Source organism: Diadema setosum, chromosome 5 (genome assembly GCF_964275005.1).
Source record: "Diadema setosum chromosome 5, eeDiaSeto1, whole genome shotgun sequence".
Classification (NCBI taxonomy): Eukaryota; Metazoa; Echinodermata; class Echinoidea; order Diadematoida; family Diadematidae; genus Diadema; species Diadema setosum.
In genome coordinates this window covers 29,037,560-29,170,195 of record NC_092689.1, presented here as the reverse complement: position 1 = coordinate 29,170,195, position 132,636 = coordinate 29,037,560, and the positions used below count along the sequence as shown (strand labels likewise).

Here is a 132,636-nt window from a genome sequence, read left to right as displayed (position 1 = left end):
ATCAAGAAAAAATCTTTCGGATGAACGTGCAGAAAACTGTTAGTTGGAAGGCAACTGTATGTCATTTATTATTGATGGCTGGGAGAAACGAGAGATAAACATCGTATAAGGAATCATTAGATTTACCTGAAACTTGGCTCACTCAGCTACATTCAAAACTTACATATATCTATTCCTGTTTCATGTTTTTTTATGGTCATGATGGTTGAATCAAAGTATCAGGGCTACTGGTGGCTGGTTTTGCTAAGTCATTGTAAATTAAGCAACATTGCACTCGCTCTGTAAGTTCTTCGTAGCAGCAATTAAAAAAAAAGAGTTTTACACAACTCGCTCAAAATATGAAGCTAATGGATTAATAGACAGCGAAAATAGACAGTGTCATTTCACTTTTAAAGATTACTGCAGGGACTGACGTATTAACTAAAGAACAGAAATGTCGCTATGGCGACTGGTATGCCTCCGCCATAATGCGTGGTTCTCCCAACATGTCAAGAGTATAACGCATTGACAATATGAGACGACAGTTTCACATAATTGGCAAAACAACAACAACAACGAAACAAAATGATGTATTTGTCATAATTTATGTGTTGAGTGTTTACTTTCCTTGAACTAGATTTCATTTGGATGGATGACTAAGTTGTTTAAAAGAGCAGGAATTTGCAGATTTCAGCATTTTCTCTTCACCTGTTTGACCCCAAGGCCTACAATTCTTCAAATAATCACTAACTAAACTGGTAACACTCATTATCATTATAGTAGCTTGAGCTACTTTCAAAATATGGGAAAACTGTGACATTCTTTAACATTTCCCTTGTTCTTTGACCCAGTTTGGATTTCGAGCTAAACATTCTTCATCTCATGCTTTGTTGGATTTTATGTTGAATTCATCAAAAGCAATAGAGAATAAAGAAATAATAGTTGGGATTTTTCTGGATTTTAAAAAAGCATTTGACTCTATTAATCATGAAATATTATTGGATAAATTATGTTTTTATGGGATCAGTGGAGTAACACTTGAATTGTTCCGTAATTATTTGTTTGATAGAAAACAGTTTACTGTATTTTCTGATTATAATTCTTTACATGAAAAAGTTGTATGTGGAGTACCTCAAGGGTCAATATTAGGTCCCCTTTTGTTTTTGCTATTTATAAATGATTTATCAAATATTTCTAATGTAATGAATGTACTGTTGTTTGCTGATGATACTAATCTATTTTTTAAACATGAAAATGTAGAATGTTTGGCTAAAATGATTAACATGGAACTGTGTAAAGTTAGTAATTGGATAAGTGCAAATAAGTTACAATTGAATTATGAAAAGACGCATATGATGATTTTTAACTCTCGTAAGAAAGATACAAGTACATTGAAGGTATTTATTGATGGCCATGTAATAACAAATGTAAAGACAACTAAATTTTTAGGTATTAGTATTGACTCTGATCTAAAATGGAAGACACATGTGAATGAAATATTGTTGAAATATCTAAGATTATTGGAGTTATGAGTAAATTAAAAACGTGTTTGCCAAAAGGTATTCTCTTAACCATTTATAATTCATTAATCCTTCCTCATTTGTTATATAATATCATTGTTTGGGGTGCTTGTAGTAAGTATTTATTGCATCGTATTTTCCTACTGCAGAAAAGAGCGGTACGTATCATTTCAAAGTCTTCATGTGATAGCCATACAAAGCCATTGTTTCATGAATTGAATATACTGCCAGTATTTTTACTTTATGATTACCAAGTGATTTGTTTTATGCATTCATATACTAATGATAGGTCACCAGAATTATTTGATAATTTGTTTATGCAAAATAGGTCAATTCACAATTATAATACAAGAAGTGCAAATGATTTTCGTGTGCAATACGGAAGGTTCTCGTTTACAAACTCTAATATCATATGCAGAGCACCAGAATTATGGAATATGTTACCTGAAAATATAAAACAATGCAGTGCTGTGAAAAATTTTAAAGTAAAGTTGAAAAAATATTTATTACAAAAGTTTATATCAGATAATTAGTTTTTTTTTGTTTTTTTTTAATAATCAGGCTGAGTTATTGTGATATGTGTGCGTGTATGTGTGCGTATGTACAAATGTCTCAATGTTTTTGATATGCATGTCAATGACAACTTATACTTTATATGATTGTTGTTGGATCTTCAAGTTATAAGTTATTTTATTACTTTCTGGAGATCCATCCATTTGCCATTCATATTGTCTCTATTTTTTTTTCAATTGTCTATGTAAATTGTACTTTTACTTGTGTGTTAATGATATATATCATGTCTTTGTACTTGTTCATGTTGTTCATGTTGACATGGAAATGGAAAATAAATTCAATTCAATTCAATTCAATGGCTATAAAGTCTTTCCCTACAGAATCACTGTACAATCATGCATGTACACGTAACGATATGTAATTTTATCAAGTTTATGCATTGAGTAATCTACAAGGTATGGGGAAACGTGTAATTTCAGCATTAAATAGAATGTTAGACTTTAAACCTGATCTTTGACCCTTGACCTTTGACCCCATGACCTCAAAATACTCAAGAGAATCATTGTCAGGCATTCCTACATACATAATTATGTACTTAACGTCATGATATGAGACATTATCTGATAATATATGTATACACTATTATATAGACGTATTAAGAAAATACCTTCAGGCATTGCAGGGATATGGGGGGAATAGTGAAATTTTGAGAATTTGATCTTGACCTTTGACCTTGACCTTTGAATCCATGACCAAATAAGTCCCAAGAAAATCACTGACAGGCAGGACATGCATATAGGCCTACTAAGTGTCATGAAGATTCCTTGAGCCATTTCCAAGATATGGAGAAAAATGGAATCTTAGCATTTTCACTTGACCCTTGAGCTTAGACCATATGACCTAAAACTCTCTAGATAATCTTTATCTGTTAATAAATACCTATACATCAAGTTTCAAGAAAATACTTTCAGGTGTTGCAGAGATATCGAGGAAATAGTAAAGTTTTATGAGTTTGAGCATGACCTTTGACCTCTAACCTTGAACATGTGTACCCAAAAGTTGATAGGCACAACTCCGTCCACTCATTCATACATAATATAAGTGCCATAGTTCTATTTCGAGTCCTGTTTGGCATTGCAAGTTTTCGCTTAGAGAGCTTCAGAATAGCTGCACGTCATTAGCAAGAAAAAAAAAGATCCTGCAAAGATGTATGTATGATTTTCAGTGAATATATATATATATATATATATATATATATATATATATATATATATATATCAAGAATTGTCCGTGTATAGATGCCAAGGTAGTCATATAGGGCCTATAAGTGAAAGTGGTTAAAAGGATCGTATAGGTTGAGACCTAATTTTAGGTTTCTAACATTTTTTTTTGGTGAGGTAATGAGAGACCTCTTATGAAATATGAAAGAGCATGTAATTCCATGAGGAATTTAACGTATTTGATGAAAATTTGTTTTGAAATGGCTGAGATATCCAACACAGAGCGATTCTAAGAAACGTAGTGTAACATATCGAGGCGCTGAATTGTGGAATAATTTATCAGATGATGTAAAGCAAAGTGTATCTTTTTCTATATTTAAAAATAAGGTGGATAGATTATATACGTAGACATTGTTTGCATTGAACTGTAACATTGTGCATCAATCATTTTTTTTCAGTATCTTAATTCCCATTTTCTTCATGTAATATGCATGATTCTGTATGATTTGTTTTTGTGTGTTTGTTTGTTTTTTTTTTGTTCTTTTTTTGTTCTTTTTTAACGTTTCCTATACGATGTATAAAATGTTGTATTTTTTATGATTTTTACTTCACGGACTCACAGAAGAACAGTCATTGGCTGAAGTGAGCGACCCGTGGTGAAATAAAATAAACTCAACTCAACTCAATTCTAACAAAGTGTGGGACCCACCTTTATATGGTCGCTTTGTTTTAATTTGTTTTTAGATATTTCAGTCATTCCAATCCCCATTTTCATCAAATATGCTTTGAATTCCTCTTAAAATGGTATGTTCTGTATTGTTTCATAAGTGTTTTCTTGGTATCTCGCAAAAAGTTAAAAGCCCAATTCTCATCTCCACCAATACTGTACCATCCGTTTTAGCCAGATACTCACTGTACAGGTCTTCTTAGAATCCCAGATGCACTAATCAAGCTCTTGGTTAGCTTTACGACACAACAAACATTTTTCCCCTTTTTTAGGTATAAAAAAAATACACTTTACTAAGTTTTGAAACGAAAATTAAATAACCGGAACATCCATTTCTTGTGTTTTCTAGGTATTTATTCATTACGTATAAGTTTTTGATAGCCCTTTTTCCTTTGAAGGTTATCAGAGGGTCTATGTTAATTAAATTTTCTTTTTGAAGATCTGTTGTTGTTGAAGAAAATTTAATGCCACGCTCTTTACCATTTCTTATACCTAAAATTTAATGCCACGCTCTTTACCATTTCTTATACCTATAGGTAAGTGACGTGTTTTGAGATATGTATAGTTTTCATTCTAGAAGCCCTGAGGTGCACTGATTTGTTCCGAGGCTGCTTGCACTCCGCAAAGTTCACCACAATGAACATAATTTGCGTAAACTAAATTGCAACTTTGAATATTCAAATTAACAAAATGATAAAAATGAAAGCATTGGAGAAGACCAATTAACTAAAATGTATGAACCTATAATTCACCAAAACTACCAATGACACCAAGTAGGATGAAGATGGTAACTGGCTGGGAATGTTGAACAAAAGAATCAGATAAGCCAGTTCGTAATTAGCTCATGTACACCTTGGTACAATTGACCTTTCTTTTTTCTCAGTTGGTTAGGCACTTCACTCGTTTTCAAAGCAGTATAATGCATAAGCTTGCCCGGCATAACAATTTATGGAATTCATGTTCAAACAAAGTATGAACTTGAGTTTAGACCAGGTGACCAGAATAGTCCGTCAGTTGACACTCTAGCAGGCATCTAATTCATTGTTTCGTATTGAATGCAATTTTTAAACAATCTTTTTCTTTTGATATTGCTAAATACCAGGCTTGCTGTTGATTGGATGTGCTGGCAAGCACTATTTAGATAAGGATAACATGAATAATCATCACATCACAGATGCTTACCTCAGTGAATTAATAAACAAAAATGCCTGTTGGTACAAATGACCTTTTCCTGCTCATGTGCAAAGTGAAATTACGAACTGGTCTGTAGGAAAGGAATGAAGTGGATGAGAAAAGTAGGGTAGAGATCAAGTGGGAATGAGTTACAACCTAAAGACCTATACAAACTGAACTAAATGGCAAACCAGAACTGAAAAGGAGTTAACTTTAAACTTAGTTGTCTTACAGTATATATACAGTACAGTGTGATTGAAGTGATTTAGTTACTGTATACTTAGTTGTTTGTTCTTTGTCAAACTGTGGATTTCGTTTGGTCAAGTTGTGCTGCGAGCGCAGGTTGCCTGATTCAAATAAAATTTTCAATGCGTATCTCTTTCTGTTTGCAGTTAGATAATAAGATGCTAGAGTTTGGCAAGTCAAATGTCGTTTTTTACTGATTTTATCGAAAGGCTTTATTACTTGGGGTTCAGTTTTTTTAACCGTTAAAATTGTGCTGTTTAACTATAACATTTCAAAGTGCCGCGACCTTGGGAAGTATTAAAACTCGCACAACCTTTCAACAAATGGCTTAGAAAGACGCACGGTAACAAAACACGTGTCATCGCGACAGATTCCCCGCCAAGCCTACCCACGTAATGAGAGAATAAACGGGGATTCTCTCCTTTTAAAAATGTGAGTACATTAAAGGGCATACGTCATGACCTAAATGGGACTTCAAAATCCCGACCTTTTGAAGTTGCTTGCGACACCGACATCTAAAATGCAGAAGTTTCGACACTGTTGCGTCAGTGACAGCGGGCTTTTTATGTCAGAGTCAGAGTGAAATTGTGGAATGTATGCAGATGAATAAAGGAATAAAGGAATAATAGGACAAAGAAATAAGGATGACAAGAATGTTTATTAAATTCATCCTTCAAGAGAATTTACGAGTATATTGCAATGATCTTGGATCATTTCATTTTAAATCAAACGTAACAGAGTATAAGAGGTGAACTAGCAATGAACATGTTGACGTTTTGAGAGAAATTGCATTTTTAAGAGTGATAGCTCAATCAACTGCGGAAACTGCATATTTGATCTTTGATTGGTGATGTCTATGCCACAAATTCATCAAACGCATCTCTGAGGCGCTTTTTACGGATTATTATTCTATCATTTTAGGGACATACTTTCATTTTGTTGTTTTATGATGGGAAAAGCAACGAACTGTGGTAACATTCCAACACCAACAATGACTTATATCGAGCTTTACGAAGGAAAAAACAACGTCGATTGTAACAGGGAGGTGAACGAATAGATCATGTACATGTACCTCGAATAAAAGTCTTGTAGATCTGTCTACAAAGGGGCGAAAATTCACTATTGTTATGTGAACGACTATACGGCAAGTCCATAATCCATACGAATAAGACGTATACACCCCTTGCTGTTGAACACCGTGCTAGATGATTATGTTTATGATTGATTTCGACTTGATGGATATTTGTCAATTGGTGCTGAACCTTTCACTTCATGTTCTTATAATTTCTTAATTTGATTTAATATCTGGATTATGCTTCTAATTTGCCCAAACTTTCACTGATCTGTTATTTCCGCTTTGCTGGGTTTGTGTAGTATCTATCTCATTACGGTACTACCCCGACAGTGCATGCAATGCTCAGGTGTGTTTGGAACGTCATTCAGCTGTTTGCATGGTGGAACATTCTGAAAAACAAAACAAAACTAAGTATCAGCCTATTGCACCATCCTAAACGTTTTGTGAAGTGGAGCAAGGTCTGCTACATAGTAAATGCAATCGTAGCAAACATAATCTTAGAACTAAGTGGGGTGATTTTAGAGGGTAGGCCCTCTGATGAGATGATTTTTGCTCTCATTCCTTTAAAAAAAGAGATGGACCCGGCAGAAATTTCGCGTCGCAGCAATCCAGCCGAAAATCCCCCGAGCGCCTGGCGGAGAGAGGCAGGAAACTGCGGAGGCTGCGACGTCTTAAGAGCGATTTTTGGCCTATTACGTTCTGATCAAGCCGTAGGAAGACCCCGCGTCGAATGTGGAAACACGTTGGTGTTTTGATACACTCGTGGCGTACACGGTATTATTTTTCGCAGGATGATGTGTTTTGATGAATTAGGAGCAGAAGCGATGACAGAAGCCTTGTTAACTCGTGAACTCCAACTTTGAACGCTCCACATTATATCTCCGTCCTTGCAGTTCTTTGCAGCCAGCCACAGATACTCTACTATGCTTCCTGTTAGCTATAATGAACTCATTTACATAACTTTGATAACCATTTATATGTAAATAAATATATCTTTCTGTCTAAACTCTCTCTTTATTTGTCCATTAATCATATATATCTTGCGGATACTTGTGTATATATGAAATATATTAAATATATATACATATATATATATATACATATATATGTATTTATACATATATATATATATATATATATATATATATATATATGCATATGTAAATATATATATATATATGTATATATATTTAATATATTTCATATATACACAAGTATCCGCAAGATATATATGATTAATATGATATATATATATATATATATATATATATATATATATATATATACATATATTCATATATACACATATACAAACAAAATAAAGGAAAAGAGAGAGGTATCAGTGAGAACTGATAGATCCGAAAATTAGACATTACACATAAATCACACATCTTGGAAAAAGGGAAGAACCAATTCTGCAGTCACTGTTTCTATTCAAGCCGAGTGCAGATTAATTACGCTCGTGTTATACCACAGAGATTTTCACGGGCCTGAGTATTGATAATGGCAATTTTATGCTTACAATAAGAGCAAGAGATAGAGAAAGAAAGAGAGAGAGAGAGAGAAAGAGAGAAAGGAGAGAAGAACAATCATCCCTTGATCCTAGTTTCGCGGTTATTGAAACTATTTTTCGTCAAGTGTCAAGAGATTTTTTATTCATCTATATGGTGATAGTAAAGATTTTCATCTGCAATCAATAACAGGTTACCTCGTTTGAAAAGAATTATAATATAGGACCTATGAACGTTATGTCAAATAAGTTTGCCCTTCTATCATTCCCTCATGGGGGAAAAAAGAACAAATGGTATGTACAGAGGACTCAGTGTCTTACTCTACAAACTTTAGAGTATGCAAAAAAAATATGAGCCACGTAGCTCGAGCGAGATCAATTTTAGATGCGTCATTTTCTGGCGGGATAAAGTCATGTTTCAGCACCTTGTAAGAGTTCGCATCGCTGCCACCAAAGCCTATCTTGCTGTCTCATTCCTGGGGTGACCTTGAAAATGGGAGATTATCTCCAGGAAAAATGAAATATTATAAATCATCGCGCAGCAGGCAGAAGGATAGGGGATGATCATACACCGTGCCACACGTCGGGGTTGCCGTGCTAATAAAAACCGACTGTTGACCGCGCTGCGCACTGTAAATGAAAACTATTGTGATGAAGGCAAGATTTAGAAAGCATTCAAGGTATATACGATGTGCATGCTTTGCATCATTGATGCATAGCCTCAGTAGACTTACTTCCGAGACAAAAAAAAAAGGTCAAATTATAGACTCAATCACAGCCTACTGGGAGCTGAGAAGATGCAGCTTGGCCTTTTGCATTTCATGACGACGCATAAAGCCGTCCTATTAATGATTAGTCTACACACAGGAGTTTCCCCCCCCCCCCCAAAAAAAAGGGGGGGGGGAAGCGAGCGGCATTTTTGAAAAAAAAAATGGTTTAGAATCAAGCTCTTGAGCACATTAATTGGAGTACGCTGAATCCAACGAATCCAGTTACCAAGCAAAAATTTTAGTTCAGATCACCTAATCTGCATGAACATAATGGCTACCAAAATAAAATAATCACTTTTGAAGTCTTCCTGCCATGAGTATTGCTTCTCATAAATTCTCCAAGGACATTATGTAGCAAGTTAATACTGGTTTCATCCCATAATGAAAAGCCGGGGCGGCAGAGAAAGGCTAGCAGGGTATCATCACATGTAATCTTTGCTAATATACAGATTACTGGCAAAATATGCAAATTAGGAGTTGACGTGCATAAATACGCACAGTTACATATAGGCCATGTTGCACAAGTATGTTTCAATTACCTTCGTGACCTTTGCAATTATGGAACATGGTGATAATGTGCCCATAACAGTCAAAAGATTAGGTTCTTATCAACGAATGAGAAGTGAAAAAATAATATACACGTACATGTATGCAAATGATTACATGCCCGAGGTTGAAACGTTAGCAGTTCCTACCATGACATCTTAATCTTCGTAATCTGTATGTTTCCTATATAGAAAATGAATATGAATTTGTATACCGTATATTGCCTGTTTTGTATGTGTTATTTTGTCTAAGACTAAATGCCGCTATAAAACTGTTTCTGGGGCTACTGTACAACTGTAATAAGTTACAAGACAATTTCTTCTATGATTAATAATATTTTTTACTCGTGCATGTCGACAGCCAAATACACAAATTACCTTACATTACGGCGAGAGTTCCCGAAATGTGAAAGTGATTAATATACCTGTGAATGCAGAAATACTTGTGACAAACTCAGTAATAGTATGAGAAAATTGAAAAATCTGTGCGGTTTGGGAAATGCCACACTCTTTGGATTGTAACTGAATACACCGTACTGAGAATTCCACAAAATCGTCAAAAGTGAACATTCTTAATCTCACCTATACTACTTAGATATGTTGCAAATGCCTCCTGGAGAGGATATGTCAAAATTAGTGTTGTGTAGCTGTCCCTGAAAATGGTGAAAAGTTGCTGTGAAATGAAAACGAAATTGTGTATCTTTTTAAGTGAATCCAAATGCACAATGCAGTATGGTGGCTGTCTAAATATCACAAAGTGAAACATAAGTGAAGGTGGGACTCACTTTCTATTATGACCTCCTTTGTTTTTGGATATCCCAGCCACTCAAAAACAGTGTTCATCAAATAAACTTTTGATTCCTCTTAGAATTGTATGCTCTTCAGTATTTCATATAACTGGTTTCTAATCATCTCACAAAGAGTTAAAACCTGAATCCCCTTCTCAACCAAAACTATACAATCGCTTTAAGCTGTCCACAAAGTCGATTACGGACGGAAGGACGGGAAACCCGAAAACACAGTAGGGGCCTACCTCCGGCGACACTTCGTGAAGGAGGCATAAAAAGAAATCAAAAAGCGGAAGTTGGTAGACATTTTCCTGCAAAAATTGGTCACTTATTTACTATGAAGTTCGATTTTGATCATCCAGTTCTGGTCCTGTGCCCATTAAGATGTCTGTTGATTGAAACAGGTCCTCGCATCATATTTCGAGTTATACACAGATAAGTTAAAGGAAACCAAAGCCTAAATGCAAATGTGGATTGAATGAAAGCAGCAATAATCAAGGTATTAGTGAGAACTCGAGGAGAATCGACCGAACGATTCAAAAAATTTTGGAATTTCTTCAGTTTCGGTGCCGTCATCGCTGGATAAGGCGGATACTACACTTCATAACGTCACTGTGGACAACAATATAACGAAAATATACAGAAAATTCAACATATTATTTTCACTTTTCATAATGAAAGAGCACTTGACGTACCTCTTTCAGAAAGCAGAGCGAATGATATAGCGTTTAACATATACATAGCATAGCATAATAACAAGTCGAAGGAATCTGCACATATCATGAAAAATGAAATTAGGTGGAATTCTCCGTATACATGTATTTTCTTTATTTGTTGTTGAAAAAGAAATGTGGTACCCAAGCAATGACGGCGCCAAAAGTGTTCAAATTCATAGCTTTTAAATCGATTGTCCGATTTTCCTCAAACTTTCACCGATGAGTTCTAGTAATATTGCTACTTTCACTCAATCCACATTTATATTTTGGTCCTTGGTTGCCTAGTATGTGTACTATACAGTTGGCGAGTCCTTACCTTCTTCTTAATTTGCTTGATGGCAGTTACCATCTCTACCTCTCTTCCCATCTTCCTCTCTGGACTCTGAAAAAAAAATACTCGAAAACAATAAGCCGTGAAGACCATGAAGGTGGTAGCCAAAATTAATGTTTGGAGTGGCTCAATCGCCATCACAGTAAACATGTTTTCAGGTATACGAATACATACAGTATTTCGCGATCTCAATCAACAAGAGGCTCTGCGTATAGAGGTGGTTGGTATAGATGACTTGTAATATCATGAAATTTCGTCTCCTTGGCCAGAAATTTTATTTTCCAAAAAACATGGATGTGTACAATACAGCAAAGGCTGTAAATAGGCGTTTCCCCGCCCTGATGAACCTGGGCGGCCTACGGATTCAGGTCAAATCCCACATGACAAACAAAACACGTGAAATAATTATCATACCGATTCATAACACTGTTCCCGCCAAGAGAAGTACCTGAGAGACACAATAATATTCCTTAAACGGATATTTCATTCAGACCAGTTAAAAGCTATTCTGAATAAAAAGAGTACAATCTTACAAGCACTCGGATAACAGTCAAAATTTATTTTGATCCAAATCGGATGAAAATTAGGCAAGTGATGGAAGTTGTGAAATTTCGCTAACTTTTGCAAAATAGTTCTTGAAGAGTTGACATGAATACAGCTGGAATATGCACAATGAGAGAGCTGATTATGTCACCTCAAAATTGCTTATTGATCATGTTTGAAAAAAAAAGAAACAAAAATTCAAATTTTCTGCTATCAAAGCGTAAGACATAAGATGATTCCGGGTAGAATAACTTCCGAACAACGATCAGCCACGTAATCAGGATTTGAGACTGCATGGGGCATAAATGCGTTTGAACAAAAAAAGGAAGAAAAAAAAGAGAGGAATGAATGACTAAGTGAATAACTAATAAATAAGTAAAATGGAAATTTCCAGATTTTGTGTACAAATTAAAATGCAAGTTGTAAGGGGATGACGTCAGCTCACTCATTTTATTCATATGGACTGTTTGAGAAGTGGTTTGTGGAAATTAGCGAAACTTCACAATTATGTAACTTCTCTATTTTCATTCAATTTTGATCGAAATTTCTTTGTGTGCTGATAAATTTTGCTCTTTCTTATCAGACTGACTTGTAGCAGGTGCAGAATTCTCCTTTTATAGAAAGTAGGGGAAAAGTTCATTACTTTGAATAACTTCATTAATCTGTATTACTTTGTGTACCATCCCTACTCCGTGTAATTTCGAAATTTTTATTGGTGAATATCTCCGGCTTTCAGGCCCAGTCAGGCGCTGGCATCCTATACACTCCAAGTTTAGCATCATCTGCATGGCTTTGTACAATACACCACCAAAAGGCCGCCGGCCTTCAATCGAGTTCAATATGTGTACAGGGTACATGAAAATGAAGGAGGTGTGTAATACCTCCTGTAAAAAGAAAAAAAAAACGAAAAAAACAAACAAACAAAACGCCATCTACTGTATGGCGGTGCTAATACGAGATCAAGGCAGGGGACTGGTGTTTGGTTATAACGGGGTTAACCTGCTGTGCTATGTTACTTTTGGATGGGTGCAATTTGAAAATGAAATTGATGAAGCATCTTCCCCGCAGTTTTGCTTCATCGCATTGCTTCCATCACTTTCTTTTCAAGAATATATAGTATATACATATAATTAATATCCGGGGACCACTGAAAATTTCTGTCAGGCCATCAAACTTATTAGTTTACCCTGCAGTGACCCCATCGGGCAGCTAACAGTCAACATGAATTTTAGTACTGTATTTCTATTTATTTCGGGGCATCAAACTTTAAAATTCAAAGATTCCGGTGGCCAAAATGGGCCGCTAGAGAGCACAGTTGGCGCCGAACCCCAGTGGCGGATCCAGAGGGGGGCGCAATCGGCGCACGCCCCCCCCCTTTATTTTTCGTTAAAAACAAAAGAAATAAAAAGAAAAAATGAAATGAAACCCGGAAGTGGCACCAGAAATAATTAGTCACGCCCCCCCCCCCCCCTTACAGAATTCCTGGATCCGCCCCTGGAACCCTGTATAGGAATGTATATATACATATATATGTATGTATGTATATATATATATATATATACATATATATACATATATATATATATATATATATATATATATATATATATATATATATACTTTCGACCCTCAACAAACCATATATTCCCGACGGATATATACCCAACGGATATATATATATACCTTTTACAGCCACCTGGGAAATGCTATACGCACACACAACAGCCTGCTGGCGATGCATACACATCATTGCAAATACATGCAGGAAGCACTTCTGTTTAAAAGAAAAAAAAAATCGTTTTATTCTTAATGATGGCAACAACAACGCTCTGGCAAGACAGGGTTAATGAGATACATGTATATACATCATTTCACTTTATAGCTTATAATGCTCACAGACACAAACATACAGACCCACGCACGCACGCACGTTACAACTTTTTTATGCCCATAGTACTTACTTTTAATACAATCTGTTTTACAAAATTTCTCTATTCTAATATGTTATATTGCCACAATCTCACACATGATGTTTATCGAAACAGTTTACTATTGGGACACATTTTTCATTTATCAAAGAAAAAAAGAGAGCTTGGTTCGAGATAATAGGTCTCATTGTGGATAAAAGGCATTACTTGTCCGTTTAAGATTAGTAGCGTTCTAGACATCACTTACCACTATCAGGACAGCGAATCATCCAGTGAGTGGTACGAAGTACTACAATGTACATTACCTAGCTCACCGATGACATGCTCTCCTCATTCGGTACCTCGCTGCGTTGTATCTTGTATCTCACGGACATTTACGTTTGCCATCATTACATAGCACCAAAACTCAACTTCGTGGGATGTAATTAAGATATTGAATTAATGATCAACGCAATTAACATAATGTGGTTACTATTCTAATTCATTCAAAATGAATATAATTTTCTCTCCATCTGCCTGTTAGTAATATTTTGACACTTTTTGCATCATTTCTTGTCAGTACCATTCTACTAGTCACCACATACTGGGCATATACTTTGTACAAGTACAATAGTATTTTACATGTCGTGTCCAGTTAAATAAATACCAAATCAATGGGATTAAAGATATTTCCCTTCACAGACTTAGATACCAAGAGATGTGCAGGAAAACATGTGCATCTCTTTACGCGTTAGATACGATCTTCTCTTCGGATTATCGCACCGATATTGTTAGGTCATATATCTTATTCATATAAAGGGAGTGATAATCAGAAATACGTAAATTGCAATGCATGGGGTCATCTGATAATTTACAAGAATGTCCCATAACTGCTTGCTCGTACATTTGCATACGCAATAGTCTGCAGTTGTAGGTGGACATCTGCCATTGAAGAGTTTGATCATAAAACGGATTGAGTGTCATTCTCAAACATTTCAAAGTAAGTCCATCATCAGAGCACAGTAGAACCTTTCCAGCGATACCTCACTTGTTATACACAAGAAATATTACTGAAGAGCTGATTAATAATATCCCATATTTTCTTATCATTTTCTTTATTTTTGGCAGCTTATATATCGCAAATATACCAATTTTTTTTTTTTTTCTAAATGGAGTTAACCCGTTCTGCAATCAAATGCTTCAATTATTGTTCATCACTATTGGGAATGTTCCACCTGCTCATTGCTCAGATCAGGATTACAATTTTGCTACAATGGTCATTACCAATGCGAAAAAAAAAAAGTAGTTTCTTTACGACTTTTGTCTCATTTATTTTCTCGATTACGTGTATTACGAAACTTGGCATTTTTGCTTTGTTTTGTTTTTGATGCCGCAAGTTGGGTAATATAAGGGCATTTGCGATGAGCAATTTCTGCGAACTTTTGCACCCTTCTGTCTGTCAGCAGATAGCATCTTCATATAGAGCACATGCATCCAAAATTCCATTCGTCTTCTGACCTCTATCATTCTGACTAATCACGATTAAATCCCGGTTTTCAACAGGTCTGCTCGCTCAAGCTTACTTCACGGATATCAGCCCGAGATACACAAACTGACAAAACGGGTTTCCAGTTGGCGCTGTATTAAAACTTGCTACAAAATTGTCTTGAAAATGCATATGGTGATAGAATGCAAGTTCTTGGGAATCACAAAACTATTTTCGCCAAATTTCTTAATAACTTGCAATAGTAAGAAGCATTTAGAACTATTGTTACAAGAAAGTATTGATTTGCATAATATTGCTTCGTTTCGAAAAGCCCACTCCCAGGCCAATTTTTGCCAACATTTTGGGTAAGTAATGTGAGAGCCAATTCTCCTTCCATGCCAACTTTTATGAAAGAAATAATACCTATACTTAGAATAAGCCAGGACATGGCATACTTTGGGAACCTTGAAAATGTATCCCAAATATGAGAGCACATACAATCTGGTCATAACCCAAACGACGGACAGACGTTTCTGCAAGAACAAAGAAAAATGAGAAAAATGTACACTGACATTATCTCGTCAGCTGGACAAATAAGCTTGCTTGCACATATGACTTCACCACTTGAATTTCACCACTCAGCCTATATTTACCAGTGAAAGGTTATTTCTATTTTTCTTTGGTGTGGCTGAGAGAAAAATTGTCAATCGGAAGTTTGATGAAGGAAGAACATAACAGAGTTTGCAAAAGCCTCCAGGCATTTATAGATGATCATAATTTGCACATATTTCACTTTGGAAAATATTTTGAAAATGAAGAACATAACAGAGTTTGCAGAAGCCTCCGGGCATTTATAGATGATCATAATTTGCACATATTTCACTTTGGAAAATATTTTGAAAATGAAGAACATAACAGAGTTTGCAGAAGCCTCCGGGCATTTATAGATGATCATAATTTGCACATATTTCACTTTGGAAAATATTTTGAAAATGAAGAACATAACAGAGTTTGCAGAAGCCTGCAGGCATTTATAGATGATCATAATTTGCACATATTTCACTTTGGAAAATATTTTGAAAATGATAATATGTATTACTATCTTTGTTACATCATTCTTTAGCATTAGTGAAAACCATAATTGCTGAAAAAAATCCTCTCCACAATCAAAACTAACACATAATATCTGTGCAAAATTGTAGCTATCAAATTTGAATAAGCGTGTGTGTGTGTGTGTGTGTGTGTGTGTGTGTGTGTGTGTGGAGGCAGGGGCAGGAGGGGATTTTTGAAAAGAAAGAATTTCACCTCAATTTTGAATACAATATTAATCAAAGTGAGAAAATAAATTGCATCAAACATTACTCAATTCATGGTCATAATATCATTTTTGCTTCTTCTTCTTCATTTTTGTGTGTGTGTCAATGAGAATAGTGGTACTTGATTATCTCCAGATAACTACAAAAAAAAAAAAAAAAAAAATCCCTCAAGTTTTTGCCATTTTTAGTCCTGCCATTGGGAACTACAGTGTACTATTATTGCCACAGCTAAGCCCATTGGATATCTGCACTTGATATTTCAAGATGCTATGCTGATATCATTGGCTTCAGTAAGAAGAAAGGCAAAACTGCTTGCTAATAATGTACCTTTCAGAAATAATCACTGAAAGATTTTGGTTTGCATAATTATACTCGGAAGCCATGGATTCAAACAATATTCTGTGTGAGCATTTCAAAAGTATTTACAAAAATATATTACTGGCATCTATCACATGCACATATGCACAGAAATTAATTCTGTAAAACAATATCAAAATGTAGTCACTGACTGAATTTCTGCATTTTCTAAATATCACTCAAACCTTTTGGAGAAATTTGTGATTATTCACTTGAATAAATACACATATTCACAATAGCACAATAGACCTTTTAGTTAAGAAGTAACATAGTTTGATATAGGTTGAAATATTATCGCTATATCTCACGTACACGTAATCTGTTACTTTCTATGGGCCTTGTTCTAAGCATAATCAACACAAATCAAGAGCTGTAATCCCAGCAACAACAAAAAATGCATATATATATATATATATATATATACATATATATATATATATATATATTAGTCCTTTAAGGAAAAAAAAATGAACTCCAAGTGTTGGCCACAACTACATATTGTGATTCACACAGGATATAACATTTGACATTCTTGGATATCCACATGAGCTTCAAGTTCTTTACTTTCATTCATGCACGCCAGCAGTATCATCACCAAAATGTACAAAGCCATCTCAATAAATATTGCATTTCACAAAATCTTTAATCCGCTTTTTTCCATCCACTGTGTCACTTCCTGTTCCAAATGAAATTATGTATTATAATTATTTCACCTAATTTGATATGAAAGCTATTGCCTATTATTCTTTGACCTACTACATTAATCAAATAGAGCGATTTTAGTGTTCTTGTTCTCTTTTACAAACACAAATTAAATATGCATGATTTTCTCCTTTTTTTTTTATATTTCTTTATGCACAATACCTAATCAGCATTGTGGCATAAAGTTTGCATAACAATATTAGCCGATGAAGAGACCTTTTAACTGGGATGAAAGACAAAGGGCTCGGTAAACACAGAATTAAAACACAGTGGAGTGAATTCCCCTCAGATCAGTCAAAGCGGGAGTGAGCGTTGGCTGTGTACACTGTAAAGCACTTTGCACAAGATGGCGCTATAACCAAATACACCTGGGGCCCGTTTCATAAAACTTGTCATCAGTGACAACTGCCACATTTCTATGACAAATTTGCTCTCAGCCAATCAGATGCAAGGATTTCTGTAGCTTGTCACATCTATGACAACTTGTCACTGATGACAAGTTTTATGAAACGGGCCCCAGGAGCACTTGAAAGCCTTACTAGACACTTCACATGGTCCATGCATATATAGCAGGGAGGTGGTAGAGAGGGAGAAACAACGACTGCTCTCCTTTGAAATCATGATCGGTATCACCGAGAAATAATGTGCTTAACTAACAGATGGTACCCATGTGCTTTGACAAAAGACACCATCAGTAATCAGGATTAGCATTTATTTATCAACAAACATTTATAATCAAATATAAATATGTTAATTATTAACATATTACTACAATTATAATGACTCCCATTGCAGTTTGTTGAACACAGTTAAATTCTGAAGAAAAATAAGGCAAACTAAAATAATTATAAAAATAAATAGAGAATACAAATAAATTAATTTAAAAAAATGAAATAAAAAGCAATGAACTGAAAAAGATAGAAAAAAATAATCAAGGATACATACATTCCTTACTGAGTACCTGGAGTAAAAAAAAAAAAAAGAAAAAAAAAAAGACAGGATTGAACAAAAATCAACATTTTTCCAAACAGTCGGTTGAATGTATTTCCTGTCAACATCATTCTTATCCGACTGAGCACCACACGTCACTACAGCTTTTTTTCATAGCTCTTCGCAGGGATTCCTTCATTTCGGCATGGGATACCTGGAGACTTTTGGCAAGCATCGGCTGAATTGTCTGAATATCAAACTTCAACTAGACTATGTGAATTATATTCAATCATTGGGAACCCCCTCACTTCATCTCTTGTTTGGAAATGTGCACCACTGGTCATTTCAAGAACAGCATAATTATTAATGTCCTCGTGGTCACTGGTTCAGTGGTCATCGCTACTGTTTCTTGTCTGGATCTCCAATGGATGCAATGGACAGGCTAAGGTTACCAGAGTTTCACCCATTTTTTACAAGTTTTTTTTTCTATAAACACCACAGAATCTGCAGAGCATCCACACACAGTGGGTTATACATCAGAAAAAAAAACTTGTCTTCTACCAGGGAGGTGCCCATGATACTTGGTTTTGAGAGCTACCTCCTCTGCTATGAGATGTGAGATTCCAACGACTGGCAGGCATTTCTCTGTTATTACAAGGCATTTGATTGCTGGGAATCAATCAACATTTGCTCAGCTGCAAAAGGACATACCCACACAAGAAACAAGGCATCTGCGGCATACTGGGAGTAAAGCTGGCACTCTTTCTCTGCTCTGTGAAGCAGGTTGATGAAAACCAAGACAATGAATAACAGGCTTGTAACCTCTATGGATTTTTTCCATGCACACTCCATTAAATAAACCCCAAGACAGGGAATTAATTTGTCCCACACAAGGACAATCTACTCATGACATGCAAAGTCTGGATACTAGAATTTGACACTGCAGTAACAAGGCAGCAGCTTTCTGCAACATTTGAACATGCAAACGATGCAAGCAATAACATGGTGGTAGTGCTGGGCTCCATTACAAGGTGGTCTTAATGTTCAAAATCCAGTCCCTCCATAGAAAGCCTTTCTACCTTATCAAGGTATGTCTCATAGCTGATGCTACATCCATGAATTTCACTTGATCTCTCACACACCTCGGCTGCCATTGACAACTTTTCAATCCTCCTGAAATGTTGAATCATGATGTCAGATCCTCAAGTCAAGTAACAAAAGGGAATTTTTAACTTGTACTGACTAATTGTAATGGCCAATTCATACCTACTGGCATCAGCCCTCTTGTCTTGTGGTCTTCAGTATCACACTAGAGGGCCTCCCAGTGGACATAGTCAAACCCCACAGCTGCAATCCAACTTCAATTTCAATTCTTTATTTCATTTTTCGACAAAAACATATAGACATCACTTTTTTGGTAACAGAAAATAAGGTTTCTGAAACCTGGGTTCTTACATGTCTAAACTGTCTTCAATTTCCATGTCTGACCAATATGCTTTCCTTTCAAAAACAAACAAACAAACAAAATAAATAAATCCTTTGTCTTACATCCCAATGTAGTGAATGATATAATGAGACTGAAAATATCCCACTAAAGTACAAGAAGATGGAACTGTTGGGGACGTGGGAGAGATGACCAATGACAAATCGCCAAAACAGATTTTCTACTCCGAGCTAGACCTTGGTAAAAGATCTGTGGGAGGACAACAAAAACAGTATAAAGACATGGCATCCTTACAGAAATGTAACATTGATCCTGCCACTTGTGAAGACTGATTGACATCATGCAGTAAGATCAGGTGTGGTGCACCTGAAGGAACCCAGAAATGTTGCTGCCAAGAACAAACGTGCTTTGCATCACTTGCGTCAACAGCAGCAACAAGCACCCCCAGCCCCAGCACCTACAAATAATGACTACAAATGTGTGTGTGTGTGTGTGTGTGTGTGTGTGTGTGTATGGCAGACACTGGCACTCAAGAATACATGTAGGTCTCTACAGCCACCATTTCACTCACCAGCATTAGATTCGCAACTTTCTGATAGTGACAATTCTTTGTCGACACGACAGACGTCCAGAGAGAGAGACATGCCAAGATACTGACCCTTATCTCCTGATACCTCCAGTGCACTGCACCTTCTTAGCTTCAAGTATACATTAAAGACAAGTCCCACATAATAAAGATACCCCTCTCTTCTCATTACATGTAAGAGCCTTAATGCAACCTGCTCCCATTACCTACACAGTAGGTGCTGCTTCTCTGGTGTAGCCCCACCCTGTGGAACTTCTGCCACATCAAAACACAGATTTTTCAACTTCCTCTGTCGAGTCGTAGAATCCATGGAAACCCATTCACTTGCATAGCTTTGTGTGCGCAGGGAGTTTCCTAGCGACTGGCATGATTTGTGCTTCATCCGACTCCCATATGAATCTAATCATTATCATCACAACTATCATTCTTAATATTGCAAATGATAATAAGGTATGCTTACCTCACATCCAACTATAATGCAAGGTGCAGGTAGTATGTTCACACACATCTTTACCCGTTGAGGACGAGCTCATTTTGCTACAATGCTCTTTTACCACAGACATCTTCCCTCGAGTATACTTGGGACTAGTCTTCAGTTTTCTTACTTGGTTTACTCCAATAACATCTGTGATAAAGTAAACCAAACTTTGCTAATAAATACTTCATACGACTCACTGCAAAGATGTCTCTAAAATTCCATTTCAGTATTGTATTTTCCATGTTTACCTACAGTGTAGCTGTGATTGCATTCCTTCTTGTTTTAAATGAGAGAATTAGGTGAGTTGTGTAAACTTGAGCGATATGTTACTATCCTGTTAAGGCATAGGACTACACTTACATTTTGTATCAGTATATGCTCAGTTCGCATCCAATAATGTATGACATTCAATGTCATATTTGCATATCATGATGGACTTCTATTAAGTATTTACTCAGAACACCCTAGAATCACTACTACACTAATGCATTCTGAGATCAAACCAAGTTATAGATACAGTGTATGGACATCTGAGAGAAAAGTATTTAATCATGATGCCTAATGAAACTTGTCTGATCTTATACAAATATTCCTTAAAATTGCTAGAGAAGTAATAGTTTACACACAAGAATGAAAATGGGGGGAAAGACAAAACAGGACCAAACACTGATTTTTTTAAAAAAGTATTGTATCGGTAATTAAATCTTGATAATGACAGTGTATAGTTCAAAATGGTGCAACTATTAGAACAGTCCAATATGGTCTCAGCCACATGCATAGTGAACTGGGAAATTGAATATGTGAAGTACCACCAGGCAAGGGGTTTTTTGTTTGTTTGTTTTTGTTTTTCTGGCTACATGACAGATACACCACTCATATACAGGTATCACAAATATTTTCACCTCAAATACGGTACTAGTATTCTCATCAATTCCACAAAAGAGCAGCATTTGTGCAAACTCCACAAAAGAGCAAGATTTGTGCAATCTTGACTTGGGTTGACGCTCTGGAAGGATACATCACTAACAGTAATCAAGAACATACACCTATGCTACAGATATTTCCCGTGCATGTGCTTTACCAAGCAAACACAGATAAAGTAGAGTCTTCCTTGGCCTGGCGGTCCCCCTTAATCCTTTTTGTGCCAAGGACTTCAGACAGTGAGTACAATGCTATGGGATTTTCTGAATCAATGGGCACTAAAAGCATACAAATTACTGAAGTTTTTTTCACACTTGCATGTCGAGAAAAAAGAGCCAATGCAGACCAGAAAGAAGTGCCCACATGAGACCAAAACTACTCTGTGAATTCTAAATGTTGTTACAACAAGGCATTGAGCCAAATATCATTAGTCTAGCTGCATGTACACTTAGGCTCTGTAATTCAGCATAACACTCAGCCCAGTAACAGTTTATATGGAGGATACATCATGCAAACCTATGAACATCAGACAAGCCTGTGCCTTCTGTCTTCTAGTCTACGTCTTCAAACTGCGACACGTCAGGCTCCGACATCAGGACCTCCACGCCCAGGTCGCGGGAGAGCTCCTGAAGCTCTGCGTAGACGTCTCCAGGGATGGGATTGTGCTCCAGGTTGATTTCCCGGATCGCTGGCATCTTGCAGAGTTTTGCTGCATCCAGGTCTAGGGGTGGGGGGAGAATGAAGAGCACATGATAATTATAGTACACAAATACTGTGTACGCTGTTATATTTGCACACAGATATTTTCGCATATGAGGAGGTCACGGACATTTTCGCGAGATGTTTTTTCGCGCATAGACACAGAGACATTCCTGAGCGCAAGGTGACATTTTCGTGCATTGTTAAATTCGCGGTCCAACTGTGATTTGCCAAATTCGTGAAATTAAACCCTCGCGAGAATAACAGCTTATACAGCATACCAAGCACCAAGAGGTTCCAGTGGAAATTAGGAATTACATGTACAAGGCGGCAGGAACAGCACCATTCTGTCACCAAGGAATCCATGATTTTGCTTGTTGCTTCAAAAAGTGCATGACATATTTGTTTTACATCTCCCTAGCAAAGTAGCAAAAAATCTCCTTCCTTTTTTTTTTTTTTTTTTAAAGTAGAATCAATGCCATCCATTCTTTCCAGCTGGTGTCTCACGATCACTATCCTCACCTGTTATGTCATTGTGGCTTAAATCGAGCTTCGTCAGAGCGGGCAACTGATAGAAACCCTCAGGCAGGGCCGTCAGCTTGTTGTGAGATGCACTGAAGCTTTCCAGTACTGTCATCAAGTTGATCTCATCGGGGATCTTCTCTATCTTGTTGCGTGATACATTCACGACTGGGATGAGAAAGGGAACAAACATAATGCAGATTTCATTAATCACTTTTGACCCATTACTTGAGATATTGTACAAATGTAATTCTCCACTTGTTGGATAAATGGATGGCACAACAAATTCTCGTCAGCACTGGGTTTAAACTTTTATCTTTGAAGATAATCTTCCTAACTTGAATAATTATATAATAATCATCTTGAATTTGTACAATAAAATACAATTAAAGCCATTAAACAAAGCATTCACAACAAAAATATACATGTAATTAAATGAAAGATCATCAATTCCTCTCCTTAACTAAACAATAATATCATCCTTTAGACATACATCGTACTGTATGAAATAATTCATTCTTACTCTATCTTCCTTATTTCCACTTATTTACTGTCATCCCCCCTCCCTGAACTTGAACTTCTATACATCATGTAAAAATTGTACCTACATTTTTGTACAATGTGAAAGTCTGCCAATTTCATACACATGTATTGAAATTATCAGTTTTAACAATACTTTGGACCACCTTTACGCCTTGATCAATGTGGAATCCATTCATCAGTATCAGAATAAGATCTGGATTGGAGTCTTTTGCACTTATTCAACACCTCTCACATCTGTGATTTAGGCAAGTTTATGATTTAAAAGTAGATGTCCATACTTTAAATTGCCAATGTTTGAAGGTAGCAGTCCTATATGCATAACCGCCTCCACACACGAACACATACACACACACACATGATACAGTATATGTATATACACGTAAGAGATATGTAAGAGTAGACAAAATCTTTTTGTATAATTGCAAACACTGATTTTCACCACACCATCACTGATATCGTTTCATGACATTGATCTTCCCATCCACGGTTTATCCTTTAATATCCTTGAAAATTATACTGAATTTCATATACCATTATCTGTTGACTTTGAGAAAGTCAAACTATAATCAAGTGTAAGAAAACAAAACAATGAAATGCTTAAACTAGAAATATTCAAACTTATTTCATTTTGTCTATGATAGGAAAAGAAAAAAAAAAGTAAAATACCAGCAGTATCATAAAGGAAGTTCAATCAGACATTTCCACTTTTCTCAAATCAGAAACCTACTCCTACTGAAAAGCCCTTTCAGAGATATGCAGACAACCCTGGCTATCACAGCAACTCTAAAAAACAGATCAAGACAAAGTTGGAGCAAGCAAAATGACTTGGACCCAGTACTGTGAAGATACTGCCTACATTCACTTACAGTACTACAGTATGTCACCTACATTAATTGGCCACCATGTACAAGCGATTAAAACATAGTAGCTTTTAACTAATAGTATTTAAGATAGTAGCTTTAAAGTGATATATCTGTGTGGAAATTTGCTTACTACATTGTGATGGAAAGATATACAGTGTACACAACACTTTGTGAAATGCTTCATTAAAATAAAAACAACATCAACAAGTACAACAACAAAAAACAATTGTCTTACCAGTGACTTGTGGAAAGTTTATGGGCAGCTTCTTGGACATAACAGTGAGGGCGTTGTCCGACAGGTCACAGCTGACCAGTTCTGTGTGTCTCATAAGATGATAGACCGCTTGGGGCACAGCTTCCAGAAGGCAGCTGGACAGATCTGGGATGGGAGTGAAAAAGAAAATAATATCACTCACATTCATAATGCCCTCTGAGTGGTAATACATGTATAGCTAAAAGGTTGTCTGCAGCAGGCAGCTCCTGTTATAACAAAGTCATCAGTGATCAGCAGCTTTGATCATTTGTTGTATTAAAAATGTCATTATAGCCAAACATTTAAATAAGGTAGATACAGATCTAATTTGGGAACCTGACCTTTGTCTGAACAAGATTTTGTTATGACCGTATTCATAATATGGGAGTGCACTGTACTAATACTGAATGCCATCCGATGTGAATACATGTATATGCTATTCTATCCTTGTGAAAAAAAGAAAAAAAACCCACACACCCACATGCTCCTTACATGTATCTACACCTTCAGTTGTTGCATCTATATAAAACATTTGATCAACGTGACTACAGTATGCAGGTGCCTATAATACATGATTTCTCTATTTGACTCATAGTTTTCCTATGTTTTTCTATTTCTCATTTAAACACTTGGTAAACCAATACAGCCAGGTATCTTACCCGTTATGGGGTTTCAGACTTCACAATTTTTTTTTTTTTTTTTTTTTTTTTGTCGTTGTTAACTTTTAATTTTCCATGACTCAACTGTAGATTAGTTGATTTGCACCCATTTTCTACCAATTTCCAATCGACATTTTGTCTGTATCTATATTTCATATGCATGCTTTAATGAGAGTGGAATGTACATGTATACCTCATGAAAAGCTTCTTGAAACAGAATAGATTGCAGCCACTCCCTACAATCTTGATGCCATGAAACCCTCTCACAGATAAATACCCTTGCTATCTTTCCTATTGTTCATGCAGTCATATAACTTTTTCAGATGCTGCTTGTTATTATTTTGAATCAATTTTTGGCAGTCTTTCTTTTTTAATGGCAGCACACTTTCACCTTGCAAACTGAACTTGGTGTTTAGCTGACTTCCATTGGAACATACATACTATATTGTAGTGTATGTACAAGTACAGTAGAGGTACGTATAGCAAGATAGATTTGAAATATGATTTTTAGATCAAGAAAAGTTCCTTGAAGTATAAATCATGACTATTCTACAGAAAATTAAGTCTCTGCCATTATTTTGCTCCAGTAAATTTGCAATTATGGCAAGAAATTATGTCTTCTGACCCGATGTATTTTACATAAATGTATGTTGTGAAAAGCCATACCAGGAAAAAAGCAAAAACTAAAAACATAACATTGGGCTAGAAATAAAAGAACTCCCAATGACATAAAGAGTGACATGAATTCAACTTATCTAAGACATTCATTCTTTTACCCAAATGTTTATCCTCCTGAGCTTTTTCACATCTCAGAACAACTCTTGTGACTGCTTCAGCTGCCATGGTCCAAAGAGCAACGCGACGCTGGCTGGAAAATGTTGTGGAGATGTATTTCAGTCTCTTTTTATTTGGACTTCTCTCACCCAAGTTCTACTCTTCTTCTTCGCTACTGCAGGCTTACAGTCTTCTTTGTAGAGTACAGTGTACTGTCAAACTCCTTTGCTTCCTTCAATGCTATTAAGAAAAAAGCAGTATTTTTTTTTTCCTTTTGGCTGCCTCGACCATTGGCTGTACCATTTGATACTAATCAAAGTTCAAACCCTCATGTAGATCTTTTTGTCACTAGCTCTTGTAGATCTAATGTCCATGGGCATGGCTATGTACACGCGTGCTGCACTTGCAATATAATGCACAGATTTGGTGCTGCTCCCACCACTGTCAGAATTCTATTGCAATTTATCCCAGCTAATAAATACATGTACATGCAGTCTGTTGACCGTCCAGTGAAGAGCTTCTCCTTGACCTTGTATGTCTCTGCATATGCTTGCTCAATCCTTGGCACTTTGGCTATCTTATATGATGACAATTTGTTTCAGAAGTGTAGTGGTTGAAATGGCAGACACCTCATCATTCCAAGGGTGTTCAGTGGACGTGGGGGGCATATTAGTTCCCGACTCCTGAATCAGAGGCAAAAGGCCGTCATGCATGGTTTGCCATATAGGTACCCATATGTTGTATTGTTATCTACAGTAGATGTAGGCCTACATCCAGAATCACAATTACTGTATTACATGTAATATAGATCTATCCGAATTTCGAGCTTACTCGATATAAATTACAGCAACAAATAACATAAAATACAGATCATTTCCTGTTCTGGAGACTCGATGCACCATGGATTTGACAGCCGCCTCATTATGGGTCGGAGCTTTTGATGGGTGTACTAGATTCTTTAATGAAAGTCTAGAAGCGTCTAGTAGAATCTGTAACTGGTTTAAACAAAAACTCTAACGTTTAGTCTTTAGAGTCTATCACAAGTATCAAGCCTCTGCTCTGGAACCTGGCTGCGACTAGCTAGCGTCTACCGGTGAAACGGACGGACGCGGACTGGTGCGTGCGAGTGGTGGGAGCCCCCTGGTGAAATCTGTTCACAAAATTGCGAGAACAAGCAATATTTTGTTGAAGCAATTCATCCGGCCCGACCACAGTTCCCCGAAGAAAGGGTGTGGAGAATCGAACATTCTAACGTTACACTGATTTCACTCTCCGCCCATCAGCAGATCAGGCGGACAGCTTGCTGCAGCGCGGCGATTACCGATCGAATCAGCTCAAATCCCATCCGCCAAAGGATCGGGGAGGAGCTGAGGCGAAGAACTGCTGTATTTTCGTCCCAGCCGACGACAGGATCAACGCCGTCTCGAACTCTCGGCAGCTAGCTCCGTACATACACATGTACGTTCGTGATCGCACGCACACGGACAGGCGGTATCTCGCTAGCTAGCTTGGATATGAACTGTCAGAGGTCAAGGGTGAGCTAGCTATCATGTAGTCGCAGTCATCACGTGGTTTTGTTTACATCATGCGAAAGATGGAAGATGTCCTTGCAATTGCTTGCATCGACATGTCGCGTGCGTTTGTAATCCAGTAGCGCATTATTTTCCACTGTGGAAGTATCCGTCGACATGCAGATCTCATAAATCACACGCTTATTAAGTTATTGAACTGTTAAGTGACATTTCATTGCAATAAAACAAACAGTAAACGACCTTTTTGAAATCAATTGCAGCTTGACTTCACACGGGCGAGTTTCCATTTAAAGTTGCCAATTTGAGCTTAATATGTATTATATGGAATAAATTTGTTGATAAAATGTAAATAATTCCCAAATCATGTCAATTCAGGTTAAAAAATAATATTTTGAGAAGAAACTATTAAATTATAAGCTTTTTTAACGATTAAAATCTAAATGAAATATTCTTTAATAATCCTTTCTTTGAGTGATCCTTACATATTCAAATTCTTTGCAAATTGACAATAAAGAGCTCTCCTTGCTTGTAACCTGTGAGGAGGGGATCCCCGTAACAACATTTTCGCAATATTTACCTTTTAACGGACCTCAAAGGCTTTGCCTTCATCGTTATCTGTAGGCTTCCCATCGTCTAGTAACATTCAAGTAACATGTCAGCTCCAGCAGCAAGCCGCCAACTCAGCGATAGCCGTGATATTCCGGCGAAGGCGAAGAGGATTACTGTGAACGACCCGTCACAGCTCCCGAATGATTACAGCACGACACCAGGCGGAACGATGTTTTCAACTACCCCTGGAGGTTTGTGGATGGTTTTATGTGTGTGTAGTGTGGCTCCTCCAATACAGCATGCAGACAGTGAATGTATGAGCCTCAACCTCCTGCTGAAGTGCTGTATACCCCTGAACATACCTCCAATATACCATGTCGCAAACAACAGCAGGGATGATCCCGGGATAATTACTAGTTATACTCCAGAGCTCTTGTACAAAATTGTAACTTACATCCCTTTTATTGTTTTAAAACAAAGTGTGCTACTGCTAATCTACAGACTACACATTGTCATTGAATATCACAGCACAGCCACAGGGAGTGTTATGCAAATTGCCAAAGAATTTGGGTCTAGGCCTACTCTATCTCTAGCTCTATAATGGTAGTCAACTGGTGGTGTTGACCGAAAGATCGGTCTGTACATATACATTGTATATCGTCGGGGATACAGGCTGTAAACATGTTATGCAGAGACTGCATGTGGCTTCACCACCTTCACGGAATCATGTCTAACGTTACAGAGGAGAGCCGTAAATGTCAAAAAAAAAAAAATGATAGGAAACTCCTCCGGACAGACAGATTTTTTTTTTTTTTTTTTTTTGTCTACTGGTGGTCATGGTATTCTAAATTTCTTATCATGCTCATGAAAATGAAAATTTTTGACATTTTTTTTTCACTTTCATGCAACCATTGTAATGCGGCACTCAGTGTATCAATTCAATGCAAAGTACAAATGACATTTTATAAAAATTTGTAGATACTTATAACTCGATAACAGGTTGAAATGGATTCTGAAATCATATAAAAAGGACAGAGGAAACCCACCAGTCACCAGTATACATGTAGTATCAATAATTTTCCATCATACCAACAACTGTATGTAGGTCTAATTGCAATAACTGAAGCATATGACCAAGGACTTGATGTGGAACTCCTTACTATGTTACCTTACTTCTGAGTCTTCTAGTTATTTAGTATGCATGTTATACTAGATGGTCACTTGTTCTTTGTTCTTGACTAGGTTGTCTTGACTCTGAGTTTCGAATATATTTTAACAGCTGGCAAACTTATCCACAATTACAGTACCAAGGTATGCAATTGCAAACTCTCTGCATGAATGCAGTTTATGTGCAATTCTTTTGCAAGGGCTTTGCCTATGACTAAAAGTTTGAATGATAAGTTAATGGCAAGCAGTTGTTGATCATAGAGAACAAATTTTGCTTGAATGTGGAATTACACGTACACTATTGTACGTAACTTTAGAGTTAAATCGTAATGCAAAGGGGAAATAGGAAAAAACGAACATATGAAAAAATGTTTTAAATTCATGTTTATGCAAGTACAGTTGTACACGACATGTTTGTGTTGGGGTGGTTGTCAGCAAGTGGAAGGAACAAGAATCCTTTACTCAGTGTTTAGGAATATGATGAAATATTGTATTCACAACCTAGCATTCTTGCTGAGTAAACAGTGATTCATTGTACATTGTTATGATTGCATGACATTGTTTGCTTTTTCCTTTGCTATAAGTATTAATTAACTCAATATGTTTCTTGTTTTGCTTTGGATATGCAACAGGTACGCGTATCATTTATGATCGCAACTTCCTCCTGAATATGCGGAATTCGCCACTCAGTATGACCCCACCAAGAAATCTGCCTTCTATCCCGGGGGTCACGACTCCAGAAGGAACCACTCAGGAAAAGCCAAATGGCACATACAAACCCAATTCTGAGAAGCAAGGTTAGAAACATTGGCAAAATCATAATTAGAATAGAGTTCTCATTTTTAAAGTCGTTCCCTTTGTCATGTGACAGACAGTATCATATATGTATGTACATATGTACAAACTGTACAACTGTGCAGTGTATATAAAGCTATACAGACATTGTTTGGAAACAAAATCAAAATATCCCTTCAGATGTTTTCTCATCTAGCTTTCCATATTATATCAAATGTCTTGATTCCTCATAAATGCTTGCACCAGAATGTTATTTGCCTACTTACCACTGGGATTTCACACTTACACAAAGTATATGACTACATACTGTAATTATACAGTGATATGTCTCAAAGCCTGTATCTCACCCCCTTCCTATAATTGATACATTCTTTCAAGACTCACCATAACCTGCTAGACATACCATTACCTCAGTATATTTGTAAGATATTTGTCCGGTACAGTACAATGTATATTGACAGTAGACTGTCACATCATGGTCTGTATTAATGTCACTAAATAAAACTTGTTTTAGGACCTTTGATACTCCTATGATATTTCACCCTGTGTATGGAAGTCATTATGCACCATTTTGTGAGTCTACCAGTATATGGTGTTATGAATTTTCTTTAATATCTTTGAGTTTAATTGTAGTTTAATTGTCTATTCCTGATGTAACAATCCGTTGATTGTCTGTTATTGATAGAATTCCTATTTCTTGAAATGGGGTGGGGGGGGGGGATTCTTTGTGAGAGCTTTCTTCCTTGTCTTGCATTTGCTGTGTAAAACTATATAGTCTTATCAACATCATAATGGAGGAGGTAAAATATTGTCATCAGGGCTTCTTAAAAAATTCATTTACTAGTACCAGTATTCTTGTGCTTTTTATAGTGCTTTATGGTGTTATTGTTAGAATTTTTATCAGCCTTGTAGCACCTGTAAAATTGGACATGAAAGAATGTGAAACCATATTGAATGACCACTCCTAACATCATGCCACTTCGCAAATAGACTTGCATACATACATGTAATCTCCTTAATTTAAATGCAGTACACATACATTCCTTATTGACTATCAATGTGCCACTGGAAGAAAATTTTGAACATCAAGATGATCTGTAGATACTTGTTTTTATAAACATTGTAATTAGCTGCATGCAAATGGGGCCATGTAATATTCTAGTGTATGCTTTTGCAATGGAAAAACATGATATCTGCTACTGTACCTCTTTGCAGAATCTAACGAAGAGCAGTTTCAAATGGACATCTGAGGGCCCTGGAAACCAGCATGCCTCATGTGAGACCAGGAAAAGCAGATGGAGAATGCGATCTGCCGGTTAACTTCTGTGTAGTAGCAGACAGCGTTATGTGTTTATTTACCGAAATTTCCAGAGGAATGAATCCGCTTCAAAACTACTTTAGGTCCATTTTTTTTGTCCCAGCTTTGGACGAAGAGATGGTCGATTTTGGCTTGCATACCAAATTGAGAAGAGTCTCATAAGACGGGAAATTTTAAGACAGGTGGTTAAAAATTGGAGGAATGATGTTGGGATGGGTTTGCATTTTTTGTGTTTCCTGTGCATTCATAAAGCAGTAATAAGCACAGAGTGACATAAAAAGAATATGACCCAATCTCACTTAACTGTTTCCTCATGTATTTCAGAAAAAGATAGAAATATGCAAAAAAAAAATGTTCCATTACATAACATTGTCAAGGTGCAATATGGTACTTGAATTGAATTTACACTTATTTCTTCTGTCATACCACATGATATCACCTTTATAGAGTCAGCTTATAAATATTCACCCTTATTTCAAAGGGTATCCTACATTACAGCTTGTCTACCTTGAACGTCATACAATTCAAACATTGGTTTAGTACAGCATTTCATTGTTCCTTTTTGGTGGCACATAATATTTCTTTCCTTTTGTAGTTTGCCTACAAATACAAGTAATTTCATTGTGTTCCTTTTTGCTGAATGTACACGCATGTTGAGTATACCTTTAAATATTTATGGGGATTCTTAAGTCTATATGTGTACAGACAACAGAAACAAGATACACATTTTGAATAGAAAAATGATTACCTCAAACTTGCATGTGGTATTGTCTGTTATGGATTACTAGTAACTTATCATGAATACCAGCCCTCAAACTCTTTGTAGAGATTGTACACTGTGTGTTTGTAGTTTTACCCTCATATCATTGAAGTCATTTATTGAGATTTTGAATCATGAGAAATGACAAGTGGACTAGCAGAATATATTCTATTTACCTCATTTAGAGTATGAACTCTTGGTGTATCTTTAAAATGGGCAATTAAATGGTTTCCTTGCCAGCACAAACTCCCCCCCCCCCACCCTCAATATCCTGTGGAATTTGAGAAAGCTGAACCAAGCTTTGCAGTGTTTCCACACATTTTTGAAAATACAGGTGCTGCAAAATTTGCTCCAGTCGCATTGACTCTGAACGGGCTGTGGCTCATTGTAGAGGCTCAATCTAATGCACAAACAAATGTTTCAAAAAACTAATGAAAAAAAAAAAGCATGAATGTGTGACTCGCACACTTTTCAGGGAAGCTAATTTCTTCCAGTACAGATGATTGCTGTGTAATGCAGCAAAGAGTGGAGTTTCACTGATTTTGACTGGACACATCATTATGTGCTCGATCACTTACAAGGAAGTCTTCTTCTGTCTTGTACCTTTTGAAGGCTTATTCACTATAATGAGTCGGATAAAGACTAAAATAGCAGATACAAATTCTATGCCTCTTTGGTCATCAGACATCTTGCCATAATAGTACTGTAATCCTCAGTCTGTTGGTGCGGGGAGGTGCTGCCCATGTTACTGTCGATAAAGGATGACAAATGATCCAGAGTTGTGATAGAAGAGTTCCTAACATTTTTTCTTCTCTTTTTTACGGTTAAGCATGAGCTGCGTGCCAGAAGGGTGTTTGAACTGTGCAAAGCCTGCAGGGTTAACACCGTTCTGTTTCTTGTGGGACGCGTAAGCTTACAAAACAACATTGTAGAGGTCTTTGATGAACAATTGTCACCTTGCAACCATAGACTCTGAATTGATAAGACAGCATTCCCTTTTTCTGAGCCACAAGTTCTATCACTACTGTATCAGATTGTTTACAATCATGCTTCAGTTTGATGAGGCTTTGCAAAGTATGATTTTCAAAAGGAGGAAATATGCTTTTAATTTCTTTACAGCATAAGATCATGGCACCGTTGATGGAACATAATATAGCGACGTCTTTTTTTCTTTTTTGTTTCCCTGATTATGCTAGATAGGTTTCTATTGTGTTTTATGTGTTATTTGATCAATATATATTGTTGAATATATCAACAAAATGTAGACTCTATCATGTTAATGAAAAAGATATGAATAAAAATTTGAATTGTCAATATATGCTCTAGAATCGGCCAGACATGCAAAAAAATGTTATGTTCTAGGTCGAGCTCTAGGATATTCCAGCATGTTTTCATAAATGTTCAAAACTCACAAATGCAAACTTTGTGAATGGATGGTATACAAATTGGACTTAACATTTTTCACAAAGTGGTGGTTTCATAGAAAATTTGAAAAAAAAAATTAATGCATTTGCTCTCTCATCTGTGTATACTTTATAAATATGAAATTGCTACACATATAACCATTCCCTTGTGTTCTTTCCTGGAATTCTTTAACTACCAGTTAAAAAGTAGCAGTCGGGCTTTTCGATATGTCTCGATGAGTGAAGCAAGCTTGACTTGTGGTTTCTTGCAAACTCTTGGGCATGTGATAAACTTAAGAGCATATTCATCTGATTGGTCACATATATATCTCTTTCAGAGAGTATTCAAGGAGAGCATTTGTCAGCTGTGTGGTAATATAATGTGAAAATATGTCTATACTTTCAGAGGTTTTATGTCTTGATTATTTCAAAGTTCTCTGCAATAACAGTAACACTCGGTGTGTAAATGAACTTTATGTTAGCTCTTTACTTTTTCGTATACGACATTTGATTTCAAAGCTGCCATGATATCTCATATTTGAGGTTGTGACTACCTTCTAATGCCAAATTATGCTGTCATGAATTTACAGATCATTGTCAGATATGTCAGACTATGATATACATTGTAATACATGTGTGGATTTTTCTTGCTCTTGATTTTAGGCAGACCAAAATGTTCTTGAACCACACCAGGTGTCCAGAGCAGATTGCCATTTTGTAATTCCTTGTATTTCATGAATTTATTCCTGTGATGGATTATCTTTACACAAAGACATTGAAAAGTTGATGGGGGGGGGGAGTATAGAAAGACACATCTTACAGTTTCCGTATTTCAAAGGATTCACTGCTCCATTTTTTGTCTTTCGTATCTAGATTGAGCTTTTTAAAATATTCTTCCAGTGAATACCAACCAATGGTGTATCACTAGAAATTAGTCTCCCACTGTTTCAGACAAGGGATGTATGTCATGATATTCCCTTCTTCCAGGCTAGACATTGATATCTTTATTCCTCTATCTCTCACTGAATATATTTTGCTACATATGCCTGACAGAGGCATAGCATGCTGTCTGTGGATGAAGGCTTCTCCAGTAGATATCCCATGTTCCTCCACCAGCAGGCAGACTCTGCATTCCGTGTGAATGTCTCCATGTTGGCCACGGCAAACATTGGTCCTCTCGGCTGCAGAGTCTCCATAGTTTGTTACACACATCTGAGCCAGGTGCATATATACAGGGCTCGACACTAACGGTGGCCCGGTGGCCCGGGGCCACCAAAAATGAAAGTCGGGCCACCAAATTTAAAAAAAGGGCAAATTTGGTGGCCCGCCTCGGGCCACCAAAGTTTTTTTTAAAGTATGTCAATAAATTCGTAATTTCTTGCGCCGGAAATTAGCAGTTAAATTTGTTTAAAGGATGGATGAAAAGGACTGAATGAGTGCCTGAGAGTGAGTGTTGCGAGTTTGTTAAAGTTTATTTATGAGTAGATATGGCCAACTTCTAATTCTTACTAACATAAATCTTAGATATTTGACTCATTAAAAAAAGGACTTTTAATGTTTTTTATTGGGTTTTTTTTTCGGGACACCAAATGTTTCTCTCGGGCCACCAAAAATTTGAAATTTAGGATTTTGGTGGCCCCATCGGGCCACCAAACAAAAAAGTTAGTGTCGAGCCATGATATATATATATATATATATATATATATATATATATATATATATATATATAGTGGAGAGATGGATGATTTATTTATTCATTCAAATGGTCAAGTTCCACAAATGATGGCCATGTATGCTCTCAGATTCATTGAAGTTTACTTTGATTTTTGTTGTTGCTGTTATAGGCCTATTTTAAAATGATTATTTTGCTGCTGTTCCCTTCTTCAGAAGAGTAAGTATACAGGGATATCATTACAAGTGTCAATATTTTCTGTGTTGATATTGTATACCTTGCATGCGTTACTACATGTACATGCTACATGTGTTCGGGAAATATTTGATAGGCTTTTTTTGATCTCCTGACAAGCAGTTCAGATGTACACAAATTTGAATGCGCCACGAAACAGTGAAATAATTTTCTCCTTCTCCAATGCAACACTTGTGCTACAGGGCAAACAGGCTTGATTCCATGTATTATTTTAACTTGTATTTGTCAAAGGGATATTGGTTCACCGTAATACATAGGCTTAATAGCCCATAATGCTTGATACATGTATTTGAAACGTTCTGTTTTGTGAAGTGAAACCTTTCGGTATCTTTCAGAGTTTGATAAATGCTTTGTGTTTTTAAAGAAGATGCCGAAAACAAATGTAAAGACAAGGTCTTTATAATGTTAAATGTAACTGTGCAAATACAGGTGTACAATTTGTGGAGGGATGCTCATTTTGCGACAGAAATCCTCAGGGTTTGTTTGGTGGTTTTATTTTTCCTCAGCCCCAAACCAGCCATTGCCAGAAAGTGTGTCACATAGTCTGGAAGTTACCACGTACAAGAAATAATTAAAACATAAAGTCTATCAAACCAGATACACTGTTGTCACTGAAGTAATAACCTGTGGCTTGGTTTGAGTTTGTGAAGACATGATATACAGAGTGCACATGCAGATGTAGTACACTATAGGCCTACTATGTGTGTCACAAGAAGTTCTGATGAAAAAAAAAAATGAACAACCAAGGGACATAAAGTGGGTAGTCCATATTAGAGTGTTTTCTCCATATATATTAGTTTCAATTTCCAGTCATGCCTGCCATAACCTGTGGCTGCATACATCGCTTAATAGCATGCTGCACCATATTCTTTTTCTTTGTCTCTCTCTCTCTCTCTCTCTGTTGCTAGATAATTATTCTGGTATTTTCAGCAAAGGACGATGTAACAAAATATTACAAAAATGTAAACATTTGACCTATGACCCAGCAACTTCATATCTCGTGTATTTAGGAGTCCTTCGCATTCACGATGCGCAAAACACTGAAGTTTCCTGAATAATCGATCACACAAGTAATGAGTGTTTATGAGGCATACATGTATATCAATATTGATACGAGGCAGAAGACTGTGTTGCCCAGTGGATTATGACTTTTAGTGAGATAAATGTATATTTGTGTCATGATATATTACTAAATGAATTTCGCATCATTGCAGATGTATTGCATATGAGATTTTCTTTCCCTATAAGAGGCATCTCAGATCAGCGACTTCATGGTTTTTACCAGCTCCTCTTTTTTTTTTAAATCCAGATTTTTGGCTAGTCTGCCTTAATTTATCATTGTTAGTCTGTGGCCAAGAGGCCAATGCAAACTTTTAATCTCTTTGAGACTGGTTGCCATGGAGATTGATATATCTATGATAGTATAAAGTAGTTTTTGTGAGACGTTCTGGTAGTCACGATGGTATAAATTTGGGTTCTCTAACCCATTATCATTGCCTGGTATTAACATATTGTGTAGGTGAACTGGAAGTACTATAAAGTACCTTCCAGTATAAAGATACGTAGGTAACAGTGCCACATTACACTGTATACAGTGCTAGATAGCCCGTACCTTTCTTGCTAATCATTGCAAAATTAAATTTAGTGAGAAAGACTGACATAAAATAAATATGTCATTTTACGTTTGAACTTCTGGTTGCTGGCAGGTTACGGAGGTATAAGAAGAAATATTATCGCTGTACTGCGGGAGTTTTGTTAACTCCCGATATCCTCTCATAAAAACGGGAATAAATTACAACCTGTTGATATTTTTATTTTAAATCATGTGATTTCTTTGTGTTATTCGGGTATGTGTGTGTGTGTGTGTGTCGTGGGAGGTGCATCCTTTTCTACTGAGCACTGTGGAGTGTGTGATGTGTATTAAACATCAGTGCCTGGCATAAGATGTTGTTCTGCCCAGGTGCATGACAGTTGCAGCTAGTACGGTGAACAGCTTCTCTGAGATAAGCCAGTTCGGGGTTCCACTTTGAGCATGAGCAGAAAAAGGTCATTTGTACCAGCAGAGCATGTTGGTTTTTAAATTCACTGAGATAAGCATCTGTGATGCAATGATTATTCAAGTAATCCTTGTATTAAAGTGGTGCTTGCCATCACATCCACCTGGCAGCAGAAGTAGTATTTGGCAATATCAATAGAAGAAGATTGTCATTACATTCAATGCAAAATAAATGGATGTTTTCTGAAGTGTCAATTGATGGATCATTCTGATCACCTGGAGCCCATTTCATAAAACTTGTCATCAGTGACAACTGCCACATTTCTATGACAAATTTGCTCTCAGCCAATCAGATGCAAGGATTTCAGTTAGCTTGTCACATCTATGACAACTTGTCACTGATGACAAGTTTTATGAAATGGGGCCCCAGGTCTACGCAAGTACATCCTTTGTTTGAACATGACTGATGAATTCCATGAATTGTTACATTGGGCAAGCTAATGCATTCTGTTGCTTGAAGACTAGTGGAGTGCCTAATCAACTGAGAAAGAAGAAGGGTCATTGGTACCCATCTGTACATGAGCTAACCCCGAACTGGCTTATTGGCATAGCGCATACAATACAGTGCACTCCTGTTATAGTAAACATGGCTTGTACTGAAATTCCTTTACTATGAAGTAAAAATTCAGGTCCCAAAATTATTACATGTTCTATCTATACAGTGCACTCCCATTATAATGAACACGGTTATAATGAAATTCTGGTTACAACGAGGTAAAAATTCAGGCGGCAACATTATCCATTATTGTTTATATGTTCGGTTATAACGGAATTTTGACATAACCAAAACAAAACAAAAAAAAAGCTGCCGGTCAAAAGGACTTCATTATAACGGGAGTCCACCGTACATCTTGTAATGTATTTGTTTGGCTATAAATGAAATTGTGATTTTACTATACCAAAAGAAAACTGCTGGTCCTGGAAACTTTGTTACATGTATAACGCGAGTCACCTTACAATACTTCCTGAGCAAAACCAGACGCTCCATTTCAAGTCACAATGATTATACCACTCCAGTCCTGCACTTGTTCAATGAAAATAAGAAGTGAGCATACGGGAAGGAGTAGGGTGTGGCATGTTGTAGGTAGGGGTTGGGTTGGGGTAAACACCCCTCTGACAGTAGTTACCATGGTAACATAACCTCTGGCTCACCAGGCATACACAAATTACAACATCTGGTGTTCACACATTTCAATATCTATATTTCATTTTATTTTTGTCAGTTTCATTCCTAATGTACATGTATTTCTGTTGACCATCAACACTGCTTATAGTTTTGTTTTATCTTGGTTTTGTTTTGTTTTGTTTTTTTGTTTTTTGACTGCAGACAAGATGACATACAGCTGTATACTCTATTAACTTGTTTCCATCCTAATTTCTGTTCAAAAAATTGAGCTGTGAGCCTCTTGCCAAAACTGACAACTTGCCAGCCTAGACATGTGTCCTACATTTCAAGTGGTTTGATAGTGGGTTATCAACATGCTCCATTAAAAAACAAAATACCGTTTAGATATCAAGGCTGCCCTTGGCAGCGTAATTTACAGACCTTGAACTCATTCTTCTGTCTTGAACTTTTGGTGTCCCTCACAAAATGACAATTAGGCATCATGCTATGGGTCGTAAACAACCCAAGCTTATCACATCAACAGCTTTTCTTATCATGTTAACTCTTTAAAAGAGCAAACACCAGTCTGATGGGGGGAAAAAACTTGCTACATACACATATAATTATTTCATTGTTGTTGGGGTTTTTTTTTTTGCATGTGTGGGTGTGTGTGTGTGTTGAGTACATGTCAAATCAGGTAACAGTGCACAGTATTCCTACTGTATGAAAACAATGGCATACAGTACTGCACTAAGTTGAGCAGTACAAGTTGTGCACAGTGTATGGGAAAAATGATAACTTACGAACAGCTGCTCCACACTTGTGCACGACAACATGTGACACATTCAGGCAAACTTGTTGTGACCCATATCACTCATGAGAATGAATGACAGCTGTATGAAGTTTGCATTCTGTTGGAATTTCATAACATAACTACATGTACATTTCTCTTTCAATGTCAATAGCTCTATATCTCTGTCATTATGTTTGTGAGTATAACTAAGCTATGGCGGGAGGCCAAATTCATACAAATTGTTAATTAATCTATGGTTTGGGGGGAGTTTTGAATGCCCCATCTCCAATCCACCTATATTTCGGCCAAGTTTAAGCATGTGATGTTAAATCTACCAGAAATTCAGAGTGCTAACATGTGAAAATTGCACAAAAAAGCTAGTAGACAACCACCAGTCATCTTCCCACTCATCTCTACTTTATAAAAATCTGCGATTAGCAGGAAATCGCTCATCGGAGCAGTTGATTTGCCATCAAGATTGTGGGCTGATTCATGATACATCATGTTCATAGCATTCCGGAAATGAGGTGCACAATATACATGTATCTCTGCTTTCAAGATTTATCTTATGAAACTGTTATTATATTTTGTGAAATTGGAAAGAAAGTGGGCAAAACGATCCAAAAATCTCATGAAATGTACATGTACAACCAAAATTTGTACAATTTAGTTTCTTTATTAAGAGGACCGATTGGGAATTATCCTACGAGAATAATTTTGAACATTTCAATGCTTTATGATTTGTGCATTCCTGGCAGATTTACTGTTAAAGAAAATTAGACATGTTACATACTAGTTCTGAGGGTTCTGTGATATTATTTGGTAATGCCCATTATACCAAAATACATTTATGAATTAAGATATATAATTATAAGTACATAATAATGAAAAAAGTCATAAATTTTAGCAAATATAACAATAACACTACATGCCACAAAAATAGACAATGAGTGTTTGCCCTATAAAACAATGAGTGTTTGCCCTATATTTATGTTCAAATACACGCAAAATCTACTCCCACTCTTCCACAACGCATTTTCCCTTAACAGGGATGTCCATGCTTACCCCACGCGCCATCGTAATGATTTCCATTTGAATAACCCTAAACTCCTATTAGCTCAAAAATCAATTCGGCATAACGGGCCTGATATTTGGAATTCACTCCCTCTCCACATAAAACAGTGCACATCTCTCTATTCCTTTAAGGCAAATACAAAGAAATATTTCTTGGCACAATATCATACGGTACAGTAATCATTAAACATGTACCTCTTATACTCGACAACAAGGCAATATTTGGTCCACCCCCTTTTCCTTTTCTTTTACTTTGCTGCTTGACCCTTCGCCCATATTATAACATATCCAATCATTTTCTTAGAAGTGCTGACCATCAACACTTTCGCGCTTCATCACCTGCACACGCACTCACAGGCACCACTCCTGTTTACCAAGTAATTGTATAAAACTGGATTTACGCGCACTTTAACATGGCCCATCTGTATTAGTGTTCAAGTACTACAATAAAAAATGGTAATTTAACTCTGGCTGTCCGTCTGTTCAAGCACGGCTTATAACGGCGGCCCTCTGCATCATATGTATATATTATATATTGTACTGTGAATTAAGTCATTATTGGCCATATAAACATTTTGTATGTTATTTAACGTTTCATTTGTCTTTACATACAAAATATGATTTACTATGTAATATGTCAATAATTTTCAGAATTGTATTTCTGTAATTGAACCTGCCTTTGTTATTTTTGTTATTCTGAAAGAAAATATGAAATGCAGAAAATAAAATCTTTTCAAACTTTTCAAACAAAAACATGTCAAAGTAATAATAACAGGCCAGACAGGTATTGACAAGAAGTGAAAACTTTTATTCACAAAATCACACAATAAAAGGATACTCTTTCTTACTGAGTTGCAAAACTTGTGCCAACATTATTCAGCTCATCTACCAAACGTGAAAAATCTGTCAAGTACAATTTCATTTAACTGAATTAAAATTGCCTGAGCATGACACATACGTCTTGCACAGTGGAGAGTCAGTACAATCATGTGTACCATCAAGCTTAGAAGCAAATGATGTTTCACAACTAGCTTTACCATTTCTAATACGAAAGGAAAGCATATGGCACAACTTTTGTACATTTTGATATCCGGTCGCAGAATTAAAGATGTACAGTGTATAACAAACTTTATCATTTGCTTGTGAAATTTGACATTTCCTTGGATTTCATAGTAATGTGACATATCACAATTTTGAATAGGAATGTTAATATACACACTCTATCCTCTGTGACATATCTGAACATGTGCTGTCAAAACCAATCAACTTGGAGAATACCACGTACATGAAGCAGTGATCGAGTTATGTGTTTGTGATTGTTTGCACAAGGTTTTGTTTTCCCTGTGTTAACCTTTCACTATTGGCAGTGTACGTTTCAAGAATTTTAATCAACCTAACAAACTGGTGCTGTAAATTTTGTGTCTTAAAAGTAACAGCTACATGAACCATAAAACTCAATTCAGGAAGTAATGATGGCATGATAGTTATCTCTGAAGTGCTACAATGTTGTTGTATGTGTGTGTGTTTCAAAGAGTTGTCATCCCACATCCCACAAACGAAGTGGAATTAAACCAAGTGATAGATCACTGTATAAAACATGATGTGATTAATTATGATAGGGCAACCTTTGTCTGTCTCTTCACAATCTGAGAACCTTCATCTCACTTTCTCTTTTTATACCCTTTCTTCTAACACCCAGAAATATTGTTTGCATAATCTAACAATCTGCGTATTCTGGGTTACTTATTTTCCTTGCAGTGTATTTCAGGCCTCCATCCAACAGCGCACAAGGTCAGCTATGGTAATTCCTATCTAAATGAGGTACATGTATACAAATCACATCCTCCATGCTCATATAATCACACTTTTATCTCTTCAGCCTTTGTAGTAACATATCGTATCAAGAAATTAGTACTGAACATATCTGTGACTTAAAACATCAATGCACACATCCATGGCACATCTATAAACTATCAAGTGTCAAAGTGTGTGCTTATCACAGTTGCGAATGAAAATTGTTGGACACAACTAATTATTCCTCAACCTAACAAATATATACATACCAAACCATACCCTTTTAGGGAACTAAGCATACTTGTTTCATTCATGATGAACTGACTATTAGCATCCTATTGATATGCAAGAAAAGTGAATACATGGGTAGCAGAGATGGACAAATTTTGGAAATACATAACTAGTACTTGCAGTTTAGCAACCTGACATGTGTACACACATTACCTTGTATCTACATAGAACTCTGCAGAAAATGCCAATAAGCCAATAGTCTGCTGTACTTAACCCTGGTTTGAATTCATTATTTTAATTTTTAGTTTTTATCACACTAGCAACAGAGAGGATATAAAGCTCAAATTAAAAAAAAAAGAAACAACTGTACTCATCACTGAATGGACAGGTGTAAAAGTCTGCCAAACATTGTAGTCTGTTTAAAACAGAATAACACACTGAATGCACAGACTACGTATAAAGGGTATAGAGACAGGGCATTGTGAAGTCATAATCCAGACTACTGAGTAACTCCCTTCTGTAGGTTGCATGACAGAATAACATGAAATACACTTGTCCTGCAAACTTCCTGTAGGGTAAGAGTATTTTTGGTGCAACAGACTGAGTGTTTTCAGATACCGTAATAATTCCTCTACTTGGCAGTTTCAGCCACCTATCATACTGCATTAAAAACAAACATGACATAAAGCAAATGGCAAAAGCAAAACTAGAAGAAAAGATGCTACTTCCATCATTCTAACTGTTCACATGCAAGGCAGAAAAATAGCATTATGAACTATATGGCATTCTAATTATTAAAAAAATATAATTATATATTTTGTTTTGCTTGATGTATCAGTACACATTGCATAGTACTGCTGATTGATCAGTCATGACCAGTAATGGAGAGTATATATTATGTACTGCATGAACCATGGAGAGCAATTCTCTTAAACACACTTCATACAATGCAGCAAACTGTACTTTTGGCGAGAGCAGTTATGCACACTCGCATAAATATGTATTCTTTTCTATTCAAAGCAGTCACATAGTCCCATCATTAGCACTAATACCTTACTTTTTTTTTTTTAATGCAGATAAGTCTACTTGTCTCAAAGTTGCATAATATTTGAAGCACCAAAAATATGTTCTGAAATAGATTATGACTGTCTTTTAATAGCTTTAGGTGTGTGTTTTTTTCAACTACACAGTGTATACTCAACAGCTATATCAAAATGCAAAAATAGAACCATCCATAATATCTTTTAAATCAAGGATTTCATAATAACCATGAAATCTCTGGGGGAAAAAAGGGGGGGTTGGGGCTACAATGCATCCCTCTGTACCATAAAGCACAGGGAAATTCCTAACCCATACGCTCTTGCCATAGCATTTATCATACAAGCACATTATCTATTAAAATGTCATGCAACATTGTAAATTGCTCATTCTGGAAAACGGTTTGTCACAAAATGACTATAACACCTACAAAATCTCTTGGAAGCTGAGATACTATTCATCAATCGCGATAATTTTTCTCCGTTAATGGACAAAGATTCTCATCATGTCATTGTTGCATTACGTGCCCAGAAAAAAAAAAAAAAAATAAAAATATTAGTAACAATAATGCAGAGAGAGGTAAAGCTAAAATATGGTCTAAAGAGGCACTTCAACGGATCAGAAGTTTCTTGACAAAGACTTCTCATACAACGACCAAAATATAAAGACTACCCCAAGATCAAAAGAAAAAAAAAAAAAAAAAAAAAAAGAAAGACCTGAAGAGTCAAATCTAATTTAGTCTTCTGCTAAATAGTTTTATGAATACTTGCTCATGGATTCTTCTGTTAACACATTGAAGATGGACTGAAGTTCCTATAACCACATTTCCCATTCACCCTTGCTTGAGAATACTCAGGACTAGTCTTCAATGAGTAAACACAAGGAACCATCAACATGCTACATCACACGGTGGCACGTCATTTCACACCAATGCTTTCTCTCATTTCAGATTCATGCACTCAAGACTAATTTATGTGTATCTGGTACAGGATACATGAGCATACATGTACATGCTAATACCATCATAATATAACAAAGATAAACAATTAAAGCAGCCTTCAAACAATCTTTGGGCACACAGAAATGCAACCCAGTTGGCAAAAGAAGAACAAATATTAGTCACTTTTGAAAAGTGATAATAAGGGACAATCGAAGTATTCTTCTTTGAAGGAAAAACATTGGAACTGTCTCTAGACATCCTTTCAACTTGTTGCTGATTTTTTTTTTTCTACACTTAACCCTAACTAGGCCAGGGGGGGCCTCCGAGGCCCCCCCCCCTCGACGTTCCGCGCGATGTATCGCTAACGTGAAAAGCTATCGCCGCGACGTTTCATGACTTTTTTCTGTTGAGTCTCCCGCATCTTTTGACACCAAGTTTGTGATGCCCGGGCGTGCGGTTCCGAAGTTTCGCATAAATATGTACATGCACGTCAGACCAAAAATTGCTCAAAAACGTGAATTCGTGTACAATTTCAATGGAAACTGTGCTTACAGTCAAATTTCATAAACGCTTGATTATTTTGGGGTTTTATTGATTAAAATCAATTAATAACATATTTTCTTGTTCGGAACAATGTCGCGGACAAGTTTCATCAGAAAAACAATGAAAAACATAAAGTCGAAAAAACAGAGAAATACATAAGAAATTCAAAAAACAATAAAATACTAAAGAAATTTTTTCGGATAGCTCAATTTTTTTCTCTTATATTTGCTTAGGACACTAAAAAGAATATTTGCACAAAAAAATGTGCCCATTTTGAGCTTTATTTAGTGATTTATACCAAATTGTCCGATTTCATGCATCATTATGCATAAATTAGCATAATTTAGCATAAATTACAATTTTTTAAAAATCTAACTTCGTAGTACTTTAGATTACATCATAGGCAATATGTGTGCCAATTTTCGTCGCGATCGCGCAGTCGACGGCCGAGATCTGGAGGGGGGCCTGGGAGGCCCCCCCCCCCCCCCCCCCGGCTCTATGATCTACCTAAATAGCCCGGCCTAGTTAGGGTTAAAATAGGAACTTATTACTTATACTGATGCCTTTTGCCTTACATGATTTCAAAGAAAGCATTGAACTGATTTGTCCCACTTTTATTTGACTTAAAAATGTTCTTCGAAGACATATCTGGAATACAGTGCTGACTTCTGCCAACACATACTCACACTGTCATGGTTTTTCTCAATACATTTTTCAACTTTTCACAATATAATGTTAAGAGGTGATTTTCTGATTGCCTTGCCAGAGCAAACCTCACTGAGGTATAAAATTTCACATGCTGAAAATGAGTTAAAAATATGAAAACTCTTTGGTTCTGACTAGTGGGTAATGGACACAAGTAGGGATGGTCACAAATGTACAATAGGCAATTGGGAAATATCTTTTTATGCCACCAGCACAGAAGTAACGAACAGTCTTGGGATAATGGCACACTGACGGGTCAAGTCATTATTAAAATTGTTTCAAAAAAAGAAAAAAGAAAAAAAGTCACAAGACAGTACACTCCCACTTTGGGAGTCCCTAAAGTTGATTCACGCAACACAACAACTAGTCACATTAGTGTGGGTGATTACGTATAAATTTTTGAAAATGGGCTTGTAATAATTAAGCATTTGACAAACAAACAAGAAAGCAGAAAACTATCACAAAAACAAATAAACAAAAAGACAAACAGCAAAAAAAGAAAGACAACACAAACAAATGAAGACAAAAAAATGCTAATTATCACTTTTCAGTACTGGATGAATTAGAATATCAGCCCATCATTCCTCAAAGTTTCAGTTTTGTAGCTTCACGACAAGTACTGTATACGCTATATATTTCGCATGGGTTTTATTTTCGCGAATTTCGCGAGTGGGGAGCTATTCGCGAAATTAACAACACGCGAAAATATTACCTTCCAAAATGAATCCCTTGCCTTGATGATACGAACATTTTAGTACTAGTATTCCATGTCACGGTTTACCGAACAGACTACACTGGCTAAGCTTGTTTACGTACATATAGCACGTCCACGTCTAACTACTAGTATACACAGCCCAGTCGCTGTAAGTAGCATTCGCACAGCACAGCGTATTAACAGCGTCTGGGGGTGGTCGGGCTAGTCCACGTCTATACTTACGAATACTGTAGAGCCAATCCATTATCGCAACCCCTCATACCACTCGTCAGAAATCTAGCGCGATGGACTTAACCACTTAAAAAATGTTGAATTCTAACTTACTAGTTCGCAGAGTTTGGTAAGTTTTTTCATGCAGTGTATAACTACAGGTGTAGTATCATTCTTATTTGCTAGTAAGTTGAAAATTCACACTTTCTTTGCCACTTCATATTTTCTCTGGTCCCCCAATCGCGACTTTAACCACTCGCGAAAATGTGTGACAGCGGCAATTCGCGAAAATTTATAGCGTATACAGTAATTTAAACTCTGCATGATCTTCGCAATGATATGGGCATGGTCATCTCCCTACCCAGATAAGTATTGGAAACAAGTGGGGGATTTGAGGGGGATGGGGGATGGACAAAGTGATGGATGGGACAAGTGATGGGTTTATGGCCCATGGTAGTGAAAGACGAGGAGACACAATATATAGCACTTGGTGAGAATTAGTCTGGAGCTGGCTCGCTTTGGTTACAGCTCCTCCCTCCATTTACCCTCTGTGATGCGCTGGCGAAGGTCTTTCATTGTTGAATGTACCTGAGCAGAAAAAGAGCATGAAATGATATAGCAATCACTACACAGTATGCCTTCATGACTGGCATAGGTCATACTAAAACTGTTATGCTCTATATTTCATGGTGATTTTATTTTTCCTAATTTTGTTGTTGAAATTTAAATTGTTGAAACCAAGATTCCTCTTTAGTTTCATACTCTGGACAAGTTCACTGTAAGTGTTTAGTAAATCAATTCCTAATTTAGTCTCTCTTATCATGACTAAAACCTACTTGCAGTACTATATGCCACAAAATGTAGGCCAATCATAATGTTTTCAGAGTTGTGCAAGTTTGCATGGGGGAGGCTTTAAAGGGAAAGGCATTTCAAAGATGTTTTAAGTATATATCTATACATATGTATATCTGTATATCACTCAAAAACGAGTGGTGTTAATGTGACTAGACAATATGGCAAAGTCCTACACCCGAGGTTTTTATCAACATTTCAAAAATGCCCTTTTTTTTGTGGGGGGGGGGGGGGTGAAACCAGTTGAAAATATTTCAAGGTGTAAATTTCTGCTCCTATTTTAAAATAAAGTTAAAATCATTTTTAAAAGAGTGGGGGAGGGGGAGGGGGAAAAATTCGGGGTGAGCACAGCATATACCTCCTGTCCCAGGTCCCTCGCTTTATTGTGGAGCTCCCTGGGCTCTGGCATCCGGGGCTTCTCCCCAGGCTTGCCCTGCAGGGACTTGCGGTGCTCCATCTCAGCCTCCAGTGCAGCCTTCTGGGCCACCTCATGCTTGAGGATCTTCCCTTCGAACGCTGCCAGCTCCTCCTGGAAGTAGGCAAGATGGACACTTGTCAAGATGTTTCTATGGCAACTGATTGACAAACTGCCCTTCATCGACATAAATAAGCACCGATTATTCGGAATTTAGTAGTAGCCACAATGAAAAATCATGGGCAGACAAACTCAGGTTGGACTCAAACCCAACTATTTATGTCAAAGAGTTGTATAAATAAGCAAAACCAGCTTTTACAAAGGATATGAATCAGCACTGGGTTGTCTAGTGGACGCTATCCTTGTCTAGCAATCAGGAGAGTGTTGGTTAGAGTGTAACCCGAGTATGTACACTTAATAGTCAGTGCTTCTTTACATTGCTAAGGGCAATTTGTCAATCCTGGTAAGGCCCAAAAAAAAAGAATGGTTTGTTTGCCCTTCGCGACCGACCGAATATCACGGAAATTTCGGGTTGGGTTTTTTATTATTTTTTTTTTTTTCTCTTTCAAGTTTATCTCTGTCCACAAATATCATCTTCTGCAAATTTGTGAACGGTTTTAACCCTAAAAAGACTGGGGGGGGGGGGGGCCTAAAAGGCCCACCCCCCCCCCCCCCCCCCCGCGACATTTTGTGCGATTACTCAGCAACGCGCATTGCTTTCACCGCGATGCTCTATGACTTTTTTCTTTTGAGTTTCCCGCACATTTTGACACCAAATTTGCGACGCCCGGGGGTATGGTTCTGATGTTACGTAACTTTTTGTACGTGCACATCGGACTGAAAATGGCTCCAAAATGTGATTTTGTGTACAAAGTGAATGCAAATTGATATTTTTCACATGGTTCATATAAATATGCTTATTTTTACTCTCAATGGCTGAAATCAATTTGTTTTAGCAGTATTGTTCTTCAAAAACATCTGACATAAAATTTTGCTGAAAAAAAAGACAAAAACAAAAGGTCAAAAAAACAGAGAAATACATAAGAAATTCATAAAACAATAAAATACATAAGAAATTAACTTTGATACCGATTTTTTTTTCAAGTACATTTGCTAAGAATGCCACAAAGAGTATTTGGACCAAAAATTTGCACTTATGGAACTTTATTTACTGATTTATAGCAAAAAGTCTGATTTTTGCATAAATTGGCATAATTAATTGATATAAAATAAAAGAAGACTATTTAGAAAAATCTAATTATGTGATCTTGTAGATTACATCGCACACTACCATTGTGCAAATTTTCGCGGTGATCGCAAGATCCACGGCCGAGATCTCAAGGGGGGGCCCTTTAGCCCCCCCGTCTTTCCAGCTACCAAAATACCCCCGTCTTTTTAGGGTTAAACCCAAAATTATCCATTTTAAGCTAAAGAAAGAATGAAAAAAAAAGTCTAAAAATGTTTTTTTCATCTCATCGACCCGTCGTAATCGTGTTCGGGCTGCGCGGGGCCGCAGGCTACATTTTATAACATGCATTGCATGCTAGCTACCTTTTTGGCTCACGTGCATAGGTAGTGCGCTAGCTTGCTTGCTACCGTACCGGCCGCGGCGCAGCGCAGCACGACTGCCAAGATGGCTACTTTTGCAGCATCCGTTACCAGCTGTCATGGCACCAAAACTGTTTGGAGTTCAGTTGCCAGCATCTCACTGGAAGGTACTTTTTTTGAGCTGTTTGCAAAATTGAACAAAGATGAACGTTATAAGTGTTTGTCAGTGAGTGTTTCTGCCTTGCCTACCGGGCCCTGGCAAGACGTAAATTTGAATGAATCCCTTGAGAGTTTTGAGTGCATTAAACTTGCACCACATCCTGTACAAAGTTGAACTAGAACTCTGAACTAGAAAGCTGAACTAGAAGTATTGCCAGGAGGATGAGTGTATTACGAGATGCCCTGCCAAAGTTACAAAATTACATGGGTAAAAAGGGTATTAAAAAAAAAAAAAAAAAAAAAAAAAAAAAACGATCTACCGACCCTCTTGGGTTTTGACAATTAAGGGCAAACAAAAACAAAAAAAAAATTTTTTTGGGCCTAATCAACACACACCTGAATAAGCAACAAAACAGAAACATGTAGTCTATGATACAAAGGGAATTATTCTATGCAATTTCTCTGTAACAATTTTCATGACCACGGTTAAACTCAAGCTGTACGAAAAGATTATGCACATACAACACTTATTTCACTTTTCTCCAAGTGAAGTCTCATAAAGGATATGTCATGGTTGCGGTATACGTACAGTGAATAATTTCCCTTCTCAAAATAGAATAGCAATTCTTGTTGATGGATATACTGTAAAACACCATATATTCGTGGCACGAAATTTTTCGCAAATTGGAGCCGAAGGCTTTTTTCGCGGCATGAATTTTCGCGAATTGCCACTGGCATTCAATGCATATAGGGCAGGTAAGAACTTTCACATGCATTCATTTCTAATATCGCGAATCTTGGCTCTTGCAAAATTAAAATGCATGCGAAATTCCTCGTTTTACAGTATCTTTATATCTTAAACAAAACTGTGTACATTCCATGGAATGAAACTGCTAAACAGATGACATTTTGTATAGCAGTAATAACAAACTACATAGCGAATTGCTATGCGATACCAGAAAAATTATTCCCTGATGTACCTGTATAGCTGCCATCTCTTCCTCAGTAAAGTCCTGCTTCTTTGCCTCCTTCCAGAGGGTGATGACCCGGTGCTCCGTGAACGGTCCACGCTCATCCTCCGGCATCGTCTTGGCCGACAGGCGCTGGAAGTCACGGGAGATGTCGCGATGCATCAGCTTCAGTTCCACCTCCCTGCCGCGCATGGCGTGCACCTCGTCTGGGTGGAGGTTGCCGCGTTTCTTGTCACGATCTTTCAAGGGAAAGACACATGTATGGACACTAGTGTTATTCACACAGACAAAATAACAGGATGTCAATCGCGATCCAAATACAAGATTTTTTTTTTTTTGCACCTGGTCAGATGTCAGACAGAAACATCCCACTAATTGGCCATCGCAATAATTTGACGACCAAACTGTGAATGCCTGAAATCTTACCAAAATGACGACCCTTGTCCTTGTGACCGTGTGCTGTTGTGATGTGTGCTTTGAATGATGGGTTAAAAAAAAAAATTGAGATTATTTACTCCAGCATTCGGGTACTCACCACAGTTCAAATTATTGCGCTATCTCTCAAATTACTGGTATAATTCTGAAACAACCTCAAGATTTTTTGTAATTGGATCGCAATGCTAATTGGTTGGTTGCTGTTTATGTATTGCTGGCTCGCGTTTTGTTTGTAGAAGGTACACTGACCTGGCCCGTGCAGGGTATCCATCTTGGAGTTGAAACTTTCCAGCTTTTCTTGGTGACTAAGTAGCTCTTCCTTCAGCTCTGCCATTTCGTCCTCTGCAAACATTTTACCTTAAGGACAGAGAGAAGTAAACCACTTAACAGTGAGTCAAATATTTTAAAAAAATACCACAACAATTATAAATGCCTTAAATGATCGAGTGTGTCAGAATAGAAAACATACCTCATGATATGTGATTGATATGTGATTGATCATCAGGTCACATCCCCCATACCTACGTACCACTGAATGGAAAGGGCACTTCAAGAATAAAAGTTGTGTTCAATGCTGGAAGATGATATTTGAGCCCCTCCGATATTTGGTAAGATAATATTATATTTGAGCCCATCCGAATGTTGTCGCTTTAACCTATATCTCTGTATAGGATTAGCATCACTTCTTTATGATTCTGAACATATATATCCATTTTTAAACTGCAAAACATGCAACAATATACCAAACAAATTCTCCCAGCACTTTTGTTGATGTTGTTTCTCTTTCCTCCAACAAAAACAATAGGCCTACCTTTTCCTTAAATTACTTACTTTTCTGGGCTTTGACCCACAGCTGGGCAACTTTTGGATCGGTGAATGGATTGCCCATCATATCAGGAATCTTGCCATCAGCTAGTTTGGCAGTTATGCCATATCTCTTCATGACCTCTGGTGAGAGAAGAACAAACACACATTGCACATGTCATACAACCCCAACTTGCACAAAACTCTCTGCAAGAACAAGTCATGAATAATTTCAAGGCTCCATATATTGTGTTGATCATCACACTAAAATGATCAAATAAACAAATTTTCTTTTTATACATGTATTTCAAACAAATTAGCCACTTTTGAGCTTGGTCCAAGTCATATTTGCTTAATAACACTGAATGCATCAAGTTTGTCCATTCCATCATCAACTTCAAAGATTTAAACTCTGCATCCTCTTCTACTTGTTCAGTTCTTTTACATGTGACTGTGCATTAAAAAAAAAAAAGAAAAAAAAAAAGATTGAACAACCTGATTTTTACACGAGGACTCAAGATAGGTGAAATAGGTCTACCTGGTCAATTTTTAGATTTTGTATATTTTCGGAAAGAGCAATTCTTCTTCTTCTACATAATCTAATAGTTTAGTATCATAATCAGCGACTTTTTGCAGTTCTTTTATTAGAACACATTTTTGTAGAAAAAACATAATTAGGTTTGGTTTAGAGGCCTCTTTTCATTTCTTAACCCTTTGAGGATGGGCTGATTTTGCTACAACACACATTTCCCACAGACCCCTGCCCGAGTATACTCAGGACTTGTCCTCAACAGGTTTTAAAAAAAAAAAAAAAAAAAAACCTTTGCACCCTCGTCACTTTGAACTCTAATACCTAAACTCTAATACCTGAACTCTAATACCTAAAGGATGATGCCACTGCTTTGAAAGTTAGAATTACAAATAGAGTGTGCAAAATTACAGCTTAATCTGATAATCCCTTCATTATGGTTACAATAGAGTTTTACATCCTGTTTTGTTGTTGTTGTTTGTTTTTTTGTCCCATTCATTGCACCTCACACAGCTTGATGGAACTAAACACTTGAATAGACCTTAAACTCCAAAGCCTCTTTTCACAGAAAACACTGCCAGAGTATGCACATTCTTTCCCTTATTTAGATAAGTTCAGAGAGACCATTTGTATCGAGTTATGCATCATTCTAAAGCTAAGAGTCCGCTTATTTCGAAATCTGGTCTTAACTATTAAAAATCTATGTTTGGCAACTTTTTGGTGGTTTTGTGATGCAGGTTCACAAACATACACATGTATGTATATTCTTTTAAGGACTATGAGCATATTATTTTCAGATCATTTACTTTAAAAAAAAAAGGTGGAAAAAATAATGAGACTATACCCTACATGTACATTGGAATCTGTATTTCTTGCCTGCTGTAGTGTAGGCATACCTCTCTTCACACTAATCAAACTTCTCTGCAGTGTAAATGTGACCGATTCCTCTTTCTCTCAGGTACATGTTTTTAAATGACTTCCTTGATGTACACAATAATATATCACATATCAAAATCAATTGATATCTAAAGTGCTGCTCATAATGAAATTTTCTTCAGACTGCTGACTGCAGAAATTTGAATTCTTCTGCATGGACTTACATATATTTAGTGCATAAACATTATCACCGTGCATGTATGTATTTTGAAAAAAGTAAACTACCAGTTCATTTCAAAGTAATCTTTATCTCCTAGAACTTGAAGACATTACAAGCATCTTGATTTGGGTACACACAAAGAAAAACAAATGATATCCACATTTTGCACTCTGACAATAATTTAGCTCAAGATGGTCAAACAAATCAACAACAACAAAAAGACAGAGTAACGAACCTTTCAGACTTCGGTCAATGAGCATTTCTCCTTCATCTCTTGGATTAATGTCATTGCTCACGTCCTTCTTTGACATGTCCTTTTTCATCTTGGCGTACATGGTGTCCAGTCTTTCCAAATCCCTCTGGAGCTCAGCCAGTTTCTTCTCTCCCAATCTCATCTGTTAACAATGGGATGGGTAACATGTAAATCATACAAACAAGCTCCAACTGTTGTTAAAGAAAAAGAAAATAAAACAAATGCATTTTAAAAATTGCTAAAATAGACAAGATTTAAGTTTGGCCTTGAAAACTTAGTTACAAGTAGCGACACTCAAACCAATCAGATATTACTCATCACGAGCCCATTACAGCGACTAAACACTTTTGCTAGCCTTCAAAATTTCCACTAACACCTGTATAGATACAGTCAAAAGTGACAAGAAGCATACCGATCAGATATGTCTACTTTATGTCAAATGAACAGAACATTCATTTGTAAAGAAAAAAAGATATTTTAAATATCATGCAATTCTTTGGACTTTACAGTACTTTTCACCGAATGCATTAAGCTGCTTCCAGTGGCCTAATGACAAAGGCAACTGCTGTCAGAAAATGACTGTAGTATTTTGTGAAATATTGATCTCAAGATTGAGTAAATAGTCACACACCCTGATTAAACTGATATCTACTGACACAGACGCTTCCTAGTATCAAGCAAAATAGGGCTTTCTCTTTCAGCTGTTTTTAGTTTGTAGTTATTATGAAGGACTTCAGATTCACATGTACACCCACTATGTTTGGATCTAAAGTAAATCTTTCATTAAAAAAAAAAAAGAAGACATCTGCAATATTCTCGAATTACTAGGTAGTTGTGCTATTAAACGTGAGAAATGATAAATAAAAGGGTCAATGCACTGAGGATCTGTAGTTTTGAAAGGAAAACGCAGTTCACTTCTGTTTGCTTGTGGGAAAGCTGCAGCTGCCTTAATGGACCTAATAAGAGCATTTAACCCGTTAAGGATGAATCCCGAGTATACTCGGGCAGGGGCCTATGGGAAATGCGTGTTTTAGCAAACTTAGCCCGTCTACAATGGGTTAATGGTACTGCATTTGGAAAAGAAAAAGTTCACGATACAAGTAGAAATCTACTTGAGAAACACAAATACAGAGTTGACTTTTTGTTGAATTCAGAGACTCCAACCCCAAGCACCTTCTGATCGGGAGAATAAATTCTCCCGCTTGAAATCTCTAGCAAACGGGAGACTCCAATTTGATGTGCGCAAAGCGCACATCACGAGCCCGAAGCGCGAAGTTCCTTGCGGCCAGGGTCCAGGGCCCGCTTAAGGGCCCTGGAAGCTCTAGGGTTCAAGATGCTCTCTCGTGCTATCTAAGCCTTATTTTTCATTACACAATGATATTACATAGGTAAGTAAGAAATCATTTCAAGCAGGAGACACAGAGCCAGGGCGGGAGAAATCAAATCTCAAGCGGGAGAACAGGAGATTTTGCAAAAATGGGCTTTCGGCAGGAGATCTCCAGTCGAAGACGGGAGAGTTGGAGTCTCTGTGAATTGCAGGGTGGATAAAGGCTGAGGGTTGAAGCCCCTTTACACTATTGGCTAACATGAAAATAGATAAAATACAAATAGACAAGAACTTTACATGTGTTGTGACAACTTTCAATTCATCTGGGGATCTGCCCCAAGATTCTTCCTCCTAGCATGGGATAGATATTGCCCCATGACCCCTCAAAGAACAGTTTTACAGACTCCCACATCTATATCCCATCCCAACCCAAACACACCCTGAAAATGTCTATCGCTGATTATGTCTTTTATAACATATTTTAACACACTTCCTGATATTGAATAGTAAGTAAATGGTCAGTAGAGCTCATGTACTTTCAATTCCAATTCCACTGATAGGATATACATGTACCATATCTTGATGTGTTATTAAAAACAAAACAAAACAAATACAATTGTAGCACCAAAAAAATTTGCAGGCATGCTATAACAAGGTACAGAAATGGTGTGCAGATTAAAGCCAGGGATGGTATTGTTTTGGTTGAGATGGGGCAGCTGCCAACTTGTTTTGTAGTTATGAGAAACCTTTTAATACATTAGATAATATGGAGTGTGTAAATTCAAAGTTTATTTGATGCATGAAAATTGGTTTGAAATGGCCGAGATATTCAAAACAATATCTTAATAAAAGATGGGACCCACCTTTTAATACTTTATTTAGGATCGCTTTGTTCTTCCTCGATTAATAATGCTCTTTCACATTTCATGACAAAAGTTAAAAGCTGAATCCTTTAATTTACCTCAACCAATAGGCAATACTTCAAAGTTCAAGTTCATGTAACGTTAGACCTTGCTTCTAGATGTCTACACCATCCCTAGCCTTTAATTTAGCATGAGGGGCTAATAAATTTGCATTGAAATATGCTAAATTTAGACCAGAGCATGTACAGCCTACAGAAAGGTATTATGTACAAAATAATCATGCCAGTATTAACAAACACAACCGATTTCATGGGACTGGCCATCACTGATCACTGATCACTGATGATGAGAGCCTCTAGGACAGCATGACATGACATGCATGACTGGAGCGGAGGCTGTCCTGTGTTGTTTACAAGAAAAAGTTGCTTCACAACTAACATTAGAACTTAAACACCCGTTAAAGCTAGGCCATCATTGCCAAGTAACCACCAATGAATTCTTGGATCTGCTTGGCCGTGTTAGTTTACCCGTTATTGCAGATTAACCGACATCCTACCATAATAATGTAGTCTGATTGTAAATATACAGTTATCACAGTTTTAGGTAACCTGGCCTAAACAAGTTGTCGCCATCGCTCAACCCATCGACAGTTCGAGGGGCCGGGGCATACCGGCCAATAGGAAACTCACACGCATTGCCTTCTCCCAAACTTGACCGACACGGCGAGATCGAAACTGCTTTTCCGTGTCAGGAAATTTCGACCGACCCACTCTGTTCATATCCTGATTGTACTTGTTTGGAGCGTCCCTGGCCGCAGAAACATCATTGCAGAAACAGACACACAGGCCTACTACGAGCAGAAACGTTGCAAAATCGTATTTTCGATCCATGATTTTCGTTTTCAGCCTCTTTCCCCACTTCTGTCACTCAACTACGTCTGCCCACTGTAATTTACACTGTAGTACACGCGGATCGAGGGTACGGTATCGGTACGCTATCGCTAGCTAGCTAGCACAGAGAAATCAGTGGAGCAGACAGCCACTCATCGTCGCTTGATAGTATGGTATCTTCCAATATGAAATATAAAATTTTAAATAATTGTTTTTTGTGGGGGTTTTTTCAGTCCCGGGTTTTCTTTTTCTTTTTTTTGCCACTAAAAAGTCACAAACACGCTTGATTTCCCCAAGATATTGGTTCTTGTGAGATGTTTCTATTTCCTTTGTATTTCGCAGTTTATTACATGTACTATTCTTTAAATGTTCTCTTTGTTATGATGAGTGATCAAGAAATTTGAGACAGCCTTATGGTGTTACTAACTTATGTCAACTGACTGTAATTTCACTTTGCACTCAAGTACCCGGTGTATAATTTCAGATGCCTCCTTATGGACTACAACTGTATATTCCATATGTTTTACTACACCTCAACTCGTGTCAATTATTTCTTTACAATGAATGTAGGCCTACTTTTGTGCGTGCAAGTTTTGTTTATATCACTGGTTTTGTTTTGTTTTGTTTTGTTTCTCTTTCTTTCTTTCTTTAGGGTGGCTGGGGTGGAAAGCAAGGAGAGAAACAATATTGAAGATGATTCGTCCAAAAAAAAAAAGAAATCCAGTCTAGCAGCCCACCTGGAGTCTGTGATCTTGATTCTTGTCAAGGGCCTGGCACATATACAATTATACACATGTTGTTAATTTCTTGAGTCACTATAAAGGAACTTACTATGTTTAATGTCTGACATGAAATGTTACAAGCTTCATCTAAAATCAATCTTCTTTGGATTTTACTAGTAAATATCACCCTTTCTCATTTATTATGATGTTTCTTCTCATGTAAAAATTTACCTTTTTATTACCTTTTATTTTTTGGTTACTTTGTTTGTTTTCATGCTATCCATTCTCTTTTCAGGAATATCTAACTCTGAACACAAATATATAATCAAAATGAAGACTTAGGTCAATAAGATTGTAAAGCAGCCTCACACTGTCACAATATTCTTGTCCTGCCTGTGCTATGATATGCCATTCTGATCAGCTCAACACACATAATAATGGTGCAGTAAGTCAGACTTTTCAGACAGGCCTACATCACTCATGCATAGGCATCACTGTAAAGGAAGTAGGAGATTCGAGATTTATACATAACACATCCATATTTATTATAATGTATATGTATCATTGCCGTCATTCATAACTAAGATAAAAGTCTGCCATAAACAGAAATGTAGCAAATTCATTAGTGGGCTTTGATAGTCATGCATTAAAATGAAGATAAATAAAATACATTTTATCATTAGAGTAGAGGCTCATCTGTATTGAAAATTACACTGAAATTGGAGTTAAACTTTTGATCTCAGTGCAATATCCGCTGATGAAGGCTGTAGCGTTGGCAGCCGAAAATTCTGGAGGTATGATATCTTGTATTGAGATCAAAAGTTTAACACCAATTACATTTCATTAAGTTATATAATCACAAACTTATCATAATCTTGCTTATATCATAACTCTATCCAATCTCCTGACCCTCTATGCCAATCTTTTCCTCACTTTCGTGCTTGAAATGTCTGCAAGTGTCTGCTGGACCTGTTTCATAACTTGCAATCTTTGCAATTTATAAATCAAAATTTAAGTTGTAATTGCAGCCGAAACGAATCTATCAATGCTATGGTCACTGGACTTGAATTCCACCCTCTAATGCAATTCTCGAGTCCGTCTATCCCTCTCTCTTATCTCTTCTCTTTCCCTCCTCTCCTGACTCCATCCGTCTGAATTGTCTCCCCCATCTCCTGTTCTCTATCTTTCTCTATATGTTCTCTCTTTCTATCAAATCTGTATCTCTCTTAGCATCTAACATAATTATATATCTTCCTCTCCCCATCTCCCTCTCCCACATCTCCTTCCATCTCTCCCCTTTCTATAAAATTTCTATAATGTTCTCCCTTTCTATAATGTTCTCCCTTTCTAATCTCTCTTAGCATCTAACATAATAAACTTCCTCTCCCCATTTCCATCTCATCTCCCTCTCCTTCCATCTCTCCCCTTCCTCCTTCTCCCCCTCTCTCCTAGCATCTCTCATATGATCTTCTTCCTCTCCCCCCTCTCTCTCTACATATCAGATTGATATATACCTCTTTGTCCATCTCTTCCCTCCCTCCTCTCTCTCCGAGCATCTCTCATATGATCTTCTTCTCCCTCTCTCCCTCTCTCTCTCTCTATATGTATATATTGATATATACCTCTTTGTCCATCTCTTCCCTCCCTCCTCTCTCTCCTAGCATCTCTCATATATGATCCCCCCCCCCTCTCTCTCTCTCTCTACATATCAGATTGATATATACCTCTTTGTCCATCTCTTCCCTCCCTCCTCTCTCTCCTAGCATCTCTCATATATGATCCCCCCCCTCTCTCTCTCTCTCTACATATCAGATTGATATATACCTCTTTGTCCATCTCTTGCCTCCCTCCTCTCTCTCCGAGCATCTCTCATATGATCTTCCTCTCCCTCTCTGATCTCTCTCTTCATATAGTACATTGATATATACATGTACCTCTTCGTCCATGTCTTTACTCCCTCCTCTCTCTCCTAGCATCTCTCATATGATCTTCCTCTCTCCCTCTCTCCCCCTCTCTACATATAGTATATTGATATATACCTCTTTGTCCATCTCTTCCCTCCCTCCTCTCTCTCCTGGCACCTCTCATATAGTATGATCTTCCTCTACCTCTATCTCTCTACATATAGTATATTGATATATACCTCTTTGTCCATCTCTTCCCTCCCTCCTCTCTCTCCTAGCATCTCTCATATATGATCTTCCTCTCCCCTCTCTCTCTCTCTCTCTCTCTCTCTAATTATATTGATATATGCTTCTTTGTCCATCTCTTGCCTCCTTCCTCTCTCTCCTAGCATCTCTCATATCATCTTCCTCACCCTCTCTGATCTCTCTCTTCATATAGTACATTGATATATAACTCTTCGTCCATCTCTTTACTCCCTCTCTCTCCTAGCATCTCTCATATAATGATCTTCCTCTCCCTCTCTCTCTCTCTCTCTCTCTATGATTATATTGATATATACCTCTTTGTCCATCTCTTGCCTCCTTCCTCTCTCTCCTAGCATCTCTCATATCATCTTCTTCTCCCTCTTTCTCTCTCTCTCTACATATAGTATATTGATATATACCTCTTTGTCCATTTATTCCCTCCCTCCTCTCTTTCTCTCTCCTAGTATCTCTCATATGATCTCTCTCCCTCTCTCTCTCTACATATATATATATATATATATATATATATATATATATATATATATATATATATACCTCTTTGTTCATTTCTTCCCTCCCTCCTCTCTCTCCAAGCATGTCTCATATTATCTTCCTCTCCTTCTCTCTTTCCATCTCACCCCTTAATTCATTCTCTCTCTTCTATACCATCTCACATCTCCACCCCCTCTCTCTATCTGGCTGAATAACTTTTATATCAGACATGTATACCATAATATTTTTATCTTTTATACTGCATCCCAAATTTTCTCTCCTCCTTTTTTGACAGAAGAATGATAATTAGAAACAACCACACTGTGCATGTTAGACAAGCCTTGATGATGTCACAAGTGCACTACTTGTACAATGGTGGTGGAAGTTTTGATTTTTGGTTTTTTTTTAAATGTGTGTTGTAGCAAAATCAGCCCATCCTCAATGGGTTAATTTCCTTTTTTTACATAATATACATTGTAGTCATGTGCAGCATTTGTTGTGTTGCAATAATGTAGCAATGGTGACTAGATCAGGAGAGCTGTGAATTGAATATCTGCTACTGCATAGGCTGTTGTTGTTGTTTTTTTTATTAGGGTTTAACTTTCGCAAATATTGCCAATCACTGTTGGACTGCAAATTTAACAACATGCAAAAGAGTTGCCCTGTGCTAAGGTAATAGTGCACTTACAATAGCCTTGGTGCCAATTCAAGAAAACAACATCTTGTGAAAATGTATATGACCTTATCTGTGAAAATATCCGTAGGCTTACGTGAAAATAACAGCTTATACAGTACCCTATCATAGAATCTAAAACCTTTAGTGTGTTTTGAGTGCATGGCATTGTACACATTGTTCAATGTCCATGGCACAAAAAGGATTAAAACTCTAAACTTCAATAACTTTGTACTGTCCAACAATATATTATGATCATCAGATTTTACTCTTTTATTATCAAAATCAAATTGAACAGTGTTTGAAACTGAACTTTACAGGAGACCTCCATATGATTTTCAAACTTTTACATATGAACAACTATAAATTGGTTACAGGGGTACTGGGTACAGAATTTCAGAACTTATAGTGATTGGGATGAGGAATAACAATGTTTTCAAAATTTATAACAAATCACAATGAACAAGGATGATGACATGCAGCCTCACTATAAGAATGCATGAGTAGGGGCTCAAAGAGGCAGAACAAAAGAAGAAAGCATGCATAAATTCTACACAGGTGAACTGGTTACGCACGTGGCAGGGGCGGATCCAGGAATTCCGTAAAGGGGAGGTGCCTTTATGAAATTAAAGCGGGGCGCACGCTCCCCCCCCCCCATTTTTTTCTTTTCATTTCTTTTGTTTTAATAAAAAAACAAAGAGGGGGCGCGCATCCGGTGTGTCCCCTTTTGGATCTGACACTGCATGATATTGTAATGGAATCACATTGCTACATTTCTGAAATATGTGGGACTTTTATGTCATCATTCTTGTTCAGTGCAATTTGTTTTGGGTTTTTCAGAGTATTGATTTCTCTGCTCAAGAACCACAATAAATTCCACAAATCTATACATGGGGCTGTTGATTTATGTGCTCCATGATGTGAATTTATGAAAACCGTCTGGAATGCCCCAACTGTGCTCTCTCTCTCTCTCTCTTCCTCTCTCTCACAAACACACAATTTTACAATTATAAGGATCACTGACAGCCCATATTTCTACTTTTCATGTTGTATATATTTCATGTACATCATTAAAAGCAATGTAGGCAATGGATATAAAAGAACCTGTCTTGCTAGATTTAAAATCATATGCATCAAAAGTTTATCATTTTAAGCACAAAAGGGTTTTCTATACTGAGAGTTGTCATGCCTGATATCAATGTTACTTTGTGATACAAATAATATGATTATCACTTTTGCAGGATTTGTCACAAATGAGAAAAGCTGCATCCACCACGAAAAAAAAAAAGTTTTGGGATAGCAACTTGAACATTAGCATCATGCTTTCTCAATCAACAAGACAATATTGTGCTAAACAATCTTTATGTAGAGGCTGATGGTATGAGATGACGCAACAAAATGCAAGCCAGATAATAAACTTTCATGACTTTTCCGATATCTGTAGCTTACATCACACAGGTTTGCATTTAGATTTTGTTTTTCATCGGGTTGACAAAAGATAGGTACAAATTCAGCATTTAGAATGGATATATTTGTCAATGAGAAACATATGAATGTTCTCCACCATCTCATTCATAATTACACATGAAAAAAAAAATAGAAAGAGACGATATGGTTGGTATAAAACATTTTCATTATACATCTGTGCATGCATTACTGTCCATTTTCCATTCATATACTTCATGTTACTGTCATTCAAATTTACATAATAGAGCTCTTTATGGGCCAGCCATAGTGTCTTGAAAGCATGTTGCTATCAATAGAAGACAAAAACAGCATTTTGTTTTCACTCCAGTCAGAAAATTCAGAGTATATAATATCTAAAATAGTACAAAGCATATGTTATTTTACAAACAAAATAGAGTGACACACACAAAATAATGAGGAATAAAGACATACTGACCATGGAAAACAGAAATCAACTTGCCGTCAGTGCATGAGTCGTGTTATGTCTGTGCATCATTCCATTTTTTTTCCCCTTGACATAAAAAATATATATTCTCACATGAAAACCAATCCTGACATTTGCTCTGACAGATTTACATTATTACATAGAGCATTAATGGCCATTGATCAAAATATGTACCCTGTGTGCATATTTTTCAAAGCAAAAACTGTATCGCCAGATGAAACAAAGTTTTTGCTTCTTGTCAGTCACAAATTCTTCACTTCAATATCACCAATAACCATTCTTTTTAAAGAAAAGATAAAACAATAACCCAAAGAACTAACATTACCTTCACACATGCTCTTGCACTGCAAACCTACCACAGAGAGGAATTTAGAGGCACATTTTTAGTACATAATTAACAATTCCCATTTAAATTTAGTCTAAAAAAAATTGAGTAAAAAACTGATAAAAAGCACGACATTGAACATTTCATCAAAATCAGATTAAAAAAATTAGGGAAGTTAAGAAGTTGTGAAGATGCTACTTTTCACAAAACAGTTCTTGAACAGGCAATATGAATATAAAAATGAGTGAGTGGATGTCATTGCCTCACAACATCATGTACAGTTTGTACACAACATCTTGAAATTTCTGCTTTTGTTTTTGTTTTCTGTTTTTGTTCAGAAGCATAAATCATGACCCAGCCTCAAATTGTAATGTATCTGAGTGATCTCTGTCATGAAGTTATTCAGCCAGGAATTACATTATTTGTACACATTCATAGGAGAAAATTCGAATTTTGGTCATTTTTTATGCAAAATGAATAGAAAATTGTAGTGATGCCATCATTAGCTCACTGATTTACAAAATCATATAAACTCAGGCAAAAATTTGTGAAACTTCACAATTCAAAAAGCTTCCCCAATTTATTCTAAATTTCCAAAGCTTCCCCAATTCATTTTAAATGTCCAAAGCTTCCCCAATTTATTTTAAATTTTCAGTTGTACTTTAATACCGAATTTTACTCTTTCTCTCTTCAGACTAATTTTTAAATGGTCTAGAATAGACCTTTAACAGTAAAAAAAATAAATGAATAAATAAAAGCATTCCACTGAAAAAAACAAAAATGCTGATATGGCATAAGTGTGTGGGACCTCTGGAAGAGTAACTAGCATTATTACATAATTTCATGGATGTACCAGACAAAAGATGAGAGGGTGTTCATTCTCTACCGATCATGAAGTAACTCAATGTCTAAATCTTTTTCTATGTAATCCTGGACTGGGCACCATAGTGTGTGGGAAGTCATCACTCAATTTTGTTGAGCTTAATTGTAACCCTGCATCACAAAACCAACAAAAAAGTTGGAATCACTGATTTTGCGTGAGGATTCAAAATAGGTGAAATGGGTCAAAGTAGTCAATCCTGAGTTTTTCATATTTTTTTGAAAGAGCATTCTCTTCTATATTATTCTTCAGTTTGGGATCATAAAATGAACAGGAAATTGTGTTTTTAGCAGTTTTTCTAGAACACTTTAGTGTGTGTGTGGAATAGTGTTATTGGGTGTGTCTTAAACTCCCATTTTTGTTCCTTAAAAAGCCTTTACACACTCTTCACTTTCAACTCTATTAACTTTAGAAAGGATGATGCTCCTGTTTTGAAAGTTTGTATCAGTCGTGGATAGAATGTGTTGACAAAGCATGATCAATTTCAGCTTAATCTGATAATCCCTTCATTGTTGTTGCTATGAAGTTTTACATCCTGTTTTTTGTTCCATTCATTGCACAGAGCACAGGTCATGCTTTGAGCCTCTTTTCTCAGTACACACTTTTCCAGAGTGTGTTCTTTCTTTCAAATAATTATTTAGATATGTTATAGGACAATCCATTTGAATTGAATTACACATCATTTTAAAACTTAAAGTCTGCTCTTTCAGAATCTGCTCTAAACTAAGAATCCAAATGGATTTAACATAGCTCTAATGCCATGGGTTTGGGTTGGCAATGGCCACTTCAAATTGTAGCAGTCTACCATTATTCACTGACATTCAATAACTCCATTCATGTAGAATTATTGCCAGGATTCACACAGCTATTATTCTTTTACTAAAGTCATAATTCATGTCTCCCAGCCAACACACACACTGACAAGGCTATGATATGCTCCTAGAGTTGAAGACAGGTAGAATATAGTTTGAATCTCAAATAAATACAATTCACATCAAACAGGAAACAAACAATATTTGCAGAAAGCACATGAGCAAGCATTAACTGTGATAGCTATGTCTGTTGGTATGAAACATTAACTTCCTTCATGAAATCATTCTACATGGCTATTAGTTCGTCAATATGCACGACGACCAGTTATCAAAAATAAAATGCTACAAATGTTACATATTATCAAACATACCTATTCATTTTTTTCATGTGATGACATCAGCATTTGAATATGAACTGAATGTAAACTATGAGAAATGGAATGGTGAGTCTCATAATGTTTCACATTAATTTAATATTATAACAAAACAAATTTACATATATCCACATATCTATTTTTTTAATGTACAGATATTCTCATATAAAAATAATTTCAGACTTGAGATGACAGATTTACATGATCCACTTCAAGAAATACATACACATACTTGGTTTATTTCCCTTGCATATCATCTGCCATCTCTTTATAAAAAATGATAAAAATTAAAAAATTAATATAAATGTCACACTGTGTAAATTCAAAGGCGGATTAAATTTTAAGCAAACTCTAAAAGCATATCGCAAACATTAAACTGACGTTTACCAAACTCCTTAATTCTGCCATAATATTCAGTTGAATCAAGATTGGATTGTCATTATCTAAGACATCAGTCATCTACTGACTCAAAAAACTTCAAAGACAGAAATTGTACTGTATTTCTTATGATCTGGGAACCTTATATCGGTGTCAAAATGTTTTTGGTGGGTACTTCTGTTACTGATCATTGGTACACTATACAATACAACTGACAAATGAAATTAGTAATCTCTCTCTCACCAGATTTCACAAAACACAGGAGAATGCAAATTACATGAAGTAGGCATGTGTGGAAACCAAAGTTTATATAAAGTGCATGTTGGCAGTCACTGAACTAATTATTTCAGAAAGCAAGTGAACTGTGGGGAAAATGATAGGAAAAATTTGAGTGCACAATATTCACTTTGCAAACCATTGGGACAAACACATGAAATCCACAGGAATGTTGAAGTTAGTCCATATACAATTGTGCAACTTCTGGGCACCTCAGCAAAACACAAACCTCAAATATACAGGAGTATATATTTCTGCCAATACATTATAAATCTCAGATCATTTTCTTTCACAAATGAATTTCTTGATAGAAATATCACTGATAACCCCCCCCCCCCCCCAATATTTGAATGCATTCTAAACTCTTGATGCTTAGCTAAATTTAGTTTTCATATCTCGTTCTCTAAGGCAGTGAACTATGTACACATTCTTTTATCATGAGAAACTGCGTGGATTTCAACTACATACATCTATTCACCTCTGGAAATACTTGTGAAATGTCTGTACTTTGTTTAAGTTGATGCAACTTGGCACGGATAACTCTGAAATAAAGGCACATGAATTATCTAAAGAATGTATAAAAACAGCTGATGCAGTTGTACTCAACTTTGTGTCAGGCACACTCTGGTTTCTCTCCTTAATTCTACATAGTAATTCATGAAAATTTCCCAAGCGAGTATTGCCTTTCCACCCAGCGCTATCATTATTTTTGTAAAGCTTTCATGGCTGTCTCCATTCAAGGAATCTTTTGACTCGTTGAATAGGCTTTAAAAAAAAAAGAAAAAAAAAAGTGGTCAACTTTGACTCCGTGCTGAATGGCAATATCCTTCACTTCATTTGATTTCAATACCATAACTTCATCTACTCACAATAACACATTTACATACATGGACTGATTATGAATATCTCAAAGGTAGTTTCCATTAAAAATTGTCTAATCTTACGCACAATGAAAAAAAAAAACAGAAGAAAAAAAAAAGAATCCGAATGGAGTTGAAAATGATAATTTCTGGTGATTACCAAAATCTGGTGATTAAAAGATGAGGAGAGTTGCATGGAAAGGATGTCTTTGATACTCAAGCCTTTGAATGGCAATGGAAGCAATCAGTATGTTTCATCATTCCCTGTCACCAACACCTCTATAAACCCAACCTTGTGAGGGCAGCATAGCATCTTTGCCGTACATTTTTTTTCCGCATCAGACATTGTGCCAGCTGTTACAATGCCAAGACATTAGTCAAGGGTCAGAGTGTGGCGTGACGGCCATGGACACCGTCTCCGTGAACCCCTTCTTGCCTGCAAGACAGCTAGAAAGGCAGCGAGGGGGGTAATGATAGCATCATGGCAACGCGCTAACTTCTGTCCCCGACAGCCGTTTGGAATTAGCACTCCAGGTGACAACGATCACGGAGTTTGATGTCACTTTCGTAGTGTCCTTCAAGAAGTAGTCCACTTTGGGTTCACAGACCGCGAGGTGGGGGAGGGGGAGGGGGGTCTTTGAACTGCTCCCAATGAGGTGCTAGGGACCATACTCATTGATGAATGCATTCAGCTGCTTCAGTAGTTGCTTGTTGCGCTCCTCTGTGGCCTTCCTTGCACTTTCCTAGAAACATACCAAATCATAAATGAAGAGATATTGTAAAGTTTGCATGACCACTAAAGCTTGCTGTATTATCTATCTCAACTCTTTGGCATCATCGACCTTAACATACACAGTCACACAAACACACACATAAAAAAAGAAAAAGTAGTAAACAAAGTCAACTTAACCCATTGAGGACGAGTCCTGAGTATACTCGGGCAAGTGTCTATTGGAAATGCCTGTTGTAGCAAAATCAGCCCGTCCTCAACGGGTTAATACAGTGGAGTCCCAGTATAATGTGGTTGGATATGATAATGTGCTTTTAACAAGTAAATTGTTTGGGCCCAAGTATCCTATACATGTTAATAGGAATTGGAAGTTTCTATCATTGTGAGATAACTTTTGGGCAAAACAAAACAAAACAAAACAAAACAAACGAAAACAATGAAGAATGTGTGAGACATATATTATAACGAAGAAAAAAAAAATGCATAATCACTCAATATGTCAAAACCAGCACTTTATTATTGAATAGCTATTCTCTATGACGTCTGCATTTTAGCTGCATGCTTGCAGTAAAGTGGTCACCCCAGTAATAAGCATCACATAATGTGTGCTGTGTATTTTCTGAGCTGTGATTGGCTTAGTGGATAGTAATGAACAAAATAGAAAGCAGGTCCCGTCTGTGATATGATTATTGTCAAGTCTAAAATATTTCTGCATCGTATGTTAATTATATATTTGCATCTTATGACAGAGGCTACAAGTCAGAGTGATAAATGTTATGCCATTTCCATTTTAAATTGTCTATGTACTTACTGCATTGTCTATTTGTATCTGAAGTCCATCACATTTGATTTTCCACTTCCGTAGACGCTGCTCGTGTTCCTCTTTTTGCTTGCTAAGCTCAGATTTCAGTCCTCTCACTTGCTCCTGTGCATGGAAAGAGATGATTTAGCTAGTGAAAAATCTACTTTTTCATATGCGATTATGATAGAAGGTTCATTATGCTGAACTTTCCTTTTTTCTGAAACACACACATTTCCTGTACGTAGATGCTCGTTAATCTAGCTGAAAATGAAATGGGGTTGGTTAATTCAAACATCTGTGGCACTATTCCAAAGGTTCATTAATCCAAAAATGAATCAAGGTTTGTTGTTACTCCGAAGATGATTTGAGCTTCGATAATCTTTAATGAAAATAATGTGTCCACTAATGAATCTTCAGAATTATGAATCTTATTTGTCTTCAGATTGACAAACCTTTGGAATAACAACTTTCAAAATAATGAACTTAACTAATTTCCACACTGCCAAAATTTCCACTTTTACAGTATTACTGGTCCAACCAGGTCAGTGGTAAAGCATGACTGGCACACCAAGGTTGTTTAGCTTGCCCTGGGCCAGCACTAGTGAGGAGGGAGATCAGAGCACCCTGACCTAGATGGGAGCTGGGGGAGGTTAACATGGCAACATTGAGAAGACATTATGACTCAGATGAGTAGCCTGATTCACTCCGCCCCCAAACCACACTTGACTGCCACTACTTCACCGCCGATATTCTCCCCGACAGCCCCTATACCCACCGATGACACCCAAGAGCATTCATTCAACTCCCTGGAAACAAACTTTGTTAGGGGTGAATTCGAGGTCGTCAATCCTCTCAGCGGGCTCAGAGACACTGCAATGGGTCTTCGAGTTTCTTTCACAATGTGAGATTTGTTCTTTTTGCCAATATTTTGAGAATTCTTGTTTGGGGGATGATTTAAGGGAATACTGGAGGGGATTTTCCATGGTATAGGTTGATGATGCTGAGGAATGCCATGCCCTAGGCCATATACAGGCCACTCACAGAGCCTTCAGCCAATAATAGAGCTCATACAACCACAATGATAGCTAGACACAGGCCTGTAGTGAGCCCTGAGTCACATTTGTGGGAACTCCTCCCTCTAAACATGATTCAAAAGGGCTCAAGTTAAACAGGCACCTCACTCACTTTCCTAACTTTTGTGAAATGCCTTAAAAAAAGAACCCAGAAATATGTAAGCAAGACATTGAGCATGTTTGCACAACAAAGTGAAGCATTTGACCATTAACACTGAACTGGGGTATCCTGAGTCACTGTTTGAATAGATATCAATGTCACTTAAGTCTAGAGGGCCTTATTTGTTCAAATTTTCAAGCTACTTCTGTTCAATTTTTTTTCCTTGAACATAAGTTTGTGTAGCTTTCTTTTTTGTACAATCTTTACACAATAAATGTATCTGGACTGAAATATATATCTTGTCTACAGCATTCATGACAACATGAAATAATGAAAGTAGACAAATATGAATCACAAATGAAATTACTTCATCCTCTCTCTAAAGTTTAAATCACATGAAAGCTTGGAGGGGAGAAAAAAAAAGTAAAGATAACTGTTGTTTCGCTATAATACATCATACTTTGGTTCATACCTATTCAGCAAACTTGGAGGGCATTGTTGAGCAGTAAAATACTCTTTACTGTTGACAGGGAAGGTATGCATTACTGTTCATATGTTACCTGTAATATAAATGTATTGTACACCACAGGGTCTATATAACAAACATCCAAATAAATGTGGAGTTGGAGCCTACACAGTGATCTCACCTGTAAGTTTGAGTAAGTGAGTGTGAGGTCTCCTACGTGAGGTGTGTCATTCTCCGGAGTACCCTGCGTGAGGTCCATGCCCAGGCCCCTATCCTTCCTGGTGGGTGCCTCTGCATCCCTGAGACTGGTTGTGGAGTCACACTGCGACATGTGCAGCTCACAGGCTGGGTTAATCATGACCAGCGACTCCCCTTCCACCTTGACGGTCGTGGTGGTGGACGCGATGGACGCCGTTTCAGAGAAGGAGGTGTGCTGAGAATTGGGCTCGGAGGGACAGCTGGATATGCTGGCAGTGTCCGATATACTGTCCCTGTACGCCAATGCATCATCAACACTGTAACTACGCTTGTTGAATGCCGAAGTGCCAAACTGCTCCAAGTCAAACTCCTCGTCGGGTTGCAGATCGATGAGCAGCGGTTCCGGGGTGATGGTCCGCGGCCTGTGCGGGCCCCGCGATTGTGCATCCCTGAGCTCTTTGATGAGGTCGAAGCCTGCCGGTGGCAACTGACTATGCGCCTTGTGGCGTGGTGGCGGGATGGGGGCGCTCAGTCCTTCATAGGACTTGCCGTTGCTGAAGTTGATGCGGTCATTCGACGGGAACATGGTGTCATACTCGGCGATCAGCAGGTGGATGAACTTCTGGCTCATGGAGGTGGCCTCCATCATCGAGGTTGGGTCCTCATTGTTGGCACGGAACATATTGGGGCCGAAGACCGTGGACAGATTCAGAACGCCCATACGATTGTACTTCTCATACTCTTGTACCTCATTGAGGAACTTGCACAGGTACTTCATCAGGTTGTAGTTGCACCGTGGTAGGAGAGCCAGCTCCCGAATGAGCTCCGCCCTTCCATCTTCCTCGTTCTCCTCGTACAGCTTGATGGCGTCGAAGAAGTGGTCGTAGTGCTGCCATGGTATCACTGGCTCGGGTAGAGATCTCAGGTACAGTTTCAGAAGCGATGCCACCGTGTGGACGTCTGCCTTGAGTCCCTCGAAGTCCGGCTTCTTACCCTCGTCGAACGAGTCCTGGAGCTCCTTCACTTTGTTGGTCCTCCCTGGAAGCCTGTGATTTTGCAAGGAGATTTCAGTGTGACTAAATTTGTCATTAAAGTTTGCAAGAAAGGCTAAAGCAACTAATCACTGTGGTCCACAGTCACTATGCACACAAATTGATGCAAGTCTTTCCCAGAATAATAAAATTCTACAATGTTAATTCCTGTAACAATATCTATTTGCTGGTTCTGAACACAGCTTTGATGACAGGAAAAAGTCATTTTGTTCATTGATTCTGCAACTTTAAAAATGTATGTGCTTTATTGATATCATGGTTTATTTTATCAATATCATTTTTTAATCTTTTCTACATGTATATGCTGGTTCTGAACACAAAACTGATTATACAAGACTGCACATATCTTGATGGCAACTGTTACATGTAAAATGAATATTGCTTCAATGCCATCATCTATTTTTTTTTTGATCTATTATGCTTTTTGAGTGATATTTTCTCATCAGGAATATGCACTATCATACTGCAACATGTAAAATACATAGATGGACAGATATACAGTGAACTCCCGTAATAATGAAGTCCTCGGGACCGGCAGTTTTCTTTCGTTATATCGAAATTTCGTTATACACTAAACAAATACACAGTAAAAAGACATACATCATGTAGAGTGGATAATGTTGCAGCCTGAAATTTTACTTCATTGTAACGGGAATTTCATTATAACCATGTTCGTTTTAACAGGAGTGCACTGCAGTTTCATCAAAGTTTTGTAGGACTCAAACAAACACATACACAGGATTGAAGGAAAGCATGTGGTATACAATGTTTGAGTTCTATGAGGCTGAACATGCAAACTCACTGCATAGGCATATATCATTCTTGGGTCAATGACAGAATGCACCAAAACTTGTTTGGAATGAAGACTTTATCAACTTAAAAGAGGAACTCTAGCCCTTGTGATGTTTGATCTAGATAAAACAGAACAAAATCGCACAGGTTGAGTGCTGCTCAGCACTGCTAAACTAGGATAGGTTCATTTCCGTCCACTTTGAGATCATGGCAGAGTCATCAACATGAGTTTTTACATGCTGGCTCGGAAGTCTGTCTCGATCATGAATAATTCTAGACCTACACGCAAAGAAAGGCTATATATACGTATACGTATGCCTGGACAATGTGGACCTGACAGTATGGAATGATGATAGCCAACCCTGTAAAACCAACCCAAGGAGATTCTAAAATTCCCCTATATGCCTTGTATCACATGCACAAGGTTCCTATACGCACAGGGTTGATATTTCTTGAAGTATGAAGAGCCAACAAGCAGATGCTATGCCTACAGGAAATAATCACTTGAATTACATCCTCCTCTCTACTTGTCCCTTCTCATTTTACCTTACACACACAATTCTATATATAAGTCTGCCTACCCTTGCAATGCTTACTCTTAACCTGTCCAATAAAAAAATAAAAAAAATATCCAAGTATTTTTTTGATGTATCTCTTTTTAAAAAGTTTTTTTTTTTATAATAATTCATCCGTCATAATTTATGAGGTAAAATAAGATTAAACCTCTTTCGTTTGAGTCTTGTTTTGGACATAAACTATTGTTACTCTTTCAACTAAAGAATGATTAAAAGCCTCTAATTTCTTACACTTATGTTAAACTGATCCTTCATTTGGCAACAAATTCCACGAGAAATACATTCAAAGTTTATGTCTCAAATTGCAACTTTTATTTTTTCTGATTTTCAATGAAATTAACCAATTCTACCAAATCTCACTATGATATGAGAAATTCAGAAATGCCAATTTATAAGACCACAATAATAATTCCTACTGGAAACTTACCCTAGGACTCAAAGGGTTAGGAAACATCAGGAAGAAAGTAATCATGTGATTTTGCTTTTATCCTACAAGTAGGGAGATGACACTTGACCAGAATGGGATCATAAATTTAAACCTTCTTTAAAAAGCATAAACAGCCATTCAGCAGAACTCGCTAAAGGCGGAAATGACACCGAGCCCTAGCTTTCCTGTCTCTGCAACCTTTTTTTATACCTTTATTCTCTTCTTCTTCTTTTTTTCTTGTCTGAACAAAATACAATACGAGTCTGGCAGAGCAAATCTTTTCTCTCTCTTTAAGAGGTGTCAAGGTTGGGATCCTTTTTTTAGACAAAGCCAGTTGCCCTGTGCTATCTTTGGGACACAAGGAGAGCCCTGCCGCTTCCCCTTACTGGCAAGTCAAGATAATTAAGTCAGGCTATCTGGCCACTGTTCCAAGCAATTAACCAGCCAATCTTATTGTCTGCCACTGACTCAAGGGGTCCTAAAAACAGAGAAAGTCTTTTGTCTTTTAAACATGATATCACGTTATTAATAATCTATAAATTGCAAAATGTTTCGTCTTTTTTTTATTCATCAGTTGCAGTAAAATTAACTTTTGTTTAGGGAGCAACTGTTACAGTTATATACATGCAAGTTGAGCATCAATGCCCCCCTGTTCACTGGGAAACAATAACAACACAGGAAAAAAGTCAATGTGTCTCTCAATCAATATGGAATATATGTGGTTAAAATCTCACATATTCACTTCACATTCATCGTTTCCAATTTCTTTCTCGTCAACTGCACGACAGTTTTAAGAAATGTGAGTATGACTGTGATTAACAGTATATGATAAACCTAATAAAAACCTCATAGACATATATGAACATTCAATCTATCTCAATTCCATACGCTACTTAAAAAACAGAAACAACCAACCTCTCTACTCATTTTATTTTGAGTAGATACCATATGCTCCTTCAACCATGTGTGCACTCAATCTGTACTTGATAGAAGCTATATTTCATACTTTGTGCAATTGCTGTATTAAATGATCACCCCTCTAAACAGACCCTTGAATTATTATTCTGTTCTTTGCGGTACTAAAACTTTTTGCCATTTCAGCAGCTTCATGCATAATTAACTTTAAACTGTCTCTTTAAACACATGAATCATATTTTCTCTCTCTCTTTTTTTGAGAAAAAAACAACAACTAGAGATTGCTATCATTTTCTTGGACGATCATCCTGTTATGTCATGCTGCAAATTGGAACAGGTTTTACAGGAACCCTAGGTACCATGTTTTGCACTCCCAGCAAGGGTAGCAACGGGTATACAGAGCAGCATGAAGGCTAGACAACCTCAGCGAATGCTAGTGGAGCCCGTGTCGACTGAGTAACAGCAGGTATGCTAAATATAGGAATTAGCAATGTGCACACACTTGCTCTGATGAACAACAACAATGTATGTTCTAGCTACTCATTTTGGCTCATCCAGATAGTTATTGCTCGTCACTCTGGACTGATTTCACTGATGATAAGACGTGTTAATGCCAGCATCACATAAACGACACGCAATGCTACAGCAGATATCATACAATGACAAGGTCAGCATTCCTTCACAAGATTTGTTTATCTACCCCTGGAATAGATAATGCGATTCCAGCAAGAATTTAGCATACCATTTATTAAAGATAATATAAAGTTTTGGTATTACCTCAAAAGTTTCCCTGAATTTCCTTGTCTCAGTTTGTGTTTCAGGTTAAAGTACCTTTCACATAACTAACACTGTGAGACTTACTCGCCCCAAAGTGCTCTCATGTCTTAGTAATCATTCAATAATGGTTTCGTACCAGAGCCGCCGCCGTACGACGGCGGCGAGGTATTTACGTATTGTGCGACCAGCAGCGACCAGCTGCAACCAGCAGCGTGCAGCCCCATACGCATACTGTGTAGCTAACTGCGACCAGCAGCCCCATACGCATAGCTAAATGGGGCTTCGCATTGTAGCTTACAGGATCATGACAGATTTAGTATCGCGGGTAAATATCAACTTAAAATCCAAAAATTTCTTCAATTTGAAGACTTACCAGTTAAGTTGAAGTATTGAAAACAGGCATTGGGCAACGTTTGGTTTTGCCAATAGTCCCTTTCTGTTCGAATTGATGACTGAATGTGACTCCGTCGAGAGGACCTTGGGAGAGCTACACTGAATTGACGGCCAGCGCATGCGCAAACAAACATCTTATCCGTTCATGGATTTGAAATTTGTTCGCATGTGATGTGTGCGTATGCGCTGGTCGTAGTAATCAGTGTATGTAGCTCTCCTAAGGTCCTCTCGACAGAGTCACATTCAGTCATCAATTTGAACAGAAAGGGACTATTGGCAGAGCCAAACGTTGCCCGAAGCCTGTTTTCAAGACTTCAACTTAATTGGTAAGTCTTCAAATTGAAGAATTTTGTGGATTTTAAGTTGATATTTACCGCGATACTAAATCTGTCATGATCCTGAATGCTACAATGCGAAGCCCCATTACGCTATGCATATGGGGCTGCTGGTCGCAGTTAATTGCATGATTACTAAGAAATGAGAGCACTTTGGGGCGAGTGAGTCTCACAGTGTTAGTTATATGATAGATACTTTAACCTGAAACACGGAAATTCAGGGAAACTTTTGAGGTACCAAAACTTTTTATTATCTTTAAGCTCAATATGATTACTTGGGCAAGTTCAATGTTTTACTTTTGAAAATACTATATCTCTATCACATCTGTAATGTTGTATAATTCTCATTTAAAACTTCTACATAATGATACATGAATGTTCCACATTTTGCTTATTTTCCCAGGGAAGGACTGATAAAGGAATGGGACAAAACAAAGCAAACTTGGTCCACTTAATGCCCTCAGTCATAAGGCCCATCATAGAGGCATATTTAACTCACTGAAAGCTAGGATTTATATTTCATGTACTATTTGTATGATTGCACGCATATCAGAATGTATAATATGTATGTATATATAGATGGATGGATGGATGTATGTTTGTATGAATGTAGGTCTGTGTGCATGTATGTATGTATGGTATACCTGTAGCACTCTGTTTCAAGTCCTACAGACAAAAAAACTTTGTTTAGGAAATTGTAGTACAATTCTCAGTGACAATTTTGCCTCAAAAAATCTCAGCAGCTCATACAGTACCTGAAGATGCCCTCTTCCATCAGGCCATGCTTCTTGATGAAGGTAACACACTGCTCTACAATGGAGGGAATCTGCCGCGTCGTCGTGTGACTCTCATTGGTGATTGTGTCCAGCAGACTCTGCCCAAAGATTCCTAGTTGAGAGAAGATTCAAAACTGCGCAATGAATCTTGCTTTCATATGCTAATATTAAGAGACTAAGCTTCTTATAAAGAGAAATAGTCAGTTTTATATGCAACTGCAATTCAGAGAAGTTTGATGGGAATTGGTAGTGAATGATAATTTTGGTACTTCCAAAAGTATAATTTTACTTCCCATGTAATATTTCATGAATGCAAATTGTCCAAACCTAAACATTACAAACTGGATTAAAGTATGTAGCCATTTATTGCCATGGAAACTGGTTCTGCACAACCTCATGCAGCCCAAATATTTATGAACACAATGGTTTGCTAACCATGCTCAAACAAAAGACTGAGACATCATCACTTTGGCCCTCTATACATTTCCTTTGTCGTAATGTCAAACATATTTTAAAACCAGCTTCCAATGCCGTCTGACTGAATGCACAGCATCATCATTCAAACTCGGTACTAACTCACTCCCATTCAGATCGTAAAGTCTCCACATACACTGTACTTTATTGAATTCAGGAATGCAGGCAATGAGTTAATGTGGATGGGCACTGGCAGCACACAGGAATGGGCTTTCCTGAGCTCACGAGGGTCTACATTTCTCTGACAGACCCTATCAGGGAAGTGACGAGCGGTTTTCCTGTCACCCCACAGAGATGGAGACAAGGGGGGTTAGGAGGCACACGGACAGATAAGGAGCAACAAAGGGATGATAGAGGCAGACAAGGGGAGGAGGAGGGGGAGGAGGAGGAGGGGGGAGGGGAGAGGAGGGCAGATTTTTCAAAGAAAAGGGCAAAAGAAAGCCTTATGGAGTAGGAGAAGAAAAGGTGAGAAATAAAGGGAGGGAGAGAGGGGGAGGGGAAGATAAACAGAGAAAAGGGGAAAATAAGCCCAACAGGGAGAGAGGAGAAATGAAGGGGGAGTCAGATACACAAGAAATAAGGGGGGGGGGGGGGGGACGAGGTAGCTGGAGACAGAGACAGAGGCCCTGTAAAGTGGAGTCAGACACTTTCCTGAGTCACCCCGTCTTGGGATTTCACACTGCCCATGACCTATTTTATGGTTGCTATCTACCAGTTAATACTGACCAAATTGGGGATTACAAAAGAACCTTAGCACTGTCTCCTGACTAGTACTGTATTCAAGAAGCTCTGTTTTATACCCAATTTTACATTTTGCAGAAAAACCAGATGCATACAAGTATCTTTGTAACATCTGATGCCTTTTCTTGAATGAATGTGAAAACAAACTTGTATATCCCATGAAATCTACACATCATAAAAGCTCAAATCTAGATCAAAATCTGAAGTGCATCATACAGAAATTGTGATTCACCCTCCACACACACACACACACAAAGTTTGTACAGATAGAGGCCCACAAAAGACTACTTCAGCCTTGGATAGAGGCTACCAATGATGAAGAGAGACCTAGTAGTTACGAGAGTCTGAAGCTTCCCTTTACCTGTCTGGGCTAAAACATGAAAGCGACCTTGGCAGGTATGCGATGTTTCTTCCTTTGTGGAACAAGGTGGGAAGTAGCCAAATCATGTGTGTGTGGCGAACATTGCATTGATGTCTATGGGGACTTGTGAGTCATTCCATCATATGGTAACTCTGGCTGTGAGCCCATACTCACAGCAAGCCAAGCAACTGTAGCCCTTGAGCATGACATCTTATGGAGTTGCATTATACCTCATAATGTATATCTCATTCCCAAGGACCAATTACTGTACATGACAGATTTCACCAACAAAAGTATAATCCATGCCAAAACTAATCATACATATTTGAGATTGTCGGGGCATTCAGATGCAAAAAATTTATACTAGAACGGTATAGCTATACCAAAACGGTATAGCTATACGATGAATTTATACGTCTGAAAGCTGACTAATGAAACAACATATAACAAAATGACGTATAGCGAAACGACGGTCAGAGCATCGTTTCGAACTAGAACTTGATAACGAATCAGCATTCCATCGTGTGCACTGTGCGTCTGAACGTATGGCGACCATAGAACGGTATAACTGGGCGGGGCTTAATTGGAGCGAGCACGAAAGGTGACCTTGTACCAGTCACTCATGACCATAACAACAGTGAGAAACTGCACATCTATACGACGTTTTTCCGGAATGGTCGAAATTAGCGTCTGAACGGTCTATCGGCTATACGATGATTCTTTGTACGTCGTTTCTTTATCAAGTTTTGGTATAAACTGGCTTGCGTCTGAATAGGGGGTGAATGCCTTTGGCTCCCAATTAGCTTAATGCTCTTTTTACAAAGATTAACTCTTGATATCTGAATTGCATACCAATCATTTCATTCACCATTTCCCCTGCTTGAAGGGTACTTGCTCCTACAAAGGTACAGTTTACAAGGAAGATCTTACATAATCTTTTACTCAAGTTTTGGAAGTAATGTTGAATGCAAAATTACCTTACAAAATTACTTGCGAAGTCTAAAAGAGAGAAGATGAAAGAAAGATAGAGATAGAGAGGGAAAGAGATAGAGAGAAGGAGAGGAAGATGGGGGGGGGGGGTAGTAGAAATCAGAGAAAGGCAGGGGCATTTGGCAATTGAATATACTTGGTGTAGTGGCAGATTATTTTCCAAAGCTTCACCCTAAACAAAACATCATGGAAAGGGAGATTATGCTGAAAAAGCAATGGTGTCAGCATCATGATCATTACCAGCATCTCCTATGTCAGCATCTTTATGGAGGGTCCACCAAGAAATCCAATGGAAAAGGGTTGCCTTGCACAACATAATTTTACATTTGTACCATATGCCCCCCCCCCCCCCAAAAAAAAAAAATACAACAGGATCCTCCGCAATAATAACTTTGAAAATAGTGAATCTCTCCACCTACAATTTCAGGGTATGAAACTGTAACTTCTTACCTACATCTTGCTGAAAACCCCATCCAATTTGCTTCAGTGGTCACAGAGAAATGAGGAGTTTTGTAGAGCATGTCAGGAATCCCTTCCCTCCAAGTTTTGTCCATTGTGTTCACACATAATGCAGTTCCAAGAGCATCAAAGTGCTTAACTTGGAAGAATAAGACATGAGACATGCTTCACAACAATCCACATTTCTCTGTGGCACTTGACCACATTGAATGGGGTTTTCTGCAAAATAAAGCTAAGATGTGGTATTTTAAGACCCTGAAGTAGCATTTAGACAATTTAATCATATTGGAAGTTAATCCATGCAAAAACCTGATTGCAACATTTTGGGGGGACATACTGTATTGGCTTGAATCTGATGAAATCAATTCCTGCTGACATTTAAACCCCCCCCCCCAAAAAAAAAGAAATAAAATAAAATAAAATAAATAACTCCCTTCTTTGGCCTACACTGTCAAAAATGTCACAGACTTTGGTCAATTTGATCAACAGCTCTCACCTCCACCTCTCCGGCCATACATGACCCTGCGGATGACCTGAATCCACTCGTCCATCTCCGCCTGGCTGGTGGCCCACAGGAGAAAGCTGTCGTGGTTGCCCGGCAACCGTCCATGGTTTGCCTTGCCTGGGAGGAGGTGATGGATGGGGTGGTAAAGGTGGAGTAGGCAGTGGTGGCGGTGGTGGTGGTGTTGGGAGAGAGAAAGAGATGAGATTGAGGATACTTAGTAAATACTATGATGTCTGCTTGAAAACTTGCTCAAGCAGACATACAAATCTGGCCAATCGGTGTCAGAACAGTGCGAGGAGATAGCTAGCTATATGTTTGATTATTGCAACTGATTGACATTTGCTGATCATCAGCATATAAAGATAAAAATATAATCATTTACACCGCTGAAGGGCAATTGTCAATCAGCTGTAATATCAAAACAGCTTGAAACAAGAATTCATTCATGTAAATGTTTGATTATTGTAAGTCTGAAACATCTGTTTTTAATTGTCTTAGTTACAACTGTTCTGAATGGCATGAAAGTTCACACTGTGTTGACTGTATACCTCATTTACTACCGGTATCTACTGGCACCCATCAAAACAGGAAAGAAAACTTCATTCATCTACACTCACATTTCCTTTGTTGTTTTGATGCCACACAGCACAGCTAATCAGTAAATGACAATTAATATTTCACTTCATATCACATCAAACTGCACTTGAGGGCCATTACTAGTATTCAGTTTCTGCATTCATTATGATAATTCAGGATGATGATATTTACTGGTGTATAATGGATATCCTCCAGTCCATTTAAAAGGAAGACTTTCACAAGTTTGTTATGACGGCTACTTGTGCAAACTGTCTGCAAATTTACAGCTTACATCAATGCACATGATCTTGCTATAAAATCTTTGCTGAAGACTCCTGACTTTTAACTAGAAATCTGGATAGACAACTCTATAGATACTTGATAGATACAATGAACATGCGAAATATAAGCCATAAAGATATGCCTACAGTATTTCAATCTGAGAGCACATCTTAGCGTGGTTGCTACGTAACATTTTATAATTTAGTACAAATTGGACCATAGCAGCATTAATCAATCTTCTCTGCAAGAGTGAAGTGCATGCAGTTTGTTGGGAAATACTACACCATGTACTGCCAGGGCACAATGGATCATCATTTAACATTCTATCTACCCATTACTGAACGGATAGGGCACTCCAGGAATGATTGATGTGTACTACGATCTAAATTACTTTTCATTAATACACATTTGATCTCAAAATACTCCAAAACAACTCATCATCCTGCCCAATTATATCAGCCAGGCAAGATTCTTGGTAGACCCTTACCCACTGCAATAAAATTCCAAATCGTGGAAGATGAATTTTGAGCCCTTCAGAGAAGTGTCTTAGTTCAGCAAATAATAGAATCATGACCCTTACTTACAGAGAAAGGGAGGGGTACCTGCCCCCCTCCCCATCTGTATAGTCCCCTCCCCAATCTGTTTAACTGTCTGTTGACTCACAGTGGCTTCCCAAAGTTGCGGAAGGAAATTGCAATTTGGGTCACGGGGGTTCAAGCCCACAGGCTGGCCATGCTTCACACGTCTACCAGGCACTGCGTGGAACTGGCACAAACTCTTGTTCTCTGACTGTGCAGATCATGATAAACTGGCTACCTAGATAATTTCCACATATTTATATATTCGCACACACACGCACACACGCACACACCATTAAATAGTGACATAGCAAGTTGTCAAAATCATTCCATTTCCAAATTGCAAATGAGCACTCATCATGTGAGTCATTATTCCTCTTTCTTTTGTCTTTTTCCACAGTGCATCAATTTTATGACAGGTGTCCACTACTAAAGTTTGCAGAGTTTAGGTCACTTGGAAGCCACAATTTGATTGTCACATGACACTAAGTAAACTATTAACATTGTGGCAAAGTCCAGTTAATAAAAAGAACTGATAAAAATATGATTGACATCTGTAGATGCAATCATTTTTTATGACCTCAGTGCTCCTGAAATAAATGACATTTTGAGAAATATGATCAAGTTATCTACTTTTACTGCAAATTACAGGCATTTACAACGAATGCAAGTGATGATTGCATGTGGCATGTATGTTTACATTACATATTCGTTCAACTGCAATGACTGTATTTCCTTTATTTTGGCCTGCAAAAGTACAAATGACGATAACAAGAAAAAAAAATAGACAGACGGATTACAATTAATGCAAAAAACATGTGTGTACAGCCAAACTAATGAGGAGCCATCTGACACATCGGCAGTCTATAATGCACACAAATATCAACAGACTTATATAGATGTAATAACTTTTGCCTGTTGAAGAGTTGTGTCATTTTCCTGACAATCATAATACAGCTAAAAATAACTCCATGGCACTTGCAGACACCAGGACAGCAAATCGGTCCCTCCTTCCTCTTGCTCTCCCTCTCTCACTCTCTCTGTAGCAGAGTCTTTGTGATTGAGTATGAGCCACACTCTTCCTTTTTGTTTTTGTCCTTGGAAGAATATTGTACGAGCTGAAATTTTTGCAAGCACTTGTACTGATATTTTCTACTTGTATTGCTACTGGTTGACATTTCTATATGTTGTTAATTTTGAAGCTGGAGGGTCTAGTATCACTACTTCACCTTTCAAGAAATAAGAATGAGTGATATAAAGCAACAACATAGTAGTTTTTGTTAGGTGATTCCCTGTGTAAAGAAGCAGAATTTGTAGTATGGTCGGCATTTAAAGTACCGTATTAGCATGTTATGTTGTGATGCCCAAGATATCGCTACATCGTGGCCCAAGCGGCATACGCTAGACTTATCATAATACCTAGTTGTGCACGATCTAGCACTGGTGTGGTTTCATTGTTTATTTTTAATGTTATTTTTGCTTGCTGTTGTTTTCACATTTCAAAGGTAATTCATGAAATTTGCAAAAGAAATCTGCAGAAATACAGTATATAGTTTGCCATTTATATGTGACCCTGCACCACAAACCACCAAAATGTCACTAGATCTGTATCTTTAGTTGAGAGCAGATTATGAAGTAGCAGATCCTTAGCTTATAAACTTGAGGATTATGTAAAAGAAGAATTGCTCTCTCTCAAAACAAACAAACAAACAAACTAAAGGTTGATGAATATAACCTGTTTCACATATTTTGAGTCCTCAAGTAAATTTTGAGTGGGCAACTTTTTATTGGTTTTGTGATGCGCAGTCACATATTGATTTGGGTAATGGCACAATTTCAAGGCGATTCAGATTTTATAAAAAATATATCAGCTGCTGCAGGTAGTGTTCTAGGCTGTCTAGTGTAATGGATTGAGTCATTGATAAGGAGCACCCCTAATTTCTGTTGTTGGAAAATGAGACTGGATCAGCCGCAACTTCGTGACAAACACACAAACGAAACAGGAACAGGGCACAGTCATGGCATTCAATGTGGTGTGGTGGAAGGTTTGCTGATTGAAACAATCACAATATTAGTCTCTTTCCTAGTACCTACAGTCATTTGTTGTCATTTCATCAAAAGCAGTCAGAGGATTCAGAATCAAAAGTCTGTCACTTTAAGGCATTATTAACCATTTGCTGATGAAACAAAAACCCAACTTTAGTGCTTCAAAAATAGTTCTAAAATGTTAGCTAGGGATAGAAACAACCAATGTAAAAATGTAAATCGATATTTATAATCAATTGTTCTATAATGTGAACAATAGTTATCAAATTTGTTCTAGAATAAACTGTCTGCAGTTATGGTTTATTGAGGAAAAAATAGTGATATATGCCTTAAAATTGTGGAATTTTTATATGGTACGATGTTTTGTGATACAACTGACCTACACAAATGCATCAAATGTGATAACTCAAACATTTTCAAAATTACTGCTCCCAATGGTAAACAATGCCTTTAAAAATCAAAAGTCCATCACTTAAAGGGACTGTACAGTATAGTTTGAGGTGAGGTTTCAGGTTTATAATATTCCTAAGTGAGATAATGAGAAACCTCTTAGGAAATATGAAAGGGCATGCAATTTTAAGAAGGATTCAATGTTTATTTGATGAAAATTGGTTTTCAACTGGCTGAGATATCCAAAAAAGTGATAATGATTAAAGGTGACAGGCCACATCTTTTATTAGCATCTCTTTGTTTCACCTTGTTTTTGGATATCTCGGACATTTTAAAACCAATTTTTATCAAATAAACTTTTAGTTCCCCTTAGAATTGCATGCTCTTTGACATCTCACAGAGTGGTTTCTGAATATCTCCCAAAACATTAAAAGCTAAATCCTCACCTCAACTATAACTGTACGGTCCCTTTAAAATGCTCGCATGAAGCATTGCAAAATGTTTTTTAAGTGCGATGTCATTTCCACTTATACATGCACTATGATACAGATATCATGTAATGAGAAGGATCATGACCACAGGATCATGATCATAGGTTGTGAAAGGCCACATGATCTTTCATGGATGACATCTCAAATACAGCCAGTAAAGGGAAAGTCCCGAGTGAAAGGAGATATAATTTTGGCAAAGAGACACAGTTCTAAATGAATACAAGCAAACATTGAGCAATTGAGTGAATGATTAAGTTTTGGTAACCAAATGGAAGAAAAGAAAACCTACAAGAAATGATGTTCATTTATAATATCAGTCACTTCAAATATCATCCACATTCTCATCAAATGTACAAAATGAGCCAGAAGTGAAAAATGGATAATGACAAAAGTATGAGTATCTTAGCTGGATAATTAGCACTGTTCAGCCTTGGGATATATGTTACATACATCATTTTGAACTGTTAAGTTTTGGTCTCCTGGTCTGATATAAAATATTGCTTGTATACATGAGAGGGGGGAGGGAGATGATCCTATTTGTATTCTACATAATAGAATCTTTCTGTCTGATAAGGGTTCATATGAAGTTCCTTCAACAAGAGCCAAAGTATCACTTCACTGATAATGCCCCATGAATCTGCATAAATTTACTGCAAGACACAATTTCAATTTTGGAACCATCAAAATACATATTATTGTAAATGCCAGACCCCCCTTGATTGGACATCAATTTGTTCTGATCTGTATTGATCATTTCCATACAAATCTGCAGGAAATGCAGAGTATTCATTACAAAGATAATGCTGTAAATTGAAAATTTGTTTTTATTTCATTTGGGACAATTAACATCTATAAAAAAATTAATGCACTCCCACCCATCTTCTACGAGATGTTCCCCAAAAATCAATCATGTCATATACACACTTATTTATACTCGCCCACATTTTTGTAATCCACTGAATAACAATATTCAAAATTGTTCCTTCCATAAATTCATTTAAGTAGAGATTGAAGTCTTTCTTTCACAATCTTATGATGCCACATAATCAACTTTGCCTATAGGTCTATCATTATACAGTTGTAATATCTACATTGCATCAGATTTTATTGCTACATGTACTATCATCTGAGTCCAGTTATAACTACTTTTGCCTAGCTTTGTCTCTTCTCAAGTCATTTTACACAATTCCTTCATTTTTCTTTCCCTTATGAGGCCACACAGTATTATCTTGATGTATTTCTGCAGGTCACACCATCAGCTCTCTTCTGTTGTCTCAGTGTCATGTCAATCTTGTCTCATTTTGTCCTGTTTTCAGTCATATCTCCTTGGTAAGTTTATAAACCTATTTTTGCATTCACTTCTTTTTATTCTCAGTGGGGGCCCACATATTACAAGCATTGTCTTTTCAGTTGGTCCCTCCATTTTTCTTACATTACACAGGCCCATTGTTTACTTGATGATTTTACAACAATGTTGATCTATAGTAATGTTTCCCTATTGTTGTGTACTCTGTTCTTACCACAATGTACTGTCTACATTATTCCTTTGTTATAAAAAGAAGCGTAAGTTCTTGTCAAAGAATGAAATTAGAATATATGAATTGAGTTGTAATGAAATGAAATGAAATGAAATGAAATGAAATGAAATGAAATGAAATGAAATGAAATGAAATGAAATGAATTTAATTTAATTGAATTCAATTCAATTAAAGACATTTCTTCATGCTAAAATGTTTATCCAGGGATTGGGGGATAGGAACAGACAGGGGGTTTACAGAATACAAATCAGGAGCCAAAAAATGCAAAATGATTTGAGCTTTACAGCAGATATTGATCAAAGCATCTTCTTTTGAATTGAATGAAAGAAAAAAGAATAAAGTTGGTTGATTTGGCAGATACACATCTCTCAGATATACTGATTACTGCACACAAAAGCAATATTCACTTACTGATAGAATTCCTTGGATCTGAAGGGACAAAAAAAAAAAAAAAGATAAAACAAACCAGAGGAAGAGGTAGATCGAAGAGGCTGCATGTGAAAATTTGTCCAGTTTCTATAATTAGCAATGGTGCAAAGAAGATACAAGCCTATGTCTGTGGAAAGGGCAAAAAATTTTAAGGGAAGAGCAGGAAATGTGACCATCAGTGATAATATACCTAGGGAGCCAACATAATCATGAGACCAGAGTGACAAAATTAAAAGTGACCTCTTGGAGCATGGACCGGGAAGGAAGGAGGGAGGCTGTGGGTTAGTCTGCTATTATTGTAGTCATTCACTGATCCCAAAAAAAAAAAAGGAAAAAAAGAGAGAGAGAGAGAGAGAGAGAAAGTACCATTTCTTTAAAATGTGTCAAAGTTCTTGTGTCTGCAAACCCAACAGGTTGGTGTCTCCTACTTACTGTAAGAATTATTTAGCTTCTGTAACTGTATTGCAACTATTAAAGCCTCCTGCTACCATTTGCAGATTAAAAAAAACAAACAAACAAACAGCTTTAGTGCTTCAAAATAGTTCTAGAATGTGAGTTAGGGATAAAAGAATAACCAACATGAAAATGTTAATCAGTATCATCACTGTTAGGTAAAATTGGTATTGTTTAATATCTAAAATGTAAACAATAGTTTTACTATTTGTAAAATCCTTCACTAGAATAAACAGTCATCGTGATGGTTTATAGGAAATATCCCTTTTAATATTTGCAGTTTTAATGCAAAATTTTTGTACAGTAGGGTGCTTTGTGATACAACTAAACTAACTATGTACATCAAAACAAAAAACTAACTATGTACATCAAATGTGCTAATTCAAACTTTTATCACTGCTCCCAATAGTAAACAGTAGCTTTAAAGCACAAAGGAAATATAAAGTGCTCATACATGGACTCTCCCATAACTCCTTTTCTCTCCTCTTCACCACTGCGCAGCCACCCTCCCATCCACCCCCCCCCCCCCCAAAAAAGGGGGTTAATCCTTGCAGCGCTTCATTTTACAAGACAGTGTTCCCAAGTGAGGGCTTGGACCTGGGCTTGGACCTAGGGTCTTCAGGGTGCAAGTCCAATGACCTACAATGTGCAGCTTATAACATTGTTCCTCACTCTCTGCTTTGGTGTGCTTAGCTGCATGATGCTGAATGACTCGTAGTACAAAAGTTCCTCTCAAATTGAGAAAATGCAACGAGTACTGGTGAGTCACGCCAAGCCATACATTCCAGATGATTTTCATAATTTCACATCATGTAGTACATAACTTGACAGCTCCATGTACAGATTTGTTGAATTAATTGTGGTCCTTGAGCAGAGAAACCAGTACTCTGAAAAACCTGAAACAGATTGCACTGAATAATGATGATGACATAGAAGGCTCACATATTTCAGAGATGTAGCAGTGTAATAAGTTCACCTGTGTAGAATGTATGCATGCCATCTTCTTTTGATCTGTTTCCATGAGCCTCAACTCATGCATTCTTCTGGTGAGGCTGCCGTGTCATCATCCTTGTTCATTGCAATTTGTTATAAATTTTAAAAAGATCCTTATTCTGCATCTCAATCACTATAAATTCTCAAAGTATAACTAATTTATAGTTGTTCAAATGTAAGAGCCTGAAAATGATCCAGAGGTCTCCTTTAAAGTAATCAGGTTGAGGACCAGAAGAGGAATTGATACTGCACAGTGTTCTTAGAGTTCAAGCTTCTTTTCGCTCCTCCAGTGACAATGTTTACTTTGACTCATCTCAACGGATGCTGTTGCTGTGGCGAGGAAACCAGGAGATACCCATAAAGAAAACATCCTTCTGTGACATCAATCAGGCTCTATTGCAGTAAGCTGCTTACTGATCATATGACCTTGTGTCCTTTTGAACAGGAAGACTTGACGAAGATTGAACTCAGCCTTTAAACTTAATGCAGAAATCTATATTCTTTATTTTCCTCTTTCATCTTCTCTTTGTCTGAAGGGTATTTGTCACAGCCATCAAGCTAGAAGTTTAATATACATCAGATGTAAAGTGATACAAAGTAGAGTATCTCTCTCAAAAAGACATTAACTGAAACCAAAATAATTCTTATATTGATACGTGTATCACCATACATTTGATACAAAAGCTGATATCTATTCATTCAGTTTGAACTATGTGTTTAAAAGGCCTGTCAATACTCAACTTATGAAACTGAAACGAATATGGAGAAGATGTTCAGAGAATACAGATCTGTAATGAACACTTGTGCTACTTCTAACCTTGCTTTTCCCGTGATATAATATATGATAATGAACATTATCTTTTCTTTTCTTTTTGAGGACAAACTGAAATAAAAAGAGATAATGAATGCAGAATAATCAAGAGGTACAAGTGTATGCATGCCTTATGATGACACACTTATGGCGAATTAGTGTGCATAAAATAATTCTATCAACACTGCATGTTTAATTTGAGCTACCTGCACACAGAATCCCAAAGTGGAATGAATAAATAAGTCTGTCAATAATGTTGCATCAAAATTCTAGCATGGCTCCAACGTGTCAAGAAGCCTTTCTTCACTGGCATTGTCTTCTGTGTGACTATCTATTGCTATGTATTAAACTTCAGACGAACAGGAAGCTATGGGACTGTAGTACGGCTGGCGTATAATGAAGGCATGATCCCACAGATATGAACTGAAGGAAATAAAGTGTTTCCTGCCTTTGAAGTAATGCTCACATCTGTCATGCCAGGACCAGCACACATGTCAGCGTTCTGTTTGGATTCTGTGCTTTAATGGTACGTGAGTGGGGAAATACTGGCAGGTCACTATCAGTTATTAGTATAATGCCAAGAGCTCAACAATTTAATGCAGGAAACTACTTGCGGGTTTAAAAATGACAGTTGAAATGCAAACATTGTTTGATTTTTACACCCATGCCATTCTTTTTCAAACCCTGACATTACGACATCATACAAAGAATTTTCACTATGCCAATTCACCATTCGACAAGTCCTTTCAAAACTCAATGAATACAGTTCAACAGAAACTGAAAAGTACATTGTACTCCCAAAACTCTCAGAAATCCAAGACTCCTCTTCCTAATTCCTTACAATCAATGCTATATCTGAAGGTAAATTGTAGCTTGATCCCGAATTTGAATTTGAATTTGAATGTCACCCTATCTCTGGTGAATATTTCAAGATAATTTGGAGAATCTTGCCAGAAAGAGAAAAACTACACGAGGAGGAGAACAGGTGGCCCCCCGGCTTCTTACCTGGCAGAATCTCGAAGAGGTACTTGCCCGGCTCCTCGGGGCTGTGGCTATGCTTCTTGAGGATGTTGCCTCGCAGCGGGATGTACCCCAGCACCCGCGTGTCGTCCTCCTTGGCGTAGTAGTACATGAAGTCGTTGGCCACCTTGAAGTAGCGCCGCTGCCAGGAGCGGAAGGCCCCGCCCTGCTTCTTGAGCCAGCCACGGTGGAGCACATCCTCATCTTGGATGTGGATGACGCGGTCCGTCATCCTCCGGTTCGAGACATGGATGTCGTTCTGGTGGGACAGTGGAGTGGATGGCAAAGTGACATACGTGTGAGAGGAACCCCAACATTCCATCTGGAAGCAATACATGACTTAGATAGAATATTAACTCCTCTGCAAATGTTTGCACAGTCATTCTGTAGAGAGAGAAAAGTCCTATCTCTTTCTTCTTGCAGTATGGCAGAACACCTTGATGTAAAGGTGTTCAGGACACTGATGGCCAACATGAAATGATAAAACTCTTACACAGCCATCCATATCTTTTTTTCTTCTTCTTTGCGATAGATAAGCCTTACCCATAAAATGCCCAATGAGAAGATGTGCAAAAAAATCATAAGACTTGTCTGACTACTTACCTCATTCACTGTGGAAAGCTTACACTATCGATGTCGAGAAAAACAAAAGACATGGATGTGACAGAGTTACAGCTGTCTCATGCCCAAAGATCAAAGCAACGCATTAATCACAAGGTTGATCCTTCAGGGATCTTCTGATTGGTTATCTTGGGATTGTGAGTTGGGGGGGGGGGGGGGTTGTGTAGAGGCGGGTGTAACTCATGGCCTCAACCCAGGTATAGACAGATTAGATGACAGACTCATCTCTCGCTGATGAGACATGATTGCTTTAAGTGACATCACATTCTAGGGTCTACAAGCAAGAACTAACAGGACACTGACTCTGGTTAGTCAATCACAGACATTAACAATTAGAAAAGAAATCAGAAGTTACACAGGAAAATCAGAAGTCACACAGCAAAGCATATTCTAAAGTGCTATTAATACATGAAATACTCACATCCATTCTCAGGAAGGTTGGTCTGAACATTCCTTTTAGTCTGTTCACATTCAAGATCTTACCCCAACCAAATATAAGCTCTGAATTCCCTTGTAATACCACTATGCAAGTATCTTTAATACCAAAAATTCTTATGCAAAAAATATTGAGGGTTCTCAAAAATGAATAAATAAACTGTAATATTCAACTAGAAATATGTGCACACATTTACTTGCAAGAGGGCCCTTACATTACATTTTTCATTTAAAGCTTAAATGCTGAATGTCAAATTAGGTCCTTATTTTGTTTGTTTCTGTTTTGCTTTTGTTTTTTGTTTTGTTTTTGTTTTGGGGTTTGTTTGTTTGTTTGTTTGTTTGTTTTTTTCCCCTACCTACTTCAGCATAATCTGTAAAGCTCAACTTTAAACACACCATACAGTGTATATACCAAAATCCACTCATTTCAATTTGAAATGTCAGAGTTGCAGCATGATCTAATCTTTTGATACCAAGTAAACCATATGTGTGGTATTTGGCCATAAAAGGGCAATAAAATCTTTGAAAAGGCATGGTAATAGTAATTTTCAATTTGAGCATCTGAGAGGAATTTGTACACAAAACTTTATTATCATCGCAACATTCAATGTCAAAATTGAAAATGATTATGATGGAAAAGATAACAAGAATGATAGCAATGGCAATAGGAATAATAGTAATGATTGATTAATATATAATCATATACATAATATGACGGAAATAATGATGACTACAGATACCGAGAAATTACAGCCAGCACCATCTATATTTTCATAACAATACAGGATGACCACTGAATGATTATTCAATGAATTCATAGACTGTTCATTCGACATGACAGCAAAATATTTTCAACAGCAGAATAGTTTTGGATGGAATGAGACAACGAATGAGTGCTTTTACTGAGCAGGCAATTCATTTTTTGGACCAATTTGTTCTAGGAAAAGCAGAGTTCTGTGATATGGTAGTCTGCCAGACAGGACAGTACCACTTCCCTTACCACACTCACAGCTCTTCGAATTTGATATGCAGTGCTTGCCTCAATTCTTCTGACACTAATAATATGCCATATAAGTGCAGACCGGCAGTGCGGAACACTATGTATATAGGAGTGCCGGAAACTGAGACAGGTGCAGAGATTTGTATGTGCTTGGTAACATTTGGTAATGATATATAGGCTGTATATGGTAGCATAAACTGGGACTACCTCAGCAACTTGTGCAAAAGTGCAAAAATGTGCATAAAATACATACAGGTGATGGAAACTGCACACATACATATTGTATACACACAAAAACAAAACAAAGAAACAACAACAGGGTTGACCTATTGGCCTGAATTCACAAAGGTGGTACAAATGAAACCATGGTTTAAACCGTGGACAAAAACCATGGAGCGCCAAGTGTCGCATATAATATTTCGTTACGAAATCAGTCATTTCGTCGATGACATGATTATTTGCTAACAAAATGACAACATTTTGTAACTAAATAAACATTTCGTCCACGAAATAATAATTTCGTTAACGAAACGGTCATTTTGTCGATGAAATGACCAATTTCGTAACGAAATATTCCATGCGACACTTGGCGCTCCATGGTTTTTGTCCATGGTTGAAACCATGGTTTCATTTGTACCACCTTCGTGAATTCGGGCCAAAATGTTTCATCTAATGCAAGCAAACACAGAGACCACAACAAAAAACTTGAAATGGGTGCAAACGAAGAAACGATGCAGACAAGAACAGTTAGGACAGACACTTTTTTTAGCATGGATTGAGTTAAGCAGCAGGTTTGTAATGCACAAAACTGTAGGAGCTTGTTTAGATTGCTGTGCATCTCTACCAATCAGGATCTTTTTCAAAGAGTGTCGGGGTTAGGGCTTTTGCTTTTTTTTTTTTTTATTGCAAGTTCAAATTTAAGTGAGGCAAATTGATTGAAAGCCGAATAAATAATAATGATAACAATAATGATAATAATAATAATAATAATAATAATAATAATAATAATAATAATAATAATAATAATAATAGTAATAATAATAATAATAATAATACCAATACCAATAATAATAACAATAATAAAATAAGTATAAGATGACAACCCAATCATGTGACCAAGCAGCTATTCTAAATGTGCCAATAAGAAGCAACCAGGGATACCAATTAATATTCAAATAGTCACACTGGGTGATAAAATTCTTCATAATTATGTGCTGATGATATTCACCAAAAAAAAAAAGAAGGAAACCTGTTGAAATGATCTCTTTTATTGCTAGAAACATTTCTATTCACTGAACAGGAATTACACTTATGCATGGAAATACAACTTCACGACTTTTAGATTTTCTTTTTGACCATCAGGATTTTCTTGTTTTGTTTCGTGCTATTTGAAAGAACAGCCTTTAGAACTCAGAATACATTCTGTAACAATCCCATCACTGTCTAAACAATGTTAGTCATATCAAAGGCAACCACATCACAACTTCAATTACATTGAAACAGAAAGCTTCAAAGGAACAGGTGGCTTAATAGACTGGTTAATGAGACTAGGATACAATTAGGTTATGAAGTCATGTATTGAACAGACACACCAGGTAACATCCCCTCAATTTAGCTAGTCTTATAAAACAGACCATCTACTTGCATCAATTATGTAAGATTTACAAGAGGAGTCTTTGCAAGAAGCAATGGAACAATTCACTTTTTGAAATGGCAAATGACTTCTTTTTTTTTATAAGCAGAATTGTTACATCATCTACAAATTTCACTACCCACTCACAGAGAAGCACATAACATTTCAATGTAAGTATAATCTATTTGAGGATCTCTTCCTGGCAATGTGTAAGAGTTTGCCTTATACAGTTATTACTTTTTGTTTAATCTCACTGAAAAAATAGTAGGCCCAGGGAAGTTATTGAATATAATTTCATGCAGCAATAGGAGATTAGTAACACCTTTCACCTTATTCACAGGGAATATCACAGCATGAACACTTATAAATAGACTAATTCAGTCACTAAAATATTGCAAAAGCAGTCACACGGCATACTACAAAGTTCCTTTACCTCCGTCTCCCCATCATAAAACATTATGTTAGAGATGTGGTGAACACTCGGCTATATCCGCGGCCCAACAGCCAAATCAGCATCCACGCTTCTGTCGCGATCCTTGTCTACAGCGGCTGCGAGTGTATAAAGCAAAGCTAGTTTGGTAACCTCAATCAAAAAGGAAACACCACATAGGATGTTACAAGGGTCACTTTTTGAAAAAGTGGTTGATTGACACACACAGAAAGGACTACAACAAATTGCTGTCATAGAGTATATAATATTTAGGGGGGGGGGGTTTAATATACATATATTTCCAGATTTTCATATTACGAACCAACCTGTCATCACATCAAATTCAGGTACTTCATAGACTACAATGGAAAAAAAAAGCCAACACAAATAAATGCAGCCATTTAAGTCCAGAAACTCATCATAACTTTTCTAATCATATAACATCATAATTTAAGTATTAACTCAAGAATTAATGTTGAATTCTGGTACTCTACATGCATACAATAGTTAACACAGGGTGGCAACAGAGTTCTGTAAATACTTAAAATCAAATCAAAGATTTTGAAGAGAATGGTTTACCTTTGTGATAATACATAATTATGTAAAGCAAATACCATTCAGTTACTCTTTTCCTTATCACTAAAATATTTCCAAGTGATTGCTCATAATAAAGTCTTTTCAGATAATTTTTGTGAAATGATTTTTTCGCTTCCAGGCACAGTTGTCCTGAGAAACACTCTGCAAAACACAACAAAAAACAAACTGTCTGAACAGTGAAAATTTAGGAAAACTAATCTGTGATGTCGCAAAATATGCTGACAAATAATTCTGCCTCTGACTTCTACATAAAGATATCCTTTTACTACAAAGCAGAGCTTTGTGGCAAGAAGATGGTATGAAACATAGTCAAACGGAGAATTTGCATCATTGCATTATTACACTTACCCGACTCATACACAGCCACAACACACACACACAATTGGTCATTTAAAAAACAACAACAACAACAACTTCCTAATGACTAACAAATCGAGGTGACATTTAGATAGTTCTGAGATTTCCACACCACCGGACGTGATTGTCAATACATGTCAATACAATATAGGAGAGGCAGATTTCCTGAGCTGGGAAGTAAAGCCTTTTTTGTGACCTTCATGTTGCTTCACACACAGGCCATCAATGAATATAACGGTAATGGATAGGCAATGGGGTATAGGTATAACGGACAATAGATCGGTGTTGCACACACCATGGGAACAGTTGAGGGTATGGTCGAATTTTGTCATATATACAATAAAGGATTTTTTCATCGAAAGAAAATGGAGCAATGAGATTTCTGGGTAGTATAACTAAATGCATCATAATTTACTAGTATACTTGGCCATTTTAGATTGAACCTGTGACCTAGATCCCTACTTTGGTACACCACTACATGACACATCAAACAACAATGAATCATCCGCAAACATGAAGTCCACATGGTATAAAAACAAAACAGATAAAGTGCATGGAGTAGTTCTATAAGGAAATAAGAATAAATCTGATACATGGAGGCAAACAAAGCTACTTACACTAAACAGGAGTCAAATCTGAAATACCTGGATACTGCTGTCATTAAAAAAAGTCACTCAAATCAACAACAGCTCACACAGAATCATAGCGCTCCTCCCTTTTGACTCAATATAATGCACATACATGTAAACCTATGATCCACTGGGGGTATGTAAGTCAATGCAATGTAATAATCTTCAGGGAGTTTTTTCAGGGAAAGTCAAGTCCAACTGCATCCACCTGTTAGTATGACTATCCCCACCACAAACAGGTGATATACTCCCTCACGTGTATGGGCTCACCGCTGAAGTCACTTAATTCCAACAACAATCAACAAAGTCCCTGGCTGTAGCGGCACACACAGGGTATGGTAATTCCTCAACCCGACAATGGGCTACAATTGAACTGTCCCCACACTAAAAACCCCGCGACTCACTCACAGCCAGTGCACATCTGTGAGCTCTGGACCCACTTCTTCTCAACACACTGACACAAAAAAAAAATGATAGTAATAATAAAAACACTGGATTCCGGCTTTCTACTCATGCACAACAGGTCTCAGGGGCAAGCACTTGTAAAGCCAATAATGCCAACCGATCGTGGAATCACACTCCCAACAATTAAGTGCCCTGGCATTTGACAACATAATTCTCCCTCTTGCTACCTTTTTTTTCCCCTGCTGCACAGTCTCTAAATTTGTTTGTATTTTGTCCGTCCACACATTAAATGCAGTAACTTCCTGGTTTACAGAGCATGCCAGCTGGGCTGTGACTTGCCAAAAATTATGGGGTATGCATGCTCTTGTAGGCAGATTTGATTTTATTTTCTTTCACACTGCAATTCTAAATCTGGTATAAAGGGAATGGGGGGGGGGGGACCTTGCCAAGTCCTTCCTTGGGGTTTCTTCTGATTGGTCAAGACATCCTACAGTCTCTTTCACATGACATCCACAGTCTAACCTCAGTTACCATGGCCATTACTTTTGCGGATCTCTCTAGAGATGACGTACGGAAATGGGTTGTCACCCAATCACCTGATTGTGTTTGTGTTTTCATGTGTTCTCAGCACAAAATCATACCAAAATCAAGCCCATAATAGTAATTCTCTCGCAAATACTGAAGGTTGAGATGTACATGCTGATCATCATGTCAGGAAATACAAAATACATCACCCACACATATTGTCGCTAGAAGGAAAAGCATGCCACTGGTTTGACCATCTGATCAGGGAGATAGACGAGAAAGACATCTTAGGTTTGGCCATCTCTACGAGTCCGTACACTCAACAAAGTATACCGACATGCAAAAAGGGGATTTTTTTTCTCATATCATTCCAATGCAATTCCATATCATGTGAGTTACAACATATGCAAATTACCATGTAAATAATCAATGCAATAAAAATATGATCACTGCCTTAGTAAAACAACCTGCTTTAAATAAAGTATCATACTTGAGCATATCTTGTATATCCGGCCTTATCATTTATCATGTCAGATGGCTGCCCATCACCACATGGCCAGATAACGAAGGTTGGACTTCATGTATTTTGATTTGTGAATTGTGATGATAAAGTACATGTAACAACATGTGACATTCCACTTCAACAGTATGTTAAAGCCGAGGGCAAGCAAATAGGTGTACCATACCCATGTTTGTATGTAGGAGGTTGTATTATGATATTTACCAGTACTGGCTTTGCATGAACAGGCTAACAAAGATCTTACAATAAGAGATAAATTTCCATGTCAGAACTGAAGTTCAATTGAAATTCATCTCATTGACAATGTGACAAATGATATGACACCTTTGACTGTTTAGATGTTTTTTACTCATTTGCTTTCTTATTCACGTATGAAATCTGGTGGATGATGATATGGAATAGTTCTTTTGGTGGTCCACTCTTAAATCTTTTCCAGGGCCCCCAATGATCTTACAATAATGAACAAAAGGAAGACAAAAAAAATAATTTTCTTGGCTTTACAACAAGTGTGATATTGACTCCCTCTTCCTGTTGGGTGGTTGATACTAAACAAGAAGTGAGAGTGAGATAATACAAGGGAGAATCCAAATGACAGTATGCAAGTTTCACTGATTAATGTGTTCTTCTAGTATTTCTGCATTCACTGAATCCATATTATATGTTTGGGGGTGATATCTGCCACAGAATTATATAAGGAGGCTCCCTTTTGGCTTGTACATACAAATATGTCAAGCTCTGATCAGGTGAAGGTATTCGATATTTAATCATTTTCCTTTTCCTCTAAAGTGTGAAATTTGTGCATCTATTACACACAATCCTGAAGCTCAAACGTATGTAACAAAGAAGCACTGCTTTTGTACATTATGTATGTGTACCAAACAGCTATGTCAAAAAGTTATAACATACATGATTGTATTCAGGAAAATACTATTAATAATACTACTGATGAAAAAAATTATGAATATCATCATTTTGTTTTTATTGCCAATATCATAATTTTCTATGATTATTGTTAGCAATAATACAACAGTGCTAACAGAAGTATAATAGCAATATATTTATGAAAAACTATGATTTCTATAATCTCAATACAAGAATCAATAGACTTACCAGACAGTGAAATATTCCATCAAAGTTGATAAGTGTGTAAGCCACTAACATAATTAATGCAACTGCTTCTTGGCAACTTCAAAGACACAAATGGCTAGTTGCTTTGCTGCTGTTACAGTACAGTATCATGGGATGTCTCATCAGATGTTTTGATAATAATCTGGTATCATTCACATCATGGGTCCCCCGCATTTGCCTTTTCTTCATCATTTTTCTCAATCTTTTTTCTTTCTTTATTTCATGCTGCATGTCACCCCTCCCAGCTATCCCAATCTCTGATTCTTTTATCAGTTTTCATTGGTATTAAATGACTGCCTTCTTTAGTTTGGGATGATGTCTGATAGCATCAATGCTACAGAGTATCTGTTATCACTCAACGTCACTCTCCTGAATTTGCCATGGTTATCCTTAAGAGTCATTGGATAGTGTGGTCATTATGTACTTGGCACAGACACAGCATTCACTCATATTTCTCCAAAGGGCCGACCACCAGAACGTGTTATAAACAAACCTAAATCCAAAAGAGGAAGTGGAAAGATCGATATCAACATTTGTGAATAGGGACTTCTTTTTATTTGTTCAGCAGAACATAATAAAAGTGCTTTAGAAAACATATTCATTCGTATGCTCAGGCTGAAAGCCTTTTGCAGCATTTCCAAATAAGGGCACACATGAGAGTTGTGGGGGGTCCTCCTGAGGAAAGTAATACTTTGTATGAAACAAAACCAGTAGATGAAGATACAAATGTTGAATTAGCTGCAATACTTAACATCATCACCACTAGCATCACAAAAATGGCAAAACTAGCAGCAATGTAGGGCAAGCAATAAATTCTCTGAATGTTAGTGAATCACTGAGAGATAGATAGATAGAAAGATAGATATATATATATAAATATATATATATAGATAGATAGATAGATAGATAGATAGATAGATAGATAGATAGATAGATAGATAGAGGGAGGGAGAGAGAGAGACTCTGTCACATCAATTTGATCTCATCCGAAACAACTACTGGTCACTTTTTTCTTTTTACCTTTTTGTTTTTTGCAGGAACAATGTGCCAAAAGAAAACACCATGCATTTTCATTCTAAGATTAAACCAAAAAAATCAATGCATGCCCCAGTCATGAAATAATAGGGACTTTTTGATTTCACGTCCTGGACATGAACGATGAGGTATATGATGTCATTTAAAGGAACTGCACAAGCTCCAGATTCTTCCGCACATCCACTGCCAGAATCAAGAACGTGTCTTCCAAAGACTTTGTGTCTCCCTAGATTCAGGACATGAATGACATCATCGCTTTAACCCGTTGAAGACGAGTCCCAAGTACACTCGAGCAGGTGTCTATGGGAAATGCGTGTTGAAGCAAAATCAAACCGTCCTCAACGGGTTAATTGTGCACCAGTAATTGTCAGCCCGCAGGAGGGGATGGGGCCATGATGTCATAATAGTACATCGGGAACGACGTGCACTGAAAATCGAAATGGGTGACGACACTGCAGATGTAACGAGTGGACTGCAGCCATTTGGAACCGCGCTTGTATGAGAAAGGCGTCCTCGTCCACACAATCGAAAAGTCCCTACTACTGATGGAAATCAACTGCATCCCTACACGCACAGTTTTAGCATTGCTCCTTTTCTTCAGCCTAGAAACCAGAAGCTGACTTCAAAGTTTCAAGCTCTCTCATACCACTCAAAAAAGAAAAGAAAGAGGAAAAAAGAAGAAAACACAACAAAATGGAGAGACAAGGAAAGAACAGAGAGAGTATGTTCACCAATATACTTAAAGTCACCCCTGACAACTTGATGCTGCCATTGATGCAATTACACAACCAACGGTCAGCTACTGTCCACACATCCACTCCTGCCAAAAATTATAATCTGGGATGAGCTCAGGATCGACACACTGGCATATAAAGGGATGACAGGCAGGGTCCGGACAGCCAGCTCTTGAAGCTGCTCTTCAAACACTTCAATTTGGCATCGATTCTCACTTCCACTCTCCAATACCCAGCTCTCACTTTCACCATATCAACTTACTCGACAGTTGTGCATAGAAACGTGTAACTGCATTAAAGTGTATCCAAAGCAGTGCATATATTTATATCATGTATTAGATAGCAATGAATGGAATACCAGGGGGATACTGGCCCTAACAGGAGCAATTTCAATTTCAATTTCAATTTTGATTCATTCTCTTCTTCCACAGAACATAAAAGAGAGAGAAAAATCACATTTAATGATCTTGAGTACATACAAGTTGGACTGCACCATGAAAATTAGAGGTAATCATGAATTCAAAGCATACATAATATGTAGTTGACAAATAAACCTTGTTACCTGTTATGTACATTATCCATGCTCTGAGAAAAAAAAAAATGGAGGAGTCCACTAAAAATCAAACCCATATAAATTGTGGACAACTCATATTTCTTGGTACGTGTATTCCATGACATAAAGCCATCCAATATTATCATTATTATTCCCATTGAATCATTATCTACAAAAGGCATAAACAGTTGTAAAAAGAAAGAAACAGTAACTAGAATTTGAAGTATACTCTGCGCTGTAAAAGTTGTGACTTGTACTTGCAGCAAGAGTTTGTGCACTTGTAATGCAGAAGGTGCTGAGCACGTAGCAAGCATACGCATATTTGTGCAACATACAAGACAAATGCAGTGTATTATTGCAAGGCCATTCATTACCATATCCTATGAGGAATTAGATATGTTTCACTGAATATACTCTGATATTGCAAAGGCAAATGAAGAGGAAAAAAATATGCATTTTTGAGGTGATACTGCCATGTTTTCTTTTATATAATAATAGTACATGATATTAGAAAAATAATTGGCAGCAGACAAAAATACAAAATGGGGCCTTTGCAAGACTAAAGGTAGACAAGGATAATTGTTTCTCATGGACCTAAGACAAAATCTTTACCACATGTCACTTTCCATGCTACATTCAGTAGGGAAAAAAACCCAGAAATTTCAAAAATGTATCACATTCGACAACAGCTGAGGATTTATGCAGGCAATACTTTCATCATCCCTGTATACCTCATAAGAAACAAAATGACTTGTACACAACCATGCTTAGCATCGGAAACCAAGAAACAAACCAAAGGCAGAAAATTGCAAAAGCACAAAAACACCTTGCTCAATACTTGCTTTTGATTGGTACATGTACATGTAACATGTTGAGTGAAAGCAGGGAGGTGAGACAAAAGTAATTACAAAGGCATAGATTATTTCTGCTTTAACGAATAGACATTCAAGTCACAGTTCTGTAGTTTCTCTTTCAATTCAACAGTCACTACCAATGAAGTGGCTTTGCAGCACCATGACCTCTGCCTGACTGACTTGGCTATGAAATATATAAACTGTGATAAACAGTGTTTGAAAACAATTATAAATGGACAAGCAAGAAGGGAATTGTGGGATAGCTGCCAAAGCTAGTTGGATAGATCTACAGAAACAGATTCTGAGGGACTACAAAAATCTTAATGTGGGAAGGAGGATGGAGGAAGGGGCAGGGGTCAGATCAAGACCAAAATAGATCAACTAATCCATAGGGTTGCTAATGCATGTAGGTTTATCTGGGGTAACACTTAAACAAGGAAAAGTAGAAATTACGCGGTGCGTAATATATGTCCCCGCCGGAAGTAGCATTTAGTAGCACAATGTACAATATAGGTAAAAAGATCAAGGTCAAAGGTCAAAGAAGTCAAAGGTCAAAATTTTGAAGCCCTCACCTAGTGCCATCACATAAGGCAAACGGAATCGAAATCGGGTTAGAAATGGGGAAGGAGTAGCATTTTGTAGCCAATGTACAATGTAGGTAAAAACTCAAGGTCAAAGGTCAAAGAAGTCAAAGGTCATAATTCTGTGTAGAAGTTTTGAAGCCCTCACCTAGTGCCATCACATAAAGCAAACAGAATCGAAATCGGGTTAGAAATGGCGAAGGAGTAGCATTTGGTAGTAATATGTACAATACAGGTCAAAAATCAAGGTCAGAGGTCAAAGAAGTCAAAGGTCAAAATTCTGTGTAGAAGTTTTGAAGCCCTCACCTAGTGCCATCACTTAAAGCAAACGGAATTGAAATCGGGTTACAAATGGCGAAGGAGTAGCATTTTGTAGCAAAATGTACAATATAGGTCAAAGGTCAAGGTCAAAGGTCACAACTGAAATTCTGTATAGAAGTTTCAAAGCTCTCATGTAGTGCTATCATATAAAGCAAACAGAATCAAAATCGGGTTAGAAATGGCGAAGGAGTAGCATTTTGAACATTTTGATCACACACGGACGCACGCACGGACGGACGCACGGACGGACGGACGGACGGACACACGGACACACAGACACACACACGTACGGAGCCCGTTTCATAGTCCCCTGCTCGAACTCGTTCGGCGGGGACAAATATCCATAATTGTATACTGGAGATAGATACACACACAAATCCCCTCCCCCCACATACACTGGAGCAAAGATATAATCATACAGGGGAAGTATTTTCTTCACACATCAAAGGGTGAGTACAGTTCTGGTTGAGGTGGGGATTTAGCTTTTAACGTTTTGCGAGATATTCAGAAACCACTCTATGAGATGTCAAAGAGCATGCAATTCTCAGGGGTATCAAAAGTTTATCTGATGAAAATTGATTTTGAAATGGCTTTATTTTATTATTATCACTTTTTTGAATATCTCACCATTTGAAAACCAATTTTCATCAAATAAACATTGAATCCTTCTTAACATTGCATGCTCTTTCATATTTCATTATGAGGTTTCTCATTATCTCACTGAGGAATGTTCAAAATATGAATCCCCACCTCAACCAGTACTGTACAGTCCCTTTAAAGGGGATGGTTAACTGATCAGTGGGAATCAATGGGAATGCTGGGGGATGATTGTTCCAATCCTTGTGGGATTCATTTAAGAGCACATTACTTGAATATGAGACCATTTTGAAGCACATAATTTTCACACAACAATAGATATATAATGTACTCTTAAATGAATCCCACAAGGACTGGAACAATTATCCCCCAGCATTCCCATTGATTCCCACTGATCAGTTACTAGCCATCCCATGTTTTTGTCTGAGTGATGAACACTGGTTTTTTGTGGGTTTTTTTTTAATCATTAAATCAATGATATTGATAAGCTTTTAACATTTTGTAAGATATTCAGATACCACTCTATGAGATGTCAAAGAGCATGCAATTCTCAGGGGCATCAAAAGTTTATTTGATGAAAATCTGAGATATCCAAAAACAAGGTGAAACAAAGAGATCCTAATAAAGGTGTGGCATGTCGCCTTTTATCATCATTTTTTTGGATATCTCAGCTATTTGAAAACGAGTTTGCATCAAAACAATGTTGAATCCTTCTTAAAATTACATGCTCTTTCATATTTCATACGAGGTATCTCATCATCTCACTTAGGAATGTTATAAACCTGAATCCCCACCTCACCAGTACTGTACAGTCCCTTTAAAGCAGCAGGTCATTAAACACTTGCATGATATTATACACAGGTCAAAACAAGAATATATCAGATGTCACACTGTGAGCTCACATGGTATGCTTTGCTTGTGTACACCTATAACAGGCTGCTTTACTCTTGATCCATAATACATGTATGAAGAATTCCTCCAGATCCTATTAAACACACCAGCACACATGAACATACACTGCACAGTGTAATCCTGTTATAACAAAAGTGGTTATAAATTATAATGAGATTATTTGTTACAATGAAAGAAAAATTTAGGTCCCCAAATTATCATGTATATCTCTTACACTTAATTCTTCAGTTATAACAGGGAGGCCACCTCCCTGGTTATAACAATATTTTGATATGATGAAAGAAAACTGCTGGTCCTGAGGACTATGTTATATAATCATAGCAAAAGTTCACTGTAAATACCGCACACACAAACACACACACACACACACAGCTACAAAAAAAAAAAAACCAAAAAAAAACAACAACCCAGCAACAATAACAAAACCCAAAGCACCCGAGAATGATTCACCTTCAATTTCATTTTATCAAAAATAGCTTTCTAAATCTTTAAGTATCTAATGTCTGGTACTCAAAATGATATGTGAACAAAGAAAAAAAAAAAGAGAGAATATTTTGCAAGAAAGTGACACAAAAGTGACACCTTGCAAGTCATGACGAGGAGAAATACATACAGATGGGATGACCACAAAGTCACATGACCATATCATGACTAACTACTGTTAAGCACCCATGGCTTGCTGTGTAAACATTCAGATGATGTACAACTCTGTACTCGTCTTAAACTCCTGTCAAATTTTCATTTCTCAGTACCAGCTGCAAGCACTGCACATTTTATGCGACAGTGAATTCCCCATCAGATCTCGTTATGGACGTAATTGCCTTCGAGTTTACTTTATATTGCTACTTTGCAAATCCCACATATGCTTACACGCATACAAAAACGCTATAGCCTATTTATTGCATCACGCGACTTGTTAAAGGGAGCGTATAGTTTTGGTTGAGACCTAACTTCGGGTTACTAATATTTTTGGTGAGGTAAAGAAAAACCTCTCATGAAATATGAAAGACCATGTAATTCCAAGAGGGATTCAATTTTTATTTGATGAAAATGTTTTAAAATGGCTGAGATATCCAAAACAGAGCATTCCTAATAAAAGGTGGGACCCACCTTTTATTACAATTACTTTGTTTTACTTTGTTTTTGGATGTCTCAGCGATTCCCAAACCAATTTTCATCTAATTAATTTTCAATTCCTCTTAAAATGGTATGTTCTGTACTATTTCATAAGTGGTTTTTTGGTATCTCCCCAAAAGTTAAAAGTCCAATTCTCATCTATACCAATACTGTACAATCCCTTTAAAGACCCTGTAGTGTGAGGACCCCATTTTGGATATATACTGTATACGCCAAATATTTCACGAGGTCTTTATTTTCGCGAATTTCGCAATTCAGGTGCAATTCGTGAAATTAAAAACTCGAGAAAATATTGACTCTGATCCCGATGTGGATGTGACGTACGCGTGTACATTTCTCCGTTCAGTACGTGACTCCACGATAGCGAATGTAACCACTGGGCAAATTGTCGGGAATTCCCGATTCGCGAAAATTTAGACTCGCGAAATATATGGCGTATACAGTAAGTATTTGATAATCCTTGTAACAAACTGTATGCAGCTTTATTCCTGATCTCTATGGATAAAGTACACACACAGTGCTCTACAAAATATCTTTTTTTTCTCTCTCTCTCGTTCATCCAATGTTTGCTAGATCATCAGAGGTCTGAAATGATTTTAAGGCAAAGGATATAGTCACTTCTTCTTCAATTCGAGTCAGAGTCAGGATATGTTGTGCAATTATTTATGAGCACGCAAACAGGAAACTTGTGGGCCATGACATCAGCATCTGATCTCATTCTAATGTGACTGCAATCATTATCACTATTGTAAGAATAATTTCAAATTTGTTATCAGGCTTTGAGCAGTGAAACTTTCATTGTTCTCTTTGTTTAAAGGGGAAGGAAAGTCAAATGTTTTGTGGGAATGCAGCAATATTTAATAGTGGATAAATAAAGTTTGAGAAAAATTTGAAAATTTGCTGAATTTCTAAGGGTTTTAGTGCAGCCATTGCTGGATGAGAAGACTCCAAAACTTTGTGCTGTCATGTATGGACAGTACAATGAGAATATAAAGAACATGCAATGTCTTCATTTTTTCTAGCCTTATGGAAGAGCACTTGACTTGCCTCTTTCAGAAGGCAGAAGGAATACACTGTAATATTACCCTTGTGACACATGACGGTAACAAGTCAAGGGAATGTGTACTTTTCATTTTTTTTAAAAATGAATTTTTTTAGAATTCTCTTTGTTTTCTTTATATCACTGTACATACCTGATATCACAAACTGACTTAGTCTTCTCATCTAGTGATGGCTGCACCAAAACTTTAGAGACTCAAAACTTTGCAATGGATTGTCTAATTTTTGGTGAACTTTGGTATGTGTTCTACTACTATTAAATATTGCTGCATTCACTCAATCCACATGTATATCTGAATTTCATTTCTCTTTTATGTTGTTCTATCTTTTACACAACTTATACGGAGAGGGGTGATGACTTTAAAGTGTGCAAGTCTTGGACTTTGGTGATGATACCTTGCTATCTTTCACTACCTGCCAACTTGTTATCGCTCTAACAAACTGACATGAATTTCCGGGACATGTTGGGCAAATATCTGTGCTATTTCCCTGGCACGTTTCATGCACATCCCTGACGATGTCTCGTGGCTATAGGTGCACTGCACACCACTAATTCCAGGACTCAATGTTATGCAACACTGAGGTTCTTGTGGATAGGAAGCAAAGGCTTAAGGCTTAAATCTTACTCTAAGATTCGTGCCCATTGCCGGATCAAGATGGCGCTTTGCTAGTCCCTTCTAAATATATTGAATTGGGCTGGTTCTATACAAGGATGATCAAGTGAGAGTATAAATAGACAGCAAGCTTCATTACTGGTTACACTACTCACAATCGGCAACATCTCAGAAATATGAGTCATTCTATAATCTGTGTAATCTAAGTTGTCTTTTTTCTCCGCACGATAGATGGCTTATACTTACAGCCATGTATGTGTTATCTATAATGGCATGATGTTACCAGGGAGGTGGCTCCCTGATGTTACCATCTAAGACACTTTCACAGGAGGAGGGAAGGGGCACAAAAACATGAGCAATGCTGGTTTGTCCCTTTCAATTCTCTAGCCTGCACATTGAACACATCTCTCTCACAGGGCATAAATTCTAAAAATATGATTCTTATATTGATGTATACCACAATTCCGTGTCTTTCTTGGGTCAGCACAAATGATGGCAGTGTCAGTGTGGCGTGCCTGTTAACTTTGGTATTTTTCTGAATATAACACAGAGAGTCGAAGTAGTTTCTTTTCCAGGTCAGATATTGTAATACAAAACTTAGACAGGCATTGTCTCCCCCCCCCCCCAAAAAAAAAAAAGAAAAAAAGAAAAAAGACATTCAAGATGATGTTTGGATGCATCATGTGCTATATGTGTAGTCAGGTGACCACTCTCTATCCAATATGAAAGATGCAGATAACATAGACACATAAATCACACTGGACAGGTAACGACTATGTAAAGAGTGTGAGGGTGAAGCAATTAGTACATCAGAAAAGCATTAAAACAATAAATATCTTTGTTGAGTAGTCAAGTATATTAAACAATTAAAGACTTTTCAAAAGCTCTCAATAATATAATAATATTTAATTCAAAAAAGTGGAAGGCATTGTATTCAGTTGATGTACTGGCCATTTATGATTTCATTGCTATAAAACAAAGATAGCTTTATCTTGCTCTATACTGAGAAAGTCTGCCTCCAGCACCGAGCAACTACTGGTTTCCATCATATAAGAAATGCTTTATGCATGAAATCCTTTTTATCACTATACCACGGAGGTACTAGGCACACAGAAATGCACCACGTAGGCAATTTTTGGGTTAGATTTATGCAAAAATATGAAGTCAAGAGTAGATAGCTACCTTACAGATAAACATTCCAGCCAGGCAACCTTCCGCCAACAGTCACAATTTATCAAAAGTGCACCAACAGCTCACAAAAGTTAACTGGTACTCTGGAAACGGTATCCGATATTGGTTCCTGAACTACGCTTCTATGTATCACTAATCAACACATTTGAACAGGAACATCAGTTTGCTGCTTGCAGACGGGGACTGGCATGCCAAAAATATCACTGAAAATCCATTCCTCCGCACATTTCCTTCATTTCCATGAGCTACTATGAACCTCCACGCCAAAAATATCACAAAAAAATCTCTTCAAGAACTTGTGCAATCTTTCCAATCACAGGAAGTGGCACATGCAGCAATCCAATACATGTATAAACATCACGTGCGACTATGCCAATGTATCTATAAGTTCCTTCAAAAAACTTTTTCTATAGTTGGGCTCTTGTAGAAAAAAAGAGAGAAAAAATAATGATACAATATTTCAAAATGGGGGTTTCCCTAATTTTGAGGACAATAAACCCAACAGTGGCACAGAATCAATGATGCATTCTTGTTGGCTACAGTGCAGGAAATCTCTTTATCTGGGAATGAAAAAAAAAAATAGAATTGTACTGAACAACTGTCATTTGATGGGTGTACAACCAGGGAGGTGGTACCTCCCTGGTACAACTGTAGATTCAACAGGAATGAACAAGGGCAACTATTTCAAAAAGACTAAAATGGATTGCATTTAATGTTATCACTCTTGTTTCTACAACTGTACAATATAAACAGCCACAAACCAGTGACTTATCAACTGTCACTGACTGTGTCTGGGAACATGAGTAATGACTGCAAGTTGTAATCTTTATGAAATGACAATCAGATCATGAGGTTAAAAAATACATGACAAAGATGAATGTCATACATGTACTTCCATAAAAGACATTCAGATCTTAATGAAAACTTTATATCCCTTATGAATCTCTATCATGATTGAAAGGGCAAGTTCAACTTCAAACACAAGTGGATTGAGTGAATGCAGATTAGTAGTAAACATTCAGTGAAAGTTTGAGGAAAATTAGACAATCCATTCAATAGTTATGAATTTTTGAATTTTCAGTGCTGCCATCACTTGATGAAAAGACTACTACAGCTTGTGATGTCACATGCATCGAACAATATGAAGAAAACATCAGGGAAATTCAGTATATTTTAAATTTTGCACATAAGAAAAGAGCACTTGACTTGCGTCTTTTAGAAGCCAGGAGGAAGGATATTACCAGGAAATCAAAACCCAAATAGTATGTGGATTGAGTGAAAGCAGCAACAATAGTTGAACACATCAGTGAAAGTTTGAGGAAAATAGATGCAAAAGTTATGAATTTTTAAAGTTTTGGTGTTATAATCACTGTTTAAGCGCAGAGACTTCTTTAGTTTATAACATCATGTGTGGACAACAATATAAAGAAAATATAAAGAGAATTTAACATGCTTTCAGTTTTTTAGCATAATGAAAGAACACTTGACTAACCACTTTCAGAAAGCAGGGGGAATGATATTACCCTTAACATATGTCAGTAACAATTTGATGGAATGTGTAATTTTCATGAAAATGAATATTTGTGGAATGTTCCTTATATTTCCTCTGTATTGTTGTCCACACATGCCATCATGAACTCTAGTAGTCTCCTTATCCAGTGATTACAACACCAAAATTTTAAAAATTCATAACTTTTGCATCTATTGTCAGACTTTTCTCAAACTTTCACTGATGTGTTCTACTAATGTTGCTGCTTTCACTTAATCCACATTGCTTTGGGTTTTGGTTTCCACATACAATACAACAAGTCCATAGAATGTGTACACTTTGCAAAAAAAAAAAAGAAAAGGAAAAATGAAACTTTGTAATTTAATTCTCTGTATATTTTTATTTATATTGTTCTACGCATGTGACATCATTTGGTAGTAGTCTTGTCATCCAGCAGTGACTGCTGAGAAACTTTAAAATTCATAACCTTTGAATGGATTGTCTGATTTTCCTTAATCTTTCACAGTGTTCTACAGATACTGGCACTGCATTCACTCAATCCACACATGTATACGAAGGTGAACTTGTCCTTAATAAGCCTCATCCTGTCATTTAGCACATTAATTTCATTCACTTATGCCTGTAAATACACAGTTGCATGAATGATCATTTCCATCAATGCACAGCACAATGTGCCCCATGGCCCAATCGCATTGACCTATGAAGTTTTCAAAGAGCTCTACAACATGACAACAAAACAGTTTGACCACAGACAAAACATTTATGGTGACTTATGTCACATCCACCATGCTTGGCACACAAAGTGGCAGAGCCATTGATAGGTAAAGTGTTAATTGTGTCTGTATCCTTTCTAATTTCTTCTGCCTCTTCTGGTCTATTTAACTAAATAGCCACTGCTGGTCCATCCAAATTTGCTTTATAGGCTCACTTTTAAAGTTTGTCGTTATTCTCACACTTTCCATACTAAGGCATTCTTAACACATTATTTTCCTATATACATTGTCACAATTTGACTAGCTCCATATCTAATTTGTGTCAATGAACAGTTGGCATATGCCCAATAAGAATCATCATTTGCAACATAGCAATTATTAATTGATATTACTCTCATTGTTACCATGACAACTACTATCAATGCTTAAAATCTCTCTAATGACAATTCAAGGAATGAGGTGGGAGCTGTGAAGGATTGAATGGGAGAAAAGCAAGAATTACCTCAACCCCTCCCAAATAAGTGAGGGCACTTGACTGTACTTGGTGTCAATAAACTGGTGCGAGTGTGTAATTTTCCAACTCTCAGAAATTCACACAGCATTTTATGGCAGAGAAAACTGGAGTCTATAAACTGTAATCCCAAAATGACTTTCCCATCACATTTTTTTTTTTAAAGAAACCTTTGAGAGACAGAGAGAAATGGGGGGGGGGTGGGGGGAAGGAGGGGGACAGAGAAAAAGTAAAAAAGGTAGTTATCAAGAATATCAGTGTGACACAAATGGTCTGTAAAATGCCGAGAGAAATTGGCAAAAGCTCCAACAAATATGAATACAGTGCATTCCTGTTGTAACATGCATGGTTATAACAGAATACTCATCACTACAAAGTAAAAATTCAGGTCCCCAAATTACCATCTGCCTTTGAATATCTTTACATACCTTACTGATTGGCTGTAATGAAATTTTGATATAATGAAAGAATACTGCCGGTCCCGAGGAAGTGCGCTGTATTAATGATTCATCTGACACGGCATCCAACTGGCACTGAAAAATGAGAAGACTCTATGGGGTCTTCCTATTTCCAGCAGATAACAAATTTGTATACTTCCATTCACTCCTTCCTCATCATGATCAGTAATAGAATTTAGCAGGGCGTTTACTACACAAGTCATGATCTGTGCATTCAATGAATTGATCAATGTTGGGTTGGGACCCCACTCCCAAATGATTTGCAAAATGGTGATGATACCGTAATTTGCTTTCTGAAAAGTTTAAGCTGAATAGCTACTGCTGAATGGCATGGCATTCACCAAACATATTTTCTTTAAATGACCTAGGAGGGAGTTAGACAGAAAATTGAATTCCAACACAAGCATTCTATCAGTAGAATATCATTTCGTTGGAAAGCAATGATACATTCTTTTGAAAACATAAAAAACTGGGACATTCAAACGGAAAAACAGTTGACTCTGAAAACATTTGCACAAATTTCAAACAAATCATCAAGTTCAATTTAAATTTTGTTCGTTCCCCCTGGACGTACAGACAAAAAAGTCAAGGTCAATTCTCAACCAGTTGAAAACAATTCTGTTTGGTTTGAATGTGTTTTAAACATAGATGAGCCTTAGAACAACTTGCTTATATGTTTATAGTTAATATGTGACAATGTTGCAGAATCCTATACCCCCCTCTGTTCTACCCCGTACCTCCATCTCTCAAACAACACAACAAGGGTATACCTATGTTGTGATATACACAGGGCGATGACACACGGCAATTCTCACCTTTCGACGTGTCGAGCTACGCAAGGCTGGTGGGGAGTGCCTAGAAACATGATTGAAGTTGAAGTGGTTTTGGGTGTGGGGATTGCCGGGCGAGAGCGGGAGGAGGTTGAAAACTTTGCTGGTGTGCAGAGTGAAGGTTTCGTCGCTGCGCTGCCGTCGGTGCGTGTACTTGGCACGCTGAGCCGCTTTTGCCCTATCCATGCTGGAGGTCCTGGGGTCTTTGACGGTGTGCCGCACATAGATGCTCCTCCTGGAGGACCGCTTTCTCGCGAGCTTGCGAAAGTCCGAGGTGTCGCCCGTGACAGGGTAACGACTTCCCCCTGCCTTGTCGTAGCGGGAGGGGGGTCCCCCACGTGACTGCACACTTGCCATGCAGTGAGACAATTAGGATAGTCACTGTTCCCTCTTCCCCCTCCCCCTTGGACCCCACTATGCACCCCTCCCCCTAGGCCCTAGTATGCACCCCTCCCTGGGAAGGATGGGCAATCAATACAGCCGATAGCACCCAATGTTGTTAATTCGCTGGATTGGGCTGGTGGGAAGCCCCAGCAGGTTTCCGCAGCGTTAATTGGCTCTGTCAAGAGCGAGTTCCCCAGAGATGCCCTGGCAGTCTTCAGGAAATGACTGAATTGGTGTACGGTGTTCGAATTCCACAACCACTCGCTGCTTGGAGGCAGTATCGATATTTGGAAAAGTCAGATCGGGCATTACGAGTGCATTATTACATTAAATGATTTCCAATTGCCCATGCAACTGTTTGCTGACGCATCACTAAGTCTTCTTTCTGTTGCTCCTTCTCAGCAAGCCCGGACTCAGAATTCCGCAGACATCACGAAGAGAAGTACCTCCGCTTCAGGCAGGGTCTTAAGAGCCTTGGCAATGACTGCCTCCAACTACACAACAGAAATGAGCAATTTTTTTTTTTTACAGCGTCTCCACAAGATGAGTGGTGGGGGCATGCTAGCTATATTCATGCCAAGGTCATGGCTAAAAATGAGTAAAGCTTGAGCATTTGTTGCCCTTTTCTCATCTTGTACGCCGCTCCTTCCAAATATCTGTCAATGGCCTCTCCTTGCTGGAAATAGCCTGCACAGTGACACATCTCTTCAAAAAGTATTATATTGTTTAGTGTTCACAGAAGCACTCCAAACAGAAAATTCATACACACAGACATATATATTTTTGCCAATCTACAACTTCCACGATATTATCTCTCATTATACCATGCATTCATGGTTTTTTACTTCGATCATGCAATGAATAAAGTTCAAAATATACTGTAACCACTAGATTTGATAGCTCTATTCTGAGTAGCAGCAAAAAAAAAAAAAAATCATTTATTCCCGGTAAATAAGATGCATCATAATTACAACTTTGATATGTATATATGAGTAAAAAATCAGTTTGTACCAGATCAAAAATGTGATTTTTGCAGGCAAAGATATCCTTTGGACAGACATATAAATTTACCTGAATGATTTATGTCATTTTGTAAAACATCTCAATTCCCATTCCTCTCATGTCCATCAATTGTCTAAATCTCCTTTTCTCCTACTCTCTCCCCCTTCTCCCCTCCCTTCTCTCCCTCTCTCTCCGTCTCTGTCCTCAATTCTCGTTATCTCTCTAAAAAAAAGCAACATCACAGGTGATTTCAACATAATTGCAGTCAATACATTCCCTGCTTTCATGTTATGATAGTGTGGAAACTGGCACTCAACTATTATTATCGGCATCAACATGTGTCATCCTATTAAAAGAAATTACCCTCCAGTCCCTGGCAAGGATTAGGTGCTGGATGAGAGTGATATTTTTAGCAATTACAAAAGATGGGCAGATCTATATTTTTAAAATGAAATTTATCAAAACAATACACACTGTGACTAAAAGGGGTTGAACCATTTGCCAGTACCATGTGGGACGGACACAAAAAAGACTCACATAGTAGATATGTCACTTAACTCAATTTACCGGTATATTCATACTGTAGCTTGTATCATGAGGAATGTCAACCCTGTTAAACAGCATTTTCATACTTTGAGGGATAAAAATGCATTGTTTTAAGTGGAAAAACAGTATTTCTACCTTTTCTGTGAATAGACACATAGGCCCGAATTCACGAAGGTGGTACAAATGAAACCATGGTTTAAACCATGGACAAAAACCATGGAGCGCCAAGTGTCGCACGGAATATTTCGTTACGAAATTGGTCATTTCGTCGACAAAATGACCATTTTGTTAACAAAATTATAATTTTGTGGACAAAATGTTCATTAAGTTACAAAATGTTCATTAAGTTACAAAATGTTGTCATTTCCTTACAAAATAATCATTTCAACGACGAAATGACTGATTTCGTAACAAAATATTCCATGCGACACTTGGTGCTCCATGGTTTTTGTCCATGGTTTAAAACATGGTTTCATTTGTACCACCTTCGTGAATTCGGGCCATAATGTGTACTAATACAATTTGGGGAAAACAGTATTTTCCATGAAACCTGCAGTATTTTTTGGCAAAAACAGTACAAATATTGCCAAAACTGTATCAACAGTTGGCAACTCTGTATAATACAAACTGTACATACACACCTTTTTAATACTTCCCTCAACGCATGACTATTTTTGCATTTAAAAAAAAAAAAAATGAAGGGATGACACTAAAAAATATTGGGCGGAAAAAGCTGATCAAATACAAGGAAAAACAATAATTATTTGAGATCTGATAGTCTTCATCTGAAGCCAGTTACCGGATCTGAAAGTGATTATTATAAATGTGTGGATCAGATTTACTGATAAAGGAAAGTCATCATTTTGAAATAGTCTACATCATGACTCACGCAAAAAAAAAAAAAAAAAAATGCTCTATATTTTTCTTTTCTTGTATGGGCACTCAACCATTTACTGGGAGTGGGGAAAAGTGTTCATCTAGTCTATCATAGCAATAGCAGACCTACAAAGTTTGTTGCTACTCAGGGATTTAGAATCTCTCCATAGAAATGATGCTCGAGTGTTTGAACACTTCCTCAATTGTTGACATGAGTAGCATCTACAGGGCTTTTTACACTTGTGTTTCTTAACCCCGGACTTTCTCTGACCCAGGACTATCGTTAGTCCCGTACCAATTTTTTCAGCTTTTTACACTCGCCAATTAATCCCGTACTATCTCTTGTCCGGGGCTAAGGAGAAAACTGACCTTTTTACACTCGTCTTTCTTAGCCCCGGACTTTCCAAACCACATGAATATTCATAATTACGCTGTGTACTGTACACGTACACGCACGCACCGGCAGCACTTGATTACCTCGTTTCTGATTGGTCAGTGAGGGTCGCACTTCGTCTCCGTCGCTTAGCCCAGGATTATTTTTTCGTTCTGTTTACACTCACTTGCTTGGCACCGCAATTGCGGTGCTAGCACCGCAATTGCGGTGCTAACCCCTGCTATTTTGCAGGGCCAGATAGTACCGTACTATCGGTGGGGCTAGCCCACTTTGGCAAAAACGAGTGTAAACAGAAAGTGGGCTAAGGATAGTCCCGTACTATCGGTGGGGCTAAGGCCCCCCCTTAGCCCCACCGATAGTCCGGGGCTAAGCAAAAATTTACAAGTGTAAAAAGCCCTTAATAAGGTAACCAGCCTTGCAACTGAGATACAGAATAGAATTAGAAAAAAAAAAAGATAGATATAACTTTGCCTTTGTTTGGAAGGAAATGTCATCTTCTGTAGGTTCATGTCAAGGGAAAATTAATCACATTTTAGTTTAGATTTGTCTTTTTAACATTCAATCTTAATTGTCAGTAAAGCATCTCTCAACTTTTGCAGTATATCAGCATTCAAAAATGTTCTAACATACGGATAAAAAGAACATGAAATACAGTCTCTAGAAGACAAATCTTAGTACTTCAGTAATTTTGACAAAAAAAAACCTAGAGCAAGTATAAAAAGGTATAAACTCTATTCAAATTTCAGTGTAATACTGAATTGATTGGACTGTCTATAATATAGAATTTGTAAAACCTTCACAAATTTGGCTACAGCACGACAAAGTTTTAGAAAAATGCACACACAGACACACACATACACACACATACACACACAGACTAACAAAAAAATTCTCACATTTACACCATTCTTATCAAAGAAAGTAGAAATTGAAAAACAATATATGCAAATCGAAAATTGAAATGTGTGTCTTTAAACATCAAATTATCTCGTCTTCAAAAAACTACATCAGTGCCTAGAGTCTCTCATGTACAATGTCTACAGAGAGATTTTGTATTTAAGTAAAACTTTGATTTTGCTGCTTGAAAAAAAAAAAAGTCATACATGACAAAGTGTAATTCTTCAGCTGAGTATTGTCAAAGCAGCATACTAAAACTTACCAGGAGCTTTCAAAAGACACAGTTACTAACCAAAGAAATCTCTAACTTGAAATTTTCTGCCAGGTTTAATACTCTGCACGCTCTGAGCCCATAAACTGAGATCGCGACTAAAACGATGTATGGGATAGCATCGCACAATAAGCTTATCCACTTTTTGCTCCCTAGGAGGCCAAGGATGACATGAGACGAAACTGGGAACTCGCGAAAATACTTGGTACGGTCCCTACTCTTGGTCAAAGCAGAAGGATGTACTATGAAACACTGACACCTGTCCTGCTATAATGTTACAATTTTGTATGAACTTCACGTTCCTCTCAGTTCCTATCGAGCACTCATTGGCATGGCACATATCTCTGATAGTGCTTCCTCGTAATTCAAACACAAGAAAACAGGAAATGGTGTCACGGAAACAAGCAAAGGCCATGCTGGTTAAAAAATCATCACAACATCATTTCTGTGGAGTACACCACATCTAAACCACTTCCAGTAATACAAGCAACCAGAACAGAGAGCAAAAGGCATGACATAATCTGGAATGTAACGGTTACCAAAGAAAAACTATGAGTAATAAACTGACGGAAAAACACTGCTCACTGACTTCCTATTTACACCGAAAAGCAAAATAAATCTGCATTTTACTTTAAAATATAAACATTTTTTGCTGAATAGGGCTACAATAATTCTCCTTGACTCTTGCCAAGATGGGATTTCTACAAGGGTTTTAGGTTCCAAGGATTTGCTTTCAGTCTAACGAAGCCATGACAGACAGAAAGGTAAGCAAGCCAGATACTTGTACAAGAAATCCACTCCAAAATTTAATCAATTCAATAAGGGAAAAAAAAAAATCCCTGCCGAACAGTGCAAAAATGATCAATATTGGAAAAGAAATGAGGAAGATATGAAATTCTGAAATTTCCAATTTTTTTTTAAAAACACTTGTTGACCAGTCATTATGAATATTCAAATCAGATAGTTGATGTCATGCTCTCACAATGTCTTATTCATTTCTTATGCAGAAATGACAATAATCTCATATTTCAGCTGTATGTATGAACATAAAACTTGTCTTAAAAACCACCCAAAATAGGGAAGTAACAAATGTTACATCTGATATATTTTGGTATGGGAACATGCCTTTACCCGTATTAGCAAAATCACAATTTTTCCAAATTTCATACATAACATACATGAAAAACTGTGAGGGCATGATATCATTAACTCGCTCATTTGAACATTCATAAGGACTGGTCAAGAAATATTTTGTGAAAAGATGTGAAATTTCAAACTGTCATATTTTCTTCATCTCTTATCTGATTTTTGTCATTTTTTGAAACGTTCCGTACAAGGGAATTTTTTTCCCCTCTTTCTTCTGTAGTTTATTTATTTTTGGGTTGGATTTCCTCTTTCAAAAGAAGAATTTATTTCAAATTCACACTAAAGGGAGCTACAGTATGAAAAATCCAAACAAACAAACTCTTGACCTTCCAAAAAGAAATGAGATCTGTTTTGTTCTAATGACAGATCATGGTTTGGTACCTTTTTGTTGCTGCATCGGTTTATATATCGACTATTTCAGTTTGTTTGTTTTTTTTCTTTTCTTTTAATGTCTCTCCGATTTTACTAAACTTGCAATTATTCACATTACGCAATTATATGACCATGAGTAGTCATTTCAGTTCAGTAATCATACATATTCATGTCAGTAAAGATTTGTTGACATTTGTCACCAAAAGCATGATAACTCTATGTACGTACTATGAAACAGGGCTCAGTGATAAACTCTAACACCCCCCCCCCCCAAAAAAAAAAAAAAAAATGTCGTCACAAGAGGGCACTCTTTATGAAGGTGTGCTAACTTCATTAATATTGTACACACTGAGTATAGCTTCTTCATCAGTGGCTATGGGTTCTGTCTATCTGATAGTGCCATCAAATTTCCCAGTTTGTGGTTTGTTTGCTTGTTTTGTTTTGTTTTTGGGGGGGTTATTTAATGATGTATTGCATGGGGAACTATTTCTATGTATACAAAAAAGAACTTAACTTAAAAGAAAATGTCACAATACTTTAGCATCATTTGACAAAATAAAGTTTGCTGCAATTCACATCCTCAATGGTTCTGATAAAAATTTGCGAAAACGATCCACTCCACAGGTTTTTTAAAATACTACCTGATCAAGTCCATGTTTAAACCGTACAAACACAGGGTCCAAATTTCTGACACATCATCTCTGCAGATTTCATTTATGGTGTCATTTATTAAATGGACGACAGATAAATGATCAATATAGTTGAGTTGAATGCTTGGCCCAAGAATCCAACAATTCCATGAGGAAGTTCGAGAACTAAATTCCAACTACAAGACTCCTCCTGCCCTTATGAAGATTGGTAAAACTTCAAAAATCATCAGATGCATCTCTTCCTAAACAGGGAAAAGACCTAAACTTGGATATCTATCTCATCTTACAGTAGAATTCATCTAGAGCATCACCTTATATCTTTCTTTCATTCAAACCGCATAGGACATGCATAATGCAGCACTTTAATAATGTCCCATGTTTTCCAAGAGTATGATTTGAAATATGATTAATTATGCATTTCATTTTTTTTTTCTTTTTCATTCAGTAAAATCCAGTCAACTCCTGACCAACATGACACCCAAAATGTATACCAGCTGGAACTCACTGTTGAGTTATCGTCTTGCTTTAAAACGCTCATCATATGTAAGAGTATGTTATCAGCCTTCTACTGTGAATGGCAATGAAGCACTTACATGTCTTTTTAATTTACCAAGCTCCTTAAAATACCAAATTGCATTCATAACCCATCACTTCATAAGACTATAATAAAGTTGCCAATATGAAAGCTAAGAACCCTACAACAACAACAACAAAAAAAAAAACACCTAAAACTCAAAAGCATCCATTTGACCTTCATCAAACTGTATTCTATTTTTTTTTTTCCTTGAGTATTTGCACAGCAATAATCGTGTGCATGCAAAGTTTTCTGTAAACTGACTACTGTAATATCACACTTCCATAACATCTCATGACACATATAAAACTAAAGCAAAAGATGTTATTTTGCTCTATATCAAATGCTAGTTTCCATATTAAATGCATTAAAACACTTTCATATTTGTCACTGGTGTTCCTTCAAAATGTACATTTTTATCCATCTGAGTATTAAAGATATCTTTGACATACTTGCAAGCACATTTGACAGATGAATTGCTTTGAATTGAGGGTATCGCCAATACGTAGGTGCCATGCGCAGAGCAGCGTTTTAGATGCATTATGGGATAGCTCATGGGACAAACTTGCCCCGGTTTTGGCTGCACATGCACTTACATCACGCTCTGTCTTTATAAAGAGGTATTTTTTGTTGAAGATTTCTTCGCTTTCCACCATGTGACCGGCACATTGAAGCCTTGCAGTAGTGAACCATGATGACTCTAGTGACCGCAAATCAGTAAAGCTTAGACTCTTTTAAGCTGAATTAAAGCCAAGAAAAAAAGGGCTAACAATGGAAAAGCAGACAAAGAACTCCATTGAATCGTATGGGAACTGCGACTTGCGCGAGACAACCGGAAGCGAACAAGGGACCGAGGAATCCCACAGTGCACCTGTGAGCGAGCTCTTCAGCGTGCGCAGTTTTTTTTTACGTCATTGGCGATAGCGAGAATTGAATTGAATTGAACAGATTCAGAGAACCAAACCGCATTGAACTGCATTGGAGTGACTCTACTCAAACCCAACACCATGTGATACAGCCAGTGCAAGTGTACATGTATCTTTGAGAAACAACTACTGTAACAGTTCTGCCTTGTCAGGATGTATATTTTCCTTCCTCCTGTATGGATGAAACACACCAAGACAGCTTGCTCTTCCCTATTCCATGTGCAGATCTCTCTTGCATTGCATGTATTAAAAAAAAGACCAATGGCATGCTGGTTTATTGCCACTTGTTATAATATAAGATGGTCTACTTCCCAGTTCGTCTAACACCACTACGGCTAAACTCATTTGGTCTACTATCAATTTTGTTTAACAATGCGCGTTTGGTCCAATTCTCACTTGGTCTAATGCCCAGTTTGGCTAATTACCATTTCGTCTAACGACCAGATGGTCTACATGTAATTCTAATTTTGTGTCCTTGGATTTTTTTCCTACTGTGCCTAATAAATTGTGGGTATTAGACCAAATGGGCATAGCCCATGCGGAAGTACCCAACTTGGTAATGAGGCTAAGTGGCAATTGGACTAAATGGCCATTAGACGAACTGGTTGTAGCCAAGACAGGATTAGACCATGTGGGTTTAGACCAAGTGGCCATTAGACAAAGTGGGAGTAGACCAAGTGATATATCACCTGGCATACCTGTTGCAAATAAGTCACAAACAAGTTCCTTGTACACCATTCGGCAAACTCTGTTGCTGGCCGTTGTTCATCATTAATTTGGTGGTGAATATGTACATGGCAAGTTTATGTCAACGGTGTCTCAGTATCGATATCATGGATATTAGCTTTTGTTGACTGTTTAATGAGAGGTGTATGAAATTCTGTTTAATTTACTGTTTGACACGAACCTCCGTTATGCTGTAAAACAAAAACATCATGAAAACCTGATACCAGTCAGTGATATTCCTTTTTTGGAGGTCTGTAGAATAATATGAAACTACATGAAACTTGAAACTATTGTCATAAATGTAACTCATAGTATTAACTTAGCTCCATCACTTCTGGCTAGCTAGAAAAGAGGATTTGTTTTAAAAAAAAAGTCCATTATTTACAAACTGCATGGAGAATTTCGGTCCTTAGCTGTAGCCCCCCAGGGAGAGCATGGTTCCCATTTGAACAAATTAAGATCCTATCCCCTAGGAATGCTACCTACCAAGTTTGGTGAAAATCCATCATGAGATTTTCAAGAAGACAAAAATGTACAGTTTAGGGCGTCATTTGGACGCCCCCTCCACTCCAAGGGGGCATCCCTGGATCTGCCATGAACAAAATTGAAACTACAGTCATCAGTGTATTATAAACTCATAGTATTAACTTACCTCTAGCATCACAGTTCTGGTTAAGATAAGATTTTTAAAGATTCCTAATTATTCATTTTTGGAGGGTAGGGGGCTGGGCCTCCTGGGTCCCCTTGGGGGAGCATGGTGCCCATTTGAACAAACTGAGATCCTATCCCCTGAGGGATGCTACTTGCCAAGAAAATGAATGTTAAGGTCCTGCTGAGTACTATATTTTTTTTTTTTTTGCCAAATTACAGAAACTGGTAACACTTAGAATCACTTAGAATTAATGAACAGAATTGAATTTTCCATTTATTTGGGGGAACCGAGATCTACAATGATAAAGGAATTCTTAGAGTTTGCTTGTTTGTTTGTTTTATACATTAGTGCTACAAAATCTTCTTAATCTACTTACATAGAGCAGAATAAATTGCTTTCATACATTTTCATTTCATACATTTTCATTTCATACATTTTGGTAACCTATGGCACACTGCTTAGAAATAATAAATCAACGAAGAGGCAGATTTCTATTTGGTATCCCACAGTACCAAATGCCACATCAAATTAGGGATGAGGTCAAGCTGATCAGTATCTACAGTATCGATGGAAACTTTTTGGATGACATCAAGAGTGTTTTCGCCTCTTACTACAGCAAAGAGGGAGTGGCATGACTGCAACACAATAATTACTGAGCTAGGCTCAAGGGGACTAAAAAACCCTTAGCATTTGTTTGCAGCAGAGCAGGGGGGCATTTCATGAAGTGTTTTGTCTGCCAAACTGGTTAGACAGATTTGCTCTTAGCCAATCAGATGCAAGGATTTCAGTAGCTTACAACAGTGTGTCAGAAAAATATCTGACCAAAATGCTTCATGAAATGCCCCCCAGATGTGCTAGGTTGACTACCCAGACCACCCTATCATGATTTGAACTGCTGACTAAAGTTCAGTGTATTACTATATAATACATACTGAAAACGTCATCAAATCTCAAAACACATATGCAGTTGATCTTTTGAAATATCACAGTGACTAAGAACAACTGCAAACAGGAGAGGCTGATATTCTGAAAACGGAACATCTCCAGCACCAGCTAATGAATGTGACTTTGTATTGTAAACAAGAAACATTGAAAGGTGTGGAACTTTGTTGAAAACTACTGGCAAAATGATAACCGCTGAAGACATTTTAAGATAACTACAGATGTAAAATTGTGCTTTCAGGATCAGCTGAGTGCAAAAATGATAAATGAATAAACAGAATTAACAATAATATTACTAACGGGTACTATTATTATTATTGTGCAAATTTTCCCACTTTCACAGTTGCTCATAGGTCTATAAATGCAATATGGATTTAATTTTTTAGCACCATGCAAATACTAGACCAAGAAAATCAATGAAAGACAGAACAGCACAAAATAAGAGAAAATTAAGTCATAATAGGAATTATTACTAATTATATCACATACTATTATTGTGCAAATTTTCCCACTTTCACAGCTGCTCATAGGTCTATGAATGCAATATGGATTTGATTTTTTAACACCATGCTAATACTAGACCAAGAAAATCAATGAAAGACAGAACAGCACAAAATAAGAGAAAATTATGTCATAATAGGAAAGATGAATACCAATCTTGTTTCAAAATCTCTAAGCAAAAATGAAAAATATTTTATTTCCCGATACAAATTGGGAGTAATTATGGATGAGGTAAAGTGTTCAATATGTGCATCTTGGTAAAAATTTTAGTCAATTCTTATTGGACATCTTCGCGTGTATTTCAGTATCAATATGTGATATCTGCTTTATTATCAATATCAATGCAACTTCTGAGCATTTTGCATGTTTACACAAATAATTAGGACTGACACACAAATGTTGAGGACATTAGGGCCCCATTTCATAAAAAGTTGATATGATAACAACTCTTGCTGGAATGTCAATTGTCATGGTAACGACAAGAATGCAGCTTCCTGACTGGCTGTTGCTATGGGAAGTTGTCATTCAAGCAAGAGTTGACATCCTAACATCTTTTACGAAACGAGGCCCTGATGACCTGGAGTATCACAGGCTTATTGTCTATCAACTGGTCAAGTTACAAAAGAAGGGAGAAAAATGAATAGCATCACAAAAATGCAGCCAGGGCATTTAGTATCTAACAATTTCAGTAAAAATAATGCACTGCATGAGACTTATAACGCATTGTAATTTTCACTTTACAATGTTGTGTGTAGAAGCTAGCTGGTATATTATGCACAGCACAATGAAACCAAAGACATTTTCTTATCTGTGATATGTCAGAGAAATAGCATTGCACATGCTGGGTGTTAATTTCAATATCATATGTGTGCAATATGATGTGCAATGTGTAATCTTTTTAATTTGGTATAGCAAGTAGCAGTAACAAAGTTTGTATATTCTTTGAAAAAAACAATTCAATAAGCATTAAGCATGAGAAACATGGCATATTGCATAGCATGATACCTGCTTGGTAGCATACATTGTACATACCTGGTCCTCCAATCTCTGCACCCTCTCTCCGACAGGTATTCCATCCATTGCACCAGGCCTGCGGTCACGAGATCTGAAGGAATAGTATTTCCTCTTATGAAAACCAGCGGGCCTTACAAATTCTTCGAGTGCCACGGATATGGGGCGATCTTCCCCGCCAAATGCACCCCCTGCCTCGTCGGTGGACATTGCAGCTAAAGTCCGCGGAGGAGGAATAATGTGTGCTTCAGCTAACTTCGTCACACCACACAGCTCATTAAATGCCTCCCCACGTTCAAGGAAGGAAGTTGTCGGTAACATTGACAACAAGTTTTGTTTTTCTTCTTTGTGTTTGGTAGTATCAGATGCTTCCACTGAATGTGAGAGGGAAGAATCTGGCACTATATTGGCGCTCTATTACCGGTTCTGCGTTATCGCCCTAAGGAAACCACAAATAATCAGCTACTAAGAACGGCTCATCCATGTGACTCTGTACACTGAAGCTGCAGTGTATGAATCACGTTCAGTCAAGAGGCAGTGCATCTAACCACTTAATAATACTGGGCATGGTGCCTTTTGATACCGTACTTTCATAAACCCTTGTCACTGAGCAGAGGATAAGAATATTAATGTGAAACCAGTCGCAGTATTAATATCGATGTCATGCTCACCACCATTGCTTCACCCTGTTTAATGCCAGGTACATGTAGAAACCATTTACAGAGACAAGGGAGTAAAGGGAGTCACTGCACATTGAGAAACTAACTGTAGCTATGACATGATAGATGTCAATGTAGAAACGTTTTCTGCCAGCCTTTCACTTGATACCACTCACTCAAATCACAAGATTGTCCATGACATATGGTTTAGCTTTGATCCAAAGACATCAGACATCATAGACTGACATTGGCATTGGGAATTATTATAAATAGGAGGGACAGAGGTTCCCACTTCTTGGCAAGACTTGTTTTATGACAGCTAGAGTCACTCTACAAAATATCTGATCTCGCACCAGATGGGTTAATGGAAGGCACACTCTGAAAACAAACAAGGAAGCTATCATGTTAAATGGATCCCACGGCAATGACAAGTACAAAATGTAAGTCACATATTCCTTGTTTCCAGCATATTACAAAGAAAGTGCACATGTACTACATCATTTTTTTGTTGTTGTTGCTTCCAGACACATTGACAAAAATGTATGTGGTGCAAGGTATTGTGTTGCATAATGTGTAAATTACCCAGTTCAGCTTAAAAGTACAGTAGGAAAAGACATGTTCAGAATATGAAAGCACTGTGTTGTTTTGCACCATACGTGTACTCGGCATAAACATGTTAATCTCGTAAGTTGTACTGATTACCAGGAAATGAACAACTCTTCCATGAAGCAAAACAGAGGTTATCTTGGTTTATACTCTCTGGATATCAATTACATGACAATGGTCTGCTCAACTTTTTGGACCACTGCCCATGCAGAACATTTCTATCTCCTCTTCCCCATCGTATAATTTGTAAAACCATGTCCTCTAACTGTATTAAACCTGAACTGTTCCTCTAGGGGGATGCTGGTAGACATGTCACCAAACTCTTGTGTTTGGTTATAATTTGTTAATAAAAGCTTTTGCCCAGTGCTACACCAGAAAAATGCACATAGTATGTCATGCTGAATTCCATGTACAATACATGTTTGTTGTTTGTTTGTTTTTTTATCTAGGATCAAACATTCATTCCTATTAATGAGAAATTACCATGCTATAAAACCAAAAACATATACAGTTGAACCTCTCGTATCCAGACAAATCGGGACCGGGGCTCGTCCGGATAAGGGATTTGGCCGGATACGGGAGACTCGATGCTTTATACATGTACTGATGTAGCCCATTGTAGTACCACATGTAGTAATGTGTATACTGCAACCTTTTCATTGTTACATACAGTAACAGACCCCAAAATAGAGGTTCGTGTTTGCAAGAATGAAATCATTTTCTTTTATAAATTCTTGGGATGATTTACCTAAATAATTATTAAGAAATGTATCCGTTGGGAATCCCCCTTTCCTCCCGTAATTATTAAAAAAAGATTAAAAAAATCACGGCGAGATTGCGTCCGGATAATAGAGAGATCCGGATAAAGGGAGGCCGGATAATAGAGGTTCAACTGTATGCATGTCTTTCTTCTATGTGAATGGGATATGCCGCCCACATGGAGGCAAAGTTTGATAAATCTGGATTTTGCAGAGTGTACGTGGCAGCAATCAATAATTAGCAAATATGAATATCTATGATCTTGGCAGGTTTTAATAATAATAATAATAATAATAATAATAATAATAACAATAATAATAATAATATTTAATAATAGTAATAATAACATAATATTTGATAATTATATATTTTGTTATTTTTATTAATAATAATAATAATATCATTATTACTATAATTATTATTATTATTATTATTATTATCATTATTATTATCATATTCATTACATTTAAACATATGATAATATAAATATAATTTTAATAACTGAATAGAGACAATTAGCTTTAAATTTTGATTTTCTGATGAGACCATTAACATTTCATCATTGCTCAAATCCGAGCAATTAACACACTCAGTTCACTCTTCACTGACCAATTTCCTTCTATCTTGGCACCCCCTTATTAACACAATACTACACGGACACAATAACAGGAACAAATACTGCACATTCTGAGAGAATGTGCCAATTTTCAGAGTGGTGATCAAGGAAGTACAGAGACCAAATCATGGAATCCACTATTCATGGGACTCTCAAATCATAAACCCTGAAATGGTAGTCACCACAGGCAATGTGTCCATACCAGGGTACCGGTACTAGAATTGATCATAAGGATACAGGATTTCATTCTGTTCAACTGAGACAAAAGAATCAGTGAATATTCTGCATTCAAAACAAGTTACCTGGTACAAAATGGTTTTGATGGTCGATACATATCTCTTACAACAACGATGCAAAGGATTAGATCATTCCTGGTTTCACTTGCATTTCATTTCTGTAATGTTATGCTATACCTTACAATACTAGCAGCAACTTTTTCCTTGATACTACCAATAGCATTCCTTTTTCCTTTAATGTTATGTAGTCTTAAAAGGAGTTAAAGGACAAGTATGATGAAGAGGATTGATCTTTCAGTTGGTACATGTAGTGAAGAGCATTGGTATCTACCATTCGTAAGTCAGGACAGCTGACAGTGGATCATAGTGGTGGATCCAGCATGGGGGCACAACCGGCGCACGCCCTCCTTTATTTTTCATTAAAAATAAAAGAAATAAAAAGAAAAAAAATGAAAAAAAAATGAAATGAAACGCAAAAGGGGCACCAGAAATATTAAATGCCCCCCCCCCCTTTACAGAATTCCTGGATTCGCCCCAGGATCAAAACAATATTTCTAAACCATCTCAAACCTCTGACAGATGACTGATGTTGGCACAATCCCTGAACACATCTGCAATGAATACCCGAGAATCTGCTGTGTAAGCCAACACAGCAGGCACCTCAGCAGCACATACTATTACAAAATGTGTGATCTTCATCAACTTGGCAATGTCAGGGTCAATCAGGGTAAAGGGTGTGTACAGTCCTAGTTGAGGTGAGGATTTAGCTTTTAACGTTTTGCGAGATATTCAGAAACCACTATATGAGATGTCAGAGAGCATGCAATTCTAAGGGGTATCAAAAGTCTATTTGATGAAAATTGGTTTTGAAATGGCCGAGATATCCAAAAACAAGGTGAAACAAAGAGATCCTAATAAAAGGCAGGCACTGTCGCCTTTTATTATTATCACTTTTTGGATATCTCAGCCACTTGAAAACCAACTGTCATCAAACAAACATTGAATCCTTCACATGCTCTTTCATATATTTCATAAGAGGTTTCTCCTTATCTCACTTATTAATGCTATAAACTTGAATCCCCACCTCAACCAGTACTGAAAGGTAGGGAATACCTTTTACAGACCTCCCAAAATGCAGCAAAACATTAAATATGAACCTCAGGGGACTTGTTTAGGCCACTGCTGAGAAATTTGGAAGTCAACAGTTACACGTTGTACCTACAATTTGAATAATGCACAAAACTCAAATACTCAGTAGTTCTGTGTGTCAGCCACACTTAAGCCTTTTTGTTGCAGTCTTCTGTATTCTTTATCTATAAACAGAAATCTAAAAGTATAAGAGCTGATGTAATAACATATAGAGTGTGTGGCAAGAATGTATATAGAAATGTTTGTAAGTTTTGATGAACTTTCTTCACAAAATATACATGATGGACACACATGCAGTGCATGGGTCTGCAAAGGTAGCCTAGTAATGTACTGGAATTTACAGTGAGCCCCGAAAAAAATTCAATTCAAAATCTAACGGTCTATAAAAATGTACTAAATGTTACCTTCCACTTTCAATACTTTATGGGAGTTTCTAAAATGATACTCTCTTCAACATACCACTGTATTTATACAACTCTTCATTTAAGGCATGCAAATGGGATTCCCTACCTTTAAGATACAAGCACAAGTCTATGCTACATGTAACTCTAGACTTGCAGCCTAGAAGTAGACACAAGTAGGTGGCACAATCAAGAAATAAATAGATCATCAAGTGGAGATGAGGGTACGGTACTTGAAAATTCATCATCGATCATGTGTGTAAATAACTTTATTAATGTTATTTCCGCTGACCGTCGGGATTTTTTTTTTTAAAATATATAAATCAGCTGAGCAGCAAAAGAATGTTGGTTTTTGATGAGGGTACATCACATTGTGGTGCCATCAATGACTTTATGTGAGAACTCCCTCTTCCTAATGTACTCGTCAATCCATGCAAGTTTTCACCCCTTCAAAGGATTACTGTAAAAGTGGATATTTTTGCACACATAATTTTTCAGTCGAGTAAGATGAATTTTGCATGTTTTTAAATCCGCAGAATCATGACATTACATAGTGGTACATATAATATATGTACCACTATCTGGTCAAGCAGAAATATTTGCATGCACTTTTATTAATTTTATTTTATTTAGTTTCTGGTTGTGCAAAATGTGCAAAAATTCCTACAATGCGAAGATTTCCACTCTTACAGTAACTGATGATAATGCTTTTAGGACCACCTAGTCTATACTTCTTAAGTTTTACTGGGTGCCAGCAAACAAGTAGCTAGCCTTCCTGACTTCTAAATTGTCTTAATTTTTCTACAGTGTATACTTCTGATTGACTCACAACATTTCTTGCCATTTTAGGGTCTAGTCTAAACCTTGTCATACTTTCATTGGACAAACTTGCTGCTTTAAGGCTGTGGATGCCTGCACCTACAAGTGTTTCATCATTCACTACTTTCAGTTTTCTCACAGTACAACTCTGCTTTCTCTCTTCCTCCTCACTATGTCAGTGCTGGGTTTAACGTAAACACTAAATTAAAATTTTACTGAGTTTTTCCAAAGTTAAAGGAGACAAGTGCTCCTTCCTTGTGATAGGTGGTACACACAAGGGTCACTGGACACTAGTGGTAGACTTTTAAGCCCCTAAAAACCCAGGATAGGGTAGTACATTGTACCACCAAGGAAAGAGGTGCTCGCCTACCGCTACCAGGGCAGGGAGGTGTACCTACAAGGTAGTACGTGTAGTAAAAGAGCTCGAGCCACCTTCCTGCTGGTATAATCACGTTAGCATTACCGGGTATACAGTATCACTATCAGTATCCATTGAAACGTTTGTACTACCACTGCTTACTGATGGCACTGCACTGGTACCAATTACTTGGTATAGCTTCCGTGTGAGTGTGACCCTGCGAGATGTTAGGACGTTTCTTTCAGCAAGGAATACAGAAAAGGCTTACCTGTTCTTTCAAAACTTGGAACAAACTCTGCTTTATGAGCACCTACAGCACACCACCACCACCAACCCCGCGTACCTTGATTTGCAGCAGTTGTAAAATAGTTCATTGACCTTTCCACAGCAGAGTTGCTGCATGCGGCGCGGCGTCGTCTGTTTTGTACCGATACACCTTTACAGTACACAACTTCCGCAAACTGCTATACTCACTACGTAATATAAGCAGTCTTCTAAGCGCAGACTAAAATGTTTTCTTCCCTGTTTCGTTCTGAAGTGGGTGGAGATCATTGTAAGTGTGAGTCTCCACATGAAGAAAGGGGTGGTAAAGTTTGGTTGAGATGGGAATTGAGGTTTTAATTTTTATTGCGAGATAATCAGAAACCACTTATATGAAATATTAAGGAGCATACCAAATGATGCAATTCTAAGAGGAGTTTAGAGCTATATTTTAGGAAAATCGGTGTTGAAATGGCTAAGCTTTTCTAAAACAAAGAGATCCTAATAAAAGGTACGTGGGTCCCACATTTGTTAGGACCAAATTCTTTTATTTTAGTTATTGGATATGTCAGCCATTTCAAAACTTTTTTTTTTTTTAATCAAATGAACTTTTAATGCCTCTTACAATACCAATTGTATGTTTTCTTAATATTATGTGGTTTCTAATTTTCTCGCAAACAGTTGAAACCTGGATCCCCATTTCAACCAAAACTATGCTACCCCTTGAAACATAAATAGGGTCCATGCTATACAAAGGGGAAACGACTGAAATCCCCCCCCCCTCCAACACATCGACCGACAATTTGCAACAGTAGACAATCTGTCTATCAATTTCATTGTTAATCATTTCCAATAAAAACAACTTGGATGCAACTGTCATCAACTTGAATATTCATTTGATTTCAGTTAAATAAGGGAAGATATAATTAAGGTAACATGCATCATGAATGCAAACAACAAAATACAATCCGTGAAACATAATTATTCAACAAACTTGTGTATACATTTTGCATACAATAAAGATAATGGCGTCTTATACTGATAAGAAAAAGATAATCTTCAAAATTAGGAGATTAGAACTAATAAGAATAATCTTTCAAATTCATGAAATTCTTCCGTCGAGATGTTTTCATTGTAACTGATTGGCATAATTATTGCCCTACATCGACGTAAATATAAGCACCTACTCTCACTTTCTCTCAGTTAATTCTTTTATTCACACTCTCAGAGGAACATAGTATATTTTTTGAAGTCCATGTGTGAAATAAAAATGAAATGAAAGTATATATATATATATATATATATATATATATATATATATATATATAATCATAATTATAATCATTCGTATTACATATAGATAGGGCCTCATTCACGTCAAGCTCTGCTTATGATGACGGTCCCCTGTATTTATTTCTCCTTTGTTCATATTAAATACAGTATCCCTTATGTTGTTTTCAATTCAATTCAATTCAATTCATTTATTTTCATACTTCTCATTTATGAACATTAAAACAGAAATCAAACAAGTTCTTTTACCTTGTAAACAATGTGCAGAAAACAAACAATATACATGGTGATAACACAATAGTTTCATGTAATGATAACTGGTCAAAATCGAAATCGAAATGGGGTTGATCAAAGAGAAGTATATGACGGGACCTACATGAAAGCTAGCTTGTTTGGCTGTCGTCAGCCCCGAGTAATCAGTGTTTGTGAAAAAGAAATGGAGAACGGATTGAAGATAAGACCAGATGATGTAATGGTGCCAAATAAGAAAAGCGGGGTATGCCTATGTGATAAAAAAGAAGAAGAAAAAAAATATACTAAAATGTGAGCCATTACTATATGACCGAGCTATCATTGGTTTCCGGAGTACAACATGATTTGCATAAAGCCTACTTTGGTATATGCACTATAAACTGTTGTTGCATTAAAACTTTCGCCAGGATAATTATGATCAGTAAGACACAAAAAGTCCCATACAGCTATTAAGCCATTTGGTGCCTGCCGTCAAGCTCTGGATGTAAGTTAGAGAGAGGCAGAGGGAAAGAGGAAGAGAGGGAAAAAAGTAGAATGTGGAATTGCTAATGATGAATTCGGAGAGCCTGACGGCAAGACCCCAAAATGGCATCTGCAGCGTGTTGACAAGAATGTTAGATCGGACAATAACATACCACAATATTACATAAGACATTGCAATTATTCAGTTTCTGCAAGATATGCACTCAATAAAGACTCTTTTAATTTGCGTTTAAAGGAATATAAAGACGAGCAGCTTGTTATTTCGGGGGAGAGGTCATTCCAGTATCTAGGGCCCGTATATACATTATCGTTTTTTTAGCGAAAATTGTTCGAGTATACGTGGAAGGTGAAATGCGTCACTTTGGCGGGTAGGATAATTATGAATCAAATAGTTTTTCCTGAACATGCGAGTAAAAACATCCGGTAACTCCTTGGCAGAAAATTCATACATAAATATGCCGACGTTGTAACTGAATAAATCTGATGTTTTCAGTATCTTATTTTTGAAAAATAAATCATTTTTGATTCATATGTCATTACAGACTGATGTTGTTACAAAAGTGACATTTCTTGTATTGATTTGTATGACAGACTCTCCTTTTTTGCATACTCTGCATGTATCACTTTGTTTTCATTTGTTATTGTATTTGGAGAAAGAAAATGCAGAAATAAACCAAACCAATCAAACCAAACCAAATGAAATGAAATGTATGTATGTATATATGTATATATATATATATATATATATGAAGAGTTTGTTTGCAAAAACCGATAAGTCCATATTTGCCAAATGGAGATATTTGCGATTAAAGGTCAAGAAAAATAAGGAGAATAATAAGAAAATATTTGCTTCTTTTTACCATAACTTCAAAAATGTACCTTTATATGTAGTGACCAATATATCATTTAAAAGGTATTATTTTGTACTTTATCACAGAGACCGTACTTCAAAATCTTCAAAAATGGACTTATCGGTTTTTGCGAACAAACACTTCATATATACATATATATAGTATATATATATATATTATATGGTTATAACGTTTGGGTGAGCATAATCCCAGGAGGAAATAGTTACGGCTTCGAAACTGCAAAATCCATTCAGTTTTTTGAAAGAATTGACATCAATGTAATGTAGCAGCACATTCTTATATTTGTGTGAACAAGAGGAAGTTGTTATGTTGTGGTTGAATGAGTATACACTTTAAAGATGAAGAAAGAAATATGTACTGCTAATAACTAATATTATGGCATAAAAGGGTCAAACGATGGTCAATGCATGTAGACACCATATTATGCAGATCATTTAATTCAAATGCTGCCAAAGAAAGTGAAACATACACGCTAATGCATGCATTTTATGGATGTCGCCCACAACAGCATCTCCCATATTATACGATATTTAATTATGATCGTGAAACGTTAGATGTTGCTTCTGGCAAGGAGAACGTGACCGAAACCAAGAATCTCGGCCTATACACACCAGTGCGATTTTCACCCGTTCGTTAAGGGGCGCAACCGCCCCCTTTCATTTTCAGTTCTTTCTATTTCTTTTAATTAAAAAAAAAAAAAAATTAAAGGGGGCGTGCGCCCGGTGCGCCCCCCCCCCCCCCCGATCCACCACTGGAGTAGAAGCAGTCGTAATAGTATTATTGATATTAAATGTAATTTATACCACAAAAAAAAAACAAG

At 37.2% G+C, this 132,636-nt stretch overlaps 4 protein-coding genes across 4 annotated transcripts; 1 reads left to right on the top strand and 3 right to left on the bottom strand.

Annotated features, from left to right (window-relative positions):
• Positions 1–21,108: 21,108 nt before the first annotated feature.
• LOC140229262 (leucine-rich repeat-containing protein 20-like) lies at positions 21,109–26,193 on the bottom strand. The gene is made up of 4 exons (XM_072309540.1): positions 26,099–26,193; positions 24,646–24,789; positions 23,005–23,172; positions 21,109–22,504 (listed from the first exon to the last, which is right to left on the bottom strand). Exons 1-4 carry the CDS (start codon positions 26,163–26,165, stop codon positions 22,335–22,337), a joined length of 549 nt encoding a protein of 182 aa, XP_072165641.1. The 5' UTR covers positions 26,166–26,193; the 3' UTR covers positions 21,109–22,334.
• Positions 26,194–28,164: 1,971 nt separating this feature from the next.
• On the top strand, positions 28,165–35,191 carry LOC140229261 (eukaryotic translation initiation factor 4E-binding protein 1-like). Its single transcript, XM_072309539.1, has 3 exons — positions 28,165–28,428; positions 29,977–30,141; positions 31,355–35,191. The coding sequence occupies exons 1-3, from the start codon at positions 28,281–28,283 to the stop codon at positions 31,387–31,389; spliced, it is 348 nt and encodes a 115-aa protein (XP_072165640.1). The 5' UTR covers positions 28,165–28,280; the 3' UTR covers positions 31,390–35,191.
• An 11,997-nt stretch (positions 35,192–47,188) lies between these two features.
• On the bottom strand, positions 47,189–56,919 carry LOC140229260 (alpha-2-macroglobulin receptor-associated protein-like). The gene is made up of 7 exons (XM_072309538.1): positions 56,693–56,919; positions 53,796–53,955; positions 51,963–52,079; positions 51,381–51,488; positions 50,706–50,935; positions 47,962–48,132; positions 47,189–47,339 (listed from the first exon to the last, which is right to left on the bottom strand). The coding sequence occupies exons 1-7, from the start codon at positions 56,891–56,893 to the stop codon at positions 47,274–47,276; spliced, it is 1,053 nt and encodes a 350-aa protein (XP_072165639.1). The 5' UTR covers positions 56,894–56,919; the 3' UTR covers positions 47,189–47,273.
• Positions 56,920–67,297: 10,378 nt separating this feature from the next.
• On the bottom strand, positions 67,298–89,531 carry LOC140229259 (rho GTPase-activating protein 24-like). The gene is made up of 6 exons (XM_072309536.1): positions 89,281–89,531; positions 79,680–79,805; positions 76,138–76,270; positions 70,100–71,162; positions 68,289–68,402; positions 67,298–67,490 (listed from the first exon to the last, which is right to left on the bottom strand). The coding sequence occupies exons 1-6, from the start codon at positions 89,525–89,527 to the stop codon at positions 67,407–67,409; spliced, it is 1,767 nt and encodes a 588-aa protein (XP_072165637.1). The 5' UTR covers positions 89,528–89,531; the 3' UTR covers positions 67,298–67,406.
• Positions 89,532–132,636: the final 43,105 nt, after the last annotated feature.

Excerpts from the sequence above, each read along its gene's own strand:
- LOC140229259 (XM_072309536.1), bottom strand. The coding sequence starts at position 89,527 with ATGACGGACCGCGTCATCCACATCCAAGATGAGGATGTGCTCCACCGT. Across the intron at positions 76,271-79,679 it reads GTATGGCCGGAGAGGTGGAG|GAATCTTTGGGCAGAGTCTG; the intron begins GTGAGAGCTGTT and ends TCTCTCAACTAG. Across the intron at positions 68,403-70,099 it reads TCACTTACTCAAACTTACAG|GAGCAAGTGAGAGGACTGAA; the intron begins GTGAGATCACTG and ends TTCCATGCACAG.
- LOC140229262 (XM_072309540.1), bottom strand. The coding sequence starts at position 26,165 with ATGGCAGCTGAAGCAGTCACAAGAGTTGTTCTGAGATGTGAAAAAGCT. Across the intron at positions 24,790-26,098 it reads TCAGGAGGATAAACATTTGG|ATCTGTCCAGCTGCCTTCTG; the intron begins GTAAAAGAATGA and ends CTCCCATCCCAG. Across the intron at positions 22,505-23,004 it reads AAGCCACAATGACATAACAG|ACCTGGATGCAGCAAAACTC; the intron begins GTGAGGATAGTG and ends CCCCACCCCTAG.
- LOC140229260 (XM_072309538.1), bottom strand. The coding sequence starts at position 56,893 with ATGGATCGAAAATACGATTTTGCAACGTTTCTGCTCGTAGTAGGCCTG. Across the intron at positions 53,956-56,692 it reads TTTGGGAGAAGGCAATGCGT|ATGAGATTGGGAGAGAAGAA; the intron begins GTGAGTTTCCTA and ends CATTGTTAACAG. Across the intron at positions 52,080-53,795 it reads CATTGACCGAAGTCTGAAAG|AGGTCATGAAGAGATATGGC; the intron begins GTTCGTTACTCT and ends TTCTCTCACCAG.
- LOC140229261 (XM_072309539.1), top strand. The coding sequence starts at position 28,281 with ATGTCAGCTCCAGCAGCAAGCCGCCAACTCAGCGATAGCCGTGATATT. Across the intron at positions 28,429-29,976 it reads GTTTTCAACTACCCCTGGAG|GTACGCGTATCATTTATGAT; the intron begins GTTTGTGGATGG and ends GATATGCAACAG. Across the intron at positions 30,142-31,354 it reads ACCCAATTCTGAGAAGCAAG|AATCTAACGAAGAGCAGTTT; the intron begins GTTAGAAACATT and ends ACCTCTTTGCAG.